This window comes from Falco cherrug, chromosome Z, assembly GCF_023634085.1.
Source record: "Falco cherrug isolate bFalChe1 chromosome Z, bFalChe1.pri, whole genome shotgun sequence".
Lineage (NCBI taxonomy): Eukaryota > Metazoa > Chordata > Aves > Falconiformes > Falconidae > Falco > Falco cherrug.
Window position 1 is genome coordinate 15,972,167 of NC_073720.1, and position 144,179 is coordinate 16,116,345.

General features: G+C 40.7%; 3 protein-coding genes across 3 annotated transcripts; 2 read left to right on the top strand and 1 right to left on the bottom strand.

Moving 5' to 3' along the window:
- Positions 1-31,605: 31,605 nt before the first annotated feature.
- On the bottom strand, positions 31,606-117,741 carry OXCT1 (3-oxoacid CoA-transferase 1). Its single transcript, XM_055699092.1, has 17 exons — positions 117,314-117,741; positions 114,356-114,464; positions 112,877-112,967; positions 100,605-100,740; positions 97,936-98,085; positions 95,898-96,004; positions 91,488-91,548; positions 72,022-72,129; positions 69,260-69,371; positions 68,683-68,777; positions 67,958-68,006; positions 66,341-66,413; positions 65,493-65,568; positions 48,104-48,193; positions 44,085-44,165; positions 42,056-42,157; positions 31,606-35,299 (listed from the first exon to the last, which is right to left on the bottom strand). Exons 1-17 carry the CDS (start codon positions 117,395-117,397, stop codon positions 35,264-35,266), a joined length of 1,560 nt encoding a protein of 519 aa, XP_055555067.1. The 5' UTR covers positions 117,398-117,741; the 3' UTR covers positions 31,606-35,263.
- A 13,344-nt stretch (positions 117,742-131,085) lies between these two features.
- RIMOC1 (RAB7A interacting MON1-CCZ1 complex subunit 1) lies at positions 131,086-134,986 on the top strand. The gene is made up of 6 exons (XM_055699628.1): positions 131,086-131,255; positions 131,786-131,886; positions 132,288-132,434; positions 132,820-132,951; positions 133,145-133,259; positions 134,557-134,986. Exons 1-6 carry the CDS (start codon positions 131,117-131,119, stop codon positions 134,844-134,846), a joined length of 924 nt encoding a protein of 307 aa, XP_055555603.1. The 5' UTR covers positions 131,086-131,116; the 3' UTR covers positions 134,847-134,986.
- A 126-nt stretch (positions 134,987-135,112) lies between these two features.
- Positions 135,113-143,013, top strand: FBXO4 (F-box protein 4). The gene is made up of 7 exons (XM_027811424.2): positions 135,113-135,253; positions 135,378-135,613; positions 137,256-137,476; positions 138,423-138,495; positions 138,998-139,176; positions 140,077-140,252; positions 141,311-143,013. Exons 1-7 carry the CDS (start codon positions 135,113-135,115, stop codon positions 141,398-141,400), a joined length of 1,116 nt encoding a protein of 371 aa, XP_027667225.2. The 3' UTR covers positions 141,401-143,013.
- Positions 143,014-144,179: the final 1,166 nt, after the last annotated feature.

Here is a 144,179-nt window from a genome sequence, read left to right on the forward strand (position 1 = left end):
AATTTCTTACAATATGATTTTCTAAGACAAAATAAAAGGAGCTGAGCATCATTCTGGACTTGAAACACACTGCTAGTGCTGCTAGATGTAAAACCAGATCTAACAGCTTTGTTTCCTGATAAGCAGTGTGAGGGGGTGGCTTCTTCAGCTCAGCAGCTTTTTCAGCATCAGCTATTGTTTGAGGTTTAACCAGGGTGCAGAGTGCTGCTGGCAGCAATGTCTTGGTCACATTTGTAAGCATGGCATGTCACCATTGTGATAACTTTTCAGACAAGCGCAACTGGGACATGTGCTCTGGACTTGTGCCATTTTGCAGAAACAATGGTCTTCTCAGTTAGGCAAAAAACAGTATCAAAGCATCAAACATGCTTTCTCAAGAAAGCAAGGCTGAGTGAAAAAAATGGGAAAGCTGCTACTCTTTAGTCCAGTGTAGAAATACTATAATGAACAATTTTATGGTGACTTTCATCCAAGCTGATCCAAGGGCTTTAATTAAACATATCTCAAATTCTTTATTTGTCCATCATTTGTAATTTTAGAAAACAGTCTTTGATATTTTTCTATTAAGATTTCATCCAAGCAGGACCTTAGATTCAAAAGCAAATGGTATTTTTCCCATCATCATGTTATCCCAGTCCCTTGCAATCATTCATTAACATAGTCTCATTTTATCTGGATAAAAGACAAAAGCTGTATTTCAAATGACCATTTAACAGATGAGAGAGCAAGGTCCAGAAAGGTTTAAAACCTGGGCAAGAGGTAAAGCCTGGGTGTAACACCTTAATCACAGGTCATGCCATCTTCCTACTTGCCTGGCCCATTCCCTTGCCCTACTGCAGGGTGTGAGTATATAGATACACGCATATATTGGAGTAGGTCAGAAGTCTTGTTGGTTTTTTTTTAGCATGCATTAGAATCACAGAATGATTTGGGTTGGAAGGAACCTCAAAGATCATCTAGCTCCAGCCCCCGTGCCATGGTTTTGGCTTTAGTACCAATCCCTGGTCTTAAAGAAGAACGTGTTATACACCTCACCATCAGACTCATGCTTAGCCCACTCTCCCCTCTTTCTGCAGGGATACTCAACTGAAGATGCTCTATGTTTCTCAAGCAACCAAGAACCTATAACAGAATTATTAACTTCCCTGAGGCATGGAGCTTTCCAGAAGATGGAGAAGTCCCTAAAGCACAGGGTTCATCATTATTCTAGCAATGACTTTGTAGATGATGATGATGATTCCGAAATTGAGGAGGATGAAACACGTGTAGCAAAGCACAGATGTGAATTGCTGGCATTGGCCATCATTGTTTATGAGGCATGTGGCTGCGTGCTGCATAATCTCAGGCTTCCTGTAGCATTCATATCAAGACAGAGGAAAAAAGGAGTTGTGTGAATCTATACTAGACGTGACAGGAATGTGGATCAGTAGAGGTATTTCCTTGCTGGGAAAAAAAGAGAAAGTTACTGGACTACCTGAAAGCTTCCCGACCAAAACACAAAACATGAGCACAATGTAGTGCTCTACTTTAGTAGCCTGCTTTGAGATTCTCAAAATAGTGGTGAGACTAAAAGATAAAATTTCCTAATACTAGTACAAAACTATTACTGCTCATGTACGTCTTGGCTGGGTAAAACTTCATCAGCTGCTCTTTCCTCATCAGTTTAAATTTTCCAAGCTCTGCAATTCCTGCAAAAAGAAGGAAAGGAAGGAAAACTACTGCTGTCTCTACAGAAGTGTGGCATAAATGTCTTGTCTCACAAGCTTCCTGAGGATTAACAGTGGAAGGGAGGGATCAAAGGAAAGGAAATAAAGCCTGGGAGACTTGCTAATATGCAGACCTACACAGCAAAGAAGTACCAACCTAACCAGTATCACAAAAGTTATACCTCTGTGCATGGAGGTTCACAAGTCCTCATATAAGGTCCTTAACACTCCTCAATATCAAAGTCCTGCCAGAAGCCTCTCACAGCATCTGCTCATGGTGCCTCCAGCTCAAGGCCAGCAGCAAAGTGCCCATGACACGAGCAAACCCTCATCCAAAGGCAAGGGCTGGGACCCTGAAGATGAGCATTCCTTTGCATCAAGCTGTCACCATGCCAGGGATGACAGCCTGGCTCTGGGCACTGGCAGGAGGTCATCAGCACCAGCTGTCCACAGTGACAATCACAGGTTTGCACATGGCTGGTCAGTCACGGCTTTCCATGGAGGTGCTGGTACTACTGGTCACCCAGGCCATGTGGCCTCCATGTTATGGACAAACTGAGATTTAGTAGACCATGAACAGCCTTCTGGGTTTCCGTTTGAGAGGCCAGGTTGATATTTCAATAAGGCCATTTCTTGGGTTTTGTTACCTCTAAGCAAAAATTTCTAATTTTGCCTTAGAAACAAGAAGAGAATGCTGAAAGAGTAACTGACAGCCAGGACTAACTGCCCATGTATCACACAGAGCTGTTACAGCAGTTAGAATTCATCTGATACAGGTGTGCTGGGTGAGAGATTATTTATGTACCTGTTGTAATGGCAACACAGGAGGACAAAGATCTTTCAACTGTGCTTAGTTTGAGCCTGAATGACTTTTCAGCAGGGATGCTGGTCTCTGATCTCTTTTTCTTTTTCTGTACTTTTAAGATATTACTCAAAAAACAATGAAGAATTGTGGGGCCATTGAAGAAGTGCAGCTGGGTTTGATCTGACATGATCAGAATTTGTAGTGTTTCATCAGTGTATCCATGTGCTAATCTCTGTGGTAGTGGGTTTGCTTCTGTGTTGTTTGGAAATGCTCAGATGATGTTTTTCTAGCAAGCTACTGTCTCAAGGCTTTCAAAGACAAGGTCAGTTATCTGAACTATCCTTTGTTAGATGATAGTTCTCCTGTTTCTGAGGTTAATCCTCAGCCAAAGGTAAGGGACAAACTTCTGATTGTGGCTAGATAGTCTTAGCAGAATATATTATAATTACATAACTTAAAAATTACTATATATTTTTTGGTTGGATAAAAAAATGTAAAGCTTCCTAGAACTGTGGATCTCACAAGGTAAATAAAGGCTCCTTTTGCCTCGTGCTGAAATACAACCATCAGTAGAGACAAGCCATCTCTGTCACAGATTAAGGATAACAAGAATGGTTGGTAGACGTCTCCACCTTAGAGAGACACGGACACAAAATCTGGCAGGCGAGGATGCTGGCAGCTGGAACAAAGCACCAAAAGACATCAGCGTTCTGCTGTTACTTGGTCTCTCCAAATCAAGACTGGGTATCTTTCTGGAAAATAAATCATGGATCAGTGGGCCAGGGTGAATCTTTATAGCCTACGGCATATTGGTCAGACTAAATAACTAGAGCTATCTTCCAGCCTTAATATCCATTAGTCAGCCGTCAGAGCAAGGAATAAAGATTGTGCATTCAGTAAGAACCGCAGGCAGGAACAGAGATAGGCAGGGAATATAATCTGACCTTCCAGTGGGCAAATCACTGTTCCTTAAGTAAGCAAAGCCACAATTTGTATTCTATAGGAAGGTGCACAGGGTCTGCAAAGCACCTGCACCTGCAAAGCACCCCTACATGGTGGGGCTTTTTTCCCTAGGAAACTTTCTGGGTTCTTCCATGCCTCTTTTGTTTCTTTGTTTTATTATGAGGCAAAGGATAGGAACAGTACACAACTTTCTTTTGTAGCTCATGAATTTATATCCTGCATCTAAAAATGAAATGTAGCATGAAATTTACTTTTTGTCCTAATGTGAAATTGGATCAAGTAAAAGCAATTTCTGTACTCTTAGATAGGAGAGTTCCTCAAAAATGGCTGGAAAGGCCTCCATTCAGTTTTAAAAAAACCAAACAATAGATTTGTACCTCAGCTCACAATGATTTTATTACCATTTAATATGAGTGATGATATTGAATTATAGATGGATCACCATATCAAGCAGCAAAATTATGAGATTTTCCTTTTGCACTAATGTATTGTTCAAATCCTGGCTCTCTTTGACTCAGTAAAAAGGACCAAGCTCTATGCAACTGCAGCTAAAAGAACTTCTGCTGTAAAACATTGGTCCTGTAGCAACTAGGACAATAGTTTTTATTTTAATAACAGTGGTCAGTGACTCATGATAATAAAAAATCCTCTAAGAAATACAGGCATGGAATGCTTGGAATTTTAATATTTTTTTAATTAATTATTCTCCCATTTAAATGTAAAAAAAACCCTAAATACTACAGTTCAGAAATTTCTGGGAAAAATCATTACTGTTAGTATTATTCATTTTCAGGCTAGCATGACAGATCAGCTGCCTGGGAGTTTGCTGCAAAGTAGGGAGGAAGCACGAGGGCTCATAGCCTCATCCCCAGTGGCTTCCCTATGTGCTTGGTCCTGCTGTGGGAGCTGGGTGACAGACACAGGAGCTGCCGCAGCATTGCCCAGCTCACCTCACACAGCCACCCTGCAGTACCACACAGCAGCATATGCTCTGCCACAGCCCCTGAGGTACAAAAGAGCACTAGGGTGGCAGAGCACAGCCCCTTCAGTGCGATAAGAGGTGCTCTTGTGAGAGCTCCTGAGAAGATGCTCTTTTGCAAACTGCATCAAACAAAAAAGACCTCATCAAATAAAACAGCCCTGAGACCAAACTGGTTCTTAGAAGTCCTCCAAAGTACTCTCCTCACAATCAATATTCAATAGCATTAACACACATAAGTTGTCAGAATAAGAAAAATGTGGGTGTCTCCATGCATCTGTAACGCTGCCAGCCCTGTGTATGGGGAAAACAATCTCCCTCAGAGAGCAACTTTCTTCTCTGCATTTTGCATTGCCTTGCAAAGTACCTAGAAATACTGTTGAACAACTGTGGTTTGAGTAAATAAACGAACAGCCCGTTTGTAATTAGTATAAAGCAGAATGATAAAATATAATGAAAAATTAAACCTTCCCCAGACCATAAATATTTTTTTCTGACACAGAGTTGAAGAGTGATTTGTCCATGTACAAGAACAATGCAGGATGAACAGCAAACTGCAAGAACATTTCTACAGCAATAAATTAAAATGATCTATGTGGAAAGCATACACAGAGACGAACACTCAAATGCACACACAGAGATTTTAGTGAGAAAATTACTGTCGGGCTTTTTCTCTGAAGCCACAATGGTCAAACGAGCAAACTCTCAACTAGTCAGGTGCTTGGCTCCACCTGCTCAGGAAACCCTAGCACAGGAAAGGGATTAGCCACAAGCTTAAGCAGGTGTAGGATGAGCTCCCAGATGGCAAAACTGCTATTATTTTGAGGAGGACTGTTACCATGGTTTCTTCAAGAATATTCCAGGTAACACCAAACCATTTGCTAATCATATTTCAGCAATATTTCCCCTGCTGATGGCGACGGTACAAAAAAAACCCTTGCCCTGGCAATGCATGTCTTTCAACTGGAGAGTTTCCAGCCTGTGGCAGCAGCCATGGGTTGAGGTCCCCACATTCCACCACTTTGCAGAAGAGAAGAAGGTGCTTAGGTCACCATGGCTGGACTGGTGCCTGTGAGCCATGGGAATGCTCACAGTACAGCACGTCACTGGAGCCCCAAAATTACTGACTTGCCACTCCAGGATGCAGTGTCACTGGTTTAAATCCCGTGACTCCCTCTTCACCTGCCACATTGGTTTATCAACACCCTGTGTCTCTGCTGTCACTTGGAAAGACCCTGTGGACCCCAAGGGCCTGCCCAGATCCCTGTAGCAAGGGTTTCCACAAGGAAACTTCACTGGGGAGGATGTGAGTTCACAGCATCTGCCCAAGTGCCCAAACCACCAGCTATGGGCTCTCCTGGAGCAGAATTCTGTAAGTACCAATTTGCAAGGGATAACAAAATACTCCTGAGGATGGAAAGGGGGTGAATGTGACCACACACAGAAGTATAGTCAGACTTCCCGTCTACCAGGCTGCGGGCTTACCTCATCCAGTGACTAACATTAAATGATACTGTTACAAAAGAAAGAAAATTAATTGCTAACATAATCTGATTTGTAAATGCAATGTCATACAATGAAAGCCATTTGCCTGCAGTATGAATGAATGCAGACTAAAGCAGGCACACACAGAGATGGGTGAAAGCAGCTGGCCAGTGCCTGCAAGGGCATGAAACATCCTGGAGCAGTTAGGTGTGGAAACCATTGTCAAGGACTGGTGGCATTTTTCTCTTGAAATACAGAATGGCTAAACTAAACAGCAGAAAAGATTTATTAAGGCCAAGAGGTGTGTTTGTCACTACAGCAAAAGGTACAAATTGCCACTAATAGTATCAGGCTGGAAGCCAGAGGAAAGTTCCCAGCCAGCAGGCTCTGGAGCAGCCTCTCAGCCTGGACAACAGGCAAGATGACATGCTGAAGTGGGGCTTGGCAGACATGTGAATAGAAAAACATGACACGCTGGACCAGAATAGTGGGAGACTAGACTTGATGACTCAGGAAGGCTTGGCTCCTATTTGCATATTGGCAGGCAGAAAAAGTTCAGTCTGAAATTCTCCATTTTTCATGGTGCTGATGCCAGGTAGCACTTCTGCAGCCGTATCATTTTGAGATCCCAGAGGGCTCTCACAGCCTGCTTTGGCCCAGCACTGGGTGCTATGTGGTTTTTGCCAAGTGAATATTCACAAAGAATCAAGGTGTTTAGTGGGACCTGCAAAACCTGGGTATTTATGAGCAAGAAAGCTGCTGTTCAGCCACTGTTTCTAGGACTTACAGGCATACGCATCAGAAAACATGTGGCTTCATCCATGACTTGTGTATGCATGAAACTGTGCATGCAGGGACTAAACAGCCATGAACAGTAGGTGATTTTGAGGATAAACAAGTAACATAGGGTTGCACGAACTGCCTGGGTACCTAGAGACACTTTCATTTTCCACTAGTGACTCCAAAGGCTTTGAGTGATGGCACTGCTGTTCTTCACAGTGTGACTGCTGCATGTTCTGAGCAGAAAGGGAATTACATTTTTACATTTTAAGGGTTACAAGCTATACATCTTATCTCCTACATAATGAAAGGCTATCCTCAAAGGACAAGACAGTTATTCCTCTTCCAGGGGGTGACTGTGCAGGATTCCTGTAAACTGGGAAGAGTGACAAAATTATTCCTAACAATTCAGACTGATTTGACTTTGTTTATTGACAAAGCTGTCCAAAAAAGCCCTCACCTGGCACAGCAAGTTCTGCTGTTTTAAGACACAAGAGCCACACACACACATGGAAATGACTGCATGCCCCAGCATAGGACACTGATGTTACAGACCCACACACCTCTCATTTAGACAGGTGGCAGACTGTGAAATGGTGGCTTTTAAAAATCCTTGATCATAATTTCTATGCAGACTCTACTTGTAAAGCATCTAAATGATGTTCCAGGTTCCTGTGGGTACCATTAGAGATGGTCCTATGTACATCTATGATTGTAGATAATTATTAGCTATGGTTATGAACAATTTATTGCCCTGTTGGATTTCTTTATTAAGGTAACCAAGATTAATTCATTAGCTTGCCTGTGGTAAAGTGCTTAAAATTAGAAGTGTAATGTGAACTAAGGCTGAGTATTTCCAAGCTGTGTTTTGCAAACGAAAACTTTTTTCTTACTGAATATCAGTAGGAAATGCTGTTCTGAAAAAAGGACAGCTACTGCCATTGACACACCACATCTACCTGCATGCACATACACAGACACATCTATATGGCTCCAGGCTTTGGAATAGTGGAGTTGCCTGAAGATTGTCTTTCTCAGACTTGTCTCCGGGCTGGACCAGTCACTCTCTTTCCCTCTGACACTGCTGGCATTTTCAAAAGAAATCTCCGTGACAGACGAGCTAGTTTGGTCTTTTGTCTTCTGTTCACCAAAACTGTTCACTAGAGTTTAATGCTCCTGCTGTAACCTGCTCCAACAGAGGAGGAAAGAGCTAGACAGTGAGGAACTGAAGAGCTATTGACTGACCAATACTTTTGATCACAGCCAAGCTTTTTCTCATCCTCCTACCATGCACAAGAAAAAAAAAAAAAAAAAAAAAGATTGATTGGGAGTGTGGAGGGGCTAGGTGGAGTTGCATGCTGGTCGTGCCATGTGGGAAGCTTCACAGCTTTCCTGCATGCAGAGAAGTCTTCCACGCAGAGTGGGCAAAACATATGCTGCAGCAGCACAAGCAGTAGCAAAATGGACATACTGCCTGATTTACATTTCTCTATCCTAGGCTGCATCCTAGGCCAGATTTGGCTCTCTGTCTATGGTGGTTTATATGTGAAATTTTCGGAAGAGAAATTCAAACAGTGAGTGCAGGATACAAAAAGAAAGAACCTGCTTCTTTAGGACTGGCCACCCTCTCAGATAATGTCACATCGCATTCTCACAGAAAACCTAAGTTCTCTGAAAATTCAATATTGTTTCAGTCCGTATACCATACTGTCAGAATGAGAGAATTTTTTTCTCAAAACTGCCGGATTTGTCCATTCAATGGCATTTGCCTCCATTTTAAGAATGTAACAGAAAAAGATAGCCAAAACCTGGCTTTTTCTGTCCTCAAGAACCGAGCTTCAGCAGTTAGTGCTACAAGTGCTGCTCCCAGCACTTCCTATGACTTGCCCTGGGAGAAGGCTCAACTCCACAGTCATGTCTCAGGCAAAGCCAATGCACCGCTAATGGTTAGACCAGAGGTCCTCAAACTACGGCCCGCGGGCTGGATACGGCCCCCCAGGGTCCTCAATCTCGCCCCAGTATTTACAGACCCCCCCTGCCCCCCTCCCGTCGGGGGTTCGGGGGAACCAAGCAGCCGCAGATGGCTGCCTGCCACTGCATCCGCACGCCGGCCCCCTGGTTAAACAGTTTGAGGACCCCTGGGTTAGACATGCTGCACAGTTAAACAGCTCTTTTGCAAACAATTCCCACTCTGTGAATGTTATATTTTGAGCTGCCATAGGCCCAGCTGATATAAGTTAATATTTTTAAAGAGAAAGTTAATTCTATGCAAAAAAAAAATCTTCATTTAAATAGAACTTCACGACTTCATGTATGAACACTGGAAAAAAGTGCACAGCAGATAGATAGATACTGGAGGGTAATTTTAGTCACAAAAATACATGTTTTGTGAAAACTCACCCTGGACTAAAAACCTTACAAAGCAGCATCTCTTGCTTTTCAGAACTATTTGCAGGGCAGGTGGACAGTACCGCTCATTACATAAAGGAATGCCAAGCTAGGGGGATTGTCATGATCACAAGATGCCAGGCAGTAAGTGTCAAGTGTAGAGAGACCCCAGGACATCCACCCATCTGCCAGGACATGCTGCAGGTCACAGTGCATCCCCCTCTGCAACAACTCCAAATCTACGATAACAAACTGAGATCCACCCAGAGAAAGAGGAGAAATCAGGGATATTACTCACACTCTACTGGCTCTCTAGTAATTGCAAATTGATGTGCTATTCCAAAAAACTTAAACCAAAAAAATCGTAGATGGACCAACAAAGCAAACCAGGATCAAGCTACCAGAGCAGACATGAGAAGCCCTCAGTTGTCCCTTCTGTCTAGACCAAGATTTGGTGATGGTTTTAAGCAGAGGAGGAACAAGCACGTGCACTGAGACTCCTTTAAAGTGAAACTCCAGCAGCAATGGGGTATGTGGCAGGGTGTGTGAACCAGGCTGGTGGCAACATGCATCTGGCTCACCAGTCACCACTACGGGGGGGAGGCCAAGGAGACATGTCCTTCACAGCACGTCAGAGAGCTGAAACACAAGGTGATGACAGTAAAAGCACGGTGTGAACAGAGGAGTCCAGTATCTCTTCAAAAACCTTTTGGATTTAAGTTGTTGCACCCAAGGTCTCACAGCAGAAAACTCATCCCTTTTCTCCAGTAAGTCCTCCTTTCATTTGTTCTGCTCCTCGCATGGGGCCGTGAGGCTCCATCTTAAAAAAAAGCCCATGTCCCCCATTTCCCTGACCAAATGAGCTCTTCAGAACTTGCCTTTTCAGATACCCAGAAATTGTCTTCTAATTTACAGCATAAATTTATTCATGAAAAATATGTAGCTATTTGATCCTGAGCTAATATTATCCTTCAACTCAGAGAGCTCTTTCCTTAGCATTTATCACCCAACATATTTACTAAGAGATATTATATCCCCCCTAACCTTTGTTTGACCTGGCTAAATGAGCTAAGCTCATCAGAAGAAATGTTATAATTATTTTAAAACACCATTACCAGTTCTGCTAACAAAAGACAACAGGGAAACTACAAAGCAAGGGAGACTTCAGTAGTAACAAAACATGAAGGTACCTGCCTTAGAGACTTTAGCTGGAGACAGTCATTGATTTCCCAAAAAAATATTTCTGCATGAGGCACAGCAACACACAAGTTTCCTCCTACAGATCAGGATAACTCACTTTACAATGCCAAACCCACTCAACAGCCAGCCAGCCTCCAGCTGGAGCAGCTCTTTAAACATCTTCTGGTCTTCACCAGTGCAGGTCTCAGGAGGACCCTCCAGGCACAGCACAGCTGGCAGGTGCATTAGCTGCTGTGGGAGCCAGAAGACTGGCTGTGCTGAGGAGTGGTCATTCCACAGGTTATTTACTGAATTTGTTTTCTACTGACATAGACTGTCAGACCTACTTGGTTCCATTTCCACTCAAGTCTTTTTTCAATCTTTTGTAAAGAAAAAACCCCTTCTCTTCTTTAACCAAGTTGTGAATTTAAGACATTTATGGTTTTACTTTGACATGTCAGAGGGTGAATGCCAGGTAAATTTGGCCCCATGTTGGGGAAGAGCCCTGTCACTAAACCAGAAGTGTTTAAGATGCCAAACACTCAGTCTCCAAGAAGCAATAGCAGAAAAAAAGGTCTCTGATTTCAATGACAGTCTTCTCCCAGGAAGTCAGTGGCTGAACAGACACAAAGCTGTGACTGGGACATGGCACCACTCAGCCATGCCTGGAGAGGCCCTGGGAGGCCCCTTGAGAAGCTTGTCTCCTTGTCTGAATTAGAGTTTGCAGGGGTGAGGGGCACTTCATTAATACAAACCTACTCCAGCAAGAAGAATTAAGCAGCTGTTGAACCCTTTACCCACTCGGGCTCACTGTGCTTAAATCATGATGACTCTTACAGCATCTCTAAATGTCCAGGAATAGACTTGGAGATAGATATATGTTTATATATAAAAGATGATTCCATAAATGCTAGAGGAAACTGCTTCCATTTGTATAGAGGAAGAAAAGTGTTCTTCCCTTGCAGTGTAATAAAACTTCTAAAAGCTGTAGGAGATGATTTATCTTCATCTGAGGTTCATTTTCCCCAAATCATTACATTTTCATCCATGAGCAAAAACTTGCAAATAAGATACTACAGCTGATGGTTGTAAACCATATGGTTTACATCCTGCATGTGGCCTTATAGGTATTTGGTCCAGTCCTGGTGCATCTCAGGGAAGTTAGACAAAAGGACACAACTTGCAGCATCTGGCAGAAGCTGGAGCTGAGCAAATGGCACCAGATGACACCTGGGCTGTTGTGCAGGAGGTGCTGAGACACTTGAAACATGCAAGAGCCTGGGACATCTCTAGAGCTGCCTCATTTATTACCTGCCCCAGTGCCCACCCAAGCTGCATACCAGGAAAGGCAGATGGGGGGCAAGGAAAAAAAGTCTTGTGCACCGATGGATACGGGCTGCACTCATCTGCATGGCAAGTACTTTTCCCCATTGATCAGGCTGATTTAAGCCTGGTCTCTTCTAGCTTTCCAGAAAGTTGGCATTCCAAAATACCATATAAACACAATTCTTCTGGGTTTTAGTAACTGTAAAAGAGATGCAGAGGTGCTTAGGAATAACGCCCCTTCCAATGCTGCTGCAGCTGCTGGACACATCCTTGGTGCCAGCCACAGCTGAGGACACACAGCTGCTCTGAACACACAATGGAGAGCTTTACTGCATGGCATGGCACTGAGCAGTGTTCAAGGCAGGCTGTGGGGATGTGGCACCTGTCATCCTGGCATCAACTGCCTCCTTTGTTACAACTTCAAGGGACTCAGAAATTAAAACCACCTCATAGTTACTTTGTTACATGGCTGAAGCAGGTAGGGACAGCCTTAATGAGGGTAGATAATGCCACAAGAACAAAATCCTGACATAACATAATGTCTTCTGGTGGTACATAAATGTCAAGACACTCATGGAAGACAAGTGTTTCAGCGAAACAAATGCCTGTATTTTCATCATACTAAGTGATAGATGAAGATGCAAATGTCACCATATGGCTGAAGGGTGCTGTGCAGATGAGTGGAGGTGGCTCGCTTGCAGCATGCTGCCCGAGTTGCTGCGCACTGCCACTCCTGGGGAGCGGCCACCCCAGGCCTTTTGTGCTAGAGCTGCCCAGGAAGGCATGCCAGGAGCAGGCTTTGGTCACAGGTGTCATAAATCCTTATAAATAAATGGCAGTTCATTCCTCACTGGATTAATCCTGGCTCCATTTGATGTGGTGTCTGCCTTGCACAGAAAGCATCCTTAAGCAAGAGAATAACACAGCTCCTGGGAGAAAGAGATGGAGAAAAAGAGGCAGAAAGGACCCTTTTTCATAAGCCCTTCTCACACTGAGGATGTGGGCTGCAGGACACATTGACAGTACAAGCAATATGTAATAACAGCGTGTAAGCTGGACATAGGACTTCAGTTTGAAGATAGTATGACTTTAGATAAAATTAGCCTTTATGCTCCATTCAAATCAAATACTCTAATTTTACAGCCATTCTCAGAGGTCTCCAATACTACACACCACAGATGTAATACATTAAAAATGCAAACGGCAGGTGAACAATGTGCTAATACGTGCAGAACATAAATCGCTTTCTAAAATGGAATAACTCCTTTATTCTTTTGCCTAATTTTTACTGTGGGCTTTGATACTTTGCATTTCAGAGTTTTTAAACGCGGACTCAGGTTTCATCAGAATGCAAAGCTCCAACCACCGAACACTGCCAGCCCCCCAGTGCCCAGCATGGCCCCACGCAGCCTCCCAGCACCCTGCCACAAGGAAAGCAGCACAGAGCCCAGGCCTGAGCCCGCAGGACAGAGCACATGAATGCCACTGTGTGTGAAGTGGTTCACACACACCATTTACCATCTAGCTGCGGCTCGTTTTGCCTCCCCTTCCCCTCCTGCTAAACAGCAGCCCAACAGGAGTATGAAGGGCCAACCAAGATCTTGCAGTTGGAAGGTGTTGCAATTTTATACAGCTGCTGAATCTCTGAGGAAATATTTCCTACCCAGAGTGGGAAAAAAGGTATCTGCCTTTTCTTCAGCCGCCAAGGGATTTATCTGAGAGGTGCTGCAACAGAGGAATACCTTCCTGATGATGCCAAGAAAAATGTTGAGATAAAACCTGAAAACAGACTACGACCCCACATTATTCAAAAACAGTTCCTATGAAAAGCAGAGTTTTCATGAGCAGCCAGCTTAGGCAATAAATGAATGATTACAAACATCAGTTGATGGTTTTCATCTAAGAAATGTCAGATTAGACTGGAAAACACAGACTCTAGAAGAAATAAATCAAACCTTTCCTTACACATTAACGACATCCCTTCCTTCAGCAAAGGATTTTTCCCGCAGTGCCCCACACTGTGGAGAAACTGCAATATTTGAGTCTATTTTCAAAGTAGGTGATTTAAAAGCAGTATTACAGCAAGACAGAGCCAAATAGTTACATTTTTCTCCTCTAAAGGACCAGAGGTCAATCTTCCTTACTGTCAGCATTTTAGTCTTTAATGCCTTACTTTCTGAAGATTTTTTTTCTTTTTAAAGCAGACCTTTTAGACAGGATAGTCTGATTTTCCCTGTCTCAGTAGGTCTTCTGCAGCAAGCTCCCTCCTGCAGCACCTGCACATGAGCATGCCTGTGAGACGCAGAGAGAGAAGTGGTTATGAAAAGTTTCAAGCAGTCTGTGTGCAAAGGCACACACCCAGCTGGACAGGAATACCGCTCCAGTTTTGCCCACTTCCAAGAACCTGAGCTTATCTGCAGACAAACCCATCCCATCCGCAGCAGAAATGGGTTTGCCAGGCTGATCGTGTCCCAAAAAGAAGGGCAGGCCACATTCTGGGGATATGGCCATCACTCACTCAAGAGCACAGGAGGTTGTGGGAAACCAGTAAAGTCACTACAGAGTAAGCAAAGCCTGAAAGAACTGACCAACATGCTGGGTACAGAAGGGAGCAAAGGGGTTTGGTGGGGGTTTTGTTGGCTTGTTTTTGGTTGTGTTTTTTTTTTTAACTCTTATTTCTATTCTGTCTCACTTTGAGATTTTCTTCAGTTTTCAGAGTTTTTTACTTGAAATCTGGTGTCCAAAGCCTTTTGGTGCCCTTGGCAGCCGCGGCAAGGGAGAGGTGTTGCAGCTGCCCTCAGAGCTGCTGCTGGCTGGAAGCCCATCACAGCCACTCACCAGAGGGCAAGTGGGACCGGTCCATAGACCATTTCATTTTCACTCAAAGGAATATGAAGGAACTTAAGAAATGGGAAGAGTGCCAAAGCTCATAAAACCTCATAATTTGTAATATCACCGGCTGGGTGAGGTGGGAAGGCACCTCTGGACAATGTCTTGTCCAGCCTTTCTGCTCTAGCATGCCACCCAGAGCAGGTTGCTCAGAGTCAGGTTTTGAACCTCCCCAGGGATGGAGACTACACACCCTCTCTGAGCTGCCCAAGGCGTCAGGCATGTCATCACTATCACAAGTGTTTCAGTTTCACCTTTTCTAATACGTGGCAACATAAAAAGTAGTTTCTCTTTCTATGCTTATGCTTAGCACCGTATATATGTAATATATAGATTTTGCATACAAAATATAGCATATAAAAGTCAATTTCCACCAACCTTAGATGTGTCAAATCAAATATATTTCCCACTAAAGGAAGGCAAGAGTCATAAAAACATTTAGTTTGGAAAAGACCTTTAAGATCTTAGTGTCCAACTGTAAAAGATATGGATGAAAGAATACAGAGAACTGGAAAGTGCCTGCTGCAGTGTGCAATCCATGATTATTCCTCTTGCATGAAAGTACCTCCAGCAGCAGTCAGCCTCTGCGCCAGGCCCTGTGGCAAGCAGGACAGGCTCTGCAGTGCCCAAGCACATCACCGTTACCTGTTGAGATCCTACATGTAGATCTATCAGCACAAGCAGACTACACACAGCACATCTTGTCTTCTTAGGCTTGTCTCTTCCAAATATGAACCCCTCTGTTACTCAGTGAATTAGCTTACAATGAGACCTGAATGCCAGCAGACACTCCACATGGTACCAGCCAGTGAGGATCAGCTATTCCCTGCTGCATAGTGCCCTTCCACGCTGGGGATGAGCAGGACCAACCAAGCACTGTCCCACCCTGTTGCTCTTGCTGGCAGCATGCCTAGCGGCTGCAGCCTTGCTGGCATCCCCAGTAAAACTGCACCTGCAGTGGACCAAAGCCTGTCAGTCTCCCTGCAGCACCCAGCCATCCCTACCACACAGATCACCCGTAGGGAGAGCAACCAGCTGAGATTTCACAAGTTGTTGCAGCAGGGCTCCCCCAAACACTGGGAAAGGCATTTAACACTGCTCCTGGCAGGTGCCTGCTGCTGCGCAGCATCCTCACCAGTTCAGCCCAGTCCTCAGGAGCAGCTGCTCCCACAGAGCCATCTGGGAAGCCTGCAACTTACATGTCAAGTGCGGAGCCTGGGTATGGCCCTCACAGTGGGCTAACACCTGGGAAAGGCAAGGTCCTTGCTCCATGAGTTTAGGACAATCTTTGCTTCTCTTTTCCTTGACTGTTTCACCTGCAGAAGAAGGCGTGCTTGGAGGAAGAACTGCAGGGACCAGCTACTTTCTGCTGCCCTCCCTGGGGCCATTCCAACCCCACAGCCCTGCAGCACCCCATCAGTGTCATCACTACCCTTATATTATCTAATGCAGCTCATCTGCTTAGAATCCCCTTTGGTATTCAATTAACTCACTAATAGCACTGCCTAAACACCTGGAGCCCTCCTGTGAGCACTTTTAGGGTAATATCAGGGGAGAGCACAACCTTCCCAGTGTTTCACTGCTCACCAGCACATCCGTGCCACACCTGAGGTGTGTACAGGAGTGTGTGACTCCTGATGTAGAGAATTAAAGTTGCTGAGTTTTAGGTCTAAGTTAAAAGAAGGCTCTTTCATGTCTGACGTGGAGGACAGATGTCTTCTGCAAGGTCTGTGTATTAATAAATATCAGCTTCCCTGGGGCAGCTCCTGCTGTTTTGGCTTGCAAAACAGCCCCTTCCAGGGACTGAGGTGCAGAAGTTGGTGGGAAGCAGTAACATTTGGAATGGTTTGCTTCCGTCTTCACAGGACACTGAGGCTGGAGAGGCACAGGGCCTCCACACCAGATCCCAGCACACTTCAACCTCCAGGTGATGCCTTAACCCCTGCTGTGGTTTTATTTGCCGCCCCCCCCCCCCCCCCCCCCCCCCCCGATCTTTCAGAGATCTTTTGATTTATTATTTTTACAAGGCAGGGAGGGACACAAAGAAGCAAAGTACATAGAAAGGAGTTATGCCCTGCCTTCAAATTCAGACAAGGCACAACCTAAACCTCAAATTATTCATGTACCTGCCCTGACGCCTGCTTCCCCGAGACACTCTATAGCATTCCTTTGCAGAAGGCTATTTGGATTTATTAAAGTAGCAGGAGCACCGGCCCAGTCTCTCCCACTCTAACACATCCAGCAACTACTGGCTGGCATCCAGAGCAGAGGTTGAGCTCCCCTAGGAACCAAAAATCACAGTTTCAGTTTCCACATTTGTACACTCAGTGCCACAACATTCTCTCTTTGTACAGACCTTGTGGATGAAATAGCCCATATTTCTGTGAAGAAAAACAGTATTTTTGTTCATACTGTATGCAGATATGCAACACACAGCCTTAGCTTGCTTCTCCTAGAAACATTTTTGAGTACACGAAGGGAGTGAAATTACAGGTAACCCTTCTGACTGCTGGCTTTTGTAAGCCAAAAACCAAGTAGCAGGAATCACTGATTACCCCAAAGGGAAACTAAATGGCAGGATGTAAAGAAGAGGGACTATAAATACATTACTTGGCCTTGTTGTTCACTGCATAGTGCATGGCTGGAGTAAATAAAGGGAAACTTTTTCTTGGAGCAAAAGGCAGTGAGAGGCAGCAGGTAAGTGCATCAGGGCTGTGCAGTAGGGGTGAAGTCTCCCTTAGCAAATATTCTGCAAGTAGTCAGTTACCTTTACTAGGTGTCTGAGAGGTTGTATCCCTGGGGGCAGGATTAGTGCCTAGCTCATCCTGTGCCTCAGAGCATCCTTACAACATCTCAGAGTCAAGCCTGGCATCTGGCATAATTTTCAGAAGTCCAGGGCTCCCGTAGCTATTAATGTGTTATATTTTAAAACAGTTCTGAGCATTCATTAGTGTTATGTTAACCTTTGTAGGCCAGGCAATAACATATATATGAAAGCTCCACCTATAATTGAGTTTCAGTAAGGTTTTTTATCCTTTTTTATCACACCACTTTTTTTCTTATTATATTGTGGCCACAGTAACACTGTTCAGAGGAGATTTATATTCCATAAAGCCTGTCATTAATTTCTCTACAGATTTGCGTGGTTTCTGGGAAGATTCTTGACACAGCCTTTTTTTTTAAAAAAAAAAAAACCAAAAAAAACCCAAAAAAAAAAACCAAATCACAAAACAAAAGGCAAACACTTGGTCAGCCAGGCAAAACCAGCAAATCTTAGTAACCCGGCAAAATTTTTTGTCATGCTGTTTCTCACTGCTATTTCCTATATTCTCTTAAACTACCTAAATCTGGATCACTGTACATTTGGATATCACCAGCTTTGGATACACAGAAAATACACCTTAAAGTCTAACAGAAAACAACTCTCCCAATTACTCAGACTAAATGGATCTCCCTCAGAAAATGAGAAAGAGCTGTTGTGGAGCCAGAAGGAAGAACAGGTGAAATTCAATGGCAAAAACTGGAAAGGAGTGAAGCCGACACAGCAAAATTAGCCCAGTATGTCAGGGGATCACTTTGTAGTAGGAAGGGACTAGTTAAAAAAAGTTATGAATATTACTTAGAAATTCAATTTGCTTCCATCAGTCATTGTTACAGCAGATACCATCCCACACATTACTGGTACCTGAGCTGAGATGGCAATTCTTTTGCTCGGGCTGTAGCATGTACCACTGCAGGACAGTGCCTGCCACTACAAGGTGCTGATAAGTGGTGCTGTACCCTGTTTACCTTCACATGAGAAACCAGGAGAGCAGGCACCCACTGTGTTTTGCAGAGCTTTACCCCAGGCACTACAGCCCTCTCCATGCTGCCCATCAGTGGGCACATCCCTCCCAAATTTCAGGTCTCTGTGAGTCCTAAGTCATGCTAACCTGATCTTCTGAAATTGCACCAAGCTTCCCCAGGCAATCATGGCTCTGCTCAAGGTAGTCACTGGTCCTGTGATAAAAAATTTCACTTTTCTCCAAACATCACCCACAAATGAGGTATTGACAGGCACCAGTGTCTGCTTGGCTGTGGACACGTCTACCCTCCATCCTGGTGAGGGTTTCCAACAAAACAAATCAGTCTGTTGCTGTAAGCAGGGAGGTTGGCTCATGCCAACCTTATCACTGATTAATGCGTGAAGAGATGGACAAACATGAGTTCAGTGATGAAATGGCTTATCTGGTGGATTCCAATAGTTTCCTCATGCCAGCCAGCAAAACGGTTGGCAGCATATCCCCTAGTCCTTTTCCATCAGTGTCAGGTGATGACATTGCTCCCAGGAAGGAAAAACTTAAGAGGGAAAGTCAGGTGTGGAAGAAAAAGGGAAAAAAGCTGCCTGTGGGGTGTTTCCTGGTGAGTGGGGAGCTGATGCTTAGTGCAGTTAAGAAAAGCCCTGAGAAAGAGTTGAACAGGGAAGTGACATTTGCAGTAATGCCTGACAGCCACGTCCGAGGAGGTCATGGGTCCTGAGGCCACCAAGGGGCCAGCGGAGCTCTGCAGGCCATGGGGACACTGAGCCCAGGGCCCAGCCCTGCAGCGGCGGTGGGGGAGGGAGGTGTTCTGGGCTGCCGGGAGGTGCGCTGCAAAACCTTCATGGTGTGCGCAGGAGAGAAAACATCTCCTTAAACAAAGTTTGTGTAGGAACTGTCCTGCTCTAGGGGGTACATCAGGCAGTGACTGCGGGAGGGTTAGGGAGTCTCTGGGCGGGCTATCACACATTTCTAGCCATGGAAGTTCTGTGTGTGTGTGAGCTGGCATTCTTTTAACAAGGATTGGTTTCAAAAAGCCAAACCCCAGCCGAGGTGCTGTGAGAGCACATTAATCCGGGTATATCAAATTAGCTGAAATGGACTCCTCATCAAACTAAGCAAGGGGTGTTGTGGGTTTGGTGCAGAAGTTACAGAAGAAACTGGAGTTTGGGCAATGGGATGATGTTGACTCCTTCAAGTCTCCAAAAACTATCCTTGGTGTTTAAACCTGATTTTAGAGCGCTCAGCCAGGACCTCAACACTCTGAACACATCACTTTTGAAAACATTATGCTGATTGGGATGCACATTTGTAGGGAGGCCAGGCAAAGCACCGGTACCTCAGGACACGAGGGGCCAGGAACAGCGGGAAGCCTGGGCCGTGTGTCTGTGCCCTGCCTCAGCACACGGTCCAGAAAGCCCCTCTGCCCAAAACTAAGCTGTGCTTTTCAGCTTCAAAGCCTCAGCTAATGAATCATTATTTTAAAAAAGCATTTGTTCCCCTGCCTTTTGGGAGTTGATCAAAATCTCTCCAGCGCTGGGGAGGAAGAACTTCAGCATTTTCTGCTCCAGTGTCTGCAACTCTTTGTTACCCATCTTTACCCTCTGGTTTGCCCATGGATAAAGCCTGCAAAAAGGTGACAGGAATTTGGCTGGGGAGAGGGCAGCTCAAAAACTGCTACCCAGCAGCATGGATCAAGTCATGGACTTCGTTCACTGGAAAGAAGCAACAACATACTTATTGCTATGAAACAGTGATTTAGCAAAATTCAGTGGTAAATGCAACCGTGCTTTAACAAGATTCAAAGACAGGGTAGACTTGATTATTTACTACACAGAGGACAAGGTCAGACAAAACTCTCAGGGAGACCCTCCTGTTGAGTCACAAGGTTCAAGAAAGGACCCCTTTGCATCCTGAACTCCTCCTCAGAGAGGAGTTTTGATGTGACTGGATCCAGCCGTAACCCCAGACTTGGTCAATGGTTTATGGCTAAAGGTTTATACGTGCACGATCAATCCTTTTTATCACTTAGCTTTCAAAGTTTAGTATCCTATTAATCACTTACTGAGAATCTGTTGTGATGAGGAATCTCTCAACTGTAGGAAGTACCTTGAGAGGCGTCCCTGCTCGAGGGGAGATCTCAGCATACAGCCCAGGACACTGGGGCTGTCCCCTTGGGGGACTAGGGGGCAATGGGCCCTGGGCTGTCCACCATCTATAAAGTAAAGTGTCTTATTTGCATACCAACAAGACATCTGGGTCACCATTCCAGACAGCCCGTGGGCACCATGTTGCCATCCGTCCCTCCCAAAGTCCAGAGCAAGCTGGACACAGCCATCACAGCCCCACTGGTGCTTATGGCTTGGGGGGTGGGGGGGTGGGAGGGGTGGCACCACCACATCCTGTCAGCCTGTGAAAACAAAAATTTCCAGAGAATACCTAGAAACTGCTTATTTTATTTCACAAATACATTGATAATAAATGTTTCGGTTTCAATGAAGAGGAACATTTTGATACTTTTTATTCTTAAGCAGCTTTTCATTTTGAAGTGTTTTAATTTTTATTGCACCTTATCAAAAATAGAAAATCTATTTCATTGAAACAAAAAAATGTTCTGAATGGTTGATTGGAAATTAATTGCTTTTTATCTCATTTTGTAAAGGAAACTTTGATGCTTTGGGCTTTCTTTTCATTTTACTGTGAAAACAAATAGCAACATATTGGACCTTTCCCAGGAAAAGGAATATTAAATTTTAACCAGATCTCGTTAAAAATCTCAATTGTTATATTCACAAGTAGATGAATTGCAGAGTTTTGTCTGTATCTGTATCTTTACAAACAATGATATTTTTACTCATTTTTTCTGGAGTTAACAAAGATTTGTGAGCCAAGGGAAGAGGCTGGGGAAGAGTCTAATTTGTTGCTTTTTAATGGTACAGATGTAAAACATTATCTACATCCCTATTTACAGCTAATAGCAAGATAACATACCCGAGAGACAAATCATAGGCTCTTTGAAGTGCTTGTTAGCTCAGAAACACAGCACCCCACAGCATTCAGCAAATAACAAAGGCTTGCAAGCTTGCAAAGGCATTGTTAAGTTTATTGCTAAAGAGTAAAGATGATGTGAATGGACACAGGACTATAAATAATATAATCTCATGAAAGGCCAGTGAGAGGAAAAATTGAAACTGGCACCCTTGTGGCACAGCCACAAAAGCAGACTGGGGTGAAGCCCCTGGGGAGGGTGATGGAGGAGGGTCCTGGACCAGCTGCTCTGAAAGGTGGTGGAAAGGTGCTCAGCCGCTCCAGTGACCCTCACGAAAAGGAAAAAAACCCAGCCTGAAGCCACAAAAGCAGACTGGGTGAAGCCCCTGGGGAGGGTGATGGAGGAGGGTCCTGGACCAGCTGCTCTGAAAGGTGGTGGAAAGGTGCTCAGCCGCTCCAGTGACCCTCACGAAAAGGAAAAAAACCCAGCCTGAAATCCCATTTGTTTGCCTTCAGTACCCGTTCTCAGCCTTTTACCAGGGCTGCCGTTTCCCTAGTGAGTATGTCTTTGCTGCTGAAGCATGTGCTGGAGAGGCAGGAGATTCCAGGGTAGAGGAGTTCCAGGCATGGCTGGGGTGGGTCACTGCCCAAAATTAGGTGGTACAGCTTCAGCAGAGCTGAAGGCTTTTGGCTTTGATAAGGGGGGGGGGGGGGGGGGGGGGGGCGGGGGCGCGGGGGGGCAGAGGGGAAATCAGGAATTTTTTACATTTCCTGTTAAGAGGTGTCTCGGTCTGCCAGACCAGAGCACTTCCCTCTTGTGTTATCTTGTGGTGGAGGAGGTCCCTTCTCTGCATGAAATCCCCCTTTTCATGCTGGTCTTCCCTCTGGCCCTGCAATGGTCTATTGCAGCGTGGTAAGACCCAAGAATTAGTCACGTAATATCCTCATCCTCTTCCAGGGTTACTTGAGGACTTCCATCAGGAGCAGCCTGGGAAATTGTCTTGAACAACACTATCCTCTAAGTCCCTTTTGCCATAAGCATCAGATAAATGAGCCTGTTGTAGGGACATGGGTGAAAGCTGCACCATCCCTCATGGCTGCTCTCTTGGAGCAAGTTTACTCTTATCAAAAGAATGGCTGCATTGGAATAAACTGTTACTATGTCAGATTTACTGTCCCTGGGAGAGTTATTGTATAATTTATTATGAAAAGAGCATTTAATAGGGAGAATATACAGATGGTCAAACCTACTTTACACTCATTAACAGCTGAAGCTGCTCCAGAGAAGGGCAATGAAGCTGGTGAAGGGTCCAGAGCACAAGTCTTCTGAGGGCTGGTGGAGGGAACTGGGGGTGTTTAGCCTGGAGGCTGAAGGGAGACCTTATGTCTTGGTTTCAGCTGGGATAGTCAGTTTTCTTCTTGGTGCAGTGCTGTATTTTGGATTTGGTGGGAGAACGATAACACACTGATGTCTTTAGCTGTTGCTGGGTGATGTTTGCACTAAATCAAGGACTTTTCAGTTCCCTGGGTCCTGCCAGCCAGAGGGCTGGAGGGGCATGGGAAATTGGGAGGGGATGCAGCCAGGACAGGTGACCCGAAGTAGCCAAAGAGGTATTCCATACCATATGACGTCAAGCTTGGTATATTAACCGGGGGAAGGAGGAAGGTGGGAACATCTGGCATTATGGCATTTGTCTTCCCAAGTAACTGTTACATGTGACATAAAACTGTTACGGCTTCTCTGGGGATGGCCAAACACCTGCCTGCCCATGGAAGCTGTGAATGAATTCCTTGTTTTGCTTTGCTTGTGGGCGCAGCTTTTGCTTTACCTATTAAATTGTTCTTATCCCAACCCTCAAATTTTACACTCCTTTCCAATTTTCCTCCCCGTCCCTCTGGGTGAGGGGCAGTGAGCGAGCGGCTGCATGGTGCCGGGTTGCCGGCTGGGGTTAAACCATGACACCTAATCACTCTCTATAACTACCTGACAGGAGGTTGTAGCGAGGTGGGGATCGGTCTCTTCTCCCAAGTAACAAGAGACAGGACAAGAAGAAATGGCCTCAAGCTGCACCAGGGGAGGTTTAGACTGGGTATTAGGAAAAATTTCTTCAAAGGGTTGTCAAGCACTGGAACTGGCTGCCCAGGGAAATGGCTGAGTCACCATCCCTGGTGGTATTTTAAAAACATGCAGATGTAGGGCTTAGGGACATGGCTTAGTGGTGGACTTGGTAGCATTAGGTTAACAGTCGGGCTCGATGATCTTAAGTGTCTTTTCCAGCCCAAATGATTTATGATTCTAGGATTGTATGAAGCAAAGGTCAAGTGACAGGATGAACTTTCAATGATGCTGTCAGATGGGAGGTAAAAAAATTAGGTTTTCTGGTAACAGGAGAACTATTACTACCGGCCAAAATTTCCTTTAAAACAAGTTTCACAAGACTTTTTCCAGCCACAAGTCTGGGCAATGAACAAACTGTTCTCCTGGCCTTGCACATATGTGAACCACTCCTCTCCAAAACTTTACCTGAATTTTAAAATGAGCTGGTTCTCCTGGATATTCTCACACATTCATTTGTTTTTTAATGTATCAAGATTCTCTGGGGACAATTCCAGAGTCTGATTAAAAGCCAGAGCCCCGACCAAGTGTATACAGAGCATCTTCAGCACAAGCCTGGGGCCCCAGCAGGTCCCTGCCTGAAGGCTCAGCTACCCTAAGGGCAGCAGTGGCCTCAGGCTCACATCAGTGCCTCTGGCCCTGGCATCACACACATTCCCCATTTTGTAATCAGAAATAACTACTTCCACCTGTCCAAAAATAATCCGTGGGAAGTAATCCGCATCTCCACTACTGAAACCAGATCTTGCCCTGCCAGCACTTCACATGCTCCACTAGTGCTAGAATTGGCCAAAATCCTAATTGGCATTCTTTATACTCTTTGGTTATCTAAAAAGCTCTGAGACTCTGAAAGTTGAGCATTTGCCTGCTGCCTCACTGTTCCATCATTTTAAGTGGCTTCAGCAGCAAACTACAGCATTTTCAGGAACTATGGCTCATAATATGATGTGCAGTCCCTTTTCCAGGACTGGTAACAAGACATTGACCTGGCCAAAGAGATTTAAAATTATCTTTAAACTGCATCATTTCTAGCCCCATGCCACTTAATATCACTGTAACATGTTTGACCATCATCTTCTCCCTCTTTATCTTGCACTTACACAGATGCATGCATGCCAAGGATCCCGAGACTGTCTTGTTAGCATCTGTGAAAGAAAAGGTAAAAATATAATATCTCTCATTCCAACAAAAAAAAATTGAATTTCTCTTTTTTCCCCACACAGGAAAACGGTGAAAAACAAATACTGTGTTTTTACATGACTGAGAGGGAAGGAAAACTGGGGGAGGGGGGGAAATGGCATGGGAGAGCAACTCTGCCTGTGCTTTCTGGAGATGGTTCTCAGCTGCAGGGAGTTTTTTTATTTTTTTTTTTTTTATGTACCAGGGTTAGCAAATAACTCTGCAATCTTACTTTGAACCACTCAAATAGAAGTAAAAGCCCTCTGCTTTGAATAACACTTCTGCCACAGCTCCGTTTCATGCTCAAAGACATCCATTATTTTGTGATGCCATAAAAATAGCAATGGCAGCAAAAAGGCTGGTTCCCTGCCACCAAGACCCAGCCAGCGGCAGCGACAAAAACCCTGGGGCCCACACCACCCCAGCAAACCAGGCTTTGGAGAGGAATTAATGCTCATTTTAGACCACCAATTTAATTCATCTAAGAGGACATAGCAGATTTCGTTCTCTGTGGTCCTGGGCTTTTGTGGCAGAAACCAGCTAAGAACTGATTTTTTCTTATGTCATTTCAGCCCATTTGGATATTACCCCTCTGTGGGTGAGGATATGCTGAGTGCACCATTTCCAGCCGTCTTTGCAGCCCCCCCATTGCTCACCGGGGTGATTGCACAGTGCCTGGGCACAGGGCACCAACCTCCTATTGCTGCCATAATACAGGTAACCACATTCCCCAGCAGAGATGATGATGCTGACCTATTCAGCAAACCCAGTTACCTTTTTTCATTTTCAACATTAAAGGTTCAATATAACTAGCGAGACTGAAGCTGTATCCAGTTTTATTGTTGAAAGCTTCACTGCAAATAGGGGTGGTGCAATTAGAGCTTGTTTCCTTCATCTGGCCCCCAGTTATTATGCAGATGAATGGCTGTTGCTGGCTTTGATTTGCCCAAGTCCTCTTAAACTGCAAAGCACTGTGTGAATATGTATGAAGTTTTGAATGCTAAGTGGCAAGAAAGTTATGGGAAAGCCCTTCTTCTGCACTCTTTCTTTACTAGATTTTTACAGAACTTCTCAAATTAAATATAGTTGTTAGATTGCATTATTATTAGATTATTTCTAGCTTTTAGTACAACCTGTCCCAGTACTTGAAAGCCACAGGCTTAAAACATTTACTGTGACTCAATGGTGAGATACAACATCTGGGAGCAGCAGTACTGGGATCCTTAGGCCACAATCTCACTGAATTGATACATATTTAGTAGTTAATGCTCAACTAGCTAAAACTGCACTGTGTAGTTTGTGGTAGTGGTAGTAAAACCACTGCCGCACATGACTGCCCCAGCTGGAGCATCACGCTGTGCATAGGGTTCTCTTGTACTAAGAACTGGTCTCCCTTTGGGGTAAAACTGTCAACTACTGCCAAAACTTGTCATGCTATAAGAACTGTACTGCATATGACAGCTTTCAGATGTGCCCCATCCAAGCCAGGGTTCAGTACTCAGCATCTCATGGAAAAGATGAAAAATCTCTGCAAAATAGGCTGAAGCACCTTTTCACACAGCTTCTGTGTGCTTTTCGCACAGCACTGATCAGACTTTGAGATGGGTGTTAACAGCATGGGGCAACTGTGACACCAGTAGTGGCATTGCACAGCATGTCCCAGCTCTCCCATCCCACTGTCAATTGCTCCGCCTTAAGGACCACTGTATGTCCTGCACACACTGCAAACAAATGCCCCTGCTGCTGGCAGGTCCTGTCTGGCCACACTCTGCTGGAGCCAAAAAGCCCTCTCAGGTCAGGACATCTGTCGCCTGCCTTCCTCTGGCCTTTGCCTCGACACCCATGCTCCCAGAGGTCCACAAGCATGCACTTAAAACTGATCGGATTTGAAGGTATGCTTGAAGTAAACATGTGCTTGCAGACATCACCCAAAAGAGGATCCCACCCAAACCGACAGCCAGGAGCAGTGACCTGTGGTGGGTGGGTCACTGCCCCAGGGCCAGCAGTGCCGCGGTGCAACATCTGGGCCTGTTTGCCCGCGTGCTCCCCATCTGCTGCACCCAGCTTATGTTTGCTGCTCCCTGGTCTCTCTGCCCCTTTCAGCTCCACCATGAAAATAACCTGCCACACAATTAAAATCCCCATAGAAACCAGCTCTCAGGCTGATGCATTCTCAGCGGGATTGTTTTGCAAAGGGTCAGAGCTGGTTTGGTAGAGACATGCAGCAGCGGTGATTTGGATAATTACCAACTATGGCCTCTCCCACTTCTGAAGTGAAGCTATCAGTGACTGTTACACTTTCTTGGTTTACTCTGTGATGAGATATATATATATATATATATAGATATATATATATAAAAAATACCTCTAGGTTTTTGTCCTTGCTAACATGCAGAGTTTTTTTTTCACATTGGATGAGTTTTGCAGCTCCACACCCAAACTCATCTGTGATGTTTTCTTTTTAACTATTGCCCCGGACAATGACTTTCCTGCATGACTGAAGGAAAGTACTTTGGAAATTAAAAATGGGACTTTGCGAGGTGCTAGTTTATTTTATATTGGTCTGCAGCCTCTTCTCACTGCAGCAGTTAACGTGTCCTAAAAATGCTGAATTGCTCTTAATGAGAACATAGATATGCTGTTGCAGACTAATTTCACCATCCTTCAGTTTTATAGCTAGCAGATTTATGTCATTGACGTTTTTTTTCTTATCTTGCCTTTTTTTTCCCCAGACAGTAGGTTGCCTGAAGAAAAGAAGAACCTGAAAATGTCAGTATTAATTGATACAGAGGAGAGAATCAGCAAATACCAGCCTGTAAGCCTGAAGAAGAAAGAATTATCAGCAACAGGATGAGAAGCATATCTTCGTGGAACCAAGAGCTTCAGTAGCGGTTCTGCCACACAGGACAGTGACGTGTTTTTGTGCCGAGCCCTGCCATTTGGTCCGAAGAACTCCCGAGCTATCCTCAGCCAGGGCAGACAGGTGTGTTGGTACAGACCTGCCCCGCACTGCTCTGCAAGCACTGCCCATATGACAAGCATCTAACACCTGAGAAGAGCCACATAGCCACATCCAAGCTTGATGTCTTCCTCCTTGCCCCAGAAGCATGCTCAGGGCTTAGGCTAGCCACCCCCTGGACCTTCAGTAAGGTGTGGCCACTCCACAGGAGGCCATAAATTTCATTTATCAAACACAGGCATCCACATGATCTCCAAGTTGAGATGAAATGAAAAACAAAGAGAAGAACACACCACACCAAGTATCTTTTTTTTTTTTTTTTTTCTGGCGGGAGGTGCACGAGTAGCGGTGCATTAGAAACAGGCCGGCACACCCAATGTGCTGATGCTCAGCGGTAGCTCTCTTAACGCCGCTCCCCAGCACCATCTCTGCCTGTGCCCTCAGTCACAGCCACATTTTGGCTGAGAGCAGCCAGAGCAAGCAATGCCCTCCAGCAGCCATCCAGCCGAGCACAGAACACCAGCTCTGCTCTTCTGGTCTCAGTTCTCCCACTGTCACGGCTTGGCAGACATACGGGGACACACTGCTACACTTCTGCCTGCTTCCCTTCACCCCAGAATGTGCCCAGACAAGCAGGAAAACTGAAATTTGAGCAGTCTTCCTTGGGCAAAGGGAGCTGCTCTTGGGTGCTAGAAGGAGGAAAGCACAAGTGATGGGTTTTATTGGAGCAAATGCAAGATGGAACTAGACAGAAATGAATGGCAAGCCAGAGTGCCTGATTATAGCTTTAAAGATTGTATTTTTAGGGATATGCATTGGACAAGACAGCTTTGCCTATTTAGCCATACACAGCTCTCTTTATTCTCAAACAGATCTAAGATAAAAATGTTAATTGCTCATAGAGCCAGATTTTCCAAAGGGGAAGCACTGTTTCGCAGGATATAGGCATCAGATCCAGTTTATAGTCTTTACTCACTCACTGCCTAAACAGATGAGACTGAATTTGTCCTAGAATTAATGTATACTTTCTGTAGGTGATACCAATGTGCTTCTTCTGTGGCTTGGCTTTTTTTTTTTTTTTTTTTTTTTTGGTAGGGTGACATGTAAGTTTGCTTTTCACATTGCTTTTGGTCAGTTTATGCAGACTAATTCTTCTCTTGGCTGCAGGTTTTGTGCTTCTTGTAACACGTTTCCCTGCATTTACAAAACATTGCAATTCCCTTTTCTACCTACGTATTACGTACTTTCCAGCTGAGAGAACAAAAAGCTATATTCAGGAACTTACCCAAAAAATAAAAGCAATTCACATAGTGCCGTAAAATCAATGGTTTAGGTTAGGTCGCTTTAGAGGTCTCCTGGACCACAGCAGGATGCACTTCCAAGAGAACTTGATTAATTTGGGCAATCTAATCTTAAAAGGGAAAATCCCCCTCTGTACCCTTCTAAGGTGGCAGAGCACCACACTGCTTGACCTACCAGTTCCACAGGTGCCTTCACGTTTTTGTTCTGCACTTGCCCTGAAAAACACTGGGCTTAATGCAGGTAAGTGCCTACATGCAGGGAAAGAGAAAGGAGAGGAAGAGAGTTGCTTACAGTTTAAAGCCTGTATTAATAACATAAAAACCATTCTTCAAAAGAGAATTCAGGCCTTGCCGCTGCTGGGTGAATGACTCACATGCTAGGTGTTTCCTGCTCCTTCGTCTCTATTCATAGCCTCAAAGCCCTCGCAGTCCTTTCTGCAAAGTAAGCCAGTTTCCCCCCGATCCGTGCTCTTACCCAGCTCACCCTGCAGCGTGGCAGGTTAGGAGCTTTCCTGGGATAAGCAACATGTGCTTTGAATCTTGCTGGACAGAGTCAGGAACGGAACCTTCACTAACACTCGCTGAATTAATACAGGGAAAGAAGTATCACCACCATTTTTTTCAAATGAGCTGGGGCTGTGCCAGTCCTTCGTTGAAAAGTGCACAAACCTACGCACTTGGTGAGACCCCGCAGCAGGTCAGGTGGATGGACACAAGCTTGAGAATCTCACACAGGCACGGGTTTTTGAGACAAATGTGATGATTCCCACAGCACCAAAGGCAGCACTGCCAGTGCCTGAAAGCATCGCAGCAGCTCACTCTAAGCATCTGTCACAGCTTTATACAAACTTAACAGTTTTCTGCTGGATTGCAAGCTCAGGGGACAGCTTTAAGACCGTGGAAATAGACGTTCTAGTTTTAGACTCTACTGGTCCCACAAATAATTAAGTAATGTTCTACTTGTTTTTGCAAGCCATTACATTAAAAAATATGACAAATAAAATCTAAGTACCATAGGAGGCAGATGGAGAACTCATTTTCCATGCTTTTTCTAAACAAATAAGTACATAAATATGTGAACCAGGCACAGCAAGTTTTCACAACACAAACACAATAAGCTACTTCCACCCTTGCTGGAGCCTCAAAATCTGACGTTACATAAATACATTCAGTAAAGGAATTTCCCCCCACCCCCAAGGTGTCCCCTGAAGCTGTTCCATTAAAAACTGCACACGTGCTGCGGTGTCGATACGTCCAGAGCTAAGACACCTGGTCTATAGCAGCAGATGGATATGGGCAGAAGAGGGGCTCAGAATACTGCAGTGCATCAAAGAAACAACGGGACATTGTAAAATCAGTGTCGTGGTATAACCCCAGCCAGCAGCTAAGCCCCACACAGCCACTTGTTTGCTCCCCCTGCATTGGGACGGGGGAGAAAATCAGAAGCATGAAAGTGAGAGAACTCGTGGGTTGAAATAAAAACAGGTTAATGGGTAAAGCAAAAACTGCTCACACGAGCAAAGCAAAACAAGGAATTCATTCACTGCTTCCCATCGGCAGGCCGGTGTTCAGCCATCCCCGGGAAAGCGGGGCTCTGTCATGCCTAACGGTTACTTGGGAGGACGAGCGCCATTGCTCTGAATGTCCCCCTTTTCCTTCTTCTCCCCCCAGCTTTATATGCTGACCCTGACATCGTGCGGTCTGGAATACCCCCGTGGTCAGCTGGGGGCAGCTGTCCGGGCTGTGCCCCCTCCCAACCCCCTGTGCCCCCCCAGCCCCTCGCTGGTGGGGTGGGGTGAGAGGCAGAACAGGCCTTGGCTCGGGGTGAGCGCTGCGCAGCTGTAATGCAGACAGCCCCGCGTTACCAGCGCTGTTTCCAGCACAAATCCAAAACACAGCCCCACACCAGCTTCTGTGAAGGAAATCAACTCTGTCCCAGCCAAAACCAGCACAATAGCCAACAACAGAAGATATGCAAGATATGACAAAACTGTTGATATGCCTGTAACCAACTTTCTCCTGTTGTCAGAGGGAATCTTTACCTTCTACCATTGTATAAGTAAATTTTAGAGTCGCAAGACTGGTGTGATTTTGGCACTTACCTTGTACTCCCCTTCACAGGGGTGACAGAATGTTGGATTTTGACCAGGCATATAATTTACTGAAGTTTCATTTCAGAGAAAATCATCAAGGTTTTTTTCTGAGCCTAAACATTTTTCTGCACATTTATCAACCTGCTCTCCAAGGACACTGAAGATAAAATGATACTGTGACATATTTACGCATGACCTTATGGCATGGATGGAAGGATGACCCCAGTATCTACAGACAAGCATTTTCATCACTTTGCAATCATCTACTTTATCATTCACCAGGTGGTTAACGCAATTTGTTTTCATGTGTCATCTAGTACTATTTTCAGAATGCAGCCACACACTAACATGAATGATTAACATCTTAAATGCTGTAATTTCAAAAACAGTCTTAATCAAAAGGTAAAAACCAAGTAATTATGAAAATGAATGTGATAATTATGTTTGTGATTGACCCAACAGAGACATCAGTAAGAGAACATGGAGAATCCAGCTGTTAGCTGAGTTTTGAGCTTCATTATTTCCGTTTATCAAACCCCTCCACCTTCAGCCAAGACCTTGAGGGTTTTGCTTGTGCTGAGGTCTGACATGCTGGTGCAGACACAAGCTAATCTTTTACTGCTCCTAATGGCAGGACAGAACACCATGAAAAATGACAACAATAGAGGAAGCTCAAGATTTTTAATCTTTACTTTATTGATTCTTTTGCCAATACATAGAAGAACTTTGATGTTTAGTTTGCAGAGTTTACAGTACAACTACATATTCTATAATATTTCATATTTTTTTTTGCTTTTTTTTCAGGGAAAAAAATCAATAAAATTGAAGTGCAGTAAGTCCAATGTGGTAATATAGTAGAATCATCACCTTCTTCAGGACAAAGGGTATCAACTGTCCTTGTCTTGTGAAGTGCTGTCAGCAGGCGGTGTCTCAATAAACCTTCATGCATACCATCACCCACCACAGAGGAACGAGAAGCTCTCACCCCTGTAACACGATCCTAGCAAATACTGCTTAGAGTAAACTTTATCTATGAAAATACTTACGAGCGCTTTAATTTCTAATCTTACTTTACAAATCAATTAGAAAATGGAGCCACTGCTTTTAGCAATTAGCTTGTGCGGATACATGATGTTTTCATAACAATACCAGTATTCTACTGCAATATATTGTTCTCAAGATAGAAAAATTCAAGTGTGACATACAGATATTTGCACCACTGTTTTTTTATGGAGAGAGCTTGTTCTCCTTTCATCCCCAGTTTTCATCCCCAGTTTTCAGCACCATATTGGCTTTTGCTCTCTTGCATTAACACTGATACAAATAAGAGAAGACACAGAACTCAAATATCCAGCATATATGGCAGTCTTCAAGTACTCTTCCACACTCTTGATCAAGTCTGATCTCCAAGCTGAAGATAAAAGACAACCTGTTGCATGGACCTTAGCTAATTATTCCTCACAACATCCCCATGAGGTACGAAGGAAAACATCCTCATTTTCCAGCAACAGGAGACAAGGCAGAAAGCACAGATGAATTTTTTCAAGGCAGGAAGTGGAGAAATGGAAAAGCTGAAACTCAGGAGTTCGTGGCTCCTAATTCTTTGCTTCAGAAACCAAGGCGCGGAACTCCTAGACATCAGGTCATTAGTCTTTTCATAGCCATACATTAATAACAATGATGGTTTCTGTGCGTATGCCAGCAAAGCATAGTTCTATGGCAGAAGCAGCACACACCTGATCGCATGCACCCTCAGACACTCCTCCAGTACTTTATATATGCCAATAAATGTTTGCTGTAATTAACTAATCAGTCCTACAATTAATGTACTATAGGTAATTGCAACAGGTCAACATTTATAGATTTCTTTAAGACTTCCACAGCTATTTAAAGATTATTTTTTTTCTCTGGATAAATTAATAGCAACTCCCTTTCTCTACTAAATAATAGTACTTATACTTCTTTAGAACCAGCATCCATTTTGAGTACTGTTTACAGGAGCTCTGAGTAGTGATGAGCAAGATACCTTCAGGGATCACATCCGTGCTCTCAAACATGCTCCAAAACAAAAAGTTTCATACTGAGTGAAAATAGAGTCAGTTTTTGCTATACAGAGACTTTTAATCTGCAAAACCTCTGTGAGCAGAACTTCAGTCCACCTCTACAGCAGTAGAAATAGCCAAACTTTAAGTAACTTGTTTGGAATGAGTGAATAACATAGGGAATACACCTAAACAGAGACAATAGGTTAAAACTAAAGCTTGATAAAATCTAACTTGTGCTAAACCTGTGCTAATATTCTGGACCACTCTGAGCAATGTTGTTTCAAGCCTTGCATGCAAATTACCTACCAGCCACTCACGTCTATATGTTTAATCAGGAAATTAGCACTGGTCTTTGTACAACACACTTTCTTTCCATGGGCTCAGCTTCAGGTCTTGCCTACACATTCAGGCTATACAACACCTTACCACCCATTAGCACCCATAACTTCAAGTCATAAAACTTAGTATTGTGGCAGTACTTTTGTACCTACATAAAGGTGCTTACAAAGGCATTTTGTTTATTCCTTTGTGGGAATAAGGATAACCTACTTGGTATTGAAAAGAGATTATCAAAGAATTGTTTAGAGTAAGGGCAACTAAACAAAATAATCTCTCTAATAAAAACAGCTTTACTGCTATCAAGTCCATGGGTGGATCAAGACCGATTTTATAACTGTCCCATGAAAGAGAAGCATTTCTTACTTTAGCATGGAAAAATGCAGTACAAAGGCTAGTACAGGAGCTAAATATTGTGGGATTTTCCTATCTGTTTCCCTAGAAATGTGTTACAGTGCTTCCACAACACACACTGACAATGACAGTGAATACCTCATCCACCTAGTACTAGAATGCCCTTCTACACCATATCCCAACACTGCTTATCACACACATGATAGGCATATAATTATAAATTTATTTGTGCGTATACAGTTTACATGGTTTTCAGTCACTTAATCTGCTCCTGTCCTGATATCAAACATTATGTCAGGAACTATTTTAACTGAAGTGTTTTACATGTTACTATTTATATGAATGACAGAAACCATTACACTTTAAATGCAGATTTCCAGTCAGTTCATGCTCTGTATAATAAAGACCTGCTGTGCTGATTTGGTATGTGAGATCCAATGCTGTCATATTACCCCCTTGCAAAAGTAACAGTCATTTTGTAATTAATAACAGGGAAAGGAAGATCTTTCTCAAACAGCAGAACCAGTATGAAAGAATAAATTTTCATTTTGATTGTCTCATGGCATTCATTCTAGTTATCATGAGTTTGGCTTAGTTTTTGCCAATGCCTTGATTGGCAAGTCATGCAAACTTACTGCTTCCAGCTTTAATGAGCTGCGTTCCATTCAGAAGAAACTTCAAAGTGCCCACAACATTCTCTTCCCCTGTTTTCCTGTGTAACACTGGAAGGACAGACCTGACTCCAGGAACAATCTTAATTTGCCTTTGAATGAGGGCTGGGGAGAAGGATTCTACCTGGAGAATAAGAGTGGTTCACATGGGACAACGTGTAGCCACCAGTTGTCTGCATGGGGATGGAGACTTTTCGATTTCCCTCCTTCATACTAGTCCCATTCTAGTTTGTAGGATTTAAATATAAGGGGTCAGAGTTGGACATTGGGAGGTGTAGGCTTCTTAATGCCAGCTGACACACACCATGGAAATAGTAGATAGATACATTCAGGGCTAAGGACCCAGTTATTTCCACTGGTATATACAGTTCTGTCACAGACTCATTAAAAAGTTCAGGAAAAGGCAAGTAAGTCCATATTCCTGATGTCTCTCTACAACTCCAGAAAAAAACAACCTCCACACCTTTACAGAAGAATGGACATGATAAGTGCTATAGTTCCAGAGCAATGGAGTGACTGGTAAGTTTAATGACATCACAAAAAGCAGAGGAAATCATAAGTTTTGCATGATCATTTTCTGATTCTCTGTGAAAAATGTAGTATTTGGCAGAGACAATACAAGGCATTTTTTTTACAATATTCATTAACATTTTAGTACAACATTATTCAAAATTTAGGGAATAAATTCACCTTTTCAATTTCAATTGGTAATGTAATGAAGTTAAAATACAACTTAGGCTGATACTTAAACTCAGGCTGTAACTATCTGGAAACTACTTAAAGAGCCCTTACAAAAAAAAAAAAAAAAAAAAGAAAAAAAAGAAACAAGTAGTAAAATTGCAAACCAGACATTGATTTCTCTTCACTGAGCTCCCATTTGGAAACAAGCCTTCTGGCAAATTAAGCCCAGTCTGTATTTCACGTTTAAATCTGCCTCATTGGTATTAGTTTTGGCGAAACCTAGCAAAAAGGAGGGAAAAAGCACAACAGTTAGCATAGAGATATGGCAGTACAACCCACCTTTCATTTCCACCTCTACCAGCTATGTGCCACTGAAGACTAGAGACACTGTCTTTATTTAAATTGACATATTTGAAGTATTTCAGAGATAAATTCTCCCGTAACTACATTTTCTGATGCAGGAATACAAAATATCCATGGCACCAGTATCCAGCCTCTAAACTTCATTTATTTTGAACTGGGTTACTGATTTAGGAATGCAGATTAAACTTGGACAGCCGAACCTGTATTTGCCCCTGCTAACTGCATAGTCTTCTCAGATGGCTTCCAATGCCAGCAGAAACAAGAGCTGAACTCATGTGAAGCAGTTCCTCAATTATACAGCATACAGTAAGGCACATGAACATAGCTCAAAAATTGGCCATGGCTTAGTTAATGCACTGGCCCGTAGATGGTCACAGCTTGTGTACAGCGGGCCTGCACTTGCTGTGAACAGCAACAGGAGAGAGAGCTGCACATGGGCAACAGCCTCAGCCACCACCTTCTAATCCACTTGCATACATGCATCAATACACCGAATGATGCTGAGGCAACAAAACAAGTTTATATTCAATACATGATTGAATGGCCACTGCAGCATCAAAACAACCATGCCAAGGAATCTTAGATTGATTATTCCCCTTATTTGCTCAACAGCCAAGTTCATTCTGCATTTCCTCCCCACCCACCAGGAAATAGGATGCTGTCCGTCAATGCTAGGTCTGTGGAGAAGTAATCAATTGAGTTTTAGAACACACACATTAGTAGAAGATAAACAATCAAATGTATACACATACAATACACACACTGTACCTATAGTATATGTATACATTGGTTTGTTTGATGATGATATAATGCAATACTTCTGATTTTACCTATTTTTTTAGAATTTGCCTTCTTCCATTCACATTCATTTGATTTGTTTCATGATGATAGTTTAATACTTATAATTTTATCTTCTTTAAAAAAACAAACCTACTTTTTTCCATTCACATTCATGTTTGTGTGAGGATAAACTTATATATTCTATTGTTTTAATACCATAGTCATAAAAATCAATTAGTGATATTATAAAATATCCAGCAGACCAAAAGTAAAACACAGTAAGCCTAAATAGGAAACCAGATGAGGGAAGAAGGCATAAATGGGAACAATACAGAGAAGACTTTGAAGAGTAGCAATGGTTAACATTTGATTAAACCCCGGCTGCAGGTCTACACAAATACCTGGAGGAAAAGCTCTCCACAGAAGATCCAAGCCTCTTTAAATGTCTCCTGTTCCTAGCCCTATATAAATAGGTGCCCCAGGATGAAGATCAAAAGTAACTCATGTGATCTCACTTGTTCAGGCAGTTCCACAGATAATCTGGCTCCTAATTAATGTGTCCAACTGAAACCTGACGTACTGCATTGAAACACCACATACTGCATTCCTTCTGCCTCCTTATCCCTTCTTTTTCACTTAACAGTACTGAACAAGCTAACTTATGAAAAAGTGATAGAAAAGGGTCTTTCCAAGCGTTAAAGCCTCTTTCTCCAGAAATACAGGGCTGTATTTCCTGGACCAGTTAGATTTCCACATTACCCTTCCTCCAGCCACCATATATCACACAACCTTATGAGAACAGCCAACAAGGAAAGCTTAGCTCATGAAGAATGTGTTTACTGTATCAAATGCTAATGAAAGGTTTTCAGTGGATGGAAACTGTTCATTGATTTTTCAAAGTTGTGTGTGAAGTAGGATAATAAATAGATGTAATAGGTACAAGTGTAGAGGAGCTGGAGAAACTCCTTTAGTGCACCAGCATTCCTGGGCTAGCTCCAGAAATGTTTCAACATTTCTGACTCCAACTGCCTGTGTGCCTCACTTAATTTGGGCCCATATCTGCCTCACCCAGAGATGGTTCCATTGAATTAAGGGAAAAAGCTGGAGGATGAAGATAGCACCATTAAAATCTGTATGCTGCTAATGCCAAAGCGATTATTGTTTTTCTGCTGACGCAGATTTTGATGCCATCAAAACTTCATTTTGCATCTGAATGAGCATATTACATTAAATGTAATGTCTGAACATCTGATGCTAACAGCTGTCATTTGTGTGTACCACTATCTGCTTCTGAAAGGGTCTGGCCCCCATGAGTGCTAAGTGCCATAATGCCTACTGAAGATAAAAGAGGTGGTAAGAGCCCAGCACCGCTCAGAACTGGACCCAAGTACAACTCTTTGCTCTAAATAAAATGTGATTAAATAAGCAGAAAAATGCTAATATAACAAAAGGGTTAGTTTGTGCGTGGAAAACAAGGAGTAATCAAGTTTGAAATGCAGAAAGCTCCCTGAGTCCAGTGCTTTAAATCCCAGTAGAGTCAGTCAATTTAGTAACACCCCGTGCTAAAAGCACAGCATTTGGTAAGGGCTGAATGTGATTAATGAGGACTATTCTACACTACACAGCTGCAGAGTTGCTACTTTCTTAAATACTGCCTAAGCAATACATTCTTAATATTGTTACACTTAACAGGAAGAACAGCGTATCTTGGAACCTTCAAAATACTTTGCTAATGTTGAACAGGTAGGTGTACTGGGAGTTTGCCTGGGCAGTCATGTACGCAGCCTCTGAACTGGTAAGAGGACACATGGCCTCAGAGACCTCCTGCAATTCAAGCTTATTGAGCCTTTGATTTCCAACCCCAAACTAGTCTTTTCAGCTACACAAACAGCTCTATGCTTATTTCATTATGTCTTTTTTCATAGCAAGCAGTTCTTTTAAGGCCTGATTCTGAATGATAATGAGTTGTAGTAACTTCTAATGACCTTATCAGGTGTGTAAAAGCAAGTCACTGTTCAGAAATGTAAAAAAAGTCCCTCAAACAAACAATAACAACAACAAAAAGATGGACCAGTGTTAGCATATTTGTTAAAATAATAAAAGTTGCTTATCCCTTGTTAAGTCCTAATTATCTGAAAATGCAGATAAAAGCAAACCACAATTCCAACATCAGCTTTTGTACAAAATTGTTCCTGATGGGCCTTTTGCAGTGGGGTGAATGATCTGGAAAAACACAACATCCATCTAAGAATGGACTCGAACCTGCAAAAGCCTGTTTCCTCAAAGCAAAATGTAGTTCCAGAAAAGAAAACCATATCCTCTGTTATTTTGTACTCACTGGCTTGAACTTGGATAGTAAATTTCTTTTTAAACATACACTAGTCAATTGCTATTCAGCTACCTAACTTTTCCTTGGCAGATGCTTTTCTTAAACTCCAAGTTATCTTTTAAGATCATTTTGTAAGACAGCTTTTACATTAAGAAAAAAAAAAACAACCAGGGAGGATGGTGAATTTTTACCTAGACAAACTCACCCTGATTATTTTTATAATGGAATACATCTGTAAAAGTATGGTTCTCAGTTTGTTCTCTCATGGTCTCATCAATGTATATGCCAGTACAAACCCAAGCAGATTACCTTCCAAGGTGATCTATATGCTAGCTACAGCAATCTGATTTCAGCATGCAAGATAAGCCAACACTTTGTCTTCACAGCACAGTAAAATCAAGCATGAATTGTTTATTTCTTATATGATGCCAGTCTATAATGAAGATAGTTGACTCTAAATCATATTTTCTTTAACATTTTGTGGTTGCAAATGTCCTTCAGATGTTTTTCCAAATAATTAAAAATGCTGTGAAAATGGGACTGTACAGCCAGATGTGTCTCAAAGAAAGCTGTATCGGCTATAAAGTTCTCCTCTACAGAAAGGAGTTGCCTGCATGGGCAGAGACAGTTATCTATAAAGGAACAACCATCCTTTAAAATCTCACTTGTAATGAACCTAGAGAGATGTTTTATTTCAGAACATTCCATGCATCCACTGAAAAAAGCTGCTAGAGAAGGGTCAGTTTCTCAATTTCCATCAGTTCTGTTTCAAACTAGCGAAACATGATCCAAAAAACCTGCTTTTACTGTAGCAAAACAATATCGCTAAAGTTCCTGTCACCAATATAAACAGGAACAAGATGTCTCATTCAGTGAACATAAATAATCACAAGCACAACTGTTACATTTTCAAATAAGCCTGAGGCAGAGTCTTCAAATGTAGAAAAAAGGACCAAGGATGCTGCTTTCTGAACAAATGCCTATGGCAAGGCTCAAACCTCTATTTCCCAGACCACAAAACTAAGTGAAGGAGCTGTAGGTGTTTGCTGTATATGAAAATCGGGACATCAGGGGTCTAATATTACACAGCAGTGATCCAGTCTTGCTGTCACAGATGTCAACAGAAGCTTTGGTAAGGATTTCAATGAGGGGAGGACTGGGTCACTGTGGCCTGAAAACATTCTTTAGAAGAGTTAAAAAAAAAAGAGAAGGGAATAGCTAGTGCTCTTCCATGCCACAGCTTTAACAAATCATTGTGGTTCATGCTTTCCATCTGCAGAGCCCTAAAGATTTCAGGCACTTTTATAACTACCAATCAGTAGGTCAGACTGACCCTCTCACATACCTTGGCTGAGGTACATGCTTTGCAAGCAACCATTGCTTTGCAAGTATTTGCGCAAGCCACATGCTTTCAAGATAAGTATATGAAAGTGCATAAACAAAGCAGCATCTACATATTTCATGCCCACAGCTCCTTCAGTGCAGCTCATCATTTCATGCGTGGCCAAGCACCCATACAAGGCAGACTGCGTGAGAGTTTGCCTTCAGGAGAACTAGGAAATGGTGCCTGTGAAGTGTCCCTTCCTGATCCCAGTCAGACAGATCCCAAGGACCTAGATGGTGGATTGTTGCAATACCTCTCACCAATTGCTGACTTCAGGCTATCCTAAAGATTCAAAATCTATACCACTGTAACATTGACAGGAACGCACTAAGGGATGGTGGGTGTTGGTAATCCCTCCTTTGGCCCTAACAGACTTCCCCTGTGATATCCACCATGCTGCTGTGAAGTTTAACACCATAGCCCATAATTTTAAGCTTATCACTTCTTTCTCTGCATTCTTTCGTTGCTTCTGCTTTCATTGCCTTGAGCATAGGCTGCTGAATATTACTTTGGGTAACACACTCAGTTAAATACATATATATTAGTCACCTGAAGCAAAAAGAAACTGACTCTTTCCAAACAAGCAGATTTTGAACACCTAAGGACTGGTGTCTTCTCACAGCAAAAGTCTTTTACTGTAGTTTCAGTCTATTTAAATGCTATTTAAATATTGCACCTTCAAATTAATCATTAAGTTAATCCCCCAAATAAATATGCAAGAACAGACCAAAGTGACTGACTGCAATAGATACAAACCAACAATGTCATGTTTATGCTTTAATTTGGGATGCTAGCTGTTTGACAGGCTGATCAGCCAAAGATAAATTAGTCCTAACATTACCAAAGTTTTAAAAAATTGATTTTTTCAAAAATCATGGTCAGAAACTGAATGAATAATTTCTTTTGCACACAGAATTGCTGAAAATGGAAGGTTGCTTTCACTATGAATTAAAAAATAATAATGACTTCCATAAAATGTTACATGGAAAATTAGTAAGAGAGCAAAGTGATTTTGTAGCAGTTTGCTGCACATTGCAGCTGCTGGTCAGGCATCTTTAACCAAACAATTTTTCTCAGATAAAAAAAAAGTATTTTTAAAAGTGAACAGCACTTTATTTGAAATATTTAAAATTCCACAAGAAAAAGATATATTATCATATTTAGTTACCAGAAACGCTCTCTGATGGACACAGGAAATTAATGAAATTCCACAGACTTATTGCTCAGAAAGTTTTATTTATTGCCAATAGTATACTCAAAGCCTTAATAACAAACTCTTTCACATAACAACTGCTCTGCAGTCTTTCAGTTATGTGTCCTAGCCCTGCCATGAAACTCTGCAAGGAGAAAGAGCATTGCACCTCATTACCAAATATTCCCCAACTACTTTTACAGCACAACGTGTAAACTGTCATACTCACTGCCCTCACCAAAGGAGAGCTGACCTACCCCAGAAGACTTCACAATACAAAAGAAAAAAATTTGTAATATGCATGTAGGAGAAGGCCATGAAGAAACTATATGTTATTAACCACACAGATCCAATCAGTTACAAGTGTGCTACCGCTTTCTATTAATATGCCAGTTTCATGTTAGCGTTAAGTGAGACTTAAGAATGAATGAATGTGAAGGTCAAAAGGCAGCGTTTTTCTGGATTAATGCACAGCGTAAGTTTCATTTGTACAAGGCAAAGGGAGAGAAAAAGCAAAGATATCTACAGTAGAACATTTAGTTGATTGGCACTACTAACACCGAGTGGACACATACAGTCACCCCTTTTGAGAAGACTTACAACCCCACCTAAAGACAGCATGAAAATTTAGCAACAGAGAGTTAGCTAAACTAACTTATACAGTGGAGAAATACATATTCATCCACCCCTCAGATATGAATCTGCTCCCCTCTTCAACGCATCATAAAAGTTCCCTTTCCACATTGTCCTTTTAGTCATTTCTCCATCTCTTCTGTTTTTCCTAGCTTCAAATATTTCCAATGTAATCATACTGGATTAGCCCTCAATTATCTTCCTATTTTCACTGTAAATCCCATAGGTAATCTACTGAACCCTTACCTACACGGAGGAAACTTACCCTGTTTGCAAGTCTTCGTGTGATGAGTATTTGTGGAGAATATTTGTTCTGACACCAGACTAACTATATTTGTTTGTAAAATGACTTACTGTGAAGTCACAGCCAGTGCTTTTCTTGATATCATCCACTGTTAGTCCTTCCCAGATTTCCACAAGGGTCAAACCCTTCTTCTTGTCCACATCAAACACAGCCTGCCAGGTTCAAAGAGCACACAATTAATTATTTATTATTGAAGCAGAAAACAAGGACCTAAGTAATAATATTGTAGAAAATGCAGTGCTGAGATAGGTAGAATTCCCTCAGTAACAAAAGATGCCATTACCAATTGGTTTCACTTTCCTAACTGACCAGTAAAAATTTCTGCCACATTTATTTGTACCTGAAAGAACCTAAAATATGAGATGTGTTAGTTTTGTAGGGAAAACATGCAACTGTTTTGAAATGCATGAAATGAGGACCATGCCTCCTGCCCCAATCTGGTGAGAACTGCGAGGCCCAAAGGAAAGGGCTCTAGACATTCTTTGCTGCAAGACAATGCACACCAAGATATCATGAAGGAAAATAGGAAAAGACAACATCTCCATCATTCTTCTATTATTTTTTTTTTATGGCAAAGAGCGGTTGATCACTTTCAACAGATTATAAGCTTCTCCAACAGCTATTGCACACCCAGTGTAAATTTTAGTCTTTTCAGGCGCTGAAACCGAAAGACAAGATTTCTTGTACTTTTAATAGAAAGCCTGAGAGGAAGTGGCTGAAGGAGCAAAAGCTGTTCTTTCTGATGTATTCTAAGATGTGCTTTCCACTTCCAAGGCCCACAAGCTTACCAAATAGAAACGTCTGTAAAACATTGTGCACTTTAATGATGCACAGGTTGCATGCTAGTTGCCAGTGAAACAAAAGGCCTATAGTAATTTTCCTTAAAAAAACCAAATAAGGTCAGCAGCAAAAGACCAGCGAAGGTTGAACTTGAAAGGTAAGTGCAATTTTAAGCTCATTACAGAACCGTACTAAAATTCAGCTGTCCTCTGAGCATGTGAGACTGATTTAAGGGACTGAAAAATGATAGCTCATCTTGCTGGGCATAAGGAACATACACATTAGGAAGCTAGTGTAGAAACAGAATTTGCAACACTATCAAACTACTGTTGTACGTTTGTGTCATCTCCTAATAAAGCAACCAGATCTAACAAGTGGTGGCACTTAAGAGAAATTTCTGTTTGTTGTTTATTTTCTATCAGTCCTTGTTGACTCTCATTTTTTTGTTCCTTATGTTTTGTATGTGGTCAGTTAATAAAAACCTGGAAAACCTTCCACGCTTTCATTTATTTTCACTTACTTTGTGGAGAAAAACCCCTTTAGATTCCAGTAGCAACAGATTACCACGAAAAAGCAAATTCTACATCAGCACCTTTGATGCATTCTTGGTACGATAGGTGGCTCAAAGAGGTACTACTCTAAGCTCTTACAAATGTAAACACTGATAACAGAAGGAGTATGGTTACAGCAAAAATCTCAGATCACTTCTCCCTTGTTGAAAAGATCCACTAATGTATTTTGAGCAGCAGTGGTATTAGATATTCACATGGACTTGCACTGGAGAATAAATTGCTTCACAAATGGAATCAAGTAATGACAAAAAAATTAAAGCCCTGCCACAGCTACAGGTTGTGTTTCTCTGAAAGGCTGTGTAGTACACATCAAGGAAGATGCCAATTGTCTGACATACACGTGGCTACACAAGCTGTTGCTCTGCTGGAAAAAACTATCTGTGATTACAGCTGCATTTGAGGATTTGCATTGCACATGGCAAATTTTCAGGAATACTATGGGAAAAATAAGGAGACACACACTTTGCATATTTCTCATGCATGGCACCTTTGTTCTGAATGTTTGAACTGTACGGTCCAGTATGCTAGATGTCAATGGTGAAAGCTTCAAAAGGAAAAATATGAGTGCCTAGACTGCTGGAACAACTCCAGGGGAATCCTTGCCTTCATTAGTAACAGATACTAAATATATTCTTCATTTTTACTAGACTTTTCTACTTTTACTGAGTGTCCCTTCTTAGGGGTAGAAGAGAAAAATACTGACAAGGATTCAAGGACAGTACTTTACCTTCTCTGTAATGATGCGGTTTACACATTGTTTCCCAGTAAGTGGTAAATTGCACTTTTCCAAGATTTTATGGACATTGCCCTGTGTTTAACAATATACAGAAAAACATTAATTTTAAAAAATGACACAACTTATTCCAAATTCAAATATGTACATGAGAATCACAGCCGCAGCCATTCAGTGTTATTGAAATATTCACTGTACTCAGACCACTCTTTGAAATCACTTCTTTCACAGATTACATCTCTGGCAATTTGGGACTTAACTCCCACATATAAGGAGATGACTAATAAGAATTTCACTGTACCACTGAGTGCGCTCCTGAGTTTAGAAGCTCTGCATACTTCTGCTTAATAGTTTGTCTTTCCTGCTGCAATGTGGGGATAAGAGATACATGGGACCTCAATAATGACACATAAAGGACAAAAATTAGGAAAACACAATGCAGGCATGACATTTCTCTGTCTGATACTTCATCACAAACAGTAATGTGCAGGATCAGCCATACACACGGGCATCTCAAATCCCCAGGGCTTAAGCACATAGTCATGCTCTGAAAATAGTAAATCCAGTTTCTTTACCCACACTGAATTCCCATTCCCTCCACTGCTCCAGGAAAGCCCAAAAGCAGACTAGAGATGAGTGCAATATGCTCATCTTCAAGTGCTACACATCGTGCTCCATGTTTCAGTCATGTCTGAATCAAGTGCTTAAAACTAGTTTCCATTCTATTTTTCTGAATGGTGTAAACAACCTATTTCACAATATGGAACGATTACCAGCCATTAATTTACTATGTTTTGCAAAACATGTCAATGATGGTACGGTGTTAAGAACTTGACATTTATTTCTCTTAGGCAGTATTTAGCAGATTAGGCACGCATACACAGTGACTGTTCAGAGATTACATAACAACCTTACAGGCTATTGGTTTTCTTTATGGTTATAAAGAAAAAAGTAATTTAGCAAAAAATACATTAAGAAATACCATAATGAATTAGACCTAAGGTCAATTCGCCAAGTGTCTTACAGTGGCCCAAGCACATGGAGCAAAAATTGAGCCAATCTTCCACAGCTATGCCCTCCTGGTTCCTGACATGCTGTGATGTATAGATTTTCTGAGCTGCAGACTGCTTCTGGGCAATGCTGTTTAATTTTCACTGCTGAATTTAACCTCATAAAACAGTTTAGTCCCTTTCATATAGACTTAATTTTTTGAGCTCCTGCATCATCCTGCTGATCATGCACAACTTCATTACCTGGCTGTGAAAATTGTTTCGCATTGTTTTAAACATGCTAGTTGCTAATTTCAGTTGGCTACCCCTACTTCTTCTATAATGCCATTTTGCATCCACTTTCTGCATGCCCTTATTATTTAATGTATTTCTACGTTACTCTTCCTCAACAGCATTTCTTAAGCTGAAGAGTATTCCACAGAACTCACTTCATGTTTTGTCATATTTCTTCTGTACCTTTTGGTTTGCATTACATGTAAAAATTTAAGTAATTAAAAAGTAAATAATGTAAGGCAGAGTGTATTTGGTTTTATTTGTACTATACTGCATAACAGAGTTTAAAAAGAGGAAAATTCTTCGAGTATTTATTTAAGTGCCAAGACAGGTACTGGTTTCACCCTCGTAACTAAATGTAAAGTGTATTTTGCCCACACTGCAAGGACTCAGCCTACTGCTATGTTTAAAAACTCTAATGTGTACTGGAAGGGAAATGCACTTCTAAACTCTTAAAAAACTTATTTTCATGTTTAACAGGCTATTACTGTAATACAAAAAAAAAATTGAAAAGGATTAAAAGATCCTTCACAAGCATGACTCGGACAAAACTGACTGCAAGAACTACCTATTGCAGCAACTCTTGAACATCTGCGTTGAACGTACTGCATATATCCCATGCCTTCCACCGCATTTCCATCCCTCAAATCTTGACTGCTGTTGACTTACAGAATACTTTGGCATCTAATGATAGATTTCTTATTATTTATTTGGAGAATAAGATGACAAAAACGTCCCTATACTAAAAAGCCAGCAGACACAACAAACTGCCACTGTACATGCAGACGTTTTTTTCACTCAGTAACGCAATGGGCTTTGAGCCAGACAAAAGATTGCTCTTCTGATACATAGACACAGCTGCAGTAATTTTGTGAGAAAAACTTTGATGTAAAGAATTATAAAGCTGTGAATATAAAATAGGCTCTGTAAAAAGCAGTCACCCCAATAAAAGACTTCTGATTTTCAGAACTGGTCTCATGGGTGCTATATTTGCTTGTATATTTAGGAAAAAAAAAGAAAATAAACAAAGGGAAAACAAAAAAAAGACAGAATCTGAAAACTGTAACAGCAGCTTTTGATTTGCAAACATTGTATTTCCATATTTCATCATCTTCACTGTTGAGCAAACAAGAAGCAGCAGTATGAAGACCCCAGAAAGAGCCTAGGTAAGAGCAAGGAGTGCCAAGAATCCACTTCATTTTAAAATAAGAATAAAGTGAAAAAGCATGCACATGGTTTAGTTTTGCAGTGCCTTTTCACAAAAGCAGAAGAAATAATTTATGAAAGCCTGCAATTGGCTCTCTAGAAGTGCACATCAGGCATTCCACGTACGTAGGAGCCCAAGTTATGTACACATATGCCAAAATAAGTAACTCTAAGCCTGGACTGTTTGTAACAGTGAACCTATCTGTGTTTCTGTCTTTTTCAGGTTTCAGTACTCCTACCAACAAAAAACCAACATGCAAATAACTTCCAAAGACTGTAGTGAAAAAAGATTTTGGTAATTGTACTTTTAAGAGAAAAACTGGCATGAATAATTACAATGTGTGTGGACTCTGAGCCTTAATCAAATTCCACAGTAACTAGAAATTTAGCATAAATATTTATACAGATCACATTAATACCAGTACATGTCTGAGCAAATAGAGAATTACATATCCAGTTTTTGGGAGGCTGTGATAGGGATACAAGTCATATAGATGAATTTGCTTTTTACTTTCGTGTACTTATTTACACATATCTGAAAACTATTTGGTCAGACTCAGTGCTGTTACTGAAAATGTGCCCCTTGAGATCACAGTTTAGTATAAATTGTAAAACTACTATACCTTTTAACAATTCTTTTTTTGTGAAAATTAATTCTTGGAATCACATTTTAAAAATACACAACTGTCATATTTAGCTTTCATATTTATGTCTTTACTAGTTTACTATGCAAACTCCTTATGCTTGTTCTTACACATTCTGACAGTGATATTATCTTGAACAATATACATTAATTCTTATTGCAGACACACAACAAATTTGGACTAACAGAAATACAGAAATTAAACAAAAAGTTCCTTTTCAAACATTCAGTACAGTTCCCTGAAAACAGAGATTTTCATCCTTCAGTACATTTTTCTCATAGTTTGGACAGTCCCACTTTAGTAGTTTCAAATGACAAGTTTCCTATGACCTTCTGGGGGAGCCTTTATATCTACAAAGCTTCCATCACAAAGAAGTCTCTAGATTAACCTCTATCACATAATGATGGAAGGCAGCTTGCATCTCATTATGCCAAAAAGATGTGTCCTATCAACCTGTCAGTACCAATTTGACTGGCAACTTCAAAGGTAAATACCTTTCCATCATAACAAGTATTTAACCGTGGGGAACTTAATTTTTCAAATTATTCTTAGGTGAAGAATAAAACCTCTGGGGTAGCACCTACTGTAGCTCTGGCAATTGCCACTCTCATTAAATTTGCATGAAGTAACTAAAAAATGTGTGCTGCTTTTAAATATTGAGTTAATATTTCATTTTTTTTCCATGGTGACTGATTCACTTACTAGAGAAAAGGGACCATAGTAACCTAGCCCCCTTCTGGATCTCCATAATAACTAACAGCAAAACTGTCAAGTCCTCAAAGCAGCAGAATGAATGTAAGATGTCTTTTTTTTCTTTTTTTTTTTCTCTCTTTTGGTACAGCCCAAAGCACTTATTTAGAAAAAAGCGGCAGAGCCTTACCTTAGCTGAGTGCTCCATGGTAACAACCACTTTGGTCTGTGCACTGGATACCAGGTCCATGGCACCCCCCATTCCTTTCACCATCTTACCCTAAAATCAAATTTTTAATCAAAATTTTACATTTTTACTATTTGAAAAAATAAAAGAGAAAGATGCAGTATATTGGCTGCAATAACAGCACATGATATTCACTTTTTCCTGCATGTAAAGCGCATCTATTTCACTGCCACCATATCCAAACACTAACAGAGCTTTACCACAGCAAAAACAGCTGTCTCATTCTAGGCTTTATATGACGCAAATAGGAGAAAAACGATGAGTAGAACAAAGATCCACTGCTGTGGCTGGTGTCCTGGGATGTAACTTAAATCTCAGTAATATCATTGGCTCAATGGAAGGCCCGACACGGAGGAGTGATGAATTTACTTCCAATGGTCCTGACATTAATAAAGCAGTGTTCATTCTCCTGTGGTAGAAATGTCGTTATTTCCTCAAAAGAAATCTTTGCGTATGAAGTGTAGCAACAAGAGCATTCAAGAACTCTCCACCTGCCAGTTTGGAAAACCATGGCTCATTATCAATGTATCAGCACAGATTTTTTTGTTCTATTCCTGATGTCTGTCGATTTCATTTCAGAACATGGGCAAATAAATGAATGGGGATCAGTATTCACTTCTGTTTGTCCCTCCAACCAAGCAATGCTTTCTGCCTCTGTGCCTCATTCTTATCTTAAAGAGTGTCAGAATTGCACCTGTTATCACAGCAGCTGTATTATGGCTTGGTGTTCAGCTACCTCTGTTTGTACTTTCCATCATGCTACAGCATTCAACCCCTGCCTGCTTCCACCGTCTTAAACTGAATGCATCTGATCTTGGAAGGTAAGAGGTCCAGACCTGACACACTTCTGATAGAACTTTGTACTTACAGTGATTTCTATCAGTATAAGCAAAGCAGTCATTTTTGGAAAACAAGCACTAGACCCAAGAAAACAAACAAGGCAATAACCTCGTATACCACTCCAGAGATGTTGAGGAAGGCAGAAAGGAGAATGGAACATCAAGACACCTGCATGATAGGAGACTTTAGTAGGAAACATGAGGCAAGGAATTTCACAGACTGAAAAAAATTAATTTCTATGTCAACTGTTTTCTATTTGCTCTCTTTTGACTGGTTATAATCTGTAATTACAATAAATTACCAACAGTAATACAGTGTAAGCTGTTTTATATATAAAATCTAAAAGTGTATGGTTAAATGACCAGAAAACTTCCTAGTATAAAGCTTTTCTCTTATGCTTCCTTTTAGTAGCTATGTGATTCACTACCTTGCTAGTATCAGCACCTAGGGTCCAGAATATAAAACATACGGAAGAGACTTGTCTCATTAAGCTGCCAGACCAGCAACTCATTGGTCTCTTGATAGTTATGGTCTCTTGATCATAATGAAGGTATATACACACACACCCCAAAACTAATTGAGTTTTCTTACTGTTTGCACAGCAACGAACAAATCACATGTTCCTGTATCTATTATGAACAACCACTTTGGAATTTGTCTAGTCAGATCAGCATTGAATATTAATCACATTAATTAACAATACTACTAAATATTTATTTGCAAATACAAATCTGAAAGGGATGAGAAGGTTTTCCTCTGTCCTTAACTTTCTGGCACTGCTCAGATCATTCTCCATCCTATTTGGAAATACAGAGCTCTTACAGAGACTGCAGTGACTTCGCACCTGCCTGCCAGAGGCTCACTGACAAGATAATGCATAGTAGCTGAAGATGATGGATTATCTCCCCAGCAACTCCAAATTCATTTGCAGTGAGGATTATGCTATCAACACACCTGCCCTGACAATGCCATTAGTTCATTTTCCAGGCCTTTTAGTTATATTAACTAGTAAAGACCTATAACAACTAGGAAATATTTGAAGAAATAAGTGCCAATGAAGGACAATGACAACTCTACTGCTGGAGAAGCTGTCATGCAGGATTGAGAGAAAAGACTTCATCCCTTTGTGTATGCAGAAGCAGGGAAATGAAAGTTCAGTTGAAGAGGACTTAGAGACATTTAAATTGCTCTATCTGCTTCTTCTTTTTAGGCAAACATACTCATCATTGTCAGGTGCCTGGTAAAGCAAGTCAATCAAGCATTAACTCTAACTAGCCAAGTAATTACATGCTCTTATTCTGAGGAATAGCCAAAGCATAAGAGCCTTACATCACTCTCAGTGCATCTACCAAACTCCCACAACTTACACTTTCCCCAACACCATCCTGTTCGAGGGGACACCTGCATCCTAAATTAGAATTAAAATGCTTGAGACTAAAAGGTGATTCCCAAAAGACATTTTGTTCCTTTTTGCCTAGGACAAGTATGTTCTGATATTTATAAACACTGTACATTTACAAGCAATTTATATTTCTTTAAAATTTTAATAGCATATTTAATTGTATCTGACATAAGTCAGAGTGGTTTATTTAAATATTTTCCATGTAATATCTACTCTGTCATTAAAATAAACATTTTCTCCACCTGAAGACCACTTGCAATGGCCAACTCTGTTGTAAAATCTCAAAAAAACACTAGATTTGGTTTATAGTGCCAGATACTAGCTGAAGTGGGAACTATTCAATTCACCTCAATAAAACGTTAACTTGTATTTATTTTGATTTTGATTAAACAAGGCAAATTGCAGACAGTAAAACTGTCTGCATTTGGTTACTTGATAAGGTATTTAAGCGTAATGACCTGTAAAAAGCTCAACTGTTTTAAAAAAATCATTAAAAAATAAAAAGTAGGTGCTTCAAACAACCAGCTGCTAAATTACGTGTACAGATTTCCTGGTCCTTCTTATCATGTTGGTAAGGTCCAGTGTTTGCATGCCCTCCCCCTCATTTATTTATTTAAGATTATTTTGGTTAGTTTCCAATTACATTGGTGCGGCTAGCTTAAGAAAACAGAAGGAAAGACAGTTCAGTGGTAGAGAGCACTGGTAATTTGAAGCACTATTTTAAAGCACATTTCATCAGCAAGAGCTTGAAGTGAGAAGAAAAGTTTTTTGAACTGGCCATGCGCTCCCTGGGTGGTCCAATGTTGGCAATACTTATACAGAGGGTTAGGCAGAGGACAGAAAATAGCTCAGTTTCTTCATAGCTTCTCAGTTGCCATAAAAGGTCCATATTGCAGGGAAGAATTCTGCTTTTCCCATAATTCTTCATCAGCAGTTCTTTCTAACTCAGTCCAAATAATCTTGGGATGCAAGAGGTGGAAATTAATGGATGTGATGGATTTGGGTTTTTTTTTTTTTTGTTAAGATACTCAGCCCTTCTGCTTCATCACAGCCATAAAGCCACACAAAATTAGCAAAATTTCTTATAATGCCTACTTATTGCAAAATGCATTATTTTGTTATTATGATGATGGGGCATCTTTAAGAAAGTATGAGGGAAGGGTACATATTTTCTCATCTGATGTCTTCATATCTGAACATCATTTGAGTGATCAAAATATAATATTAAAGAGACTGAGAAAGCAGTTTAGCCTAACAGTAATTCCTAAACAGGATCCTAAACCTTCCTGTTGGTTTGGTCACTTGTGGCATCCAAGACAGCCTGTGGTATTCCAGCAGAAGCTTATGAGTACTCCAAGATGAGTGAGACAGTCAAGATGTTTTTCAAGAGAAGGTGAAGTCTTTCCACAATGGTATTGCAAGTTAGAAAGATGCTATGGCAAGCAGGAAGCAATTCAGAAGAAAATCCAAACAGACTAAAAAGAGATGGCTGTGAGAAAAGAGAACTCGGCAGCCTTCAAACACTGTTAAGGTCTTGCACCCATGCTGGCATTTTACACCTTTCCTCTTCATTTCCAGGAGGAAGGACTTTCCTTCCGTAACTGAATTTTATAGCTACTCCCAACATCACAGGACAAAATGCATCTGAACTGATCTGGTTATGTTAAAAGAACATAATTTTTTTTGAGATAAATAGATATCACATCAACAGTACAGCAAAGCAGATGCTAAAAAAAGCAGAAAGAGTGAAAACTTCTAAGTGGTAAATGCAGAATGTGAAGGATTAGAATGCAGATGGAAATAAAAACTTGAATAACCCCATTTCAAATTGAATATCAAAGGACAGCCCAGGTGAAAATGTGTACCTGTTTGAAAAGGAACTGAGCTACTTCCCTGTTGACAGTCCTTGCCCATATTGCCAACTGCCCTAATATGGTATTAAATCAAGAGAAATTTCAGATTAAATACTTTTTCCTTCTATTAAATAAAAGAAAAAATACATATGCCTAACATTATGCTCAAAGTTAGTAAAACTACTATTTCAAAAACTCTTACAGAAAATAATGAATGCTTCTAGTTTAAACTACAGTCTTTACGCAGGCTCCCCATTCAATCAGAATTTTCAGGCATCCCCTTGGAAGACCTTGAACAAGCTAGCTAGGATGACAAGAGTAGAGGTTTTAAGAATGTCAGTATTGTCTCTGATGGCCACAGAAACAGATTAGGTGGCAGGTACAGAATCCATCACCAGTCTCAGCTTTCTTAGGAAAGGAAACTATTATATCAGGCCAGGGACAGCTACTAAAATTTAGAGTAACCAGAACAGTATGAACTCCACAGAGAAAAGCAGAAATGAAGGTAATGCAGTGGATGGATACAAGATACTTCTTTCACCACCATCAATATTGCTAACACTGCAGTTAAAAGAATGAACTTGGGACCACTGCAAAGCTTTCTGCTCTGTCCCTCTCTGCAGTGGTGCATATTCACTACTAACATACATCAGTCACACAGGTCTTCCTCTCTATATAGGTACTGTCTGTCTTCACAGACATTCAGCTTCAGGAGCACATTCAGCTTCAAATGACATGCACAGCACAAGTAGGAGGTCATCAAGAGCCATATATAGCTATTTAACAAAAATATCCCATCACTTGTTGTGGGATTAAATGTCGTTGGTTCACAGTTTTGGGGGAGTGCATATTAGCACAGACCTTAGCTTTGTACAAAAAGGATACTGACCAGAAGGTAGTATTAAAAAAATATGTACGCATAAATCTACTCTAAGTACATAAAATGTAGATGACAGTCCTTTGGCCATTGCTAAATCCTGCCCAATGTTTAAGGTACATTTACAGTTGTTTCTAAAATGAAAGCCACAACTCTTCCAGATTTCATTCTCAGTTTCTTCAGTGAGAAAGACTGAAGACTGTACCAAAAAAGAGGGATAAAGCTGAAGATTACAGTGTTCTGAAACACACTTCCTTGTGCTATTTTCCACTGATTTTATGTCCTTATATGGCACAATTACAGAATTATTGTAATTACACTGTCAACTATGACAGCTAGATTAGATTCTACTCTGAGAATATGACTGAATAAACATTACCATGAAATGCTGGGAAATCATTAATGGGATTTTTATCTCAGAGTTGATAATGCAACAACACAACAAAGAGTTAATACTGGCTAAATGCAACAAAGCTGAGCACGCCCTACATGCACAAAAGGGTGAAGATATGTTCAAAATAAAGATTTAGTTGTATGGTTAAGCCATACAGAAAATGACCTGATTTTCAAGAACACTAACAGATATCTCCTAACACACATGCACACATAATAAAAAGCAAAATTAAGAAGTATATTTGAAAAAATGGAATGCAAGTTCTTGAGTGACTGATACTTCTTGGCAAAATCTATTAATAACTCTTTCCTAAAATGTAGCATACACAAATATGTGCACTAACTATATTTCTAACGATATTTATATTTTCACTTTCTATAACCAGAAAATTAAGGCAGCATAAAATTGGTCAGATTTCATTCCTTAATTTTCTCATATAAAACTGATTTGAAGTAACTGTTGGCAATAGATTTGAGCGAATGAGTGAAATTGAAATGAATACATTGAGAAACTGCATCTCAGGAGCAACTCAAAACAGTCTGTAACATGCTTGCTTCACTGAAATGGATTTGCTTTACAGTGATGAATGCCATTTCATTGTAATGGGACAGTTTGGGACAGCCTTCCATTTACCTTTGCACACTATTTCCAAAACACAAAGGTTAGCATATAATAATTAAATATTACTGCCAACATAATACTAGTCTCACTTGAAAGTGATGGTTCCATATAATAGTCACAATTATTACCACTAACCTACAGATCAGGAGACTTTTGACATATGCTTGTATTTTCGAGACAGGCAGAACTTCTTCAGCTGCTGTCATTATATAGATGCCTAAAGCAGAGCTGCCATCTCCCACATTGAAAATTTAGGAGAGTATCAATAAAATACAAACAGTGAGCTCTTACATCCCTTCCATGCAGCCTGAAGAGAAATAAACACAAACAAAACTGATAGAAAAAGCCCTCAAAAAGGTGGAAGAAATACAGCTAACACAATACAGTCCCTTTCTCCTTTGAGGCTTCAAGACTTTTCCAATGGTGGTGATAACATGCTGCGAGGGCTCTGCAGGCTTCCAGGCATGTGTTTGTTGGGAAAGAAGCAGTAAGCTGATATACTACTGTGGGCTTCATTCCAAGACACATGATGTCTGCAAAAACCTAGCATCTCATCATATTAAAATAATATCCCATTGAAATGTAGATCTTCAAAGAGGCTTTAGGTAACTGCAGGTCCTGTCCTTCTCCTTTGTTCAGCTATTGCTGTATAAGCCCCACATGTCAGGCTTGAGAGATGGGCCCATGCAAACCTCACGAAGTTCAACAAGGCCAAGTGCAAGACCCTGCACCTGGGTCAGGGCAATCCCAAGCACAAATACAGGCTGGGCAGAGAATGGATTGGGAGCAGCCCTGAGCAGAAAGGCCTGAAGGTGTTGGTTAGTAAGAAGCTCAACATGACACAGCAATGTGCATTTGCAGCACAGAAAGCCAACTGTATCCTGGGCTGCATCAAAAAAACCATGGCCAGCAGGTCAAGGGAGGTGATTCTCCCCCTCTACTTGACTCTCATGAGACCTCACCTGGAGCACTGCATCCAGCTCTGGGGCCCCCAACACAAGGACACAGACCTGTTGGAGCAAGTCCAGAGGAGGACCATGAAAGATGGTCAGAGTCTGCCTGGAGCACCTGCCCCATGAAGACAGGCTGAGAGATTTGGGGTTGTTCAGCCTGGAGAAGAGAAGGCTCCAGGGACACTTTATAGCAGCCTTCCATACCTAACAGGGATCTACAGGAAAGCTGGAGAGCGGCTTTTTAGTAGGGCCTACAGTGACAGGACAAGGAGAAATGGCTTTAAACTGAAAGGAGGTAGATTTAAATTAGACATTAGGAAGAAATTCTTTACTGTGAGGGTGGTGAGGCCCAGAGAAGATGTGGATACCCCATCCCTGGCAGTGTTCAAGGCCAGGTTGGATGGGGCTTTGAGCAACCTGGTCTAGTGGAAGGTGGTTGGAAGCAAGTCTGGTGGAAGCAGGGAGGTTGGAACTAGATGACCTTTACAGGTCCCTTTGAACACAAACCATTCTATGATTCTGTGATTCTGTGTCCTAGACATCAGACAACTTGCCGTTACTATTAAGAGAAACACAGTCACTGAGCATATTAACCTGTGTGTTTTCTGTTCATACACAATTTAGCTAACTTGTAGTGCTTAATTGCACAGGTAATAGTTAAAATGTTTCTCAAAATTTCTGGCATTGTTCTACAACTTGAAACAAAACAGTGACAGTTTGATGCACTCAGTGCAACAGAAATATTAGAAGAAAGTTAGTAGACAGTGTGTTTGGATTCAAAATGAAAATAAGCCTTGTGCAAAGACACTACTACTCAAGCAAAGTGGCAAATAGCCTGCAACAGGGCTCCTTGGAGAAGACCTACAGTGTTCTCAGGCATTCAGGGATATGTGTCCTTTCTCTCATCATTAAAAATGGTAACTTCAAGTCAGAAAAGCTCTTGCTGTGGAGCTCTCTGCTCTCAGGTTTAGCACTACAAACAGTAATTAAAAACAAGAACAAAAAACCCTCCCACAGTCACACACTCAGCTGGCCTCTGACAGTTTACTTTCATTTATATGTTTCTACCAACGGCCATGCAGTTCACCTCATAGTGGAAGCGTTAAAAACCATGCAAAAGATGTACGTTGAAGCTCGGCAGAGAAACCACCAGTAATGTATAAAATTATACTCCTAGTGCTTTAGGTTATACTGACCTCTACAGATCATAAATTAAAATATTATTTTAAAAATTTGCATTGGGTTTCCTCATGTCTTCAGGTAATGCTTTTTGATAAGGCTTAGAATTTTTGTATAATTTTCTTTCAATTTATTTAATTATTAACACTTAAATCCTTTAGCTTTGGCTACTCCAGCTCAGAGCATTAAAAATTAAGGCTGCTGCTTCTAAAATTCAGTGATAATATATTTACATTTTCCAAAAACAATCCAGATCTATCTATGCAAACTGCATTACCCTGGACAATTTACATCACCCTCGTTCCCAGTCCCTTAACTGCATTACCTTAGCTACCAAAACATGAATTTTATACTCCAGCAGAAGAATATACAAGCTAATATTCTTGCTCAAAATTGTATTTTTTATATTATTTGTAGGGAATAGAGATGTTAATAATATCAGTCCCAGTATCATCCCTGAGGCTGCTGCTTCTTAAAAGAACTGCTAAGCATGAGGCTCTGAGCCTGGTGGTTTAGGAAATTGCCAGTTTCCTTGGCACCTTTGCATATAACTTGTCTGCCCTCGTGGACTTACACGTGACCAATTTACTTACGAGTCCTCAGTTGCCTTCTACGATGGGCACTATCCACCCTTCCTCAAGTTCTACCACTAGCCATATAGACTATGCCACTGAAGTCTAAGGCAAAGATGTTGAGTACCTCAGCAGAATCATAGATTCGTTTAGGTTGGGAAAGACCTTTAAGATCACCAAGTCCAACCATAAACCTAACATTGCCAAGTCCATGACTAAACCGTGTCCTTAAGTGCCACATCTACACATCTTTTTAATACCCTCAAGGATGGTGACTCAACCACTTCCTTGGGCAGCTTGCTCCAATGTTTCGCAACCCCTTCCATGAAGAGATTTTTCCTAATGTCCAGTCTCAACCTCCCCTGGCACAGCTTGAGGACATTTCTTCTTGTCCTACTTCTTGCTGCTTGGGAGAAGAGACTGACACACATGTTGCTGCAACCTCCTTTCAAGGTAGACAGCAGTAAGATCCCCTTTAAGCCTCCTCCTCTCCAGGCTGACCCCCCCAGTTCCCCCAGCTGCTCCCCACCAGCCTTGTGCCCCAGCCCCGGCACCAGCCCCCTGCCCGTCTCTGGACACGCTGCAGCCCCTCTGTGTCCCCCTGGCAGTGAGGGGCCCAACCTGAACACAGGAGTCGAGGGGCGGCCTCGCCAGTGCCCAGTGCAGGGGGACAGCACTGCCCTGGCCCTGCTGGCCACGCTGTTCCCGGCACCAGCCAGGGTGCTGCTGGCCTCCTTGGCCACCTGGGCACACGGGGGGCTCATGCCCAGCCGGCTGCCGACCAGCCCCCCCAGGCCCTTTCCCCCCAGGCAGTTCCCAGCCCCCTGCCCCCAGCCCGCAGCGCTGCGGGGGCTGGTGTGACCCACGGGCAGGACCCGGCACTCAGCCTGGTTGAACCTCACACAACTGGCCTGGGCCCATCGCTCCAGCCTGCCCAGACGCCCCTGCAGAGCCTCCTGCCCTCCTGCAGATCAACGCTCCCCCCAGCTGGGGGTCACCTCTGAACTCACTGAGGGGACACTCCATCCCCTCGTACAGGTTGTCGATAAAGCTATTAAACAGAACCGGCCCCAGCACGGAGCCCTGCGGAACACCACTGGTGACCCCTCGCCAGCTGGATGTAACTCCATCCCCCACCACGCTCGGGGCTCGGCCAGCCAGCCAGCTTTATACCCGGCGCAGAGTGCACCTGTCCAGGCCACGAGCAGCCAGTGTCTCCAGGAGAATGCTGTGGGAGATGGCGTCAGAGGCTCTGCTAAGGCCCAGGTAGGCAACATCCACAGCCTTTCCCTCATTCACTAGGTGGGTCATTTTCTTGTAGGAGACCAGGTTTGTCCAGCAGGACCTGCCTTTCACAAACCTGTGCTGGCTGGGCCTGATCCCCCAGTTGTCCTGCACGTGCTGTGTGATGGCACCCAGGATGATCTGCTCCATAACCTTCCCTGGCACCGAGGTCAGGCTGGAGGCCTGTAATTCCCCGGATCCTCCTTCCTGCCCTTCCTGTAGATGGGCATTACACTGGCTGACCTCCTGTCTTCTGGGACCTCCCCAGTTTGTCAGGAGTGCTGAGATATGATGGAGAGTGGCTTGGTGATCTCTTCTGTCAGATCTCTCAGTACCCTTAGGTGGATCCCATCCTGCCCCATAGACTGGTGCAGGTGTAAGCAGGGTAGAGATCAATAACTGTTCCCTCTTGGACTGTGGAGACGTCATTCTGCTCTTCCTCACCCCTGTCTTCCAGCTCAGGGGGCTGGTCTTACTGTTAAAGACTGAGGCAAAGAAGGCACTCAGTACCTCAACCTTTTCCTCATCCTTTGTCACCTTGTTTCCCCCAACATCCAACAGAGGATGGTAGATTCTCCTTAGGCCTCCTCTTGTTGTTAATGGATTTATAGAAACATTTTTTATCACCTTTTACAGCAGTAGCCAGACTAAATTCTAGCTGGGCTTTGGCCCATCTAATTTGCTCCCTGCATAACATCGTGACATCCCTGTAGTCCTCCTGAGTATGTTACCCTCTCATTAATGATATGCTTCATAGTTATACTATTCACCTTTAGTAAGTTTCCACCTACTGAAAAGTGATATCACAGACATTTCATCCGTTTTGCTCTTTCAGATTTACCAACTGCCAGCTGTAGGGCTCCTCCATTACTGGTTCAATGGTTCTTCAGTCATATCAGTTGTCACATTATTGGCTAGGGAATGTACAGAAATGCACGGTAAGAAGGCAGAGTCCCTGGTGTCACCAGGAGACATTTCAGAAGTTCTGGTGTTTTGTTTTGACCTATGCCCAGCCTCTGATCCATGTCACAATGGCAACAAGAGTCATGTAGCTTCTATTAGGAAGGCTGTAGAAAATAAACCAATACTTCATAGTAAGATGTAGCCACCAGAAGAGCAGCAGAAACTGTTCCATGAAGTGCTTCTATTCTGAGGGTCTCAAAAAGTCACTGGTAGAAGAACTACAAACAAATCACATACAGGCAGGGAGATGTGCAGTCAATCCCACAACCTCTAAAATCCCAAGTGAGACAATCTAAACTGCCACTGCAACCAGGACTGCTACGACAGTGCATGCTCATGCTGCTGCTCTGTAGATGCAGTGAAGCTGCTGGCTGGCAGAAATTTCTGACAGTAACTTGCGAAACACAGATAGGTCAGCTACTGTGTCCCTCGCTCATGAAGCAAAATGCGTCTCCATCCAGTAGCTCCCAGCAGCCGTGGGCTCCCATCTGCTCTGGCCTCTCTGCCCTACTGCATGGCTGTCTCCTCAGCGTTTCCATATCTCTTAGCTACCTTAGCTCTCTGTTCCCAGGGGTTACTCAGAAGTTTCCCACCTCCTCCTCCTCTCCCTTCACAGAAACCCTTTTGTTAGTTAGAGAAATACCAAAGGAAGGAAGACAAAAAGCCATTAAGTATTAGTGCTTAATGGAATAAAATTACCAGTAAACACCAGTGTTGAGGAAATAACTTCTGCCTAAATGAACAGCACCGTTTATTGCATGTGCTTAAAATAGTCTTATCCTCTTCTTTCTTTACCCACAGGATTTTCCTCTCCATTAGAAAATAGCAGATAAGAGCAAAGGGCTGTAACTATTGCAATGAGCCTTCCTTAGCTCAGTTCCTAACAAGTGCAAGTAAATACACATATGCATGATCTAGACCTCAAGTGTTATCGAGCTCTTATGGAACAGAACGGACAGCTTCAAAATGGTGCTTAGCCAAAACACAAAACTTAGGAGTTATTACTTGCCTCTGAAATAATGGTGAATACCATAATTCCAAGAACCCAAAAGCTACAGTGTATAAGAAATACTTAAATCAATCCCAAACACACAGCTACATTTAAAACATTACAATGAAATACAGCTTAAAGTTTCCTTACACTAGTTTTCAGCAAAATCGATCTTTGTATCACCCTACACAAATCCTGTAACTAAAAAAAATGTATCTTGCTCATAATTCAACTTAACTGACAATAACATATCATCTTACAACAAATCAACTGCAACAAATAAGATATTTGACAACAAATATCTTAAGGGTGGGTGTCAAGAGAACACGGCCAGGCTCTTTTCAGTGGTGCCCAGTGACAGGACAAGGGCAACAGGCACAAACTGAGAACCAGGAAGTTCCACCTGAATATGAGGAGGAACTTCTCTACCTTGAGGATGACAGCACTGGACCAGGAGGTTGTGGAGTCTCTTCCTCTGGAGACATTCAAAACCCACCTGTATGTGATTCTGTGCAACCTACTGTAGGTGAACCTGCTTTAGCAGGTGATTGGACTAGATGATCTCCAGAGGTCCCTTCCAACCCCAACCATTCTGTGAGTCTGTGATCTTATTTACAAGAAAAATAGGAATTATACAGGAATTATTTACTTTTTAAAAAAAGAAAAAGCAAAAAAAAATGACATATCTATAGCCAAAACCAAGAAATAATTCGAAAAACAGAGGATGGTAGTTAATCCTTACAAAAAGTTCACAAAACATGGCCTTGGAGAAGGAGCAGACACCATAAATACTTCAAGCTAAGAAGTAACAACTTAAGCTCAAGAAGAACCAAATAGCTAATGACAGCAAACAGAAAATTACTTGAACTATGTGTGAACTATCCTAATTAGCATACTAAAAGATCCACCCTTGAGCCAAGAAAGCCCCCTACTAACAAAGTCCCCGCCCCCGCAGAACAGTGCTGTGAGAAAAAAAATAATGCTGTACTTTTAAAAGGAGATGAGGCCTGTAAGAACCAATCAAAATTGTTTACAATTAGTCATATTTAATTGTTCGAAGTCTATGTATACAATGTTTTGCTATGTGATGAGAGGTGGGCTAGCTTCATGGGTTTACTGCCTAGCACCCATCTCTGAGCAGACATGCAATAAACCGTTCTGTGAGTGGATAGGCTCTTGCACACTGGGTGAAGAACCCAGATTTGGGGTAACAGGAAAATCTGAATGCCACATGCTGGTTAATCCTATTTTAAAAGTCTGTACTATAGAATAAAATAACACATCAGTAAAGCAGATTAAGAATCACCTGATCACCTGACAAACATCTCAAAACAAAGTAACCAAAGGGAAATGACTGCTGAAATCAAGTATATTTACTCAGAAATACAAACTCACTGTAAAAGAAGTTTGCAGACAGCCAAAGGTTAATAAGCGTGGCAAATGACGATAGCAAAAAGACCCCTCATAGTGTAAGCTAGTAAAAAGGTACACCTCAAAGGTAACAAGACAAATAAAAGCTACCCAAAGTTGTATTTTGCACTTTCCTGTTTTGAAAACATACTTGTTATTCATGAATTTGGGGCCGAACAGAATGGAGAGACATCTTCATAAGCAAAATAAGCAATTTCAGATATGGAAAATAATGCCCTCGATTTGGATACAAAACTAACATCATCATCTTTTGAAGAAGATAAAGCACTGAAGGAAGGAATATAAAAGTCTGCACAGTTTTGAGAAAAATTTAGAATACAAGCTAAAGTTCAATGTTTCAAGAAACACATTTGTAAATGAATCTGCCTTATTAATGCAAAATACTGACTTTGTGTTTTGATAGTTCAGATCTTGAAAGACAAGCCACAAAACCCATCAGTAAATGAATTTCAACATCGTGATTGGAAAAATGAGTTTAAATTCTATATGGTAAATAGTATGATGAAAGAAAGTAAAAAGTGCACAAAGCTACTGGAAAAGCAACTATTACTTAGTTTACCCTGAAAGCACTGTGAATGCTGTACTTTTTGATCAGTCTAAATCTAGGACAAAAGCTAAAGTGGAGTTTTCAGAAGAAGTTTAGACTGCTAAATGTTTTGCTTCAACACAGGTGTTACTAGCAAGTTGAAAATATCACAAAAGTAATACTGATAGTCTCCACTTGTGACATATCTTTGGAAACTGGTGCTAACAGGAATCAAACAAGCTCTGGATAGTCAACTAAATACATTGGGAAAATATCCGTGGAAAATACCCTGATTTTGAAGTTTACCTGAATACAGCAAAAGTTGAATATTCACCATTTTCTCTAAAGATAACAGTGCGTGTACTCTGAACACATACTTAATTTCTGATTTAATACTTGAACATCAAAACATACTTTGTTGTATGAAATATAAATACATGTAGTTTATAAGTTCAGAAAATGCTTGTTAACCATGACCAAGTTTGTTAAACAGAAAAGACAAGCTATGAAAACCAACAAAAGTTGGCATGAGAAAATGGCAATACGTGTTGATTTTAACTGCAAGATTTAATTTAAAATGTCCTGCAACTCTATTTACAAATATTAGAATGAATAAACCCCCAAATACTGCTTGCTAAAAAGCTTTGGAACATAGCAGGCAAGTCTTAGGAAAAGCCAAAGGGAACAGAGCTCAAAACAAAAACAGAACTGGAAATACAGCACAATGGGCTTTTTTTTAAAAAAACAAATAAAAAAGTCACCCCATGTAAAATAAAACCAAGCAAGAAAAGAAGTGGTACATTGTTCCAGCTCATGATACTGCTTTTCAAGAATGAACGAACGCTCTAGTGAATAAATTTTAGATTCAGCACAGATGGAACTGCATGAAATTTTATATGCTGCGTTACCAATATGGTCAGTTGAAATTACTGGGATTTTTTTGGCATTAAAATCTACCCACTGATGATTCAGCAGTGCCTTTTTTCAAACATTTCAGCTTAATAAGCTATCACTAGACCTGCTTTTTTGCTGGTTTACCAGGAATACTTTAGAGCAGGAGTCTTTATCTATTATTTGTTTGCTTAGGTATTTTGAAGTATACACCTCTTACCACTTCAATTTACAAAAGCAATGACAAAGCAAACAAAGCAATTATTCCTACCTAAAATTCAGCCCACAGCCTTATATAGTGGCCACTTATATAAGCCACACTTACATAGTGACTTTCATTTTGCAAAAGTATAAAGAAAATGTCAGTCTAAGACAACCGAGATAAACAAAACCAGGATTTATCTGACAATCAAAATAAACATGTATAGATTAAAATAATCTTGCACTGAGCCTATAAGAAAATCTCTAAATACTATTTACAAAAAAAATATTTGAGCTTATACTAACAATTTACCTTTAAATATTTTTCTAATCTATCTTCAAAATTTTTACAGAAAATGTAATAATTCAGAATAATTTTTAAAAACCACTATGTAAGCAAGTAATTTCTACTTATATAAGACAACACAGCCACCACAAGTTAATGTGAAGAAAGTGCTTTCACAAAACCAGAGCTACTTCATCCAGTAAGAGTAGTTCTTAGACTGATATGAAGGAAATATACCCCACTCAGCTTGTCAGTGTCATATATCTGCAGTACTGGACTGAAAATGTAGACTACCTACCATTTATTTACATGAAACATGTGGCAAAAATAGTTTACTAAAAAGTTTGATTTAGCTATTTAAAATACATAATTTGAGTGACTTATCATACCTTTGACATACAGAGCAACAGATAAATCAGTGAACATCCATTTCAGTTACCCAAGGTTGCATGTCCTTGAAAATTTACACTATCATATTATTGCCTGGGCTCAAAGAGCAAACCTAGGGTTAAAAATGTAATTTGAATTATCCCTTGTATTTCAAAGTGTGTGGGGGTTCCTCTGCGGAGGCTGGTTTAATTATTTTGTGTTCTAGTGACAAGTTCTTTTAACTCAAGACAAAAAAAAGAAATTGGAATCGGACAATGCAAAGCTAACCAGTATCACCTAATGTACATCATATTGGACTCCTATGGTATGTCTGACCATCGGATCACGTTTAAAACAGAGTTCCATCAAAAGAAAAAACAGCAATAGGAAAGCACACATAGAATCCTAGAGAGATGTACTAACATCAGCCATTAATCTTCAGACTGTATTTTTCAGGATATTAATTGGATGACACTGCAAGCAGGAAAGAGTCTTGAAAAAGCTAGTACTTGTATCAGTGGGGTCTGAAAAGATCTAGCCAGCAGTGGCCTGTCCCAGTTCTGTGATGGTAAAACTGGGTTGTGCTGTGAGAACACCTAAGGAAGACTCTTCTTACGGATTTATCTCCTATGTGCCATACTCCAACCTAGCCATAACTCCTTCACATCCACCACAATCACACAGACACCTGGATTAGCCCTTGAGATAAATCCTTTCTCCCACATCTGCCTGTACAGACCCCGTCTTCGTCCCCTCTCACTGAAAGCAGCTTGTGCTCCAGCCACTGCTCCACGACTTGAGCACTCACAGGCCTGCTGGAGAAGTCACACAGACTTCTGGGCTCAACTAATGCTTCTCCAAGAGACAGGACATTCATTTTGGTTTCTTTCCTCCTCCACTCAGCTTTCAGTTTTCAAAGACTCTCCTGAGACCTTTAGCACTGCTCAGACAGAAATACGCCTCAATACCTTAAACGAGGATAAAAATAATTTCTAGAAATCTCTTATACAAACTGTATCAGAAAGTACCATATTGAAAGCTGTTGAAAATATCAACCTTGTAAACCATGTGAAAGATATGTACATTGTTCAATGTTAAAACATAAACTGTGTTCACAGAATGGCTTAATGTCATCAGCTGCTTAAATTACTTATATTTAAATTACTTATACTTTGCTTATTTTTCTACTGTTGAAACCCGTAGGACTATTCAAGTAAAGACAACAGTATGCTGCCTCCTAGATGTATGCAAAATGGCAATGCTGTGATTCTTTGACAGGACCACTGAGAAAAACAATACAGACTGTTTTCTAAGGTTTTATGATGAGCTACATGCTATTTCGAAGCTTTCTTCAAGTTCTTGCTCTAGGTACAACTACACAAGACTTGTCATCCTCAAGAAAAAGCATCAGCCCTCAGCAAAAAACCTGTGACATTTCCTTCCAAGAGGAACGAAAAAGGCTTATATAAATCATGTTTAGCTTTTCACAGTGTTTAGCACAAGCATAATTTTAAGGGGTGACTCCTGATTGCTTGGTGCAAGTGGTACGCAAGGAAGCCTGTTAACCTTAAATACTCTATTTAATGCTTTAAGCTTCACAATCCCTCTGCTTCATCCAATTTCTCCTTTGCCTGACCCCCAGCTACATTTACATTATGCTAAATATAGTGTACTGACAGTAGCACAAATGCCTACTTACGGGAATCATCCAGTTGGCCAGGTCACCGTACTTGGACACCTGCATAGCTCCAAGCATTGTCAAATCAACGTGACCTCTGGCAGCAGAAAGTGTGTAATTAGTATATCATGTTCAAGTAACAGCCCACAAATCTTAACAAGCTTTTTTTCACATTCTTATTTCATCAATATAAAAACCGTGGCATAACACAGAGGTAGCAATCATTTTGTCACACATTTAGTTGGTTTTTTTTCCCCTCTAGATGTAGCACTGATGCAAATTTTTCTGCCTGACCACCAAGCCTCTAAAAATATTATTACTTTTGTCTGGTTTTGGTTAATTGCATGCACAGTCAATCAGCTCTGAACTCATACTTTTAAGTGCACTCTTTCACATATTTACATGCACTCATCATCTTTTCAGAGCCATTAGGATTTAGTGTTTGTTTGCATCCAACCTCCTTCCCGAAAAAACAAACAAGAAACAGGTGCAGACAGTGAATTTCCATTAGGGAGGTGGAATGAGGATCACAGTTGCAAGCTGAGCAAAAACAATATACAGAGTGCAAGTACAGATTAGATACTTGGAAATGACCAAAAAGTAGTTTGTTAAAATATAGTTGTAAATGTGTTTATATATGGCCAGGTGATGGTTGACAGGAACATAACTACAGTACCTATTAGTTACACTGTTTTTCTATTTCCAATAGCTAGACCTAATCCTCTCTAAACCACCATAGATTAAATCCATGATCATTTTGCAGGTAGTTAAACGCTAACCACATTTCAAATAATTACTGATGACTTCAGTCACTGACTCAGTTTATTCTTTTCATGTTTCAAAAGATCACGGTTTGTGTTGTTACGTACCCTCTTATCATTGCAAATGATTCATCACTAGAGAAATAGGAAGAACCTGGAAGAACAGTGACTGTCTCCTTACCTGGAAAAAAGAAATAAGCTATAGTATGTATGTACTTTGTCTCTTTGACAAATGAAGTCACAGCTACTAACCAAGAAGTAATTTCTTTTTTAAAAAATTCCTCTGGATTATGTAGAACTATGGATCTGATTACACTTAGTATGTCACCTGTAAACCTAATCAATCATAATGAATTGTGAAGCACATCGGTACAGTTTTTAACAAGAGGATTGCCCACTCTTTGACCACCAGACAAGACATCAGTGACACTAAAGACGAAGAAATCTCTGTGGACTTCAGCTCTCTATTCACAGAGAAAGTGAGAGATAATTCTCTTTTGAAACAAAGACCGACCATCTTCAGGAGACAGGGAGGTTGCAAACAAGAGCAAGCAGACCAGACTGAATGGTCTAAAGTGATAGCCGTGTAGAATACAGAAAAATAAATGACAGATCTAATTTACTTCTGTTTTGTTGGAGTGCAGAAGAAAATGTACTTCTGTGTGTTGTACTGTTCTCTGCACAGTGGAATGCACAGGGAAGTGTCTTATTTTGACTCTGTCCAGAGCCCTCTCTTTCCTTTCCTTTCCTGCCAGCACTTTGAATCAGTCTAAGCAGCAACCTTGTGTACAGAGAGACTCTGGAAAGGTTTTTATTATAAGAAATAAGTCAAAGGTGAAATTCTAAACCAAGCATGGGAAACTTGAGAGAAAAAAAAAACCCAAAGACTTTAGCACCAGGATTGTGAAGAAAAAGTTAGTGTAACAACAAAGGGGAAGAAGAATGAGACAACATTATACAGATTCTAGAAAACAAGGAAAAAGACAATGAGATGAACTACAAGGGTGGGAAAAGGGAAGGAAACACTAGAAAAGTTAAAATAGAGACCCAAGTTACCTGCTTTAATTTACTGAGTTCACTTGGTGTCTATTATATGCCAAGACACTGTATGGAAATTAAATTTTGACACACAAAACAGTACAGGATTAAGGTCATACAAACGGTCTTGCAGTCAGATAACAAGAACTCACCATGCTAACATCCAGACTGGCTGAAACTACCTGAATTGTCTTACCCTATCAGGCACCCACCCAAGGCAGTGGGAGAGAGAACACAGCCTGCAAGCAGCAACAAGGAGCAAGAACCCTTGGATAAAGTGAAAGCTAAGTAGAAAGATGCAGGCTGAGGACCATAAACCTAAATTGTCAAACACCATTTTCTAGAAGACACAAGGTGAAAAGTAGCAGGAAAACAAATTCATGTTTGCATACAGGCTTCACAAAACAACCTCATTTCTGAAAAGGAAGATTTGACTCTTTATTGCCTGACCTGCAAGAGAGTTGCCTTCAGTAGCTACTAAAATGCATCAAAGCATAAGCTCTCAAACCAGAATTCTAAACATCTCCATTGGTCAAAAACAACCTTCACTTAAAAGAAGACAAACACATTAATATTTGTAAGTAAATGAAACAAAAGTCTGGGATCAAATACTGAATCGAAAGAAAATTTTTAAATTAACAATGAATAATCATTTTCAGTAAGTTAAATTTATTTAAAAGATTTTACCTGCATTAATCAGGTCTGGATCTACTTCATTTTCAAGTGGATAAGGACCCTGACAACAACATAGACATATGTCAGTTTTATATTAAAATATCTTTTGAGATACAATTAATAACTGCTATATTATTTCTAATGCTTTTTAGTGAAAACTGATCATCACAGACATGCATTTTTTTATCTGTAGCAGAGCAACATCCCTGATGATACAAGCCACAATCTAAATCAACTAACATCAGGACAGATGAGCATACTCTTAGAGGTTGTTAGAATTACTAAGCAATCACAAAGGGGGGGTTAGTCTGGTTTGGGGGTTGGGTTGGGTTTGGGTTTTCATTTTTTTGTTTTTAACCAAAGTGAAAGACATTTTTCAGAAAAAAGTATGTTGGTGCAACTTCATAAAGCCATACAACAATGAAAATACTATCCACTTTAAGATGTATTTAAAATTGTGTTTGTGAAGATTTAGAAGGTTTGGTCTTGCGAACTACTGAAGTTTCTGACTCCTTCCAGCAAAACATGTACTTAAGAACATACTTGAGAAAGTAGCTCTGTAATTCTGAAATAAGCATTTCCTTAAAAACTTCCTTGTGCTACAAGGGGAATTTTATGATCATGCAATGCGGCATACATTTCAATATGATTATAACCAAACTGGGGGTGGGAAGGGAATAAAACCTAGTCACTGCAAGGTAAGTACACTTCAATAAGTGACCACAATATATTCTTACCAAACCCAGGACTCCATTTTCACTCTGTAAGTGAACAGTTATGTCTGGACTGATGAAGTTACTGGCCAGCAGTGGAATTCCAATACCCAGATTAGCTGAAAAGAACCGATTAAGGCACAAACCAGTACATAGCTACTGCAAATTAGTAAATTTAAAAAAGTTATCAATGTACTATGGTTAGAACTGTTCTCTTCACAAACACTTTCATCTTTAGTTAGATGGCTCATAATTGTGATGACTTATTTTGCCATTTGGACTGTCTAATTGCATTCTGTCTAATGCCTTACACGATAAAAAATCCACAGTGTAAGTAGGTTTCATTTCCAGCCTACATAACTTTTTCAAGAAATTCTTCCAAAACATTCAACAGCTAACAAACTCTCCAGATATGTCTAAATAAAAATTCCAGGTACCCTATGTCCTAACATCCCATCTATATCAATAGTGTGTTAATAAAATGAGAGAACCCCAGGCTCCAAGAAAGACAATGAGTAATTGGTAATTGTCTTAAACAAACCAGCTGTGGTTGTTATTCTAGTAAGTCATCACTTTAATCTACAGCACAGCTGAAGGATACCATACATGCCATCCTCAAACTCTAAAGCAGCCCGTCTGATGATCCTCTCCCTCACGTTGTCTCCTTGTTTTTGTTTGGCTTTTGAGTCTTCAGGCTTTCTAATTGATAAGCGCTGCAAAAGAAGAAGTAATCTTAAGTAAAGATTAGAATCCAGATTCTTGCTTCTCAAGACGCAAGAGCCTGATTTATGATTGCACTGATGTACTTGGTCCAAGAGTAACGTTATTTACCCATCTTCTAAAAAGACACGACCTTTTATTGTATCAGTTCAAGCTTATCTAAGCCAATGGAGTCATCAAATAACTCCAATATTAGCCATAGAGCACAATGTTATTTCTTCGTATTACTAAGGCTGAGAGAGAGCACATAATACATAGACAACTGGTTAAGGCGGCATCAAGCATTACTGAGATTCATTACCCCAGAGATACCTAAGATTTGTAAAATGTCAGCCTAAAATACAAATACTGCTCTCTTTCTGCATTCACTTAATTCAGCTGTGCTGTTCTAGATCTACATGCATGAGACAGACAAATGCCAGTCATCTAAAGACATCTGGAGTTAAGCAATTAAGTTTTCAAATATAAATCTGTATATACTTGCACAAATCTGCCTGGAATTGTTTCCTGATATTTCTGGCTTTACATTGATGCTTTCTAAATCACATCTAGGTGAAAATGGTATGACACTCAAGAAGTTTATAAGACTTTTTCTGTAAATTACTGTTTACATAGATTATGCCCTTTGCACATCTCTCCCAAGTATGTAAGACTGCTCTGGGCAACACCATGTCCTGCACCACTACACATCTTCACATCCTCTCCTACTTCAGGCCATAATGGATGCATCAGGCAAAACTACCCTCTGTTCCTCTTCATCACCACAGAAGAATTTTGGCAGTGTCTTTTTTCCCCCATGTTGGGAATCACTATCCTTTTAGGCAGTCAGAAAGTCAGTAACAATCCTCTTGAGTTTTCCAGCAACTATCTTTTTATACCTTGGCTATTTTCCTTAGAATTGTTTCACTTGCTAGTTATGGAAAAGTAAGAACAATCACAGACAGTTTTTCTGCAGCAAACAGAAGGCTGGATAGAAAATAGGGCTTGCACTAGAGGGACCACATTTGAGCCAAATTAGGCAGGAACTGCCATTTAGGGCCAGTAAGAATTATGACAGGCTACCTTCTCTTTATTCCTCATCTCTCCTCTTGCCACTTATCATACTCGAGGCTTTCATACGTATAGCCACTTTTCATACATAATCTTTTTACGGAAGAGTAAATAAATCTGCCATTTCCTTCCTATACCTCCATTTCCTTCCTATACCTCTATTAATGAGAGGCGCCACAGAGAATTACAAAATTACACAAACAAAATCAATCTGTTACAACTTTTCTGTGCAGTTTATACTATCTTTCCTCACCACCCCACCCCTCACCCCCGGCTTCTCACTTCCTTTTTTTCTTAAGCATATAAGGGGACAGTTGACTAGGTAGGTGTATTCACTTATGCAGTCAAGACAATCAGGTCGACAGTCATCTCTTCATCCACTGACAAACTGCAATAAGAACAGTAGTTTAATAAATGCAAACCAGATTTCTCTCATGCAAGGTAAAAAGCCTTTCTGTGAGATATTGCATCCATTCAGAAGAAGGAAACAGGCCATTAACTGCAGTCTAACGCAACATGCCCAGAGAAAAGAAAAAAAAAAAAAGTCTGACACATCTGTTTCCAGTCAAATACTCAACAACATGCAATATGCTTTTGCAGAATGAACAGATGGAGGGGCGAGAAAAAAAAGCTTTTTAATGTTAACATTCATGAAAGAGTTTATGTAGAGAAAAGGCCTTGTATGACTTCCTAGGACTTTCTGACTTGATTTTAGTACTAAAAGTTTAATTATTACAATTTCTTTCTGCACTTCTTTTTTTCAAGACTCTTTTTTCCCTGTGCAATGTATCTCCCCCTTCACCAGCTCTTCCGATGACATTTCGAATAATTCCCACCTCCAGAGTATGGAGACACAGAATAAATACAGAATTTTCAATTGCACTTTAAGAGCATTGTCATATCACCAAAATGAATACAGGGACATAGCTTGAGTGAGGCAAAGCCACAGAAGCAAAGAAGAGCAATTACATACTCACAATTTTCTTGAATGTTTTCAGTGATGGAGTATTATTGCTGCAATTTTTAATAGCTATTGCCATTTTTTATTCAGACCAGAAATACCACTGGGTAAAAACATTCCAGATTAAAGAAAAGGAAAGAAAGGTTCCAGGACCTTTGCAGTGTAATGTAATTCAATACATGACAGAAAAGGGGCTGAGATTGGCCCTATGTGCCCGTGTCAAAAGCTTTCCAGTAGAAAAGAAAGCATCTATTTGTCAAAGTCAGCTCTTAGTCTGACTGTTCTCCTTATTGTGTCTACAGAAGGTGAACTGAGAAGGAAGGAGAATGAAATAACATTTTCCATCAAATTTTCAACTGTGTTAAAACCATCCAGGACTTCAGGACGTTGCTCTAAATCATTCAAGGACCCATACCAGAAAGGCTGAGCTATAACAATGCCCAATCCGCAGGCCTCATCCTAACTACTATCTACCTAAGCTGGTCTAAGCTCCAGCATTTAGCAAAACGCTGACAGGTCTTTCTCACACTATTTTCTCAGTGCTAAGACTTGGTGGCTAGAACAAAAAATCCTGTAAATTCTAAAATACACCCCAAGCTGAAATACTTGTGACCAAGAGCTCAGCTACTTACTTCAATTCTCTTCTCAAACTTCTCTCCTTGTATCAGACGATCAACATAGATTTTGGGAACATGAATGTCTTCTGGGGCAAATGCTCCTATATCAACAATTTCTTCTACCTACAGAGAGAAAAGGCAAAGTGAAAATATTTAGGAAGAAATATTCAGTGAGATATTTTATTAACAAAGTCTCAAATATTAAATACACAATGGATCAAGTCCAGAAAACTAAGGAATGGAACAAAACAGACCCACTCTTTAAACCAGGCTATTTTAGATGCTTCCTCTTCTTCCATACATACATACAAGTTGGAAGTAGTTAACATTTTAAGAGCCCGATTTGTACAACTACCTTGAAGAAATCTATCACGTACAGTTACATCACAGTTGTTTGTACCTATAAATAATTGCCATCCAAACAGAAGGAAACAATGTGCTGGTAATGAAATGTCAGAGTACAAAGCATAAGCGTGAATTTTAAGGAAACTAACCCAGAAGCTGGCTTGAATTTTCTCCATAGTGTGCTCAAAAATAAATCAAAACATTTGAACCATAATAATTGACTGCAAGAAAGATGTGAAGATCTAGAATTCTCTACAGCTCGTGAAACAGATTCAGCACAAAATGGCACTGATCCACACACAGAACATTTGAAACATCACCTATTTGGAGCACCACAGACAACAGGGTTTTCCTTCCTTTTATGTCTGAGTTCAGGGTGGTCTAGCTGAAGACCCTGCTGTGGCCAGATGCCTGCAGTACAGACCCTCAGACATGTCCAGTGACTTCCCTGACAAGTCTCTGGTGCAGAGAGCACATCTTACTCTGCCACAAAACAGACATTACTGGTTAGGGCTGTACTTGCATTTGACCACAGAGAAAATGTATAATGTTAAAGCAACAGGTCAAAGAAAACATCTGAAACAACCTACTCAAAAAGAAATTAAGTAAATTTCCAAACTGCTTTATCACCAGAAACTAGTTAAACTTTCAGGAATGTCCCAAGTCTAAGAACCCCAAAAGAAGACCCAAGGTATGACATATCAGTAGGGGCACAGCATGTAGCAGCCACCACCAATGAAGCAAGATTAAAGAGATTAAAATTCAATTTGACATCCTACTGTTACTGCACAATGTGATCAATAATAAAGTCTAGAGTACATCCGCTAGACAATTACCTTCCTACTGTGCCTTGCAGTGTGACAATAAACAAACAAACAAATCCACCCTAAAAGCAGCAAAGAGAAAGGAAAGATTAACAAACCAAAGACCACGGGATCAGGTTCAGATAATCCCTAAAAAAAGCCCTGGGGTAAACAGACAGGAAGAGACAAGTTGTGAAATATCTAAGTCCAAGGTGGTAAGGAAGAGGCAGTAACAGCCACAGTGACACCAGCCTCAGTGTTCACGGACAGCAGAATCACACATCCAGAAAATCCTTATCCACAAGATAAGGAGACAGTCAAATCAGTATTTTAAAAGTTCAGACTACTGTATTCATGAAACAAGTGGTGCAATCACATCCATGCCCTGTCTCGCTTCAGTTTATTATTTAATACATCCGTTTTAGAATTCATAAAGAGACCACAGTCAAACACAGGGCAAAATGAAAAAAAATCCTGAAGCACACAGATGAATCACACTGCACTCAGTGCTGTAACTGCTATCACAACATACTCAAAAGGGAAGAGGACGAGACAAAACTTTTCAATGAAGCCCAAGCAGAAATGATCGGCTACCAGCACAATTCCCAAATTCACCTTTTCTAATTAAATTAGTCTTCACTTTATGGGGTGGAAAATTAGGCCTAGGGAATACTAATTGCTACTGATTTGAACTTTCTCATTAAAGAACTACATTTACTTGCTGCAGGTATTATAGAATAAAAATCTTTGCTGGCACAATTCAACCAACTTCAACAGAATTATGCTGTCAGAAAACCCGACACACTATGCCTCCACACATAGTATACACAGAATAAATAATTTAACCAACAATAAACGGTTGGGGTTTGTTATTAGTCACCCCATTCCCTTAATTGGTTAGTATTTTGTGTCTTTGTAAACAGCAGTCAGCATGATTGCTTTTTTCTACAAGAACCACCAAAATAATTATTTATTATTTCAATGTACTATCCTAAATTAACATAACACAGATAAAATGTATTTTGTCCTACAGATTTCAAATGAGCCTAAGGGTCCCTGCAGACTGGAACTGTGGGTAGTCTGATGCTGGCTGAACACCAGGTGCCCACCAAAGCTGCTTTATCACTCCCCCCTCCTCAGCAGGGCAGGGGAGAGAAAACATAACAAAAAGCTTATGGGTCGAGAATAGGACAGGGAGAGATCACTCATCAACTACTGTCACGGACTCGATGTGGGGAAATTAGTTTCATTTATTACCATTCAAATTAGAGTAGGATAATGAGAACAAAACCCAAAACTTAAAAAAATGCCTTCCCCCCCATGGCTCCCTTCTTCCCAGGCTCAACTTCACACTACATTTCTCTACCTCCTCCCCCTGAGAAGCACAGGAGGATGGGGAACAGGGGTTGCGGTCAGTTCATCACATGTTGTCTCTGCTGCGCCTTCCTCCTCACACTCTGCCCCTGCTCCAGCCTGGGGCCCCTCCCATGGGAGACAGATCTCCATGAGCTTCTCCAGCGTGAGTCCTTCCCACAGGCTGCAGCAGCTGTTCATAAACTGCTCCAGCATGGGTCCCTTCCACGGTGTGCAGTCCTTCAGGAGCAGCCTGGGCTCCTCTCCCCACAAGTCCTGCCAGAAGCCTTTCCCAGCACAGGCTGCCCATGTGGTCACAGCCTCCTTCACACACCTCCCTGCTTCGGTGTGGGCTCCTCCACGGGCTGCAGGTAGATATGTGCTCCCCCTTAACCTCCACGGGCTGCTGGGGGACAGCCTGCCTCACCACGGGCTGCAGGAGAATCTGTGCTCTGGCACCCAGAGCAGCTCCTCCTACGCCTTCTGCATTGATCTTGGTGCCTGCAGAGTTGTTATTCTCCTATACTGTCACTCCTCTCTTTTGCTGCAATTTGTTGCACTTTTCCTGTGTATCCCCCTTCTTAAATACGCTATCCCAGACGCACTACCATCACCACTGATGGGCCCTGGCCTGTGGTGGGTCCATCCTGGAGCCAGTTGGCATGGGCTCTATCAGGCATAGGGGAAACTTCTAGCAGCTTCTCACAGAAGCTGCCCCTGCAGTCCCTTGCTACCAAAACCTTGCCACACAAACAGAATACAAGCTTTGTGTTCACAGGCAGCCCCCTGCTATTCTTACTTATGTTCCGCAATTTCCATGTTCTACCATTATGTTAATAAGCATCAAGTGTAATTAAAATGAAATATTAAAATATCTGTGTAGCAATAAAATGGATTTTTGAGAAGGGATGAAAAATTTGCATGTAATGTCTGCACGAATACATACAATCTAATTCTGCAAGTGAAATTAATCAGCACGTTTATAAGAAAAAGAAAGAATTCACACAGGGGAAGTACAAATGTCATCCAATTGCTCCAACTCTCTCTCCCAACTCTGCTACAGGGAACTAGATGATACTCCAGCTGAGATACTGTAGATGGGCTGCCAGCAGCCTCCATCAGTATTGCCAGCACTGATACCGCAGATGAAGGTGGGCCGGCAAGCGTGAAACTAGGAAATCTGATGACTAATCATCAACTTAACTTTCTGTGATCACTGCAAGACATAACCCAAGGATCTTTGTAGATAAGAACGATAATGCAAAAATAAATAGTTCCATAGCGGGGCATATTCACTTCCCTTTCAGGTTTCATATTCTTTTATCAGTCTTTTCTGTAACACATTCACAGCCTAAGCCTCAATGAGACATACAGGACAGCATTCATATTAATAATTAAAAGGATCTGTGCGAGTTTTCTTCCTGTTCTGCTGTCCATCTTCTCTATCCTTATGTTCTTTCTTCTCTCTACTTAACTTGCCTCAGGCTTATTTTGTCATGTACAGAAGAATCTCGCTAAACATAAAAAATCATTGTATGACATCCCACCCAAGAGACTTAAAGTCTGGCAAAGCGTAAAGAGGGAACTAATCAGGGCAGACCACCTCCTGCACTTTTCTAAATCAGCAAATCAAAATATTCTGGTACCATTTAGATTGCCTCGATCACCTGTTCATTTTAAATCTTAACTTCATCAATGTGCTAGAAGATAGAAAATGTTTACATCTTTGCTACACAGGTAAAGCTAAAGAGTAACTTCAAGAGACCATATGGGCCGAGTTCCCTCTTCTAGGAAGGGTCTGATGCATGATTCAAGAAATTCTTTCATTGTTTCAAGAGTTTCACAGTATTGGTTTTCCTCCTGGGTATAAAAGTTCTTGCAAATCTTGTCTGCTGACAATGGGAGCAGAATGAATAAATTCAATCATTTCTGAATACTGCTTTATCTGCAAGATAAACCCAGAACACGAAAGCTGTTCCCTGCTATGATTCACAAGAGCCTTCTGCTGTTCCTTTTGGTATCAGCACTCATAGAATCAATGGTCATTTGTTTCATTTCCTTCTGTAATTTACATCTACTTTTCCCTTCTTAAGTTTGATTTATTTTTGCTATTTTTGAAATTCAGCTACTCTTCTAGAGTTTTATCTCAGAATTTCTGAAGGCTTCCAGAGAGAGAAAGGGAACCTGGAAGGTTATAGACTTCCAGTAAGAAAAATAAAGTACTCTGGGTTTTGATCAAAAATTGGCAAGAACATTACAATGACAAAACTATTCCTGCCAAAACACTTGAAAATAAAAAGGCCTTTCCTTTGAGTATGCACCTTGTAACCTTTTTCTGCAGCTTAATTAGGTCCCTTATGATATGTGTTTTCAGCTGTTTTAGTTTTAAATCTCAGTTTTCATAAAACTGCGCTATAACCAGAAATGACAATATAATTCCTTATTATGGGGAAAAAAAATCCAAAATTTGCATGGGTGGGTGGGTGAAAGAGAAAAAAGGAGACTGGGGGGGAGAGAGAGAGCTTAACAAAACCTATGCATTTTTAAGTAGTTTTACACTGGCTTTATTAAATCTCTCTATCACTATCTTAATTATTCTAGTATACTTCAGTTCTTCAAACTGAAATGATAAAAATATCCAGCAGAACATAAGTAGAATAAAATATTAAAAATGGTCAACTGACCAAAACAACAGAAAAATGAAATAAAATCTAGCCCTTTAGATGCTCAAGACAAACTCATTAGTGTACTTCTACAGTTTACTACTGGAATATTCAGGATATCACTGTAAAATTCATTGTAACATTTATAAAAACATAAAAAAATCTAAAAAATTAAAAACCACAGTAAAGGTTATGAATAAAAATTGTGTCTTCACTCAAGATCACAGAAACTGTTATCAACCATTCCCCATCGTTAATGACAGACAAGAAAAAGAAGTCAGTCTTAATTTTAATTGTTTAGACCAAATTTTACAAAGAGCTTTGATACTGTAAAACAGTGGAATACACTCTGAAAACAGGTCATTGAAAATTAAGAAGACACTACTCAAACTTACTGGGCTATGGAAAAGAACAAAGTAAGTTAATATTTACTTAGTTCTGCCTGCATTCAGGGAGATGATACAGAGGGTTTTTTTACTCTAAAATCAGCCAGACTATGAAATTTCTACTCCTGCCAAACTCCTATTGTAATGAAAGGACAGTCAGTTGATAGTCACCCTGAAAAAGGGACATTTACAACTTTTAGAAGCTAACAGCTACCAAGTAGTCTCATAAAGGCACATCTTGGTCAGTAATTGTCACGTTATGCTCACATCAGACTTAGAATTAATGTCTTCATAAGCATACTGAGGGGCAGGGGAACAGTAAACGTCTGTAAAGTTCAGATTTATTAGAGTACCTTTAGTCTAATGAGATTAACCTGGGTCACATTAAAGGTCCATTTAGTCCAGTAACCCTTCTTCATGGCAAAGAACAAGAGCTTAAAAGAGCGTGGTGCTCCTGCTTCTATTCTCCCAGCTTCTAGCAATGTGCAGTTTAAGGATGTCCTCAGTCAGAGGCTGGACATAGGCAACTTTGCTTCATAGCTTCTGATGGACCATGGACTTGTCTAATAGTTTTCTTGGGACCTAAAGACTATCATTGTATTTCTACAATTCAACTCATATGAAAAACATTTCTCTTTATCTCTTGTAATTTCACTGTGTGCTTCCTTCTCTTTACAACATAGGAACAGGACACAGCTGTTCTTTATTTGCCAGTTCCATAAGAATGAAAATCCTATGGACAGTGAGGTGTGTTGCCAGTACGTCATATCTGATCCTTAGGGAAGCAAAGCTGACATAAATCTCCTAGGTTTGTCTCCAGGTTTTCTGTCACGTGGCTACAGATCCTCATAAATTAGGAGCCCCTGCTAGATTACACTCATTTCACCTTTGTTTTCTCTGTTCTAAATCTCCTCAATTACCTCCATTTCTGGTTGCCTCAGGCTTTATCTCTGCTCTCACATTTCTATGCACTTGCTGCCTGTTTCCTCCAACTGAGGCTTTCCATTCCTTGCATTCAACATCTCCCTCCACGCTGTGCTGCTGACAGCAAAGAAAAGACTGCACTAAATCACCTGCTTCAGGTACTCATGCATAGCAGTTCTGAGATAACTGCAAAAAAAGAGGAAGCACACTTAACTACAAAAGCTATCTATATGTAAAGCTGTGTGCATACATGAAAGAATATGAAAAATTTAACCAGCCTCTGAAAAAGTTCTAGCATATACATAGATCTACACTTCAGAAATTTTGAAGCTAGTCTCATTTTAACACAGCCAGGATAGATGATATGCTTAAGTTCCAGGAACATGCTCAAAGTCAGAAGATATTGAAATTTATCAAAAGAATAAACCTAAAAAAATAACACTCTCAAACCAATGTATTTTCCTTTATTTTTTCTTCTTGTAACTGGTCAGTTCTACCCAAAATAAAAATTCACTTATGCAGACTCACTTAAATTACAATAGAAGGATTTTATAAAAAAGTAGCTACTTCAACAATAAATGCCTGCTATCAACTGTGCCTATAAATATCTACTGTAAAAATGTTTTCTGCAATTATTAACTGAAGCATGCAGGGTCTTCCTCAAGATGTTTGCAAAGTAGATAATGAAGAAAAAAGCAAAGTCTGCTAACTATTACTGGTTACTGAAGTTACTCCATTAAATTGATGGAACTGCTTGTTCGATGATTTGCACAAGTAGATCTATATAATTCTGTATGCGTCAAGAAGCAGAAATGATAACATGATAGCTATTTCCTTGCATCCTTAATTAATTTCCATTTTACACTATTTTTCTACTGTAAAATTGCCTGAATTAAAAGCATGAGAGATTAAGATCCAGCAATCTACCAGTTCCAGTATTACCAACCAACCCAGCCTCCTGCTGCAGGCAAACCTAAGGAGTGATTCCTTCCTAAAGCCTTCTTAAAACTGGTTGTTTTGATATAAGTCATCAACGAAGTCATGCTGGTTGTGATCATGTTTTGTGACTTGTGCTTTCTTCATAAAATGAGTGATTACATAGTCCTCAGTGCTTATTTTTTACACTCAACTGGACGATAGTAGTGACAACAAAAATGGAAACATAATTATGCTCTTACCTTTTAATTATAAAGTATCCAATTTGTATTCAGTACCTAAGTTCTTAAAAAATGAAACTTAACCATCCACATGCAATACACATAAAATTGCCTTCTCAGATCTGGAAAAGGCAATTTTGGAAAATGTTTTTTATTAAATTATGAAATTATATTTCAATCAAATAATTAAAATAATAGGAAAGTAGTCAGAAGAAAACAAACAAAACCCTCACAATCTGGGAACATAATCTTCATTTGTTAAGAGGTGCTAGTGGCAGAAGAACCTGCTTAACCTGTAAAGCGTAGCTCTGCTGAATAAGGTAACTAGCCACATCCCAAATCCTTCCACTTCAGAACAGAACAGCTGCTACCAATATTAACTCTACTGAAATTATATATTTAACATTTTTGCCATCAAAACATTGCTTCAAATACATTATTCCTGTACTTCATTGCTTTTTTTCAAAATACATTCGATTGAAAGATTTTTAACTGATTAGAAGGTGTAAATAAATAACTGACATTTTTTATTAAAATTACTCACACATTACCAGGAATTATTGAAACCTAAAAAAAAAAAAAATCAGCTTTATTCTCAAAAAAAATATTTTATTTTCTTACTCATATCAGAGAAATGACAAATAAAAAGACATTGGAAGAGATCTCATCTCCTACACATTCAAAGAAATGTAACTTAAAGGTCAGGAGATAAATTTAAGCTTTACTTTCAAAAATGAGCAAAGAGGAATTTTAAGTACTGAAGGGAGAGGTAGAAAAGTAAAGAAAAATAATTAATTTAAAAAACAAAAACAATCAGCAATTTAATTGCACCATTCTTCGTATTTTCCAGACTATGTAAATCCAATTAATCCACCCTCAAATTCAAGGAATACCTCTAAGGATCAGGCCAGAGAATGGTAAGCAGGAGACATACAGGAAGGTCATTAGGATAAAACAATACATTAGCAGCTATTTTGTAACAAATTATGTTGCTGGTTCTCTCTGGTAAGAAAAAGAAACCCTGCATGTATGTCAATGAAGGCAACAAAAAGACACATCATCTCAAAATGACACTTTATATGCACACATGTACTAGTTACCCTCCTTATTCAGATGTTCATTATAGACAGTAGTAGTTCACAAACATTTCTGAAGACTACTTTAGGTGCTACCAGTTTATTTCTCAATGAGGGATCAGTGTGGTCCATTTCACTTTCAAAACCATAGGTGATATCCCAAAACTCCCAAATATTCAAGATTAATAAAACTTTTTCAAAGTATTAAGGAAGAAGGCAGTCAGAGTATTTTTCAAGGGAAGGACTGGAAGAAAGAACAACTGATGGTAGTATGTCATTCAGCTTAGACACTTTCAAAAGATTAATCAGAAACCACAAGAATGTCGGTATCAAGATACTGTAAGTTACAAACTTTAAGAAAATACAAAACTTTATTACATTTAATCATTATCTTCCTCAAAGCTACTTGCAAAGGAGAGCACTAGACATATACGGAAATAAAAAGCAAGAATGAAGTGCTTCACAGAACCAAAAATATTATTTGATATTGAAGCTGTCAGAAACATGTTCAATCAGTCCTTCACGCCATAAAAATAAGTTTTTGCTTACCATAGCCTAGCGAGAAAATTCTAATTTCTTTCCCTCTAGACCTCTAATCTCCTGATCATACCAAGTTTTCTATTCTGTCTCTGTATTTATTATCAGGAGGAATGAACACTGAAGTACATCAAGCCAATATCAATTGGCTTAAAATTCCCAAGAGAACACTTACACAACTTATTTGAACAGTTGTTTTATAAACTGTTTGGGGTTTTAACCATTTCCTCCCCACTCCCCTCAAAATAGAGATCATGAATGATATGTTTCTTTGCCATCTCTGATTCTTCTGAATTGCTGAAAGAAAAATTCAGCATTCTCAGAAACCTTCACATTCATTTAGCAATTTTTGTTCTTATGTCTCAAAGTCTAGATGATGTCTTGAGATGGGTGGTTGGGTTGCCAACATCATATAACTAATCTGGTTCTCTGCTTTCCCATAAGCCTCCTGGTAGATGTCTAGATTGGGTACATTTGGTTAGCATATGTTTAACCGTGCTGGAATCCATCACAAACAGCAATTCATTTCTACTTGCATGACGGCTCAATTTAGTGCCTTAAATCTAGAGTTTCTTAAAATCCCAAATTAGTTCTAATTTTGAAGGAATGAAACACATCTACCACCGCATTTCTGTAAAATCTAAGACTTTGTAAAAATATGTAAATGTAAAATGTAAAAAAAATTTAAAAATAACTTTTCTCAATGTATGAACACCAGGAGAAACTGAGTACACACATACCTCATGAAAATGAAGGGATAGTCTTCTTCAGTGTGCATGGTGGGGTCAGGAGTCTTTTCTAATTGCTGCTGGCAAAGGCAAACACAAAGCGCCTGCCTTACAGGAGGTAACTAAACACCACGGGATCAAGAATGTGCTGCTGTCCAAGCCAGAAAGCCTGCTTCTCAGCTGGTCTCATCCCAAGACATTACAAAAGCTACGAGGCTTTCCAAAATGAACAATTAAAAAAAGAAAAACCCAAACAGAAATACTGAACAGCATAAAGCAACAGAAATGAAGGTGCATAAGAACTCACCTAATTCACTCAAAAGAACAAGGTAGAACTGTGAGACATCAGTATAACTTCCATCAGCCTGGAACTCAAATAGGCAAAAATTCTGGCATAAAAATGCAAGTGTCTATTTTGAAGGTACTGTGGGAAAAAAAATTGAACCTAAAACTGATTTTATTGAGAAGTTTAGTTTACTCAAACTAATTGCTAGGTGTGTTTGCACCTTCCTTTGCAGCTCTTGATGCTCAGTGTTTGAGAAATTCAGCATTTTCAGAGCTTGGGGGGCACAAATCTCCTTACCACACTGCTTACACTGCCAGCTGGCTACATACCTCCCCCGTTTTGATCAGGAATACAGCCCAGCTCCCCTCTTTGCTTTTCCCTGCTTACTTTAACATAAAACGCCAAAAATAATACAATACATTTGACCTATTCCAAAGGTTAACAACAAAAAGAGACATGTGCCTGCTTTTCTAGAATAAAAAAACCCCAACTGTTTAAAATCACATCACTTATTTTAAGATCTGTTTAGCTATTGCTTTCTCCAGCTTAATCACAAGTGGCAAACAAAGGCACTTATTATTTAAGTCATGGGCATATCAATGGGAGTGCATTTCCGCACACTGGACTTTATGACTGCAAATTTTCTATAAAGCAATTTAACACAGTTTTGGAAAAAAACTGAATACCAAGTGACTTTCAAATGTACACCAGGGCGCTATTTGGGACACAGAAAAATAAAATTCATCTGCAGTCCTCATCCATTCTTCTACTGTCTTCTGCAGCCTGAAAAATCAGCATGATTTGAAGTCAAGACAGTCTTGGTATCTCAGTCCTTCTCCTTAAATCCTCACATTCTTCACTGAATAATTATGTTCTATAGCATTTGCAGGGAAGAATGTTGCAGGAGAAGACTAAAACCTGAGTTACTCATTCACACAATTACTCCAAAATTCTCACTGTAGCAAGTTACAAGGCTGCAGCTTTCCAAATCTCAATATTTTGACCACCTGAAAAAATGCATCTGCTCACATCAGTAGGCAATTACTCACATTGTAAACTATTTGTAAGATTTTCAATTTGAATGTCAAATCTTTCTTCTTTTGTACTGGAAATCTCCATCACAGATGTTAATAGCACAGAAAACAAATTATTGCTTTCAGATACATAAATAAAAGTATGTATGTATATAAATTCCTTGACTCATGTCTAAAACTCTCTGCACAATCCTTTCAGTTCTATAATCATGTATGATTTAAAAAGCAAAGACTGATAAATCACTGACTGATTAATGCATCTTACATACAAAGCAGGGCATAAGAATTGTCATTAATTTATCATACATGCAAAGAAAAGTTAAATATGTAGTATTTTAAATCCTATTAATTTTCAATTTCTCATGATATAGGACACGAGTACTGTTAATTAAATATACTTCAAATGCACACTACATCTGGCTTTCTACAAATTATTATGAAAAAAAAAAAATATCTTCAGGAGCAAAAAGAGGCTTTCCATCGGTTTCCCCAGCACACTGACTTCCTGGCAATCTGCAGTATCTACTGATCAGCCATGGACTTGCTTTAGTTTGTTCTTTTTGAATGTCATATTTATTCTTAATTTATGTGAAAAGAATAAAAGGATTTTTTTTCATTAAAGATTGTGTTTACATCTGCAATGAACTTCCAAAGCTGAAAGCTGAGAAAGCTTATGATACTCATTCAATAAAGTATCAATTTAGAAAGGAATAAAACATAGAAGACATAAAAAAAAAGTTCAAATCTTGTAGCACAATGTTGTGTGTAGATAAAACCATCTGAACAGCAGTCAGCAAAAATTTGATCTGCTATGAATTGTAACCACTTAATGTTCACTAATCCAGCTAATTCTGAAGTGCTAAGTCCAAATCCACATAATTAGGTTATATATAAAATAAAAGCAACTGTAGGAAAAAACAAAACAAAACACCACCCCTGGTAGATAAATTAACTATTAAAGAAGTTTATTCCCATGAAAATCAGAAGCATGTTAAGTAAATGTAAGAACTACTACTTTATGAACTCCCTTCTAGCTCTGCCTATTCCAGGGCTTCTCAAATCCTAAGGTGGTTTGCATAACAGCTGTAAAAATGCTTTGGTTTTCTGTTCTTTTAATAAACACATGCACACACAGAGCAAGGAACCAAATACAAGGAAGGGAAATAAAAACCACAAAACAGCGTTCAGGCACCTGAGGGTAGGCTTCATTTTGGCAAACTAAAATTACTGTGGCAATGGCATGCAAACATGTCTAGGAGCTGGTTTTCCAAATCGGTAGTAGCAGCCCCTGGATTTCAATTCCAATCTTTCTCTCACTTGTTCCTCAGCCTTCTATGACTGGCATCATAACAGCCACCAAACTGCCTTTTATCATTGCTGGATTCTGAAGCAGAAAAGGCATTAAACACTTTAGCCTTTTTTGTACTCTGCATTGGTAGTTTTACTTTCCTCATTGAGCAGTGAAGTATCAACGTTCTTTGTCTCCTGGCCCACTATGTATGTACTCTTAGAAAGATTTCTTGCTACTTCCAAGCTTTCTTTATTTTATACTGGGCTGCAGATTTCTGAGTTTGCTCCTACGTGCTTAAGCTTTTCTTGTTTGTTTGGGGTTTGTAATGCTTAGCGTCAGACATCTGATCTTGGTATCACTTTCTGTCGTTTTTATTTTCTGTGTTTGACATGGCAATGGTTGTGATCATGGTCAAGCTCCTACTGTTTTTCCAATGCTTTCTCCATGCCAGAGAAGCTCTCAACATAGTATTTCCCTAACTTCATTTCTTCCTAGCTATACCTCCCAGAAACCTTCATATACCAAGTCTTGAAGCTCACAAAATCAGTCTTCCTAAGAAGAATTCCTAATAATTTGATATTTTCCCTTCTATGCTTTCTAAGGACCACAAGCTTGCATTTCATAGTTACTCTCCCACAAGCATTCACTCAAATGTTCCAGCTAATGTTCCTTTGTGAAAGGATACTGTAATGTCTATACACTATAAATGAGTTATCTAAATTCTAATCCACAAGCATCTCTGATTGAGGATTTAGCCAAAACCTAGACATGCAAATCCAGTCATGCAGTCAAAAGCCCTGACTAGCCACCTAGATGTTTTAGATGCAAAGACCTCCATACTTACACTAATTATATATATTTTTGTATCTCAGGTATATATTTCTTATGTATTATATTAATATATTATGGCAACTTGAATTCTACTGTCACTTGTGCCAGAAGCTGCTGGTAAGGTGACAGGACTAAGCAGCTTAAATGTCCACCCTGTGCCAAATGGGATTTTCAAACAAAACACTCCCCAGCTGCAGATGCCTGGGACACCCCCTCAGCAATCATCCCCTTAAGTGCACACAGAATCATCACTGAGCAATTAAACAATATTGAAAAAGGCTATAGCAACAGAACAACTCAGTGGTTACAGCACTTGCACATTGGACCTCAATTCTGTATCCTTTCTGGCCTCAAATCCTGATCTGTGGTTTCCCAAAAACACAGACTTTGGTCTGCGCTCACCCCAAATCCAGAACTCCTTCCTGTAGCAGGGTTCAGTTTCGAGTTCCATGGCTGAGGGATCCAGGTAAGGGAAAAGGTTCTTTAAGATTCTTCTCCTACTTTAAAATAGTACTTACAGGCTTTATTAGCGTAAACTGTCACTGTGCAAAAACCTTGAAGAATTCATCAGAACAAAGCTAAGCATCTGAGGAAGGTTTTGGTGTCATTAAAGCACTTGCGGGAATACACAGCAAGAAAAAGGTGCATTTTCCAGTTTCGTCAATAAAACACAATGCCATGATTTAGCACAGATAACGGGATACAAACAGCTTATTTCAGTCTGCTTCTGTCCCTTAGTGCAGCGCAGTTCATTGTACCTGAGATAATGGCACTCACTGACGTGCTGTGTTGTTACCAGGCAACCAGAGATAAAATGCAGGGTTTAATGATTTTTATTTAATGCATTTTTATGAGGAAGTACACTTTTTTTTTCCTCCTCTGATATTATTTGAGGTGGAAATGCTGTTTACACAGGGAGATATATTTAGCCATCCTCTGCAGTCTGGGACAAGAAAATTATTCAAACTGGATATTCAAACCACCAGTCAATAAATATTTCTAAACATATTACTATTACCAATACCAAACACTTATATGATGGCTGAGATCTCAAACCACTTCACCAGGGCCAAGTATTCAGTAGGTTTCACAGCAAAGAATAACTATGGCAAGAAAACAGACAACAGCTTAGGGATGTTTGCAGCTGTTGTGGATGTTTATGTATTCCTCTGTGGCAGAGAGCAAGAACCCAAGCCTGTATCACCCTTCATCTCTCCCGTGCTGTGATGACACCCACACCCACCGAGGTTACAGCATGTTTTTTTCCTTTGGCTTTGGGTTGCCTCGAAAAAGAGGCTTCATCACCAAAAGCTGGGCCTCCTGGTGGGGCTCACAGGAACCTCTGCAGGAAGATGCACATCTTAGGAAGCATTCTAACACCACAGCCCTCGCCGTAGCAGTCTGGGCACACATCCAGGTGGCCTCCTGGCCGTAACTCTGAGCTGCTACACATTTCATTTCCCACCACGCAATTTGAAGGGTCTGTCGAGCAGCCTGCCAGCAGTGCCACCTGCTGAATTCAGCAAACATGTCCCTCATTCAACAGTGCTGGAAACGTTACCATGTATGTAAAACCACACAACCCCTCAAGTTCCTTCACGTGCCAAGCCATTCCCCTGCACCTTTATAAGGGCTAGTGCTCGTATATAACTTGTGACCACCTCCTCTTAGATCAGCTGATTTCCTGATTTTCCCATCTCTGCAACAGGAGCAGAAGAGTGTTTATAGATCTGAAAATCAACTGAAAGCCTCAGGCTCAGGTCCAAACAAAGCTACAGCTCTGACTACGTACTTAACTCCTCACTTCATCTTGCAGAAGCAGATGAACAGAGAACTTTAAAATGCTACACTGTAGAAAAACTAAAAAACAATTAAACTCCTGTATCATTTTGCTTTCTTGTATCAATAAAGCCAAACTAACTAATGCTGCCGATACTGGATTATTTAACATTTTTCTCTGCAAATGTTACCTTACAAGTAACAGGAATCATGATTCAGTTGAAAATTTCTTTTTGACAATTAATACTGATCATCTTTACATTAAAGTAGAAATTCCACTGGACTAAGCACAGTTGGATCTTTACAGACCATTTTTACATCTTTACAGATTTGTGCATCATCACACATCCTTATTATCAAGAATGTTAACAGGTTCTACTACCTATCTCTTACATAAACAGAAGAAATGCATGTAACAGTTCAAAATAGTTGTGCAGGTCAGCAAACACCACTTGCATTTCATTAGGAGTTTACAATCAATGTATTTCTGATCCCAAAGAGGGTACTGAATGCTACCTCTGACCATTTGCCTCATCAAAATAAACATGGCTGAGGGTCAGGTACTTCAATCTGAAGTTTGTTCTAGGGGAATTTTAAAAACCAATGTAACTCCACTGTGTGCCAGAGCTAACTGGTAACGGTACAGCCTGACTTCTACTTCCTCCTTCAGAAGCCTCTCTAACGCACAGCCAGCCTTGCTCCTCACAACACAGGAGAGTTTTTAAGCAAGCAGTAGCTATCAGTTTGCTAGGTGTCGGGGGGGGGCGCGGGGGGGGGTGTCTCTACGTTTATCCTCCACATCCAGAATTCTGCCAAGTTCTTCCACCTCGTGAGTTGTTACAAAAATTGCCTGTCCATACTTCAGCTAAGAATGTAAAATGTCACACTGATGTAAACTAGAGAACAGCAGCTTTAATACATTAAAGAGAGAAAAAAAAAAAAAGTGTCCTTTACTGTGTATGCATGTCAGGAGATTTCACAGCACCCCAGGTTAACTTAGAAGGACAGGTTAACAAATGCAGCTGATTACCAGTGCACTTCCCACTTTCACCAAATTCACAGACACCTTGAGATTGGATTTCCAGCAGTTTATATTTCCCTTGTTATGGATCTTACTATGCCAAGTGCCATTACGTATTTTTATCAACAACCAAAAACTAAAATAAATCTGAGGAAAGAATGGTGAAATAATAACATCCTAAGAAAAAAGCGGCAGTTACCAGATACAACAGATAAACCAGGTCTATTCAAACATAACAAGTTTCCTAACAAAACACAGGGTTAGATATCTGTGATCAAGATATACCTGCCATACTTACAGAATGCATGTTGGAAAACACTGAATACACTTTCCTTGAAGTATGCCAGAAACGGATCAACAAGATTTAAGCAGTTAATGCTGTATGACCGCCCATATAATGGTCAGCAAAGAGTACAAGTATGCAAACAAGGAAGCAGGAGGACCAAAGACTAACTCTAACTCTTCATGTGACACTAGTGGTGGCAGTGTTAGTGTTGAACAACACTCCAGTTAGTCACATTTTTAAAGTGTCAGTAAAAAGAGAGAGGAGATGGACATAAAAAGGAGAGGAGAGCTGAAGAAAACTGTTTACAGCTAGAATCACTAAGACTTCAATCTGTTCATCATATCAATAGCACTGAAGAGTCACTCATTGGGAAGGAAATACCAGCTTCAGAAAGGTTTTAATCTAGCAGAAGAGAGTAAAAGCACTGGATAGAACCTAAAGCCAAACTAATTACAGTAAAAAAACATATTTATACCAGTAAGGGTGATTAACCACCAGAACAAGAGAAAACTGAAGGATGGGGTTTCCATCTCTTGTTTGCACCAAGGCAGGATAACTTTCTGATTAAATCTATCTATCCAAATTCAAGTTATTCTGTTATTGAATGTACTTACTGAGCTTAACAGTGACATAAGTGAGCAGCCTAGTACCCATTCTTCTAACATAAAGTTTAATAAATGAAGCTCTGTTCCTAAAAAAAGATTGCTTCTAAAAGACTGGATAAAACTAGATGCACACAAATAAGAAAAAAAAGGAAATAAAAACCTCATCAGAGTAGCTACAAGGAAAACCAGTTCTTTTTCTCTGTATTTATAGCATTCATTTTAAAGGTAAAATTTCAGCAACTCAAAAATCAGAAACAGAGGAATATGCGTCTGATTTTTCCTAGTTACCTGCCTCAGCTTGGTGCTTTGTGCTAGACAAGCAAATGGCAGCAGCCTAAGTCTGGCTGCATAACAGGTACAAAGCTACACATTCAAAATCAGGATGGGAACACCAGACTGAGAAACTACAGTCCTTCAAATCCTAATTAATCAATGCATGACCCTGAAGGCAGGTCTGACCTGTAGCTAGTTTGATGGAAAGGAACAGAGATGGCTTCAAATCTCTGCTTCTAGGACTGTCTGCTTAAGCTGAATGGTCAGTGGGTGAAAAACTGAAACAGAGCTGGGAACAGATACCAGAATTCAGAAATCCCTGCTGCCAGGACAAACGTTTTTCTTCTCCCTGTAAGTGGGTTTGAGAATTTCACCCTTCAACCTTGAACAGTGCTAAGGAGTCAGGCAAAACTTTTCAGTTGCCTCAGGTTCCCTAGTGATTAGCTCTAGACAGCTGCAGTCTGATAATGGTCAGTACTGAGGATGTACTAGATGCCATATTGAGATATCTCCTTCCGATTCCCTGAGTTTGAACTCTTTAAATCCAAACACAACATTCTGAATTCCACTTTGGAAGAAAGACACTTAAAAGTTAAGCCAATCAGGCATTGCATTTGGCTCAAAATATTTATCTGTCCTAGATCTCTGGTTGTGCCTCTTCACCCATTAATTTGTTCATAAAAAATAGATTTTCAAAGTAATATTAATGTGACATCTAGCAAAAAAGCTTGTCAGCTTTTAAATGGTATTGAAAATGCAACAAGACTCATGGTGGACACAGTTCTAAGCAGAGCTACTGAAGACTGTTAAGTGGAATTATAGCAAGAAGGATGTCACATAATTGCTGCTCACTGACAAGAAAATTCTACCCTATCACATGTGGATAGAAGAGCAGAAAGAGAGAAAGAGATGGAATGTAGGTGGAAGGCTTTGATCTACTTAAATACCCTAAATGCCAGACTGAATAAAGTATGAAGGGCAATAACTAGAAGGAAAGAGAATGATGAAGGATTCCTTATTTCATTTTTAAAGAGAAAAATATTTAAAACTTTTCTTGAAAAGCAACTCTGAAAATTTATGTACTAGTGCTGAATTGTCACTGTAAGTCATATGACAAATTCTAAGGTATTTTTTGCCATAGTTCTGTAAAACAAAAAGAAATAACTCAAGTTCCCAAATGTATTATCCAGGGATGTTTATAGAACAAGTAAATTTTCCAGCTAAGATTTTACAAAAAAAACCCCAAACAACCACCAAACAAAATAAAACAAAAACCCTGAAGAAATATAAGCCTCTACCATTTAGAATTTACTAGAAATAGTATAGAAGGGTTTGTCTTGATATTACTGTCAAACTTTATTTAGCTTTTATCAGGCATATTAAAAAAAAAAACAACTTACCAGATAGTGATGAAAAAAAATCTAACAGAGCAGCCTGTCTTTTAGATATTGCTATGCCTTAGCAACTCTCCAGTCACCAATACATTTCCAGAGTAGGCTGCTCCACACTTTAAACATTACCGTTTTAGACAACAAGGAAAAAGGACAAAAACAGTGGAAGAAACTTCTAGATCATCTAGTCCTCCTCTTTCTCAAGGCATAACTAAATGTCTGTATCCATTCTGGACTGGCATTTACATAATTCATTAGATTTTAGAGACTGCAACTATGATGGCTCCATGATTTGCCCAATCTGTGTTACTATGTACTTATCATTATTTTCAGGAAGTTTTGCATAAGGTCTTAGGTGAACCTTCTCAAGCACAGCCTAAGCCTACTATTTCTTCTTTCATAAACACATTGTTTTAATTAACAAATTGGAAGGCTGTTGTCATGTTTCCCTTCAAAGGCTGATCACGGCAAATATGAAGTCCTGGCCAGGATCAGATGAACAGTAATCAACTGAGGAACCATGGCGAACTAATCACTAAAACACAGTATAGTGTTAGGAGTAGGTAATCCAAGGAGACAGGCTAGATCACAGCCTCTAGTATGAAATCCCCTAGTGAGTCAAGGAATGGAGAACCCTGTCCCTGGAATACCGTGTAAAACAAAGGGGTATGTTGACCACGGGTACAGGGCTTGTTATGTTTCAATTCCATACCTCTACCACAGTTGTCCTGGCAGCTTTGCACATAGGTTGGTTGAAGTTTCTTGCAGTTTTCCTGCAAAAGAAAATCAGTAAGTATTAAAAGCTGTAATAGTACGAAGAAAGACTTTTCAGAGATAAGCTACTGTATACACTGTACCTCTGTAATACAAACATCACAAATCTTTTCACCAAATAGCTATAGCACTAATAAAAAAGTAGGAGGGAGGAGAAAGTATTATGGAATTGTGTAAGATGCATATGAAATCAAATCATTTTGCGCTACATTAGAAAATATTTACAACAGCTCTTTTGACTTTTAATCAGCACATTCTTTAACTGAAAGTGGATATGCTACTGATACCTTCATTTATTAGAACAAAGAGCAGCAGCAAGCTGGGCTTTGTCCAATGCACCTTCCCATTATTTCACTGCACGAATGAAATTAATCTCCACAGGGAGCAAGCACAGGGCCTAACAACCTCTCAAGTCCCACACAGACCTTCATAATTCAGACTAAGATTTGGGATAGCACTTTGCACAGTAGTAAATTTAATCCAATTCACTTGATTTAAAAAAACGATGCCAGTTTTGGCACTCACTGCAAGACTCTGGCATTGATTCTAAGTATTCCCATGCAGTATTTCTGTAACAAGGAAGAAGAACCGTCAGGGAATAAAAGTAACATATAACATTTTCAACTGTGCTGGGACCTGCAGCAAGGTCCCAATAGGCACACACGGGAAAACAAGTGACCTGAGTGAGCCCCTTTCTGTGTTTTTCAGAAAGCAAACAAAACTGTGTGGCACAACATTTAAGAAAAAATATGTATATTTTATTGGGGTTCCACTAATAGCTTCTCAGCATTTTTCTCTTTTTAAAAGTAGAATTCTTGATTTTTTATCATCAAAATGCATGAAATTAGAGTTTAAAACAAGTCAAAACCCCCTTTCGCCTTCTGCAAAAGCATTTTTTTTTCTGACCGTCCTTATTTCCCGACACCTAACCCTTTCTCTCTCCTGTGATTACCTTACCCAGCACAATAGCCATGCTGAACTTCGGGATGCTGCTGCCACCTCATGGCTTTGGGGAGGTAGGGACTTGAAATGACCAAATCCTGGCACTACCGTGCAGTTTTAACAGGATTTCTAATGCAGAGACCTACAGAATCAAAGCTATACCCTAAGACACGTATCTTGGGGAAATCGTGTTTTATTGGTAATACACAGCAGCTTTGAAGCCTCTAATGGAGGCTACAGAAGGGACAATATCTTTCGTCTGTGTGTACCCTCTGTGGCTGTGTATACACAAAAGGGTGTAAGAAGAGGAAACCATCTGGGGAAAAAAAAAAAAAAAAGATACTTGAATTTATATTCTTCTCTTAGTGCATGAATACAATAGTAGCTAGCACTGATTTAGGCAGGCCTATCTTAAACCAGGTGGAGTAGAAAATGAGAAGAAAAAGAGCACTACAAAAGCTGAATCAAAACAGCAAGGGAATGGACCCAAATGGGAGAAGGCAGATGTGGAAACAAAGAATTCAGTATTCCATCCCAAGCCATTATTTTCTGAGCCAAAGACTTGCTCAAGATCATAGTGGCTGGTCTGCCAGTAAATGAAACTGATACAAAGTTATTTTTACATAGAAGAAAAAGCTACAAGAAAACATTTCAATGTCAAATTGAGAAGAGTTAAGGGGATTGATTCTGACCCTATTTACAAAAGCTTGTGCAATTCAGAATGTTAGTAAAGTTGTTTCAGAAGCAGCAGCCTTTTACAAGATCAAAGGTCTTATTTCTAAAGAATCACCTGGAAAAAGAAAAAACAGAAACACTGTTTTCTAACACAGAAAAATGCTGAAGTTTTTGGGGTATAAAATCCAGAAACTAACTAGCCAAGTTGGCCTTTTCATTTTAAGATAGCTTTCTGGACATCCAGACTCAGCAACATCTAAAAAATCCATTGTTTCAGTGATGGATTCCTAAGCTGACCCAAAGGCATGAAAATGGCTTTTCTCCTAAAGGCAAAAAATAGCAAACTAGCTCATAGTAGACTAAACCAAAGAATGACATCCACTGCATACCTAATGGTGCAGATATGAGGGGACATCTCAAATATTAACTGAATTTACGTACTGCAGAACCACTTGAAGCATGAAGAAATAACCTGATGACTGTGACAGCAGGGGCCCTGACTCAGATTATTCCTTCAACATCTCTGTTCCTTTGTCAAGAGCGTACTTTCAACAGCACCAAACTACACCTCTGCTTGTAAAGTGGAACTATATGTTTGTAAAGTGGAAGTATTTAGTGGGCTAGAAGAACTCCAAAGCAGAATGGTACCACATGGAAAGGGAGGGGACCCAAAGGAGGGAGAACATCCACAAAAGCAATAGCACTGCCTGCTGTTGTCCCTAATGAGCAAAGCTCCAAGGGACATTAAGACCTGGAGACCCACCGTTCTGCTATGTAGAACTTGTACCTGCACCAGACTAACAAAGCAAAACACCCATATACACATCCTTTCAGCTAGCACAGGAACAAGGTGGGATTATTTCATTGTTTGAGGGGGTCTTGGATTATTTGTCTTTGTAATGGCACACTGTACCTAACAATTATTATCTGCTGGGCCAGACACAGCAGAATAGTCCACTCAGCATAAAGATGCCTAGAAGGAAAGCAGCCACAGCATACTGTATAGAACAAAAGAGCTAGGGGACATGAGGTATCACGTAGAAAACCCTGTTTAAAAAATTACTTTCTAAAGGAGCTTATGCCATTCCAAATCCCCAAGAAAACAGCATAATATCATGTATGAGACTAGACAAGAAAACTCACATTGCCCTATGGTCCAAATAAGTCTACCTGAAGTACATTAGATTTTAAAAAGACTCTTAAGCTTGACGGTGATTAATAGTTTGCAGACACTTACTCCATTCCTATTGGCTCCAGAGATACCAGCGAAAGCAGTGGCAGATGTGAGCAAACGGCACCTATGTCTATCTAGGTATAACTCAGCAAACACAAATAGAAGTCACATAATAAAGTATGGATGGGTCCCACTGGCAGTGAATACACACTCAGTATGTAGCACAATGTCAAAAATACATTTTCCTTTTCATCCTGTAGATCACAAACATTGCTGTAATACTCTATTACCATTTCCTCCTCTTTTGACTCCCACAGGCTACGAGATGCACCTATGTTCCTCTGTTCTAGGCCATCAGGTAATCTGTGTCTCATCCGAGAGCAGAATGGGTCACTGCTTATTATGAGCAAATTCTTTTAAGCTAGCAATAGTCTACATGGAATAAGATACTGGATGATGATGATTCCATCTTTGATCAGTTACACTTGAAAGGAGCCAAGATTTTTAGGTCTCCACTCCACATGGCAGTAGTATCCGCTATCAATTGTATTGTGTGAAAGTGGGAGACTTGAAGACTAAGGATGAGGAGGGAGAGGGAAGGTCATAGAGACCAACAGGACATAAACGGGGGTGGAAAAGGGAGAACGCAACTAGTGTGTTCCTGTGGAGAATGAAAGAATTTTTCAGAGATGAGTGTATATATCACTAGATAGATATGGGGTAAAAGCACAGACAGTAGGGGCTCAAGATCAAACAAAGAGAAGCCCAAAGTGGAAGACTGTTTCCTGTATTCCATGTCCCAGAGCCTAAGGAAAGCAGATCAGCAGCCATAAAATTCATGTACATGCACACAAGGAAGTTCAATTTTTAATTAGGAACCACCTTGTCTTGCCAGTGGCAAAACCAGGCTATCAAGAGTTCGGTAAAATAAAAAAGTCTTTCTTAATTTTCATGCAATTTGATTTAATATTACACCTTAAACATACTCAAACCTCTCCTAATTCAGTTCAGGACAAACCAGAGCACAAATACAGCAACACCCAGACTTTTCACTACTTAAATTGCTATGATGCCTTTCCTCACACCACTGAGATCAAAGTGACTTTAAACACACTTTTCTGGGGACAGAATCAAGTTTTTCCATTACTGACTGGCCAGGAGACTGACTCAGCTCCCTTCTCTTCCAACATACATGAGACTGCACTTTTTGGTTCAGCCTTCAATTGCACAAAGAAAAGGACGCAAACTAACATGAAAATTGAAACGAACAGAATGTCACTACATTTCTTCACAGTCACCACACTGCCTTTGGTCTGCTATGTCTCATTTTTGACTATTTATGTTTTACTTCACAGTTACGTTTGAATTCTCAAAAGTCATTAGAAAAAGTAATTATATTTTGTTTTTTATAGCAGTATAATTTGACAGTAGGGAAAGGCAATATGAAAGAAAGTGAAATCAGTCAAACATTTTTTTGACATCACAAGGAGACAGGATTCTCCTCTTTCATTATCTAAATAATTAAAGAATCTTTTCCCACTGGTAAACAAGTCATACCTGAAAATTATGTTTCCTGCACGATCAGCCTTCCAGGCCTTCACAAGAGCAAAATCTCCTGTAATTGACTTCTCCAGAATAAAGTGACGACCATCAAACTCTCGCACCTAGAGAGAATAGTTTAGTCTTCTTTTTGTACTGCAAAAAAAGTTTTATCTGAAAAACCACAGCCCAGCCATATAATAACAGAGAAACACGGAAAGGCTGTAAACCCCAGTTTTACTGTAGTGTCTCTGTTCAGTGACACAGAACAAGAATCAGATCCATATACCTGCTGCTCCATCTACTGGAATTAGACATGCCTCTTCCTGCGTATCTACCACCTAACCAAAAGCAGAACTGTTGTAAAAACTTATAATCACTGCCCACCACCAGAAACCCCAAATCTAAAATGAAGTGGATTTGAGACAGAGTACTCAAATCACATCTTCTGCCAGGCTGAATTTAATTTGATTTTACCTGCATTTATAATCAATATTTAAAATGGTACTGTGCCTGAAGCCAAACAGCTTCTGACAAACAGCTAGGATTTTAATTCTACATAGAAACATTAAACAGCATTTCTCTTAACAATGTAGAGGATTAGAATATACACAAATACTACTTGAGAACTATTTAAACTTTCTGAGAGGATTAGAAAGTATGACAAGTGTGTCAGAAGTCACTTTCTTGGTACTATAAAGATCTGAGCTTTTATAAAATTACACTTACATTCAAAAAGGGTTTGGAGAATGGATTTGATCAAAATATGCTAGTCGTGTTCTTAGCCCCCCAGAAGACTGAGGAAACTAAGAGCAACTTTTCCACAAATGTTAAAAGTAGAATAAAAATTTTAACAGTATTATAAGCTATTTAATAAAGAAAACATTCCTTCAAACAGTAACACATCATGGAGACATATTCAGTAAGAAAATCAAGGAAAAAAGGGATTAGGTTAATGATTACATACTGAAAATAGCCATGTATAAAATACATGAAAATGGCGGGGGGGGGGGGGGGGGGGGGGTGCGGCAGGAAATTACCTTTACCCCAGAGGTGTTCTTGAAGAAGAATTTAAAGCAGTTTGCAGCTTAACTGAAACATACAGCATTAGCCCCATCCATTTCTTCCAAATTATGGCACTGAGGAATCTCTTTCCTTCTCCAAATTCTACATCCAATTTCAGTATGAAACCCTTCTTTCTCTCTTGGAAGCCACACTCTTTATTGCTTTGCAATTTCAAATACTCAGACTAAATTGCATTTCAACTGTTGGTAAATGCATTTCCTGAGAGTCTGTCAACTGAGCTCTTCCCTATTTAATAGGAAAACGTTCCATCTCTTCTAATGCTAAAACTTCACATACAGCTGCAGGGCTGCTTCCTCCATACCACAGTATTTAAAGAGCACCTGCCTCACTAATAGGAGGTTGTTCTCAATCCATACTGTGCACTACATTGGCCTGGTACAAGACTTTTTTGAATACACAGCACACCTCATCAAAGAACTGTCAAGCAAAGAGTAACTCAGGAAGGCAATTTTTCACTTGGACCAGTTCTTGATGCTAAGTCACCCTAAAGCTGTAAAAACTTTTCTAACACATCAGAGAGGAGAGAAGTAAGCAGTGGGAGCAAAACTAACATGTCTGGTACCACAGACATCCTATTAATTCAATATACTGTCGCAGCACTCTCCAAACTAGCCGGCTGCAATAAGGTCTTTTACCATGACATACCAGCATACTCTTCATGCCAGTCCCTCTGCTGCATTCTCCTTGCCTCTCCTCATCCAGGGCATGTGTTCTCTCTCTTGTCTCTTCCTTGGCTGCCCAACCCCTTAACAGAACCAGCCACAGCTGCACCTTATCTACATCGGCCAACTCGCAGCCCCTGAAGCCAGCCCACAGCTGTATATTATCAATGCTAATTAACCCAGCTTTATTCTTCTACAATATACAAAGGTTAAACTTGGCCAGGAGGTGCTTAAACTACTGTTTATGTTGAAATATGTAAGAAATTCAGTTTTCAAAGCAGAAGGCTTCCTAATAACAGATACCTTACCTCTCTTGGCTGGCTGGCAATGGCAATGGTGCCATCAGTGTTGTATTTGATAGGCGCTCCCCCTTCCTGCACCAGTGTCCCATAGCCAGTACTGGTGTAAAATGCTGGGATTCCTGCTCCTCCGGCTCTAATACGTTCAGCAAGTGTACCCTATGGGAAAACATATTTAAGAACTAGTCATTTGGGAGTATCAAATTAAACTTTGATGAATAGCTTGCATGAACTCATTTTTATATCCTGTCATTTGGAGCTTTTCCTTCTGAACTCAGCAGACCATCATATCTATTTCTTCCTCCCATTCTAGCTCTCCTTTGTGGGACTGGTACTCAGTATAGCAAGAATGCTTCACACATGGCCATAAATTGCTCAAGAACACACCATCACATAACTCCCAAGCCCCAGCACATTGTTGTGCCGCCTCTCCTTCAGCTTGTTTCCCAATTCATTACTCTGGGAAGAGTAGAGCTCTTTTTCTGTCTTCCACCTGGCTACATATGCTAGAAGCTTTTATATATATATATACATATATATATATATATAAGCTTTTATAACGGTCCTACGTATTCATGTTTCATTCTCCAACATCTTAAGAAAAACTTCATACCGTACTCCAAGTTGAAACAGCCATGCATAGCATATCAAGAAAGGAGGAGGGAGTCCAGTGATCTGGGTTGCCCATGCCAAGAATACCAAGAAGCTGACATTACAGCTTTTCTACTCTACTGACCACCCCATCTGCAGTCTGCTCTGTGTCCAGCTGTACAAAGGATATTAACAGTCCAAATTCCCCACCAGCCTTAATTATGGACTTACGGCCAAAGACACATCTGCCTGCTTTTCATTAGTGTCCTTCCCAAATCTGTTTTGTATTTTTCTGGATTCAAAGCAAGACAAGATTTTCAAAATCAATTATTTAGCTTGACAGCCTTCAAAACATAGGTTGCATTCTTCCCAGTTACCCTGAAACAGTTACTTCTGGTAGGTTCGCAAAATGGTGGCAAAAGGCAGATGGAAACCATGCAATGATACAAAGTCCTGTGTTCCAATGAGCCCTAGCATTTCAAGATCTCATCACCATGACCTCTCCCTGACACAACAGTCCCCCATTTTGCCTAAACTTATGCCAAACTTGAAGTGCATTATCCAAAAGGCTATATTATGTTGACACAAATATTTCAAATCCCTGCATCTCCTAGCAAGTCATTAATTCACCTTACTGTTTACCGTTTCACACTGTAGACCCAGTATTTTCATGGTGGATCTATACAGCTAGTCTGTGTAGCCTACATAGCCAACTACTTGTTTAAGGAGTTCCAGGTCTTCTAGACGAAAGCACTGAACATTAAGTACAAAGAAGGAAAAAACAAATTTAAGATGTGCAGCTTTTGAAACATGAGGTGTCATAAGCGCCTGGTTATTTCCATGTTGGCCGGCTGGGTTTAAAAGGAGCTTTTCTGCCCATCTCTGGGCTTCTAAGAGACATTCCCATGACATGGAGCCCAGGACTCTTTTCTCCATAAAATCTTAAGACTCGTGCTTTTGCTAGAAACTTAAATGAATAGGTGTTTAAAGCACAAAGGCCATGTGTCACCTTTGGAAATGCCACACACTAACATGCTGTAGGTTTTAAAGCTGGAGCAGTAATTTCACAAAACTATATCTCAATAGAATGTCATCGATCTCACGATTTCAGGATCTCATTGCATTCAGGCTGTATTATTGACAGTGATAAAATAATTAAAAGTATGGTGTGAAAAAGTTAAGTTGTATATACTGGCTCATAACACTATGCAGAGACTAGTTTAATTAGGATTTAATGAGCAAGCCCAAAAGAGTTGTCCTGTTGTAAGTGGCAATCTTCTAATGTGATTCCCACCCACTAGATGGCACACTGCACATGCACAGCCCTAACAGCACATGCCAATAATTCCGCAAGGCCCTGACTTTTTTTCCCCTTACATGGGCCACAGTACTGAGCATACTTCATGTGTCTTTCCACAATCTACCAAAAATTAAACACTGTAGAATAAAATATACATATCTGTGTGCATATACGTATGTCTATACAGATATATAGATGTACACTTGATACTAATACTTCATCTGGAGCAGGGGAAGTGTGACGAGGAAGGAGCAGCAGACATAACAGCAGAGACAATGGCAGAGACAAGGCGTGACAAACTGACCACAATCCCCACTCCCCGTCCCGCTGTGGTGCTGAGGCAAAGAAAATGGGGAGTAAAGTTAAACCTGGGAAGAAGGGAGGGGTGTGGGGAGGTGGTTTTTTTTAAGATTTAGTTTTATTGCTCATTATTCCACTCTGATTTGATTGGTAATAAATTAAACTCATTTTCCAAGTCGAGTCTGTTTTGCCCATGACGGTAGTCGGTGAGTGATCTGTCCCTGTCCTTACCTTGACCCAGAAGCCTTTGGTTACATCCCCCATCCTGCCCTGCTGAGGATGGGAGTGAGAGAGCAGCTTGGTGGGCACCTGGTGTCCAGACAGGGTCAACCCACCACAGATTACAAGTGCCATCTCTCTTTACTGCACATCTGCACACAGGCAAAACATCGGGATTGCAAAATCATTTTTGAAGAGCACTTACACATTATTCTGCTCAGTATTTTCGATGAAAAGAAATAACCAGCCTCCCAGAGACGCTCCTTACCTGAGGTGTAAGCTCAACTTCAAGCTCACCAGATAAATACTGGCGTTCAAATTCAGCATTCTCTCCAACATACGATGACACCATGCGTTTTATCTGCTTAGTCTGAAGCAGAAGACCAAGTCCAAAATTGTCAACACTGTGTAGAAAAAGCCAGACAATACTCAGCATTTATAACAGTTTTGTTGTATTCAAAGCATTTGATTAACCTTAATGACTTAACAAGATAGAACAAAGTTATATTTCCCCACTTTAGACATAAGGAATTGGGAGACAAAAATCAAATTCCAGCTTTAAAGTGTGAAAACATCAAAGCTACAAGTAAAATTTACAAGTCCAGTGCTCAGACTCACCTCCTCCAAGGCACTGAATACATCCCAAATTCCCTTTGAAAAACATTTCACATGTAACAGATACAAATACCAGCTTAAAAAGTAATTACTTTTTTTTATCATATTTGCTCTTTAAAAAGCCTTACTAATTAATAAAAAGTCTCACATGGCACAACCTGGCTTTGCGTGAACACAGACTTATTTTTTATTTAAACTCTTGCTCCCCAGGAAAAAAGTAAGGGATTGTTTAGCAGCTCAAGGAGAAAGGCATACTCATATTTATGGAGTTAGTTTGCATATAAGGTAAGAGAATATTTGGATTTAACTTTTCTTATTACAGTAAAAAATTCAGTTCTTAGTAATTGTCTACTCCAGCAAAAGATTTACTGCAGTCAAGATTTTCTTGTCTGTGTCATAATATCAGCTTAAACTGAATGCCAAAGCTAACATACATTTCTCTTGTGCCAGTGCTTCCACATTCTGATATCCTAAAGACATTACTGTCTATTAGTCTTTAGCATTTTTGCAATGTTTTTCACCCTGTATTGTCTACTGATAAGAATATATTTCAAGAGTTCCTGTGACCAAAGGGCTGTGTTAAAAAAAAGCTATTTCAATTTGAAAAAAACATAAGGCTAAAAAATAAAAATGGCAATAAATATAGATGTTATTACAAAGGCATGTTCCTTTCACATTTCCAACACATTATAGAGGATGTTGGCAGACTGGTACATGTACACGAAGCTTCTCCACATGTATGTTGGTGTCTGCAACATATCAGTGGAGAACTCAGATCTTCCACTCCCAGTACAGGAAAGATGCCATGATACAGAAGCACCTCACAAAAAGTGACGTGTATCTGCCACTAGTCGCCTCAATTCAGTACGACTTAATCTACACAATGGCTTGAGACTTCAGGATAAGGAATACTGAAAAATAGTAAAGGAATACTTTAAGAAATTACACCCAGTATTCAGCACGCTGTAATTAACATACCCATGTGCTTACAATATATGCATCCTATTGAAAACACCACCCCTGAAGAAGAGCTCCAAAAAGGTTGTTTGTAGTTTCAAATTCTATTAATTGCTTTAATGAAATACATCTCCTTCTTATACAAATCTCACCCTTCTGGTATTTTTACACCACCATGACTACAACATTGCTTCCTTCTCCAGGTACTGTCAGAAATTAACTATCTTTCCACTAGTGACCAGATGGAGAAAGGAATGCATCAGACTGCTTTCCCTCTATTCTCCCTCCTTATACCTTTCCCAAATTACCAGTAAGTATATCCCCTAATCCTGGCTTTATAAGCTACAGTGATGCGGGAAAAAATTAATGTAAAGGGGACCTGTATAAGTACTGTAATACAAATCTATACTCCTCATACAAAAAAAAATAATCTCAAAACCTATCTTTCTCAAAAAAGGCAAAAAAACCACCCCAACTTAAAAATCAAGATACAATGCTGAGTGAGCTGAGAGGTATTTGTTTTGCGCAATAAATCAGTGTAGATCAGAAGAAAGAATTCACTGAGCTACAACTAAACCTCAATTAATGTATGTTAGTACTCCACGACTTCAGGATCCATGTCAGACATCTCAGCTGTGACCTCGTAGCATCCTTTCAAAATGCCAGATTCAAAAATTTCACTATTATATAGTATTAATTTTCAAATATAAAAGTGGTAATGATGAACCCATTTTTACAACAGTATCCTCTTGCCTGCCCGCACCAACACCCCAGAGCATGTGCTGCAGTGCTGCGTGTGAAGGGAAAGGGGCTGAGCAGAGCAGTACCAGCACCAGCTCTTTACCTTCTACCACAACACTCACAACAGCTGCAAGGACAGATGTGCAGTCACAAATACTTCTCAACCGCATGCATAATGAGGACTATTTTAAGGTTAGGACTATTCTAAGAAGATACACACTTCTATGCATACTCAGGCGTTCTGCAAACTGCATGACAGGAAGTGAAACAAGCTTCTCTGACCTGGTTCTCTGAATTTGTTCTATGTTCTCTAGCTGTAAAGAACTTGGTGTATTATAAAAGCTTGCTCCACTCTCCAACTCTGACCTATTAAAAAAAAATAAAATCTAACTGATGCAATGTTAGAAGTGTTGCAGTGCCAAAGCCTTGAAAATGAGTGCTGCATGAAAACAAGCCATATTCCTAACTCCCCACAGAAAAAAAATCCAGCAGTGTAAAACTAAAAGAAATGGGAATAGAGTAGAAAGAAGAGTCTTGTGGGCAAAGAAATGGATTTTAAAAAAATGAATAAAAATATATATGCCTGAATTTCCTGTATAGGATTACTCAAAGCAGGATAATCCCTCTCACAAGAAAGCCATCGAACTGCAACCTCTCATCATAAATGGTAGCAAGGAAATGTAACAGACCAGCCAATATCTGAAGGCAGTTTACTGGGTTTGTAACTAGAGTACTGCGTACCAAAAGTACAGAAGTTGAAAAAACATGTATGGTGCCTTGTAGTGCAAGAACAACCAGGGGCAGTTTGAACTGCATTCAGATTTCCAGCTAAAATAACCCTTCTTCTGTCCACACACATCAGTTTTCATCTCCCACCAAAAACTCATTTTGGGCACTTCAGCCTATTTTACATTTCCTATGTTTTTTCTTATATTTGAATGTCCTAAGCAACATTTCACACAGCTGTGAAAACGCTGCTTTCACTCCTGTTCTCCCCACCCTTTGCAGGTTTAGGGAAATTACTTTCAATATAACATTCTTCATGGTTATTGTTAGTTATTTGTTCTCCCTTTCCAATTTTGTAGCTTTCTTGGTTGTGTTGTTTTAGTGCAAAAGTTTCCTTGAACTTTTCAGCTTAAATTATGTTTATGCTGAAAATGTTACCGCTAAAATATCTGTCTTGTGGGCAATGCCCTTCCTATCAAATAGTAACGATAAAAAGATACTTTACTGGGTTCATGGAAAGAATATATCTTGTATATCTATTTTAAAAGCTGGATTCCATCCTTTAAATATTTAAACAAGGTAAGTGCAATAAAAATGTGTTGTCCTAGATAGGAAGGAAAAAGGCGTGGTGGAAGTCAATGTAGTTATGTGTGTTGTCAGAAGAGTGAAAGTACACCTTAGTGCTAGACACAGAATTTGTTCTTTTGCCCTCAAAATTGTTAAAAGACTTCTACAAGTTTCATCATTCTGTATTAGCATGAAATCTGAATTAACAGATACAGGAAAAGAGATCTAACTTGGTACTCATCAAGAACATAGATGACCCAAATTCCCCATTCTACGGATGCAGACAAGAAAAATTAAGGAGGTCTGCTTGTTTAGCAATACATTCCTTCCTGTTGTTTTGTCCCTCTCAGACTTACAAAACCTTTCTGTGAAAAGTTTGTGTCTGCCCTTTTTAATTAAAAAAAAAATAGTATCAGCCAAAGATGACTCCCAGGCAGATCTAGTCAACATATCTCAAGTATACTGGAAGTAGTCAAAGGCAACAGGTTGATGTTGCGCTCCAGATAAACGGTAATTTGCAGCTCTGGGAGCTTCCTCTTTGGTGGCTCAAGCAAAACATTCTACAGCACACAGGGATGAAGAGATTACCAAAGTCTCCAAGCTGATAAAAGCTTCAAACACCAACAAGCCCTGCACAGCCTGATGAAGTAAGGAACAGAAATTTGCATTCTTATGCAGAAAAAAAGGAGACTTGGAACGTCACACTACTCTGGCAAGACACATAATATGGCTTTTGAGAGTTTTTTGAGTAAAAGGAGATAATTACACTCTGCTCTATCTCTGCCTTGTCAAGATGTTTATAGGTATTTAAGAAAAGTGAGGGTGGTCAGGATAGACTGGCTGCCCTTACTGGGAACACTGGAAGCTGATGGTGAGCTGCATTGACTAGCATGAGAGATTCATTCAACATCTCTTAAAAAGAAGTCTTCCTCTATACTTGTTGTTCAAAGATTCTCCAGGACCTGCACTGCATATTTCTGGGACATCCCACCAAGACCAGAAGTCACTGGTTATGAAAGATTAATATTTGAGTTTTGGAGAATTAAAACACATTGGCCAAAGAAGAGCTAACATGACGTCCTAGCCAATCTTTCTCCCCTTGTAATTTGGGGATTGGAAGGATGGGAGGCTAACTACATCACCCCTGAAGGCTATGGACTGAGAAAGAAAAGCATGTAGTAAGAACTCTGGAGTAAGACTCCACCTCAAGCAGAAGGCAGAGTCTTCTGCAACTTGCTGTTGCTGCAAAGAAGCACATTTATAGTTGGTGCTACTGCTAGATAATGTGTCTTGTAAAGACACTTGCCAGTTTCTGCAGATACATGAGCAGTCTCCCTAGGCATTCAGCAGGTCTCAGTGTTGCACAACTACGCATGAAACTTGTAACAGATGGACCTGTTCCAGAGCTAGAAGTCTTCCCGGCAAGAGGTTAGGAGTGGAGAGGGAAACAATTTCCTCTATCCTTCTCCACTTAAAAGAGGCTTCATCTCATCAACTTTTCAGTCCCCAAAAGGATCTGCCCCAAGTTACATGTAGTTACGTCTCCTGATAGGCCCACACTTTGTAGGGATGTCCAGATATGCTCCCCAACTAAAAGGAATGCATCAATCACTACCTTTTTGGCATGTCTTAGTAACACAGCCTTAAGCTTCTGGGGTCACAAGGATGCCTGACTATGGCACGAAAATTTACCAACATGAAAGAAGGTATGTGGCTGAAGACACCATCTGAGTCCTTAGTGATGTACATTCGTAAGTCCGCAAACATAATCATAGAGTATAATTCTAGCAGCACCAAAAAATGATCCTTTATAGCCTTTGTGCAGAAAATAAGTAGATGCCTAATAGATGGTGTTTGCCAGAAGACACCAAACAAAAGTGCAGGCACAAACAAGGGTAAAATAAATGTGGATAATCACCCATATAACAGTTCTTGATGACTCATCTTCCCCAGTCTTCTAGCTGGCTCTTAACAGTGAGACTATGTCCCACAATAATGCCCCATGTGTTACACTGGAAGATTACTAAGGAGCGAGCTCAGATGAAATTCTGTCTTTCCTCCTTTTCTGTCCTCCACTTCCAGCAGGATACATGGAATGAGGGCAACATGAGGAATGGGAGTCAACCAATGAAGAGAAAAACAGATTCAGCTCATAGGAAGGTAAATAAGACAGAGGTATAATGTTTATTTGACCTATTAATACTTGAGACACTGTCTTCGGCCACCTTTTCTCTTTCCTTTTTCCTAGGGTATTTTCTTATCTGTCCTAATGGTAACTGCTTAATGGAAAGCAGAAAAGAGACAGAAGCTCTATGAGGGAAGGTGACTGAGAAAAGAGGAGGAAAAGTATGGGGTGCTCACATATGTTAAGGCAGTCCTGGTCAGGAGAAGGAAGAGGTAGGACAGAAAACAGGGCAGTGGGTCACAGCCCCCAGAAACCACAGAAAGGTGCTGTCTCACCACCTTTTCACCCCACGGCAAAGGACGAAAGAAACTGCACTGAGTCTCCCCGAGCTCAGCAGCCTGAGACTTCTTCCACTTTGAGAGGAGAAAGAAAGAATACAAGGAAGCCCACAGCTGCCAGGAATCACAAAGCCCTACGTGCAGGTTGGCATGACTGAGCCTTAAACTGCCTCTGCTCCTTCTCTGCAGTGTTTGCACTGCACTCTTCTCCCTCTGCTGCTAAAGCTTTCTTGGGCAACCCTGTCCTCCCTGCTCCAATAACTTCATCTCAACAAACTTCAGCCTCACAGCAAAATGGCAGTATTCTATCGCTGTCATTCTCCTCCAGAAACGATGCTCCACTCCTGTAAGAATGAAGGTGCAATCATATAGGCCAAGCCCATCAAAAAGTTGCAAAGGCAGATAGTTTTTGAAAAGGACAAGTGCTGTACATTGCATGGTTACATCAGTAGCAAGGTCTCCTCTTTCCACGTTCCTATTTGCTATGAAATGGCATATTGTGGGGTTTTTAGAACAAATAAAACAATCCTATTCAGAACTTTTATAATTTACCATATTTTTCCTTCACAGTGAAGTTATACGGTATAGACTTCATCTGATAAATCATGAATGTGTCATACTTCAAAAGCCTCCTGGCTGAAAGCTAGGTTTAGCTTTTACTGTCACTTTTCTAAAACCAAGTTGACACAGTTCCTCGACCATGCAGAGTTCTATACCTATTTTGTCTTTCTTTGTAATTACAACCAGGAAGTTGTCACTACAGCTGATTTCTCAGTAGTTCCATGTAGTGCATAGTTTAGTACAATTTGCCCTGCCAAAATCCCAAATAACCTCCAACTAAAATTAGCAAGATGATCTGGTCAGATTTTCAGGGATTTGCAGTTCACACAGTGTCACCAATTTAACAGTGTAATAAGGCATGTGATTTTTTACTAAGATTTTTTTACTAAGAATGGAGATGAGTAAACTGCTTCAATTAATCAACTTAACACTGAAAATATCTTATATACCTTGCCTCATTATTTTGGCAGCTTGCCACGCATGAGATTTTACCTAATTCCGCTCTTCTCTCTTCCCCAAGAGAAATGAGTCATTGGTGACCTTGTATTTTACTTCTGAAAGTACATTTTGTTTGGGATGTTTAAACAATTCCTTATGCATATACAAAAACGACACACAATGTAAGATATTCTGAGCATTACCCTGATCACAACTCTGTGTAATACATGCTTTCTTCCCAGTCCCTTGTGAACTTCTTCAGTTACATTTTAGCTCTCAATCAAGGGATTGTCAAATTCATGCCATTAAAACCACTTGGCACCTTATAATACGTGAATAAACTTCTCACTTTTCCGCAAATTTGGCATGCAACTTCCACCTGACAGTAGCTTTTATATAAGAAATATAAAAATATAAAGCACATAACATATATGTATATATGAAAGTAATAAGGGCGGAATTAAGCCATAGGAGTTACATATGCAAGAAAAACAGGGAGTCTGTGGCAAAAATGGCAGACCCATTCTGGTTTTAACCGAAACATACAATTCAGAGCAGTAACTGAAAAATGAGATAACCTTAAACTTTATTGTATATAACATTTATCAATCCTGCCTTAAATTCAAAGTATTTAGTTGTTAAGAACACAAGAATATCTTTTGTGCTTTAAAACATGGGGTGCAGTAAGTTTACCATTGCATCTGATGCCATAGAGTAGCACCTTACGTGCAGACTTGGCAAATGCAAATAGCCCATTAGGAAAACCAGGATATTACTTTCAACAGAGCTAAGTAACAGTGCACTCATGCATCATGGCCAACAGTTCAAATGTTTATCTCAAAGCTATTTTCTCCTTACTAATGTGTAGCATTCTAACATCAAAGAACTTCAAAAAGAGCACAGAGACTAAAAGTTCAAAAAGCTGGTAATGCCTTTTAAGCAGTCAGTCTGAATCTATGATAATCTGACAGTATGCTGTCAATCTCCGTTCAGATGACCACTCAGGTGATTAGTAATTAAGGTATTAACTGTCACTGCTCAGTTTTTACTGTAAGCAAAACCCTACTGTTCAAGACTATCGCATTCAAAAAAATTGCATATTTAAGTCTCAAAAGCAGACAAAGCCCAGATGGAAGTAGCTTATTTGATACAAGTCAAACCACATGCACAGCTACCACAAGTAATGGACTTCATTTTTAGCAAGCATAAATTCAGCCTATTGAGGTGGCAAGAGATAGAATGAAAATGTTGATCTCAGGTGTTATTATAGCCAAAATCAGTTATCCATTTCATTACCCAAAATTAATTAAAAATAGTAAGTTGGTGCCCATTTCTTAACCTTTCATTTTAAATATTTGGCTATGCTGACAACAACATAGTTTTTGTTGCAACACAGATCTTGAAACCATAGGTCTGACAGCCTGCGTTAGGGAAGTCTTACCATAAGCTAACCTGAAACATCCAAGTCTACTGTAATTTGAAATCAGTAAGCAACAAGATACCACAAAGTCACAAGCAGATGAAAAAACAGCTATGCAGAGATACTGTATACTAATCACAACTATTTGAGAATTTACTGAATCAAGGTTTAAAATAAGGACCTCCTGATGTATATGGAACAAACCAAATATAAACAATAAGGCAGCAAAAATTTAATAAAATGGATTTTAGTAGCTTAATGAGATAGAATCCTCTAAATATAAAGGGCTTATAATAACATAGCCTAAAGGACGCATTTGAAATACAAACAACACAAATATAAGTTACAAGGGAAGGTGTCAGAGGTTGTATTTTAGCAGCACATCCTCCCACCATGATATCTTTCACTTATCTCCCTGGTTCACAAGCTCCAGTTACCCCTGCAGCAAATAGTGCAAATACCAGAGATACTGGATATTTGTACTGCTTCCCTTTCAAACACTTTGCCTTGTTTGGCTTGGCAAAAGAGTAACTACTCTTAAAGGTGCCATTTCACTAGCTAGGACATAGTACGTGCAGTAGCATAATGCACAGTGACAGTAAATTTAGCAGGATGATGTTTCTAACCAGGGTGCCTAAGAGCACCCCAGACACTACTGTACAACCTGTCCTTGGCAAGCCCTTCAAAGGTCAAAACAAGGACTTAACCTGCCAGCAACTACATGATTTGAACAAGGATTTGCAGAAGGAATCTCCTCCGTATTACACTGCAGAACAGAAAAGTGCTGTGTGAACTTGTGAACATCCTACTCCTTTAAAGCTGTTCCTTGACACTGCCAAGCATTTCTAGGCTTTGCTGAACCTTCTTGCCAGCTAAAAGAGAGTTGGGAAGAGGGCTTCAGGACTTCCTAATTACTGCTTCCTCCTAGATATAAGTGAAGCACTGTCTCCACTGCTGCTATTTTAGTTATAAACAGATAGCTCTGTAACACATTTTGTGGTTCACGTGTACTGAAAGACATGTGACTTAATCCATGTGGCTGCACTGTTCTCCCGAGTAGGCTGGCTGCCTAAGTACTTGGCTCCTTCCCTGCACCAATTTTACAGGTTGCCTGCTAACCCACTGCAGGATGAGAAAACCTAACCACAACCAATTACCTCCTGTTCGCTGGAAGAGCTGGAGAAAACAGCTGCAGTCAGGAAGATGAAACACAGCAGGTCATTGATTGCAACACAAACACTGCAGCAGCACCAAAGCAAAACACCCTGAATCCTGAGGCATCTTGGAAAGCGGCAAATTATTCATCCCACAAAGCACCTGACATGTCAAGATTACAGAAACAATTCACCTTTTTGCTGCAGGGTATAGGATTGCTGTGCTACTTTAGTTTTAAAATCCATTTCTTAGTATTGCAATACTTGATAGTATCACAATACTTTTTGCATGGTATTAGAAGATGCTTAAATGGTAACAATCACTGTAATGAGTTTGTTAATGACAACATCTGTACTTCAACCTAGCTCCTTACACCCTACCAAACTATAGCAGCTACATTCCATGTAATAGTAATACAATAAATAAAATCAAAATATGAGATTATATTATTAATTTCATTTCAAAATAATTATACTGTTCAACATGAGAGCAAAAGCAGGATTTTGCAAACCAGATTTTATGAAAAGCCTAGATGCCCTTGGGCATTTTCAAATCATCACACTGTTCTGTGAGAAGCTTACTGGACTTCCATGAATGTTCATGGAAAATTAGTTTCAATAAAAAAGAATTAAATTTTGCTTTCCTGCCAGAAACCAAATGTTTCATATCCAAAGAATTTTCAGGGAAGTTGGCAATATTTCAAGCAAAATTAACTCTTAACCTGTAACACCACCAACTACATGTAGAATACAATACAAAATGTTATCTCCTCCATTCTGTTCCACAACGCTGCTCTCTTCACTCTTCCTCACATTCAAACCCTCACCTCCCTCCCAGGAACATTTGTACAATCTCTCTACATATATGTGTGTCATTCAGAAATAAGAGTATGAGGAAAGTAAATGATCTCTAAGTGATTGGTCTCTCCACTCAAAATTATTTCTGTCTTTTTCTCTCTCCTTTTTATTATCCAGCAGAAATTGTTTCCCACAAGAGTCTAAGGAGCTTGCATTTGACTGCGTATGTCAAATACAAATAAAAATCATATCTGTTATCCAATGAATGGGCAATGGCAAGCATGAAGCACTGGAAAAAAATGAAGGTCAACATACTGTGAACTTCAGTCTCAGAAGCCTTATATATATATATATATATATATATATATATATACACATATGTAAACTAAACCTGTGTGGTTTTAGTAGCATTTTGGTTTTAACTTACACTAAATACAGCCGGGTTAAAAACAAAACAGACTGGGAGCTGTAATGATGCAGCTGAAAACAGCACAAAGCATTATTAGGTAAATCCCATTTAATTCACTTCTTTGGCAAGGCTGAAGGAATTGAAGCAGCAAGGTTTGACATCTATTTTCATTTTGTATGAAGAACAAAGTTCTTTATACACAATCAACCTTCCTGACTCACATAAACTTCTCTTTTATTCTAATGTAGGTACAGAAGAAAAGTCTGCTAGTGACTGTCCCCTCTGCCCCGCACAGCTCTCGTTCTGAAATTGGATAAAGGTTGAGCTTCTGCAGGACAGATGGGAGACTTCCAACCCATGGAAAGGGCTCATAATTGTAAATGTTAATGATGTTCTGTGAAAACAATACAAAATTCTCATTATTATTTCACGACAAATACAGCATTCAAAAGTAAAAATTCACAGAAAATGTGATAACACAGATACTATCATGTGCTGAAAGTAAGCAACATTATCTAAAAAAACCCACAAACAAACAAAAAAGAACAAACTGGAAAGAATGCTCACACTATCTTCCTGAAAAACTGGGCTGTATAACCTCAGTACATCCAGCTATGAGAAGACTCCTCTTTCACATGACAGTAGAGTTGAGAATAAGCTCCCTAATCAAAGAAGATTTGCTAAAGTAAAATGCCACAAGGAGACATCAGTCTTCCAATATTCTTTAAATCTACATGAACTAGATTACACTGGAATTATTATGTTGCTGAAGGTGACATTTAATAGGATAAGTCACAAGGTTAGGGCCACCTGTAGATGCTAGTCATCCAACAACACTACAAGGAACAGAACACCAGTCTTATTGACCAGGCTACCTTCAAATACAAGTTATTATATCCTGCATGTAAGTATTTTTATTTAATGTCATTTCTATTTTATCAATGCACTTCTATTTTATCAATTCAATTTTTATCAATGCACAACAGAAATGGCTGTGGTTATTCCTCTATATGATGATCGTTAGGTATTGTGGAGTCTACTGCAATTAATAGCTTGTGTAAAAATTAGCCCTAATGAGAAGTTGAGAAATTATATAATATTATAATACTAATTATAATAATTATAATAATGAAAGAATTATCCTCACTGCCAACCCCACATGAATTTCTTAACGGGTAAACACTTTAAAAAGTAAATAAAAAATTTCAAGACCCATTAAAAAGGCTCTCCATTCTTTCATCATAAAAATTCTCCACTGTTGTGTGGTCTGGGGTTTGGGGTTTTTTTTCCAAGTAACAGAATTACAGCAAGATGGTCAGAAAGCACCAAACTGCAGTTTAAAAAAAAATAATCCCTATTTTAAACTTCACACACACGCAATAAAACCACTGATACTACATTTAAAGCATCTAACTCAGAATTTTCAGTTACAGTCAACCAGTTAAATATATATAAATATGCATAACTGCAACTGTTTACACCAGTGACAACTACTCCCGGACAAAGCTGAGTATACGTAGAGTACCATACTTTCTGGGCTTATTCCAAAAATTAGACTTTCAAACAAAGCTGTGTGGTTAATATGAAAACTCTTACTATGAAAAGTAAGACTTTTTCATATATATCAGCCTTTTCACATGAACAGAGTATTTAGTCCGTACTTATTAAACCACCAACATATAAATACCTACCCTGCATTATTACTGACTGCCGTTATTTCCTTCACTCCAGTCTTCAGTAAACCCCCGATGAGGTTTTCAGGAATCCCACACAATCCAAAACCTACATAAAATAAAAGAAAATTTAATATGTAACAAGTGTTTGAAAGAACATAGATTAATCAGAAGTCTGAGAACATGCACTGTTTAATCAAAAATCTTTTCTGAGTAGAACAAGTTCCTTAGTTGGCTAAATAAACCAACACTTCTGGAAGGAGATGTACCCTAGTACTGGAATCTCCCAGTCACTAGATGCTTCCCAGTTTGAATGAAAGCCACTTAGCCATCAGGGGTCTGTTCACACACAAATGGCCTTTGGAGAAGAGCTCCAGGACCTTGGCTCTACTGATGTGTGTCCTAATCACTGTGCTCCTTATTCCTCCTTCTACCACACTAACCTTCAGTTTCTTGCTGCTCACAACAATGTCAAACAGGAGAAGCAAGTTCTCCCATACAGCCTAGCCCATAGTAAGATGATAAAAATCTGGGAATCTTAATGCTCTCGGGAAGATGTGTAACTAGAAGCCCGGTAACCCAGATCTCCACCGAGGCTGAGGTGCCTCACACTCCTACATATTATGCAAGAACTCAGTATGCCTAAGATGAAATACCATGCCACATTCAAGGCAGCTAAGTCTCAGGCCAGGCTCTAACTGTACAACTACTACTGTTTCCTTCCCAGCCACTTAGCTTCAGACATTTTGTTCCACCAAAAAAAAAAAATAAATACAATCATTCTTCCTAGAAGGTATTTTACCTCATTATACATATCCAGTGAGGTTTCCCATGCTTTACATTACATTCCTTACTTCTTCATTACAAAAATCACTCACAACATACTAAATAGAGGCATAACTTTTCTTTCAGTAGATTCAATGACATGAAATTGTGAAAATCATCTAGAATATTCAAAAGCTTGAGTCACAGTGAAAGCCAGTATGACACAACTTCTTAACTTCTGGAAACACCACTATAACTCTTTAGTGTAACGTAGATAAGTATTACCTACACTTCCTACAGCCAGAAACAGATTAGGCGATTTGTTCAAGGTCACAGAGACCCAGTGACTACGCAGGTAACAGAATACAAAGAATGCTGCAATCAGAATAATCCATCACATTTTACTTCTTCACCATCTGAAATATCAGTGCTAACTTGAAAAAGACCAAGTGGATTTTCTGCATTCAAACTGTCACAAGTAAGCCTAACACTTCACTAGTGGGGAAAAAATACTCATTATTTTTCTGAGGCTTTTTTCCTGCCCTAGAAACAAACCGGGATTTTCTCCCTGAAGGAGTCTGCCCCTCATTAGCAGGGTAGGAAATCACTTATTTAATATACCCACACAAGCATATGGATTCACTAATTAATATTAAAAGCAACACAGTAAAATGATAAGAAGTATCTCATTAATAGAATGTGATTGCATCCATAAAGAATTTAAATATTTACCACCAACAAGTATAGTTGCCCCATTGGGTATATCTTTTACAGCTTCAACAGGATCAGTGTAAAATTTGCTGTTGTGATGAGAGCTGGTAGAAAAATAGCATCCAGAAATCTGGAACAACATTAAAAGAAACAAACGAATGAATAAAAAGCATTACACAGTAACTTTATAATGAAGACCAACCCTCTGGCTAGATAAGGGCAGAAATATATATATAAAAAAATAATCACTAATGTAAACACTAAACATTGCTGGTGAGGGAATGGTTCAAATCTCCAAAACAAAGACTCTGTTGTCTGTCTATCCCCCACATCACCCATATTTTATGACATTCATATGTATTAAGAAGGCTCTAGGCTTTATATGAGTTCCATCAATTTGACAATATCCAAACAGTTTTTAAATTTCCGAATTCTATCCTAAACTGTTGACAAATTGTGACTTACTGTGAACAGATTCAGAAATGCAATTCCTCAGCATGAGTTAGAGCAACCCAAAGGCTGCTCTAACCTATATATTGCTACTTGTAGCTTCAAAGATATCCAGACAGTAAACATAACCAGAAATTACTGAAGCAGAGAGCCAAAACCACCACAGAATTTGACTGGAGGCCAAGGAACAACATGAAGTACAGCACTACGCTGGCAGTACAGTAAGCACGGGCTCCCTTGAATGGAGTGAACATTCCCCCAGATTCCTAACACAGTCTTAGAGTCCTTCGTGTTGTTGAAGAACAGCCCAGAATCAGGGAGCCTCCAACAAACAGATGAAATAGGGAGGGCAAGAGGGTAATCAATACAGTTCCCACACTCAAAATGAAATATCACAGTGCAAAGCCATTGCACAGTCACCATCATAACTCATCTATTATATTCTTAGGTCACAGTTACCTTTTTTTTGTTTATTTTTTCCCCTTCTTGAAGTATTTCCCACTAATACTACCATGCAATAATAGTAATCAAGTACTGTCAATGCACCAGGAGCAACTGACATTTAAGTCACGACATGGACACAGTCTCCATAAATTGACAGGATTTGGAAGTCAAAATACTACCTATGGTGTTTCCATTTCTAATTTGGTAACAGAAGTGAGAAATTTTAAAGTGGGAAAGAGGGAGAAGAATGAATAAATAAATAATAAATAAGTTAATCTACACATGTTTTAAAGACAATAGCCTAATTCTTCCCTAAAAAAAGTTGCCTTTTTTTTTTTTTTTTGGCCTTTATTGCCTTTTACTACCAGGGCAATAATTTTTAGCTCACTCTCAAGATAACACAAACTGCCTTCTTTATATAATTAAGGCTGCAAGAGTTTATACTGAATATTAAGAAAAACTTTCTGAATGAAGGCTTATCTCCTCCCCAATGGGAACACTGATGTTCCCCTGCTTTGATGGGCTCAAAAAAAAGAAAAAAAAAAATCAGTACCTGGGTCATAAGGAACAGTGAGTGCCAGGTGAGAACAGGTAAAAGACCCTTCCCCATGCTCAATTATACCACGACCGTTTCTTCCAGAAACATTTTTTCATCATTATAGTAAGACTGCCAAGAGTGTCCCTTCTGGGCACACTTGGTAGGCAAGCAACAAAATGACTACAGAGTGCTGGCAGGCTTGGGAGCCCTCGTACAACAGGGCTGCAAGCAGGCATGAGGGCCAGGGCCAGAGAGAAGCCAGGCCACTGCCATGTCCCTGTACCCACACACAGGGAAATAAATATTTTAGAGACCACACAGTGCCTTTTCTTTAATCTCCCCGACTACCTGCAACAGTGGGGAACAACAGAGCAGCAGGTACATACACACGCATTCCCAGGTTGGATGCCTCTGATGGGGGGTATCTGCCCTTCTACACCAAATACATTCTCCTCAGTCCCTTTCCCACCCACTCTGCCTTTTAAGCCATGGGCTTTCAGGGAGCAGAGGTGCCAGGGATCACCCACACTCCTCTGCACACCGGGGCAGCAAGCTAAGACCTCAGGAGCTGGCAGCCCAGGCTTAAGAGAGAAGGAACAGGAGGACAGCTAGCTCCTAGGATAATCATCAAAATTGAAGTAAATCTTACAGAAGAGCAAAATGCAACTTAACATAACAAAGACTAAAAGAGCTATGATTATTTGGCCATAAGGACACCAGAAAGAGTAAACGTGGGCATGAACAGGAGAGCAGATGAGCTGTTTCAACTAAAACAAGAAAAGCCACAGAAGCAATTCTGGCTGAAGAGATGAAAAATTAAGTTAGCTCTGGTTACACGTGGGCTGGAAACCCACTGAACAGCCACGTTTGGCAGAAGCTTCGCCCCACGAAGAGCAAAGCAAGCGAGCCAGCTGCACAGCCAACACACGTCGGCCGACAGCCCTACAGGGAGCTGTGCTCACCACCCCGGCCCTCCCTGCGACACCTTGCAGCCCACCCCCCGGGCAGGCCGACGCGGTGACACCAAGATGGAAATACACCGTAACACACCGCAATCGCGCTGCGACTTCAAACGCGGGGGAAATAAAACAGCCCACCACATTACACCCCACAGCCAAACCTCCAGGCCGGTCCCCCAAGCTCACGGCATCCCGACCCGCCGCCGGGGCCGGGCCTACCCCGGGGCCACGCTCTGCCTTCCCCCCGCCGCCCGCCTTCCGCAGCGCCCGCGGGCCTCCGGCGGGCCGAAGCCCTCCCGTTCGCAGAAGACAAAAGCCCATCACTTGCCGCGGGGCCACAACACCCTCCCGGGGCTGCGGGCCCCGCGCGCCTCGCCCCCCCGCCGGAGGCGTCCACCCCCAGCGGCGGCGGCCCCTCCGCGGCCGGTACCCAGCCAAGGTCACCGCCGCAGGGGCGGGCGGCGGCGAAGGCCCGGCGGGCAGGGGGCCGCGGAGGGGGCGCGGCCCGCCGGCGGAGCCCGGCCGCTACAGGGGCAGCGCGGGCGAGCGGCGGCCCGGCGCTCCGGCTGCCCCCGCCCCTCGCCCTACCTGAGCCCCGGCGCCCCGCGCCCGCGCGGCGGGACGGAGGATCCGGAGGCTGAGCGGCGGCAGGAGGAATTTGTACGCCGCCATCTTCGCGCTGCGCGGCTCCCGAGGAGGGCGGCGGCGGGGCGGCGGGCCGGGCCGAGGCGGTGGCTGCCGCTGTCCAACGCCGGGCGCGGGAAGCGGGAGCGGGCGGGACGGCGGGGCGCGCGGGCGGGGGCGGGCGAGGGGCTCGGCCCCGACGGCCACTGACGTCGGTCGCGGCCGAGGCGGGGCCGCCGGAGGGACGAGGGGCCGCCCACTGAGGGGAGCCGGCCCGCTCCCCGACACCGGCGGCGCCCCCCGGGCGGCGGCCCAGGCCGGGCGGCGGGAGAGCTGTCCAGCCGCCCCGCGGCTGCCGAGCGCAGGGAGACAGGCCCGGGCGCTGTCCCACGGCGGCAGGGCCGGGCCGGGGGAAGCTGCCCGCGCTCCCGGAGGCTCGGGGGGGCCGAAGCAGCCCGTGCTCCAGCCCTCTGACAGCCCTTTTGCTCTTAGGAACCCTCAGGCCCACGGGCAACAGGCGTGGGCAAACCCACCGCTGCTGCGGTCACTTCAGCTGTAAAGGGCGGGGGGTCCCTGCGTTCCTCCTGACGCTCCACTGCTTCCACAGACGGACAACTCCGATGCACCATCACAGACAGGCATCTCCCCGTGAAGTCAAGGTGGCTTGAATACAATCCTGTCCTATCCTTACAATCCTGTCCTTTGTGACCAAGGACTAACAGCACAGGAGCTACAGGAAGGACAGGGGCTTTGAGTGGGGAAGTTTCCAGTGTGCAGCCCTCGGGGTGAGCCCGCTCTGGTAAGCACATGTTCCCTGCAGGGTGCTTGGATGCCATGTTTGGGTGGGAAAATGTTACTAGAATAGATGTATACTTGTTTAAGCAGCCACGTGATGTGAACTGCTGGCATTGCTGCTGCTGCTGCTACAAGGAAAATTCAAAACATGCCTCTGCTGTTACTTACACTTTCTAAAAATACCCCAAATGATCAGTGCATGCCCTAACGATGCCCAATGGAACAGAAGGATTCACAGAAAAATGTGATAAGCTGTTTACATGCAGGAAATGAGAAATTCCCCTCATGCACATGACAGAAGGTCACACTTGCAAGTCCTGCTGCTCCTCGTCTTGCTTCCAGGCTGTCTCCAGGGCAGCTACTGGCCTCACTGTATGTAGCCATTGTGGTATGAATACACAGCAGGATAATTTACAACGAGGAAGCTACGGTTTTAAGAGCATGCTGCCAGTCTCCAAAGCATTTGTGCACACTCAATTTTATTCAGAGCGCTGGTCCGTGGCCCCTGCCATGCTGGCCTTTTTTGCACTTTAAAAGCTGGTGGGACCTGCTGTTACAGTTCACATAACAGACAAACCTTGCAGACGCCAGTGAAGCATGGTGGAGACACCGCTGGTGTCAGGAAGGTTTCAGGTTTGGTTTTTTTTTACCCCCCTAGGTATTCACCCGTATTTGGCTAGAGAGTTAAGTGTGGGGCATTTCCAGGTGTAAGAAGCTACAAATGACAGGGGCTTAGTGAGGTGAAAAAGTAACAGCACAGCTTGTAGTCTTCCAGGGCTAGGCATCAGCAGAGAAGTTTAACCTTTCTTTCAGTTCCATTTGAATTTGGCATGAAAATTCAGTTATTGAGGCATGAAAATCACATATGGAGCCAGAATAAAAGGGAAAGCTCATTAAACTTTGCAGCAGCTGTAACACACACAGAACACCTAAACTTACCTCCAACATGTTAATAGGCCCCAGTTTTGAAATGAGCGGTTGGTGCTTAAAATACTGAAGTATTTTTCATCTTAATCATTTAAGACCACTTGAAACTCATCTTTGGATAAAGTAGAATTAACCTGATTCCCTTGACACGGGATGGAAAGCCAAAGAAAATTGAAAGATTATTGTATAGCATCTACATCTTCCTGCAAGAATGGAGTACTACAGGGAACACAGATGAAGGAAGGATATAAAACTTAGAAAGCAGACCTAAAGGCATTAGATAACTAGAAATATACTCCAGCTGAGAACATAAAGATAAGGACAAGCTCCTGTGGTATACATTCAATGATTTTAAGATCAACTCAAAGTGTTTACAGGAAATGTGTTTACCTAGGGAAAGGCAAAAGGGCTGCCATCTGCATCACCAGTGGTTACACTAGTAAGCTATGTGAACGTCAATATTCAACTTATTAACAAGGTTCCTGTGAAAGGAAGGTCATTACAAAGAAAAACAGGTATTTACAGGTCTAGTGAAAACTATATATCTTAGAAATCAGCAGGGATTTGGCAAACAAAAGTTCATACATAAGTAAATATAAATACCAAAGGCAAAATTAAATTGGAAAACAACAACCAAAAAAGCCAACAGAAAGTCATCTTCTAGATAGTTATGGAAATGTAAAGCAGATGAGAGAACAACAGAGCCAAGATTTTTAAAGGAAACAACCTGTGGAGCTGTTGAGGAATCCCTTTGCTGACTAGCCCTGGCAACATATTCTCTTCGCAGTCCTAAGCTTAAAATCAAAGGGGATATCAAAATATGAAAGCAACCTGAAGCTACATAATAAGGAAGAATCAACAACCCTTTGACAAGAATGGTTCTTTATCCTTAAAGGACCTCTTCAGCAGGCAATAGAAAGTCCACAAATATTTTTGTTACAATGAGTATCATAGCAGAACACAGGAGCTCACCTAATTAAGAAAATAAAAAAAAAACAACTCAATTGGTTAAGGAGGTTGATATCATGGGAAAAAAAATCTCAGGGGATTTTGTTTGTCTCATGCTAGTCCAGTAACGTCTCATTTTTGAGGCAGAATGCCCTGCTTTCATAAAAGCAATACAGAAGTTTCTTTATCATGTCAGACTATCGTATCATTATTACAAGCAACCTTGAAGAACTTAGTAGAAGTCACTGAATATTTTATACTTGGTCAAAAATGGAAAATTCAAGTTACCACAGTAAGTTACTCACTTACTAACCTTGACAGCACTGAGAAACAGCCACTGAAATACCAGCAGTTAAGTCAATTGTTGAGTGGTTGCTTCAGTTCGGTACTACTAAAAATAGAAAACTATAAACTTTCTGACCACTGTAACTGCTGCACCTCAATTCAAAACCACAGTACTTACAAGGTATAATTATACAATACTTAAAACTAAGGTGTCATTTTTGTTTAAATAGAACCACAAAGTCTGTTACTCACATGATCCTTGGCACTTCTATTCACGTTCATATATTGCATGTATAGTAACTGTTATCAACACTGTCTAAATTAGTTTAGTGTAATAACCTTCAACAGTGACAGTCTGTACATCTACTAGTTCTGGAGAAAGGATAAGTGAGTTACCATTCCTTTACAGCAGGACAGAGGGAAAACCAAAATACCTATTCAGCAAGTATTTGCAGATACCAGCTACACAAGTTCCTTATGTTTGTGTCTTGCTATTTATAGAGGCTGGTTTAAATTCTTATTCAGAAAAACCTACTAATCTCCTGCTCCTCCTTTTTGCCAGGATTCTTTTGCTGCCAGGTGACAGAACAGGGAAGTCTTCTACCCTCCACCGCCCACCCCCATCCAAGCTGAAAGAACTGGGTTATTTTACACTCCACACTGATAGTGTTGTAAAAGAGTAAAAGTAAACATAACAAAAGGGGCTATAGAAACAATAAACAGGAATCCTGAGCAGCTGTCACACATTGCAAGTCAGTTCATGTTTGGTAGCACTACTGTAACAGGTTTTTCCAGGTTCTGTAATGCAACGTTACATTAATAAGCTGCACAGGGTACTTTCAAACAAACCTCACAGCAACAGAATGTACTTTACACTCAGAACCTAGGAGGACTTTGCAAAACTACTAGCAAATAAATCTTTTTTTCTTGTATTTGATACACAACTTACAAAAACAAATATAGAGCCTTAAGATGATAATGCAGAACTTTGTTTGCAGACATTGTACACAGTAAATGGATCACACCCACCCACCCCTACCTCACTGCAGCTAGTGCACAGCAGGACTACCAGGCAGCCACCAGAGCTGGAAATGAAGAAAAGCAACACCCACCTGGTGCACAAGTTTTGCCTGTAACTGGTTTCCTCTTTGAAACTTGGACTTTGCCATCCATTTCAGGGGTGTGGAGCTTTATTGGCAAGCACCACTTCTTGGCTACAAGAGTCTAACATGCAAACTCACGCATGCAATTCAAGTCCTTTTAATTATTTTATCATCCACAGCAGCCAGTTCCCTGTGTGCACTACAAAACCAAGTGCAAATCTATTCTCATCTGAATTGTTTTGCCAAATTCTTCTAGTCCATCCAGCTGCTGGAGGAACAGCTGTCTGGAGTTCAGAACAGCTTCCCTCCTACAGTGGGCAGCTCATCAGTGGCTTGGTTAATATTCTCAATGGTCCAAAACTTACATATCTAATAGGAAAAGCAGACAGTCATTTCCTGTGACATTTCATTTCTCAGTCACAATGAAACGAACAGAATTAGTAAGGAAGGTAACTTGACTTTCACATGGGATATATAGCAAAATCTGACTCTGTTAGAGTTAAATTTTTTATAAAATTTTTTATAAGGTGATTTAAAATGAATGCCTACCATTCATTCCATCTTTTTAAAAGGCCTCTTAGAATCAGTTAGTCTTAGAATACTGGGTTTCCTTCAGCTGTCTCCTGGGTTTTGTAAGGTATATTTTTCTGATTTTAAACCCAGTTCTACAAATGCACACTCAAATGGAGCTTGGAAGCCTGCTAAGCCTAAGCAGCAGGTTCCCTGCATTTACAAGCGCACAGCTGCTTGTTGCAAAGCTCTTGGCCTCTTGCTCTCAATTTCACCAGCTCCAAACATCTAATCAAAGATCCAGATGGTTTGTTTCAGGGGCCAGTTTGAAGCCATACCCTAACAGTTCACTGAAGACTTCCATACTCTGCTTTTGGGGTTCTGCAGAATTTCAGGAAACACAGTAATTTCAGATTGCCATCACTACCATGAAACATCCCAGGTATAAACTGGACTACACCGAGCGCACTGGTGACACCCTCCTGAACTCTCAAACAGAAAGGACTTCAAGGTGTTTTAACACTTGTCCTCTCCCAGCGTCAGTGCCTGTCCTCACTTTAAGACTAGCAGGCCCCAATGAGGCGTTATTTCTGCAGGAAGTTTGGCATAGCATAAATACCCATAGTAATCAGACAGGCTGGGTTGAAAGTAATTACTATAGGAACGACAGAAAGATTCTCAGACTCCCATATAATTTTAAACCACCTTTAGAATGTATAATTCACATGGCTAGATTATTTATCAGAGTGATAAACACGATGAAGGTTGTAATTCATTTAAACTGTTAATAAATTCAAGCAAGCACTTCCAGAATTTTACTTAGCTTTCAAGTTATCCACAACAGGAAGCATAAAATCTGTCAACAATCTTGGATTTGCTGTTTACCTCACAGGGTAAAACCTTGATTATCACCACCATGATTTGCTTCTCCAGCAGTTGTGCACCATAGGAGAGGAACTGCCTGTGACAAGAATAGTTCTTCAAAATCAGTATACTACATTTATTTTCTTATGTCTTTGAAAGATAGGGTATTTGGTTGAACATATATGTTCAAGAGGGTACTCTTGGCAGTCACACTCCCAGGTAGCAGACTTCCAGCAAGCCAACCAGAACACTGCAGACACCTCACATCCTACTCCACACAATATACAAGAAATGTGAACTTCTTGCCCTAGCAAGGACAGCACATGCACTTGCATGGTTGAACATTCAGCTGTAGTACAGGAAAAGCGGTGGGAAGTCTTTTAACACAGATGAGCTTCCCAGTCATGTTCATCTGAAAGATAAAATTACATGAGCACAACTTGAAAGGCATCATCATAAAGAGTAGGAAGAATCATAGAATCATAGAAGAAGGGGCAAGAGAGCAGAGCAGCTGTTTAAACTAGTACTCTTCCAAGTGAAACACTTGCCAAACTAAGGCATGACACCTCTGTCTTGCATTCTCAAGTACTTGTTGCTTCTTATCCATCCCATGATCCCTTCAGTAATGTGCGGTTTATTTCTTGAGCAAAACCCCAGAAGAACTGGAAAAGCTTTAATGCTAAGTGCTACATAGATTACTACAATATCCCGATTAGTAGAATTAATTTTGCTATGATCTAAGGGAATTACCTGCATAAAACCTCTTATAGTGGCACAAAACCTCACTAAAAGCTAGGTGAAAGTTCTCTGAGGGTTTGTTACACACTGCAGTTTCAGAAGCTAGTTACAGTCTCAGCTCACAGCCATCCAGATCAGCTTGATGATCTAACTGCAGACTAGGTCTGTGGAAAAAATGGGCAGCATTCAGTCAGGTAAGTGAGCTGATGTCTCACACCAAACCATCACATGACTCTAGGATTAATACAATTAAAAATGGGAACATGCAGTTAAGGTCATGAGTCTGGTAACTTGTTTGACCAAATGACATTACTTCTGCATTGGCCACAAGTCAACTGTAATAGTTGTACCCTAATAGTACATACCTAATAGTAATACCCTAAATTACATACACATCTATAACAGTTGGAGGCTAGGGTGAAGATGGCTGTAACTAAGTTATCCCAGACAGACACATACAGCAGCCCAAAAATTAGATGTTGCAGGCACAAGCATTCTTCTGGATGAAGGTGTCCACAGGTTTCCTTGCCTGTTGCAAGCAAACTGTTTCATGGTTTTTTTTAAAAGAAACTAGTTCAGCTCTCCCTTAAGCTGCAAGAAGCAGTTTCTATTTGTCAGTCTCTAATGCTCCCTTATTCTAGGGAGGTCACTTTTCAAGAGAGAAGTTCCAACAGAAAGATCAGTGCATGCCACTTCTACTACTCAAAAATCAAACTGCTAAATCATTTCGTATATTCAGAACCTATTTAAATGCAAAACTAGTACCATGTTGTCCCAATTGCAGGTTACCACATTATAAGAAAGCAGCTGGTTTATATTTTCTTAGGGCACCACCTGAACTATACACAGAGTAGAAAGCAGGTAGAACAAACAACAGTCATGCAAGGTTAGGCAAACAAAAATGTGACACATCTACAATGTCTGCTAATACTTGGCACTCACATGTCTCTCCAGAATCAATGTATTTTGCATCTATTGAAACAAAGATAAAATCACATTACAGTTCATCCTTATACTCTGATTTCACCTCTGGCATCAACAGTAGAAATATCAAATGCTCTGACTAGGTGTCGTAGTTTAACCCTAGCTGGTAATGAAGTGCCACGCAGCTCACATAATGCTGGTAATTAAGTGCTCACTCACTGCCCCGTCACCCAGAAGCATGGAGGAGGAGAATCAGAGAGGAATGTAAAGTCTGAGGATCGGGATAAAAAGTTTAACAACTGAGACAAAATAAAACCAAAAGCAAAATAAAAATAATAAGAACAGTTGTCATGAAAAGGAGGGAGAAGGGGAGAGGAATGAAATCCAGAGGAAGGGAGGACAGAAAACAAGGGATGCACAACACAGCTGCTCACCACCCGCTGACCGATACCCAGCCAGCCCCTGAGCAATGATCAGCTGGCCTCAGAACCCAACGCCACCCCCTCAGTTTATATACCAAGCATGATGCCCCATGGTATGGAATACCTCTTTGGCTAGTTCAGGTCAGCTCTGCTAGCTGTATACACTCCCAGTTTCTGGTGCCCCTCCAGCCTTGTCACTGGCAGAGCCTGAGAAACTGAAAACTCCTTGACTTAGTGTAAACATTACTAAAATTACTAACATTATTAAAAACATTGGTGTGCTATCTACGTTGTTCTCACATCAGACCCAAAACACAGCATTGCACCAGCTACTAAGAAGAAAGCTAACTCTTTCCCATCTGAAACCGGGACACCAGGTGGGCCACAAAACAGACTGGGAAGCTGGCCCATCCATTCAGTTCACCTCTTCGCTCACTAAATCTCATCAGCTGATGCAAAATGAAACAAGATGGACCTGAGGCAAACGTCAAACATTTTGAGCAAACTTCTATTAGTCAAACCCACAGAAGACAGATATGACTAAATGTCATTAATACAAATAAGTAAAAAGAGCAAGTACAGCAAGTATCTTGGATTAATTTTTATTAAGTGCTCCTTAGTTACTAGAGGTACCCCATAACAACGAATCCTCATCTCTTAAGACATTTAAATCACCATAATGCCCACCACACACACAGAAATTCTGATCAAATCCTGAATTCACGCTAACACTTCATAAAATGGAATCTGTCCCTAATTTCTGTAGTTTTGCTTTCATACACTATCAGTTTGTAATTTTCTCAAACAAAAAAACAACAGAGAGAAGTTGCTTCTCATCCTTACTAGCAAAAATGTACCATTACTACTTAATATTTTGCAAATATATCCCTAATTTAAGTAATTTACGAGAGAAAAATACATTTGTGAAATCTATTGTACAGCTGAATAAGCCTATCTTATCTTTCCTAAGTCGACTCACATCTGTTCAGTTATAATTACTGCATTAAATTCAAAGACAGCTGCCTAACACTTAAAGTACCTATAAAAATTTATGAGGATCACACATTATTCATGCTTGCAAAATAAGGGCATAAATTTATTCCTGAAATCATAGTAATTCAGTGTTGTTCTAAGATGCTGTACAAACAGTACTATAATTTCTTGCAGATTCTGCAGGCCTTGAAGCATGCTGCTATAAACTCAAATTAGCCATGTACATCTGTATTAATATCCATTATGTCTTCCCTGTTCGTTTCAAAGACAAATTTTGACCACAGACTCTACCTGTTAGGAATCTGCTAGATAAGGAATAATGTCTGACATCTTTTGAGTCTTGTTTGAGCAGGTCTAATTTAGTCTTTCCATCTTTCTCTTTCCGTTCAATTTTTCCATTACTAACTACTTCCACCTCCACACATACTCTTTTTTTCCTGTTTTGTTTTTTTTTTTTAAACTTCTTTTTAAAACATTAAGATCCAGTTCAAACCAAAGCAAGCTGTAAGTAACCCAGTAATCATCACTAGGCTTAGTGACCTCTGGTCAGAGGACCAATTTGCTGAAAGGAAAGCCTCTTTTCTTCCATCTTTCTTTCTAGAGATCAAAACAGCACACAGTTGGAATGCTGAGGGGTGCCTTCATCGCAGCCTACACCTTCCTCACCAGGGACAGCAGAAAGAAAGCTGCTGATCTCCCCTCTCTGGTGACCAGCAACAGGACATGAGGAAATGGAATGAAGCTGTCAGGGGAAGTTCAGGTTGGACATTAGGGAAAGGTTCTTCACTCAGAGGGTGATCAGTCACTGGAACCAGCTCCCAGGGAAATGGTCAGGACACCAAGGCCATCAGAGTTCAAGGAGCACCCAGAAAAGGGTCTTAGTCATATGGTTCATTTTCAGGTAGCCCTGTGAGGAGGGAGTTGGACTCAATGATCCTGATCGGTCCCTTCCAACTTGAGATATTCTGTGATTCTATGAACATACAGAGTTCACTTGAACCCAACAAAATTTCTCTCTTGGCTGTTTTCTCCAAGAATTAGTAGGAGTTCACTATCACCCCACTTAGGTGCCATAGTTCAAGAAAATTTGCAGGACCTGCACAACTTAAAAGCTCTCGAAGCTGCTAATAATGATAGAAGCATATCAATCATTGCTGTGCAAAGCTCCTTTCTCTAGACAATTCTATATTTTCAATTAAAGCTAAAAATATTTTCCTAGTTTGAATAATACTAAATATACAGAGGAACAACACCCTTGTGTTTCAGTATTGTTTCTTTAACTTTCAGAAATATAAGATATCACAGAACTTCTCAAGAAAGGTAGATTATTTATATCCAAGACATGAGTTGTTCTAATATGTTCAATGTTTTCAGGTATTCAGAGATGTCAGGCTAGCCCAGTTTCAGTTATGGACATCAGGATGATTATTAAGTGGATACCACATAGGTACAACTAGTCTGTCCTCTAGCAGCATGCATATTTACCCACACAGATCTCAGGACGAAAAGAGTATGTAGTCTGGAAGAAAAGAAGCAGCAGAATTTACTGTACATCTTTTACATTCACACCATATACACATACATGCACATACACACAGAGACATATTTATTTATAAACCCAAAATAACAGGAGAACAGTTGTGGCAATGCCATATTCTTGGCTCTGAAGGAGAAAATCATAACAGCTTTCCATCTTCCATCAAATGCAACTGTTTACACACCACACTTTTCCTGTTGTGCTTCCACCAATTTAGGAACACAGCCTGTCTCTAAACAGCCAACACCTTATGACTTCCCTTATTAGCAACAGTAGCCTTAAAAAGACAAAATGCTAGGTACTGAAAGCTCAGAAATCCCACACAAATCCCTTTACCTGAGATCATTTTACCATACTATAACTATTCCCTAAAGTAACTCTATGGAGTGAAGTGGGGTTTTGTTTCAACAAAATTTATGTTAAGTGTCACCCAGCAAAAGTGTTTCTTGTTTAACATGGAAAATTTTCAGAAAAATACTGAATGCAACTATATCTTTGTATAAAAAAAATAAATCTGACAATTGAAATTTTAAGGTTTCCTAGCCCTGTAAAGAAGTGAGAGGTAGCAAACCCCAAACCAGGCCATTCTCTTTCAAATATCTGGCAGGGATTTTATCTAAATAGGTTGTATTGGGTCTGGCTGAGCCCCACAGCAGACCCCCCAGTGCCGTGCTTGCACTGGTAGCCAGAAAGGCGGTGATAACACACCGCTGTTTTGGCTGCTGCTGAGCAGCGCTGGCACAGCACCCAGCTGCCTGCCCGACCTCCCCCTGCCCCTCTCACCAGTAGGCTGGGGATGGGCAAGGTCTTGGGAGGGGACACAGCCAGGACAGCTGCCCCAAAGTGACCAAAGGGATATTCCGTCCCATATGGCATCTGCTCAGATATAAAAGCCAAGAGAAAGAAGGAGGAGGTGGGTGTATTTGTTATTTACAACATTTGTTTTCCAAAGCAAACTGCTACATGTACCGAAGCCCTGCTTCTCATGAAGTGGACAAACGTTGCCTGCTTGATGGGAAGTAGAAAATGACATATTCTGCTGTTGCTTCGTTGAACTGCTTTTATCTTGATGCACAAGTGTTTTTTCCATCATACTTTCTCCCTGCCCTGCTCTGCTGAAGAGGGGAGCAATAGAACAGCTTGGTGGGCACCTGGCATCCAGCCAAGGTCAATCCACCACACCGGTTCTAAGCAAAAAGAAAGTATAAGGCAGACTGAGGTCACCGTTCTCTCAAATAATGAGGACAGCCAGCCTTTCAGCAGTCTTCAGGCAAAAGCACTTTGCATGGTGCAGGAAGAAGATGAACACAGTAGCTCCATAAACTACAAAATGCAGCTTTGGGGGTTTAGTGCCTCAGGGAATACACCTTGAGGAAGGGATGGACACAGGGCTGTTCAGAGGCCACTCCAGCCAGGAGCGAGGCAGAGCCCATGGGCAGGCAAGCCCTTGCCCGCTGCAGCAAGGAGGCAGCACCGCACCCTGGTGCAGCCCAGCTTCTGTGCCAGGTTCTGCAGTCCCTCAGGTGTTTGCCCAGAAGTCCTGTCAACCCTGTTCCTTGCAGGCCAGTTCCCAACAGGGAGTATGTAGGGTGTAAGATAAGAAAAACACTTGAAAGCCACAAGATATGTCTTCTGCTCCCTCACACATTTCATGGTAAAATCAGGTTGTGGTGGGGGGAAATAAATAAATAAACAAACTCACTAAAATCTTCCAGGTCCTCTTTTCCTCACAGAAGTGGTCATCATCCCTTTTTAAAACTTTTGTAGCAGCTTCTATTTTACCAGCTTGGTATTAACAGAAACACACCTCTTCCATCTCAGCCACTGATGAGAAAGGTCAAAACCAGATTTCACAGTATATATGAAGACAGTGTGGATAATAATTTCTGGGAAAAAGTCATTGCATACACATCTAGCTTTTCAAAACAGATACAACTAAAGCAAGCTACAGCAGTGCCTGAAGCACAAGAAGAATAAAAGATACCACTGCCTTTATCAAATGAGTCAGCACACAACCATTTTGGGTTTTGTTTTGTTTTGGGTTTTCTTTTTCTTTTTTTATTATTCTTTTACAAGAGTTCCTGAAAACTGAATGACATCTCCTTCACTATTAAGGGCTGACCCACCTGCCCACTTTACTAGTTATGAAGAAAGCAACTAAGAAAGCAACACAGAATCATAGCTGTGTATCGAAGCAGAGAAGTAAAGGCAGGACAAAACAAGCAAAGGAACTTATCAACAGGCAGGCATTCTTCAGTCCCAAAACTGACAATATGAGAAGTGTTGTATTTAGCTTAAAACATGAAGCACCACCTCCTCTCTCTCTCCCAGGTATGATATGGTTAACTACCATAATACATTTGGTATTGTTAACACAGCTGTTCCTTAGATGAAAAATTGTATCTGGCTATGGACTATGCAGGAAAAAAGAACAATATATATACAACCAAAACCCTAGGAGATTTCTTCTAGAAATAAAACCACTTCTGTAAGCAAACACAATTTTGCCTTTTAGGTTTTACTTTTTTATTTAATCTGTTTGGCAACCCTTTCACAAGACAACACAGGCAGCAGCAAAAACATCTATGTCTGTAAGCAGACAGCTTTTCTCTTCCTGAAGTACCTCAGTAAATGGCAACTTTTTTTTTTTTTTTTTAAAAAAAAAGTACTTCGGTGGAATACAGACACTAACAGAATGAACACTTGAAAAGGGGAAAATGTCTTTAGTCATTTATTCCTTTAAAATATTCAAGCTAACGAAGTCCAGATGTGTGAACTCATGACACGTTACTTCAATGGACACTGAGATATTAGCTTTTTCCAGGCAGGTAAAGAGATGGAGAAAGCTAAAGAAGCGATATAGAGGAATACAGAATTCTTGTAACTACACAACATAAAATATTTGACGATTTACTGTGGGGTAGTAGCAAGACTGTTAAAAATAAAACTTACTGCTTTCTCTTCATCACATGGAAGCTATTTAGTGATTCTGAAGGTCATGAAGGGTGCTATTTAAAGCTGGACAAAAACTTGGAGCAAAAGTCTCACACCTCTTAACCATGCGTATGCAGTTTCAAGGTTTTAACTGCACTTTCACAGTTGTGCCTCTACGTGTTAAGTGATCTGATACTAAATCTAACTAAAAGACCACCAATAAATATGTATTTATTGATATAAAATATGGGGTTCATCTTGAAAAGCCTTGCTGCCTTCCAGTATTGGTTTCCATTCACTTATGGGCAAGACCTGTACAGCAGAGAGGCTGCAGGGCATCGTATGATGGGGGCAACACAGGGACACGCCAAGGACTCTCGCTGGGGACCCTGGCAGACCTGCGGAAGCCATAGACGCCTGCTACACAACAGCTTTAATCCCTCATAAAAATTAAACCGAAGTTTCACCGCCTGTCCGCTCTGCCTGGGGCAGCACCGGGGGGGCTGAGGTACCGGGGGGGGCTGAGGTGCCGCGGGCCCCTCGCTGCCTCGGCCCGCAGGCACAGCCCGGCCGGCAGGTGGCGGCAGCGGCGCCACCAGGGACCCGCCCCGCCCCGCGCGCCCCGCCCCGCGCGCCCCGCCGGCAGCCGGCCGCCCCCGGCCCGCCCCGGCCAGGCGCGGTCCCCCAGCGCCCGCCGCCCTGTCGCTGCTGCGCCTGCGCGCCGCTCGGCCCAGCGCCCTGCGCCGGGGGCCGGCCCGCCCTCACGGCTGCCCCGTCGCTGGCGGCGATGGCGGCGGCGGGGCGCGCTGAGGCGGGGGATGGTGGGGCGGGGGACGCGGTGCCCGGGGGCCCGGTGCCCGCGCTGCGGCTGCGGGTGGCGGCGCTGGGCCGGCGGCTGGCGGCGCGCGGCCGAGCGGGCGGCGACGGTGAGAGGCCGTGGGAGGGAGGGGACGGGGCTGGGCTCAGCCCGGCGTTGCGGCGGGCCCGCTCCGCCCTCTGCCGCCGCCGGGCTGAGCCGCGTCCCGCCGCGCTGCGGGGCGGGCCCGGGGCCGCGGGGTCGCTGCCGAGGGCCGAGCTTCGCCTTGCCCCGGAGGGAGCCCCGCCTCGGAGCGGCGCCGCCGCCGGCCCGGGCCTCCCGCGGGCGCCTTGCGGGGCCGGGCGGCCGGGGCCCGCAGCCCGAGCCCGCGCGTTAGCGGGTGGTGCCGCTGCCGGGGGTGTCTGCCAGGGGCGTGTGCGGGGCGGGCTTTGGAACAGCAGCCCGTGGCCGTGGGTGCCCCCGGTTCGCCGTGAGAGGTGCGGTGTAAGGACGGTGGGCCTGGGTAAATGCCGCGATATTCAGCTCCTGTTGTAGGTGCCGACAGGTGGATAAAACGATACGGAGTGGGGAGGGAGAGCGCGCCAGGCTCGGGTGGATGGTGCTTTTCCATGCTAAGGAAGCCTTGTGTTTTCCCGTCAGATACCTTCTTAGCAAAGGGCTCTGCGACTCTGGGCAAGCTGGAGGACCTCTGTAACGAAGGGAGAGAACGTCCTTCCATGCTTTTGCAGCTCTATACACAGGTAGTACATTTAAAGTGTTGAAGAACTCGCTTCCAAGAATCTGTGCCAGACTGAGGGTACGGGAGAGGGTTGGCTGTAGGAAGGAGGATGTAACGGAAAGGTATCTGTTACCTGATGTGTGCAGTGAGCAGCTGCAGGCAGCTGGGGCTTGTCTGGATTAGAAGATGACTTGGGATGGACAATGATTATTCTGGTGCTGTAAAGACAGAAACGGTTTTGAGTGCACATTCAGTGTCAACAATCTTAGAGTACTTCGGCTTGCAGCTTTTGTAAACTAAATGTTAAAAATGATTGTAAAATTGTTCAGTTTTATAAACCGTAACAAGTTTGTGTGTTACTGCACACCACCATCTGATTGTTTTGCTGGTAGCATTTTTACATTGTGTATCTTGTTTTTGTAGGCTGTCTTAGATATTACGTATTTTGAGGAAAACCAGCTTGTGGATGAAGATTTTCCAGAGGAATCTTCCTTGCAAAAAGTTAAAGAACTTACTTGTATTCTCTCAGAACCAGAAGACCTAGTGTGGGAATGCAACATAAATGAAGAAGTGAGTGCTAATGTTATTCAGCCAGAGAATTAATTATTCACTATTTTAAAATAAAAAAAAATCTGTGATAGTACTAGTTGTATTTTTGATGGGCAGGATTTAAGATCTGAAAAAAATTCAAGTCTTATTTGTATTTAAGTAGTGATTCTTGAAAATACTTTTTCAAAGAACTTGTGTGCTCAGAATTTTTCATGCTACCGTTTCATGATTCCATGTGCTTTTGGCAGTTTAAATCCAAACTATTAGGCTTGTGTCTGTGACCTGCTGTTAAGTACAGTCTCTAAAGTTAGAGACTTGCTATAACGCTGTTTGCATTTGTGTGTGTTTGAGTAGTTCCATTTTTCGTCTACATTTGGGTTAGCCCAGTTGTTGGCTTTTATTTCAGCCCATCAGCATCCTTGGTGCAGAGCTGTTAGAATGTCTTTACTGGAGAAAAGGAGCCCTGCTTTACATGTATTGTCATACAGCAAAAGAAAGGCATGAATGGCTACGAGAAAACATTGCCATATTTAAAAAGGTAAAAGAAATTTGAAAGTTCTGTGAGTGTGTGAATGCAGTTTTAAAGTTTGACTCCTTTTAATTTGAAAAATATGGCTTCCCCCCCACCTTTTTTAAATAGGGTTTTGGGAGATTCATATCAAGAAGTATTTCTGGCTATCATTGAAATTAATCAGAACTTTTTTTTTTTGTTGTTTTTTAACTGTACTCAGTGTCTTAATGATGGAGTTCATTACTTGGTGAAGATGCTTAGCTTTAGATGCCCTCTTCAGCTAAATGACGATGTCTCACTTCAAGATAAAGACACAGCTAGATTACTCGGTGAAGGTAAAAAAAAAAAGCCAAAACTCCAAAAAACCCACAACCCGCTCTTCCTAATAACTGCTGCACTTTATGAAATGCTTTATTGCGTATTTTTGTTGTTGGACTTCATTTGCGTTTAAAAACTGTCACTTTTTAGAACATCAACAACAAGGTGGGACAGATGAGTAGTCAGCGGTGTCTTCCTCTCCCCCCCCTCCCCCCCTTCTGTTTGGTTCATGGATTTCAAGAGATGGCAGTGCTCATTTCTTCTGGTTTTTTTGACTGCGCAGGAGGAAAGTGAGCTGTGGCAATGGGTATTTTGTGCATGTGTGTTTTACAACCATCCAGTTGTCGATTGACAAATGTTGAAAGCATAAATATGACTACAGAGAGTGCTTACCTGTTCCTGTGTTGGTATTCCTATTTAGGTCTAGGAGAACACAGATACGAACACAGAATTACTGACTTCACACAGGCAGAAGATACATGTAGAGTTGGTTAGATGTGGCAAACTTTTATTCTGTCTCCACTTCATGTAGCTTTATGTAAGTTGCATTACTATAGTATATTTACATGAGGATCTGAGGCTGCGTCAGTGTCGTGCAGGTAGGGTGATGCAGCAGAAGGAGATTTGTAAGATTAAACACCTGTGCTGTGGACAGGATGTCCACGTTGTACGCAAAACTAGCTGTACTCTGCCTGTGGGGCGATGGAGCACTTTGCTTAATTTCAGCTGACAGTGGCATTGCTCCAATTCAGCTCCACAATACAAAGCCAAGTTCAGTAACTGATTTGTAGATTTATTTGCAGGGATTTTTTTTTTTTTTTTTTGGTGACTGTGAACACGTCTGTGGCTTTCCATTCGAATACTGAAGCTGCTGCTGGTTAACCTGAGTTAATATGATGCTTAAACAGCGTCTTCTTATAGTCTTAAATTGTGGGAGACACAGAAGTAGCCTAAAATAAATGTGTGTAATTATGCCTGTGCTTAATGGATTGTAAAGAAATACTGAAATTTTCTAAGATAAACAGGCAAACACAGTTGTCAGAGTAATACTTATATGGCAGTCTTAAAGATTTTAGTGTTACGGAGGTACAAAATGGAGAGTCTAATGAGCATGGCCTTGATCCACATTCTCTTTGGGGCACTGTTAGTCCTCTGGTTAAAATTTTAGGTTTTTGGTGTACCTGTTTAATAGCTTTATACTGCCTGTTTGGATTTTTTTCCAGCGTTACTAAAAAAAAAAATACTTGAATTTAACAAGCTGTGTACTTGCTTATAACAGAGCAATAAAGCACTTGATGTAAATTATTTTTGCAGGTATATTTAGTGACACTCACTTACTGGCGATGATGTACAGTGGAGAAATGTGCTACTGGGGACTACAACACTGTGGAGAAGGGTTGCAGGAAGCCCTTGAGACAATAGATTCCGTCTCTAACAGGGACCTGGGCCGCACATCACAGAGCGAGTTGCTGTGTTTCCGAGAAACAGGCAAAAAGATGTTAACGAAGTATGTGGCTGTATGTGAGGGACCTTTAAAAGGCCAAGGCTGGAACACAACAATTGCAAAACAAATGTTGCAGTACTTTGCCAAATCCCACAACTAAAATACACTCCTTTGGCTGTGCTGAAGGAAAGCGGGTGTCCGAGGAGAGCATGCTTAGAGGGAGGCAGTCTCTGCTGCAGTGTCTGACCGTTCTTATCCAAATGTATACTTCCGTGGCATTAAAAACGTGCATTGAAAGAACTCCTGGAACAGCGGTCCAAAGTCTCAGCCGGTATTTCCAATGAAGTGGCGCAGGCGGATCGCTGCCTGTCTCCGCCCCGGCGCCGGCGCACTAGGTCTGGGGGGGCGGTGGCAGGGCTCGGTGCCATGGCGGCTGGCGGAGCGGAGGAGCGGGGAGGTTTGGAAGCCGCTGTGCGGGGTGGTTTGCGTGTCCTCCGGGAGCGATGGATGCGGGGGACCCCGCATCCATCGCTCCCGGAGGAGGTGAGCGCCCTGCAGATGCTGCCGGTGAGTGGGGTGAGGGGGAGGGCGGGGGAGGGTCGGGGAAGGGTCGGGGAGCCTGGCATCCCGCCTCTGGCATCGCCACTGACCCAGCTCCTGGGTTCTTAAACCGCTGCTTGTCGGTTTTCAGATAAACGTGCAGCTGAACATCATGTCCTTCCTCTCGCCCCATGATTTGTGCCATTTGGGTAGCACGAGTCGTTACTGGAGGGCGGCTGTGCGAGATCCATTGTTGTGGAGGTATTTTCTTCTGAGGGATCTCCCCTTTTGGACATCTGTTGATTGGAAATCGCTCCCAGATGTGGAGATTTTTAATAAAGCTTTTTCAGAGGTCAGCGATAAAGCACTGTATGATTACATGGCAGTGTAAGTATCTCGGTATTCTTTTCCATAACTTCCAGTCTTTCTACAGCAGTATTATTCAGCCCACAGGCATGTCCTATATTACAGTGGTAAAGCTGTGCTGTAAGCCACCACTTAAATTTCGATGTGTCTGGAAACCGTTGTTTATTTTGGAGATACGTTTTCCTGGGTTTGGACAGTTTCGTCAGCTCTTTCAGTTTGGAATTCAACAAGAATGTAAAATGTAAAAAAAGTCAAAGCTAATGTTACAGAAATATTTAAGCTTTTTGTGTAACTGCATGTCTAATATGCCACAGAAATACAGCAATCTCAGAAGCTGTGCTTACTGTTACCTTGATAAAAATGTGTTTTTCATGCTCAGTGCAATGACAATGATTTCTTATTTTAATAAAAGTACTGTGTCTTCAGAGTACAGCAAATGGAATGAATCTGTTTTTTTCATCTTACCTGGAAGACCTAGGAAAAAAAGTTTCTGTTTTGCAAGTGCACAGACTAACAAGCAGTATTGCTTTAGCATGGGTTGTCAAAGACCGTAAGACGGAGACTGTGGTTTCAGCTGGCGTGGTTGAAAAGCATGGCAACACACATAATGTGTTTTATGACTGAGAAAAAATCTTAAGACAGGCAGATAATTTTGTGTTGCTTTTTTTTTTTTAAAACTTCATTCAATTCTCTTAAATTAATTTGCAGTATTTTTTTTTTTTTAATTTGCAGTTAAATTTTCCAAAGGTGGTTTCATGAAACTTGTTTCATGATAGGTTTACTAACTTCTGCCATCTTTGTGACCTTCATCCCCACTTTACAGATGGGAAAGACACACCCAGAATTTGAGTATCTACTGATTTTGGACATTGGACTTAAGTCTCTTTAGGCCTGAATACTTCAGAACATCACCTGTTTTAAACCACTTGTCACTGGTCTCCATCATGTCTGTGAGCACTTACTGGTTTTGCTGATCTCTTGGTTTGGGTGTAGAGGAGCACATATTTAATGTTTCCTTGAAATGTTTTGTCCAGCAGTCACCTACCATGACAACAGAAGCAAAAACTGAAGTCGCTTTTCTAGGATGTCTTTCACTTCTATGACTTAATTCTTTCCCTTTATTACCAAAGTCTTTTCAAAGCCTTCCAGCTTTTGCATCAAATGAACACATAAGCTGGCAGGTAACACCTGCCTCCTTTTACAACATGCGTTCTCTGCGCCTGCAGTGGAAACTGTCCTTTTCAGGTGGTTACATGTTTCAATAAACACAAAAGTGATCTAATTAAAGTTTGAAATACACTTTTTTTTTATTTATTTTTTCTGTTGTATGTGACTCATCAGCTTTGACGTTATTTTACCAATACTGCATGTTTGGCGAGGGTGAGAAAATTTGTAATTTTATTTTACTTTATTTTTTAAAGTAAACTAAAAGATCCATAGGTAAGTGTACTAAGGTCTAAAAGGTCAGTATTTAGACTTTGAAAGGACTGATGCCTTTACCTGCTTTGTACTGGTGCTTGAAACCATCAATTTGGTTTGACCTGTGCTTGAGTTGTACTGGTAACGAAGTGTGACAACTGTGGGACCTAGATCAATTTATGTTGTTTGATTGATACGTCTTTTGTATTTTGTTTTAATTTCTAGTTGCGTCTATTTTACACAGATATAAAAAAAGCTGTCCTCAGAGTAGAAGAAGTCTGAAATCAAACCGTCCCCGGTATGGGGCTGTGACTTCCTTTTTGCAATCACTGGTCACCCAAGCAGAACCTCGCTTTGCTATGTTCGGGCCAGGTTTGGAAGAGCTGGACGACTCTTTAGTGCAAAACATGATGACGTGCCCAGAAATTCTGCTAGTAGCTGGACTTCCACAAAGACAAATTCATGGTATTCCTGGTTTTGTTTTTTTGCTTTTTTATTTCATAAACAGGTACAATGCAAAAGACATCGGGGGAGAAGAGGGGTGCTTTTTTCTCCTCTTAAACTCAGTAGCATAACGGTTAAAAAAACCCCACACTTTCTCCTTTTCTATTCATCAGAAGGATAAATGCAGTGAACATTTGGAATAAAATAGCTGGAATGGTTTTATGATTAGATTTGCACAACATCAGATGGACCATTTTGCTCCTTGTGCTTACGTTTTGATAGGAAATTACATGTCATGCCTGCTGTTGTGATGGATAAGTGCAGGCAGAACTTTCTCTAGATAGTGCTTGCAGTAAATGGTTAAAAAACACACTTTTTTTATACAGAAAGTCAAGACTGACCCTATGTATGATTCAGTCTTGTGGTGTCAAGTGGTGTAAATTTAATTTAGGATAGTTATAGGAACAGATGAAGGATTTTTTTCAATGTTTAAAAACATAGTTTGGGACATCTGTAATTTCACTTCAGTCCAAACCAGAGACAAAAATTTATTACTTCTTAACTGATGTTTATTTCAGCACAGCAGAACTGCAATAATGGAATTGTATTTATAGAAAATACGATTCCTTAGTGTTACTTTTTTTCTCTTACGTTCTTTTTGATGCAGCTTGTCATAGAGACTAGAGCCTTTCTGTGCCAATTTATGCTAATAAATGGAAGTCTAGCTCCTCTCTGATACAGGTTATTCTAGGTTCAAGTCTACGTATCAGAAACATGGAAGCATGTCCTTGTTTTCTTTTAATACTGTTGAAATTATTTTAATTAAATTAATAGCTTGTTCAAGCAGAGCATGTATAAAACTTCTTTGTAAAACGGAAAATATGCTACCTCTAATAGCAATGGGGTACTTAGTTGTATTCAGTTACCAAATAGTTGTAATCTCATATATTCTTTTTTTTCTCCGTAGGAATTGGGTCAGGAGTCAGTTTTCAGTTCAATAATCAAAAATTCAATATTTTGACATTGTATTCAACCACTAGGTAAGATTTGTTCTCCACAAAAAAAAAAAAAAAGTACAGTTTCTTGGTTATTTCATGCTTTTCCTCATGTTTTTGTCATGTGATTTTTATGCGTGCATTCACATGCATGGATATCTTATAAACCGAAGCTTCAGGTGCATATCTTTTTCTTTCTTTCTCCAACTGCTAAATTTTCACGTGGAAGTAATAAACCTTTTCCAAACCTTATACATAGCAAATGTGTACGACAAATACGTAACAGGTGTTTCTGTTCCTCTTGATACCTTGTTTGATTCCCTTTTGAAACTCATCCTGGGGTGTATTTTCAGTATGCATCTTGCAGATTGCTAACCATCTGTATATGTACACTAGAAAAAGGGGGAGTTGGAGGCGTTGGGGAGAAATGGAAATGTTTTGCTGGCTCAAACCATTTTTCTGTCCCTTTCCTGTACTGCCTAGACTCAAAATTGCTTTTTTGCGTTCTCAATTAACCTGATTACTGAAACACTGAAATATCTTGCAGTGTGGAAAGGAGGAGAGCAAGGGCAGAGCAAGCTGTTGCTGTGAATAAGATGTTCTACCAAGAGAACAGCATAGTAGGGAATCAGCAAGCCGTGCACTACAGTGTAATAGCTCAAGTGAAAAAGGTGTGCGAAGTAGTTGATGGATTCATTTATGTTGCTAATGCAGAAGCCCATAAAAGTAAGGCATTTCTCTTGTTTCTCTTGATTTTATTTCTTCATATTCTGCGAATGATTGGAATGTCATAAAAGGTTGCAAAGAATATACAGTACATCAAAATTTATGTTCTTAGTCTTACAAAATCTGCTTCATTGGTGCTGTTTCTGTGTGGTTTATCCAGTTGAAGAGGTCCCCTATCCTAGACAGTCTCCCTCATCTCCCTGTGAGGGGTTATGGCCCTTTCTTTTGTTTATGGAGGATGCTGATGTGGTTGGTGTCTAAGCTACATGTGGAAAATTACCTGAATTAAGAACAAAGCTGAAAGAAAAAGCCCTGAGCATGGGTAGGAGAAGCGGCCTGAAATGCATTGGTAGTGGTGTGATAGCCTGGAAGCAGACCCTTCACCAGGAAAACTGCAGTAAAAGATGTGATTAGTCCAAATCAGGATAGTCCTGTAAGAGGATAATCCAAACACCTATTGTGGTAATTGTCTTTACGTTGATCAACTTTAAATGGAGGGAAAGGGCTAGCTCTGAAAAGAAGGAAATGTTAACAGGAATATTAAGGAATATACTAAAGAGAAAAGTCTCTGTTCAAGTAGAGGAGGGCTGCTGACCATACAGTGTGTATTTGTTAATGGCTTGTTGCAGTTTTGATGTCTGTGAGGTACTTGGAAAACATTCTCATGTTAAGGACTGGAGTAGGCTGCAATAGAATCTATGGAGATCTTTAAATGGTGTCTAAGTGTGACATGAATTAGGATGATCCAGCCTTGTGATAACTAGATAATTTGTCCTTATCCCTTCTAGCTCCCTGTTCCCTCACCTCTGAAATTGTAAATATTTGAAAAGTCGAAAAAAACCCAGTAACTCCTTGGGATTTGATATACTTGATACTCATATATTAAAAATTGTTTCTTAGAGAATGATCGTCAAGAGGAACTGGCTCGTATTCTGGCAATGATTGATCCCGCCCTTGGGCCTCCGAACAGACCTCTGCTAGTGTTGTCTTGTGTCTCTCACACTGGTGTGAAAAGAATTCCCTGTGTTTATATGGCACATCAGTTGCAACTAAATCTGCTATGTCAGCCCTGGATGGTACTTGGTTTTAAACCTTTTATTTTCTGTTTCTCTGTGGCTTAAATTTAAGTTAGGCTTATGGTAGTTCCTGAACTGTACCTAGCTAAGCAAGTGTGCAGCTTTCAATACTGGTATGTGAACTCTCCACTTAAGTGAAGAATTTAGTTTCTTTGGTCCACTTAAGATGAAGCATTAGCCTATCTGAACATAGGAGAGCTAAGTAGCTTGCCCAGAAACTTCAGATGGAGCCAGAATGTGAGAGAGGACAAAATGCTGGTCTTGAAGGAAGTAAGAAAGCCTCAGTTAATTTCAGTCTAAATTTCCTGAGTCACAGCCCAGGGCCTTGGACACAAGGTAGATTTTTCTGTCATTTTCAGGAGACCGTTAATTGTCTTGTTAATACTTCACTTGACGTGATGTATTGAGTTTTTGACAAATCATTTTTTTACCTAGCACATGAGGTCCAGAGCCTGTTCTTTTATGCTTGTCAAGCACAGTATACATCAGTATGGCTCAGCCACACATAACTAATTTTTGGTGACACTGTGTAGCCAAAGAATAGTACTTAATCAGAAAAACCAAAATCCTGATTTAATTCCTTTGTTTTCACAGGGAGGATGTTTACAGGCTTTTTAAAAATATACCATTATAGTAGCCACTTTATAATACCTCACAAAATCTAAGAATTAATAACATGCATTAAATTCTAAAGCTAGCAGTATTTTTGCTTTAAGAGTTATGAGAAGAATTGTCAAGTAGATTTTATCTGTAAAGTAAGTATACTGTTCCAGAATAGCTGATGAAATGATTGAGTTTAAATTCATCTTGATACCAAGAATGCAAGGCTTTCCTAATGGCTCTTGTAATTAATTTTTTAAAAGGTAGTTTTTTCTTTTTGTACCTTACTCTTAAGAAACCTTTTTTTGTCTAAGGGACCTTTAAAATAGTGATTAAAATTTAGATTTCCTATGGGTGTTTCTGACTTTAAGGATAGACATGGAGTGATGTTAAAGTGCTCTTAGATGCTATTATCTGTTATCTCTAATACATCAGCTTTCTTTTTTTTATTTTTACAGGTGCAGGACACTGTAGCTGCAACTTTAGCTGGATTGCTAAATGGAATTGAGTGGCTCCTGGAAGAAGCAAGTTGTAAAAATGCACAGTAGTGGAACTGTGCATTATTTTACTGTATAGAGACTGGTGTTTTGCAGTTGAGATGAAGTGGGAATCTTTTCCTGACAGTGTTGTCAGAAAGGAGATGTAAAAGGCAGACCTGCACGTATTTCACTACATGTACTTCGATAATTAATCTTCTTCCAACTGTAGTCCTGAAATAGAAGTACAAGTAGGATTGCCTGGATTGCAGCAGCTGAAGAAGTTATTTTGGGGAGCAATCTGGGTGTTTTAATTTTTTTCTTTCTTTAAAGCTGGGGCCTTGAGGGTGCAATCTTTTCTAACTATATCTGATAATCTATTTTCTGTAAATACACCTAACACTAGGTTCATTCACCAGCGTGGCCGTATGGCACACATCACACATTTAGTAAACATATTCAGTGGAGATCTTGACAGCGATGGTTCCCAACCAAAGAAAATACACTGTATGTAGTATAGTAGCAAGTTGACAAGAAGACAGTATCTCTTTCAAAATAGTAAATTCCTCTGTATTTTTTCCAGAAGCAATGCTTGGACAAGAAATAGTACCTGTGGGAGAACTGTTGACCCAGACCAAAATTCTTAGAAGGCAACAAACTACCATGTATGAATTGGTTGTTTCTTGTTTGTGATCTTGTTTATTAACTGACCACAGAAGACTTCAGCATCTTCCTGCATTCTGTTGCAGTGAAATTATTCGCTTGAACTGGACATACCTCTGATGTCATGAATAAATATTAAATGGAATTGTTAGTACTTCAGGAAATTTATGGAATCCAGAAGACCTATCAGTTACTCAAATAGTTGTGGCCCTATGCAGATGTGAAGTATACTTGCCTTGAAATTTTCTACACAGTTGCACATGTTTTTATAAAAAGGGAAACTGCATTTTACAGCTGGAATTGCATTTTCCATATTGATGCCATTTGAGATAGTCCTTGTCTTCCACCTTTTTAATATTTTTTTAATTATGGATGAATGTTCAGAAACTACTTGGATTTCTTGCCTATGCATGTATTTGTTTTGTTCAGGTGGGTTTTTTTTTGTTTTTTCCTTTCTGTTTCTTCATGGAATTACAACTTTTTTTTGGTACCTAGATATATCGCTACATAGTGTACATTCGTCTGTAATTGCCCTCAAGTATGTGTGTGGTGCTCAACCCAGCTGTGTTGGGAATATTGAGAAGTTTTTTATTTTTTAAGGAGCCAGAACAGACACAGGAAGTGTTACGTGTTTTGTTTTTTAATCTCCATGCACAATTAACTCAGCTTTCTAGGTGTTTTTATACACCTTCTAATCAGGACATACAGATTTTCAAGGGAGAATCCATGGGAAGCTGTCCTATGAGAATTCTGTGTTTTATCCTTTTCTTAATAGGATATGTGTGCTTTGGCCTTCAAAATAGAGAAGACACTAAAGTTTTATGAGAATTTTGGGAAAATTCCACACTTTGTGACTGGATGTATGTGACTTTCCTGCATGTCATAATTCCGTGATGTTCTACCTGTAGAGGGCTGAATGCAGAAACCTGTTGCTATGTTAGCTACTACAAAGACTTTTTTTCAATGCAAGATCTTTGTTCTGCTTTCTTCTTAAGGAATAAATTATTTTTTACAGAACGATATTGACAGTCTTTCTGTGTGTGTTGAGCCTCCCTCGTGTGTGCGCACATGCATGCACACATACGTCTGCAGTCATGCTGTCATAACAGATAAACCATCATTGTCATTAGTCATTAACAATGTTATTGTATGTTATCTAATTAACAGATACTAATTCACTGTCATTTTAAAAGGTCAAGATAATGTAGGGAATATAATTTTTCTTAACCTGAAGAACATCACTTATATTAATTTAAAAATAGGATAACTTAGAGAATTAAGAATGACAAGCTTTAAGGATGCAGCCTAGGAAAAAAGCAGTGGGAATTACAAGTCTGTGCAGTTCCAGAGCTCTGGCATCATAGGAATTGCAGAGCTAGTGGTGGAGTAGCTTGAATGATTCAGTACTGCTTTGGAGCAGCAGGGAAGATGAGCATGTGTGCTGTGCAGAGGAACACCTTAGATGCACAGAGGTGTGCTGTGGAAGACATGACCAGCCTGTTGAGAATTCATAGGCCAAATAGCTGCAGAGGTGCACTGTGGATTTCATTTAGCATTAGCTTTTAAATTTCACCTAAAACACATCTTACTATTTATATTTCTGAGTCTGCTGAGTTTAGGTGGTAAGTCAGTTAAGCTCGGGACTGAAATTGTTACAAATCCAAAACTGGAATGTCACTAAAATATATTGTAAAGCTCCTTAATATAAACCCCCTCAAAACAAAATTACTTTGTTTTGTATTTATCACAGTAAATGCAACTGATGGGTTTGTGAGAAATAAAACCATGAGGGTCTGTATCCCAGAGATCTTGCTGTGCTTGGGATAAAGGGTTCTAACAGTGCTAGAAAGAAAATCACTTTCCTGCCCACTGGGGCAGGATGTTTATCTAAATAATGGTCACAAAAGAAAAGTAAAAGGTTAAAATGACAAAACGTGATTTATAAGAAAACTCAATTACTGCGGCTTTGCCTGAGCAGAAAATGTCTGTGGGGTTGCTAATTTTCAAGTCTTTGAAACTTCGAATAACAAAAATGCCTGCTGCCAGCCCCAGAGCAGTACGTGAGGGTACCTGGCAAGCTCGCAGGACAGAGGCAGCAGCTCACTGAGAGCCGCTGTAAGTTGCTCGGAGTCTCACAGGTCCTAGTGGAGTGCCCGTGGGTGGCCATGGAGGCTCCAAGCAGGAGGGC

Excerpts from the sequence above, each read along its gene's own strand:
- OXCT1 (XM_055699092.1), bottom strand. The coding sequence starts at position 117,397 with ATGGCGGCGTACAAATTCCTCCTGCCGCCGCTCAGCCTCCGGATCCTC. Across the intron at positions 69,372-72,021 it reads AGTTTGAGAAGAGAATTGAA|CGCTTATCAATTAGAAAGCC; the intron begins GTAAGTAGCTGA and ends CTTCTTTTGCAG. Across the intron at positions 68,007-68,682 it reads AAAATGGAGTCCTGGGTTTG|GGTCCTTATCCACTTGAAAA; the intron begins GTAAGAATATAT and ends TGTTGTTGTCAG.
- RIMOC1 (XM_055699628.1), top strand. The coding sequence starts at position 131,117 with ATGGCGGCGGCGGGGCGCGCTGAGGCGGGGGATGGTGGGGCGGGGGAC. Across the intron at positions 131,256-131,785 it reads CGGCCGAGCGGGCGGCGACG|ATACCTTCTTAGCAAAGGGC; the intron begins GTGAGAGGCCGT and ends TTTTCCCGTCAG. Across the intron at positions 132,435-132,819 it reads AATGCAACATAAATGAAGAA|CCCATCAGCATCCTTGGTGC; the intron begins GTGAGTGCTAAT and ends CTTTTATTTCAG.
- FBXO4 (XM_027811424.2), top strand. The coding sequence starts at position 135,113 with ATGGCGGCTGGCGGAGCGGAGGAGCGGGGAGGTTTGGAAGCCGCTGTG. Across the intron at positions 139,177-140,076 it reads TAATGCAGAAGCCCATAAAA|AGAATGATCGTCAAGAGGAA; the intron begins GTAAGGCATTTC and ends ATTGTTTCTTAG. Across the intron at positions 140,253-141,310 it reads TGCTATGTCAGCCCTGGATG|GTGCAGGACACTGTAGCTGC; the intron begins GTACTTGGTTTT and ends TTATTTTTACAG.